A 144,179-nucleotide genomic window follows, 5' to 3' on the forward strand; every position below is an offset into this window, starting at 1 on the left:
ACAAAAATAAAAAATTAAATTAAAAAAAACATAACCACAGTGTCATTACACACAAAGCCACAATTCCTTAATATCATCAAAATGCATTGTGTTCACATTTTCTGATCTCAAATGATTTTGACAGTTTATACAAATAGGGATCTAAACAAAGTTCATAAAGTGCAATTGGTTAATGTGCTTCTTAAATCTTTTACTCTAGAGGTTTTTCTCTTTACCCCTCCTTCCTTCTCCTTTTCTCTCTTTCTGTCATTGAATAAACCTGGTCATCTGTTCTTGAGTTTCCCACAGTCTGGATTTAGCTGATTGCAAGCCTGTACTATCCTTTATCATGTTCCTCTGTGTCCTTCATTTCTTGTAAATTAGAGCTAAAGTCTTCAACTTTTTATCCAAGTTAATGATTACTTTGGAACTACTGCACTGTCAAGATATACTTGGCAAATAGACGTGCAATATAATACTTCTATAATACAATTTTAAATTGTGCATCTTCACAAAAATAAAACCAAAAGATTAAAGTGAGGCTGAGGGCTTCCCTGGTGGCGCAGTGGTTAAGAGTCCGCCTGCCAGTGCAGGGGACACGGGTTCGAGCCCTGGTCTGGGAAGATCCCACATGCTGCGGAGCAAAGAAGCCCGTGCTCCACAACTACTGAGCCTGCGCCCTAGAGCCCGTGAGCCACAACTACTGAGCCCGTGTGCCACAGCTACTGAAGACCGCACGCCTAGAGCCCATGCTCCACAACAAGAGAAGCCACTACAATGAGAAGCTTGCGTACCGCAACAAAGAGTAGCCCCCGCTCGCTGCAACTGGAGAAAGCCCACGTGCAGCAATGAAGACCCAACACAGCCAAAAATAAATTTTCAAAACTTAAAAAAATATGTAGGAATTATGACCAAAGAAAAAATAATAAAATGAGGCTGAACTTTAAATTTAGACTTTTAATGAGAGGTAGGGAAAACTAAAATGATGTACCAATATGCTAGCATGTCAATCTTTTGTAAGATATAACTGATACTGACTAGTCTTTAAATGGGATAAAGTTGAGGACATATCTATAGTATAAAATACCAATTCTCCTAATAAAGCAGGGAATAACTATGTCAGGTGGGTTTTTTGTGGTGTGTATTTTGCTTTGTTGCATAGGCAAGAAAGGAAGCCAGCTCTCTACAATGAAGTGAAAGAGAAGATACTTCATAATTCAGGGGTGAGGAAGTTTTTAGAAACAAACTACTGAAAGTGTGGTGAGACCATAGTTGACAAAAACTGTGTACTACGTGATTTGCAACCTTTATTTTGCACTTCATGGAATAACATGATTATTTGGCAACAAAACTAACACCTCTCCTTCAGGGGAAGGCAGAACTGCCTAGTTATATTCATGGTCCTAGAAGAAGTGGCCTTCTAATAGAATGTTAATTTCATGGAAAATCTAGTAAAACCACAGTTTACCTCAAACTTCATCAGCACAAAGTTTTAAGAAAAATTGGTCATGTTTATGGCAAGCATCGTCAAAATTTTAAACTACAGGTCTGGTGCTACCCTGAATGCCTTGGACAACCCTCTTGTATCACTAGAACTGTCAATTGTCATTTGCTGCTTGCCCTCATTCACTAATCCATGATGTCCTCTTGGAAAGCCATCCCCACTTAAACACCTGATGCCTAGGTGACTAAGAGCTTCCCCACCACTCTAGTTGAGTAGCCCAGGGCTAAGCACTGATCCAAGGACAGCCTACCTGGAGGCTAATGAGACTGTGCACAAAAATCAGCTTGGCCAATCAAATTCTGTATAGAAAGATCTAAATTTTGAAGGAGGAACGACTAAAAAATAAAGAAGCTAGTCTGTAGTGTAGAGAGGAGTGAAGCCAACTGCAGCAAGGAGTAGAGATGTGATGAAAGAGATCCTGTGTGTCCTGGGGAGATGATAGAGTAGTAATAATCTAGAGCAGCAGCCAGCTTGCTTCTTCCAAACCCTAGGTAGCCCGTCAGTGAAATCCCTTTACCTTGAGGTAATTTGAATTTCCAGTTCTTGTAGCCAAAAAGCAAACTGGAACATGTGTCAATGTTTTTAAGATTTAAAGGAAACAATTCAAAATATATCAAAAGATTACAAGTGAGCCATCCAAGTCGAATCAGTGGTTTTGGTGGTGTTGCAGCATCTTCTCCACATGTGAAAATTGTTTATACTCATCCTTCAAGGAAGGTAGGGGGACTCTCACTGGGGGCGTGGAGGTAGGGGTAGATCTCTCTAGGAAGGTGGTTTTAGCCTGGCTGCCTCTTAGAGTCACCTGGGAAGCTTAAAAATTCTTGCCTGGCATCACCACTCACCCCACCCCCCTGAGCTTCAGATGATAGCTTTAGAACCACTGCTCCCCAGGAGATTCTGAGGTGGAGTCAGGGTTGAGAACCACTCATCTAGAGACTATGGTATATTCGTCTGGACTCAGAAGTGAGAACTGAATGTTTTCTGCCTAAATCTTAGTTCCAGTTAACTGAGTGTCTTAACGTTTTTCCCCTCTCTAAAGTGAATCCTCATCTGAGAACTGTGTGTGTTTAAGGGAAAAATTCTTACTTCAATGTGCTAGTTAGTGAATGGTTTGAGGTTGCTGTATTGCCATCAGTCTTCAATACTTTAGGAGTAACTTTCCACGTGTGATCAATTTAGATGTAGCGTTTTTAAAAAATAAATTTATTAATTTATTATTGGCTGCATTGGGTCTTTGTTTCCTCACCCCTTGGAGGGAGGGGGGCTGGGGGGACTACTTTACCTTGCGGTTGCGTGGGCTTCTCGTTGCGGTGGCTTCTCTTGCTTTGGAGCACGGGCTCTAGGCGCGCGAGCATTCAGAAGTTGTGGCTCCCGGGCTCTAGAGCGTAGGGTCAGTAGTTGTGGCACGCAGGTTTAGTGCTCCCCCGCATGTGAGATCTTCCCCGACCAGGGCTTGAACCCGTGTCCCCTACACTGGCAGGTGGATTCTTAACCACTGCGCCACCAGGGAAGCCTGAGGTGTAGTGTTTGAAAGCACTAATTCCACTCCATCTTGTTTTGTTCTAGTTACTTAAATTTAGCAGCTTTTATAGGCTGCAGGTAGGAGACTTGTTACATTCATTTTAAGGCATATATGTTTGATGCTCAGTCTTAAAGCATTTTACTAACGAACAGTTGAGTCACGTAGCTTTTACTTTTTAAGATTAGGCCCCAAAACTATTTCTATTCGTTTAGCTTACTATCTTACTACTACAGGCTGAGAAAAGCATGGTTTTCTAGTTATCCAGCGCCGCGATAGCCACGGCCCGGGTACCTGGGACAAAAGGAAAGGAGGCTCCAGAACAAGCTTGTCTTAACATGGGATGTTTCCTTTCTAGAACGCAGACGGCACATAAAATGCTGAGTGCTCACTGTTTCTCAACTGTCTAAACCGAGCTGAACCCTCATGGGACGTGTTTGCCCCCTCACCTTCCATCTTTTCAGGGCTAAAATCTCGCTCTTCCTGTCGACAAAGTGTAGCAGCCACTTAGATAAAAGAGATGACCCAAACCAAACCGAATCTGTGCCATTAAAATGAGACTTGGCTATCAAGGTGGTGGGCGTGCCTTTTTTCTAACAGCCAAAATGAGGGGAGGGGAATGAACTATACGCTGCTACAAAACGTGATGTAATATTTAAATTTGAAAACCAGGGCGGGGAAAGCTTTGCAGCTAAACTGCCAACCCTTTTCCGTTATTTGACTGGCTCCGCGACCCCCCTCCCGCCGCCCGCCTTTCCGTACGGAAACATGGCGCCGCCCTCTGTGGCGTGGGGGTGCCTCCCGGCTCCGAGTCACTGCCCACTGGGCTCTCTCCGCCGGCATCCGGCCGCGCCTCCCGCCTTTCCGTACGGAAACATGGCGTCGCCCTGCGTGGGACCGGCGCCTCCGGGCTAAGAGATCTCTCCCGCTGTCCGACGCTGAGGAGCTGCGGCGCTGGCCGCTGCCCACCCGAACCGGTCAAGGAGGACTGCTCGCAGCGCAGTGAGGGGTGCGGCCTCGGAGGGGCAGAGGCTGAACCGCCCTGCCCGACGCGCATCCTCCCCGCCTCCACCGCGGCGCCAGCCCCCGTCAGATTCCCGGCCGAGCGGCAGGAGGGAGGACGCCGACTCCGCTGCAGGTGAGCGAAGCGGAGGCTGGCAGCCCTGCGGGGCCCGCACGGGAGGAACAAGGTCGAGATTACGGGCATTTCTTCGCCTTTTTCCGTCGGTCAGTTCCCGGCGATGTCGGGTGGAGGCGAGGAAGAGGCAGAGAAGGCGGGAGGGTTGAGTCTTAGCGAGGCCTTTGTCCCACCCCTCGAGGCCGTCCTCCAGGCGCGCCCCGCTTCCTTTGCTTGCTCCCGGCCCTGCCACTCCCTCGCCGGCCCAAACAGTTGTTTACAACGGAATCCGGACGCTGGGTGTGAGTGGCGCTGAGTGCTAGGGGAGGTGATTCTCGCCGGCGCTGGACAGAGCTCTTTTGCTGAAAGACCCTTTCTCCTGGGGGAGTCTCTTGGGAGCAGCTTGGGCTCGGCTTGCGGCTCAGATAGACGGTCTTCACGGCAAGTGCGAGGGTCTTCTACCCCTCGGTTCCCTTTTTAGGCATAGCAGGAGTTGGGGCTTGTTGAGTGAATGAGCACGCTGTACGCAGTTAAATGGTTCCTCGCTGCATCCTGTAGTCCTCTAATTATAGTTATCATTTGTGGGAAGCCTGTTGTGCACCAGCTGTCGTTATGTACGCTCTGTCGTTTACACGTCCCCCAAACCCAAGAGGCAGGTAGCTGCATTTTACAGTTGAGGAAATTGAAGTTAACACAGCTAGTAAAGAGCCAGAATTGGAACCCAGCTATGTCTGAGACCAACGCCCATGCGTCCCGTATAAACTGACATTAAAGAGATGACACAGCTATCAACAAATACTTAGTGGGTATCTGTTTGAAGGATATACTTATATGTGTGGAGCATACGTAGGGAATGTGGTTGGTCTGGCCCTTAAGAAGTTAAAAATCTAGTTGAAGAGTTCTTTAAAAAATAAGAACTTGTAATTTTACCATCTGACCCCAACCCATCTCTCCTTCTTCATCACCTGCTGCTTGTTTGTCTACTTATTTTCTTCTGCTTTCGCTTGTGCCCTTTGAGTGAAATGCTGCCCTTTGTGTGAAAGGCCCCCCTTTTCACCTCCAGATAGTTTTTTTGTTTTTTTTTTTTTTTGGCCACACAGCCTGGCTTGCCAGATATTAGTTCCCCGACCAGGGATCGAACCCGTCTCCTCTGCAGTGGAAGTGCTGAGTCCTAACCACTGGACCGCCAGGGAATTCTCTCCAGTTGGTTTTTAATTGGGTGAAATCCTACTCTTTTCAAAAAGACAAGCTCAAATGTCACCTTTTCTGGTAAGGTTATCTCATCCTCCTTCCAGGCAGAATTAGTTTCTCCCTCTGCTGTATTCCCCTAGTGATTTCATAATGCCATTAACGCTTAAGTTTCACTATATTTCCTTGTAAGACTGTCTCTCTCCCTCTCTAGACCATGCCTTTTCATCGTTGTATTCCTATTTAAATCAGGATATTTTGAATTGGATTTAAGGCAATGATGAATGCCAGATGTCTAATAGCCATCCCTACAGGAGTTCAGAGAAAGGTGCAAACATTGGTGAGGTTGGGAAGTGACCTGGGAGGAGGTAGGCGTTGAGCCGAATTTTACAAGGATGGGTTAGTTTACTAAATTTAGTATTAAAGACCTGGAAATCCTGATTTTCCTCCTTATTGCACAGAATGCGTTACTTCATCCTTCTGAGCTAATTCCCAGCATATGAAGAGGATAAAATTAGAAGTGTTTTTGTTGGTCCTTTCTCATAGAATATGCTGGTAATGTTATCTTTTGGGTCTTGGAGCATTTCTAGAGCCAGACAGGATTTAGGACAGAGGAGATGGGTGTCTGGAGTGGGTTGCTGGAAGGTAAAAGGGAGCTACATTAAAGCAACCTTCATGTTAATAATACAGTCCTGAAAATGTCAATTCCAATAGCTTTATTCTATTTAATGGGGGTATCTGATGTTCAGATAATTATATCAAGTGATTCTTCTTTTCTAATGTACGGAAGAGAGTCTGCCAAACCTCCTGAAAATAGTCATTTCTTTGGATCCCTGGATTAACATCCAGGTATGTAATAAAGTCTGATTAGTGCTTATGGAAATGTTTTGTGATCTCCAAGCGCTGATAGTACAAATGCTAATATTTTCAGTATTATAAATGCAGAAAATGTTGTGTCTTTCTTTGCCCTTACTTAGAAACACATTAAGAATAGAGAACTCTAGGGAAAAACTTGACAAAAACCATTTATAGTAATTCAGAGGTTACTATTCCAGGCCTTTATTAACCAGGCCCAAACCAGCGTGTTAAGTGTTACTCCTCTTCTAATCAGCAACTAAGACAATTAAAATCCCTCCCAACCACATACATCATGGTTGTCTGCAACTTCCTACTTTACTCACCATCTTTTCCTGCTGACTGGCAAGGAGTTAACAAAAATAATTTGCCCCACACATTTTTCCTAAATGCTCCATGAGATTCTGCCTTCTGTTTGTCATCCCCAGGTGTCTTATCCACATAAGAGGATCAGGGAACCAACTCCTCAGCCTAGTGTATGTTTAATTCGAAGCCCGATGAAAAGCATTATTTCCAGAGTTTTCCTATCACTTCTCAGGACTGAAAGTAAAGAATTTAAGAATTGAATCACTCTTTGATTAAAATAGAAGCAGGGGGCTTCCCTGGTGGCGCAGTGGCTGAGAGTCTGCCTGCCGACGCAGGGGACATGGGTTCGCGCCCCGGTCCGGGAAGATCCCACATGCCGCGGAGCGGCTGGGCCCGTGAGCCATGGCCGCTGAGCCTGCGCGTCCGGAGCCTGTGCTCCGCAACAGGAGAGGCCGCAACAGTGAGAGGCCCGCGTACCGCAAAAAAAAAAAGAAAAAAAAAATAGTAGCAGGCAGTTTATAGGGTTACCTCCCAACAGTTTAAGGCCCTGTGTTCTCATGACATGGTACTCAGATTGGGACAGAAGTATTCGAACTTGTTACTCTCTGAAGTACAGGTCCGTAAATTTGATAGTTACAAGTGTCATTTTACAGGTGGTCTGTTTAATCATTGAAGTAGAATATTATAGCTGGATAAGACTTTAGCAAGCCCATTGATTTTTACAGATGAGAAATCTGAAAGCCAAAGAAGTTAAATCATTTGCCCAGAGTCACACTGCTAGTTAGTGTCAGAGCAAGAACATTTTGGTTCATTTTCTTTCTCCCCCTAGGAAAGTGAATGAACTTAATTGAGAATGTCTGAAAACCTTGACAAGTCCAATATAAACGAAGAAGGAAAATCAAAATCAAATGATTCTGAGCAAGGCCTTGAAGATGCTGTGGAAGGTTCTGATGAAGCTTTACAGAAAATAAAGTCGGGCTCTCCTAGCACGCAAAGAGTGCAAAGACCTCACTGTAAGCACATTTGACTTTGGTTAGAAGCAATATCTTCATTGTTTTCAGATGATATTTTATTATGCTTCCTTGTGCATGTGGCCTTGAACTAGGTTCTAATAGTATGATAACATTGCCAATCATTAGCATTTTAGCATTAGCAACTGACAGCCTAGACACTTTTGGGTTTTCAATTGCATGAGAAGTTACAATTTTAGAATAATGTCCAGAATATTCCTGTTTTCCTCCAGCCTCAGTGACATTCCAGTTTGTCTGAAATGCTCTGAGAAATAGGAAGGTGGAGTGCAAATAGCAGCTTTAATTAAAAGAGTGTTTGAAAAGCCCAAGGCAGGTCCCAGCTAGGACTGTGCTTGTGCAGGTTGAAAAAGAAAGTTCTTGACTGTGAGTGAGTTCACCACACCCTAACTTCACTGCCTGGGGGCTTAGTTCCCACAAGGCTGAGGGGATTCGCTTTGCTAACTGTGTGTGGTGAAGTCACTTCAGATCCCTGGCAGGGAGCAGGCTTCGTAGATGAAAGGGTGGCAGTTTCCGCATGCATTCCCAGCAGTTGCTCCAGCTCATGTCTTTTATTAAGAACACTCGAGGTTTTTGAAGTGAGTGCAAAAATGAAAGTTTTAAGAGGGGGTGTCATAGTCTAAGAATGTTAGTGTTGATGTTATCTCTTTAAAGTATAGATGATCAGTAATCCTTCATATTTGGAAGAAGTACAAACATTTTGGGGTTTAAGGTGTGTTTCTTTTAAAATGATAAAAGCCCCTCCCAGGTAATTTATTAGTCAACAGAGTATTCTTATAGCAAACATCGGTGGACCCCATTTTATTGTGGTTTATTATCACATAGATTTTGATAAATATACTGCTAGGTCAAATTGTGTTCAGGGAAGGAAATACGCTGTTAATAACAGCCTATCATGCATGTGTTAGGCCTTGTCTCCAATATGTATAGTTAGAAACCATCTGTTTTCTCGTTTTTAAAATAAGGAAAATACACGTTATCTCTTAGGGTCGTTGAAAAGTTTAAATGAATTCATGTAAAGCCCTTAGAACAGTGCTTGGCACATAATAAATGCTCAGTAAACATTAGTTGTTAATACTACTGCTACTAACATGTCATCTGTTGCATTTATTTACTTACTATAAAAAAAAATTTTTTTTTTTTTTTGGCCGCATCACGCGGCTTGTGGGATTTTAGTTCCTCGACCAGGGATTGAACCCACACCCTGGGCAGTGAAAGCGCAGAGTCCTAACCACTGGACTGCCAGGGAGTTCCCCCATCTGTTGCATTTAAAGGTACCAAGGACTGATAGCTGTAATGTGGCTGTCTATGGCCAATATGGTAGTTTTATCACTTGCAGTTTCTGGTAAAGAAGTACCTTTGGTTTAGATCTTCAGTTGTTCTTTGATTAATGTCCTTGTCTTTGGCATCCTGTCAGTTTGATGGCATGATTCCAAATTAATGTCAGGCCAACACTAGACTATCTGAAATTGTACGTGGTTATGTCCTTAAGGCAACTTATCCTGGGACCCATGATCAAGAGTTGGGGAACCCAGGAACAGTCAAAAAAGTGTATCAACATGTGTGTGTATGTGTATTTTTCTAGGAAGAAGGTCATGGAAGCTTTCATTAAATTCTCATAGAGGTCCATATCAAAATGAGGTTTAAAATCAATGACCTAAAATATTGGCTTTCTTGCTCTTTCTCCTTGTAGTAATAGGTAGGTATAGGGCTGTGGACTCCAGTGGTAAAACTAAGACCCCATAGTCTGGGGACCAGGTCAGGAGACATCACTGCCTGCATAGAGCATAAATAAGAATTTATAAAATATGAAATTAGCTGTTTGCAGACATTTCTCCCAAACTGAATTTATAAGTAACTCTAAAATCACATCTGGGATGCTACAAATTAAAAGCAAAAAGATAGCCTTTAGCCTTGCAAATTATAATACAGAGTAATGTTTTAAGGGTAGAACTGCTATTGCTAACTGTGATACTGTGATTTATTATAGGAAATGTTTGGTTTTCGTCCTATTTCTGGCACAGAGCTGCTAAACTATTGGAATTTCCTAAGTGGTGAGAGCTAGAAAGATGTCTTTTGTTAGACTTGGAAAGCACCTAGGTAACCTAACCGAAGGATGGCATCTTGTTTGCCAGGGGACTCAGCCTTGTGATTAGAGGGTTGGAACTTTCAGTCCCACCCTCCCACTCCCACCTCTGGGGAGGAGGGTGGAGCTGGATGTTGTATCAGTTGCCAGTGGCCAATTATTTAATCAAGTTTGCCTAGGTAATGAAGCCTGCATAAAAACCCAGAAGGATGGGGTTCAGGGAGCTTCTGGGTTGGTGAAGACATGGAGGTGCTGGGAGAGTGGCACACTGCTTCCCTATACCTTGCCCTATGCACCTCTTCCATCTGGCTGTTTCTGAGTTACATCCTTTTATAATAAACCAGTAATCTAGTATGTAAAATGTTTCTGTGACTTCCATGAGCTGCTCTAGTGAATTAATTGAACGCAAGGAGAGGTTGTTGGAACTTCCCATCCATAGCCAGTCTGTCAGAAGCAGAGGTGACTTGCTACTTACTAGCCATGTCATTTTGGGCAAGTTACTTAACCTCTCTATGCCTATTTCTTTATCTGGATGGGGACAATAGTTATTCACTATTAGTTCAAAACTAGTTCATGTTGCTAGGATTGTTAGAGGATTAAATGAGATACTATTTGTAAAGCATTTTAGAATGGTGCCTGGTTCATAGGAAGCAAAATAATGTGTTTGTTTAAAACAAATAGACTTATTTTGATAACATTTAACATCAGTTTATGGTAAAAACTCTCAGCAAATAAAGAAGAGAACATCCACAAAATATAAAAGGACATTTACAGACTCTTACAGTTAACATCATACTCAATGGTGAAAGAATGAATGTTTCTCCCTGTAAGTTTGAGAACAAGACAAGGATATTTACTCTTACTACTTTTAATTAAAACTGAACTGGAGATCCCAGCCAGGCAATAAAAATAAATAAAAGGTATCCAGTTAGGGAAAAAAAAAAAAAGTGACAATCTGGACTTGGGACTGTTGCCTGAAGTGGCGGGGGGGGGCAGGGGGCTCAGTCTTGTAGGACTGAGTCCTTAACCTGTGGAATCTGATGCTGTCTCCAGGTAGTGTCAAAATTGAGTTGAATTGTACGACACCCGTCTGGTGTCAGAGAATTGCTTGGTGGTGTGGGGAAAAAACCTTCACCCCACTTCCCCTGCATGTAATGGAATTTGGGTTCAGAACTTTTAGTAACTGATACGGAATGTAGAAAAAGGTCAACATCATCATTCCTCCGGTTCTGAAGAGTCTGGGGTCTCAGCATGCAGTTACCATCCTCCACCTGGGTGGGGGCCTTAGTTCCTGCAGAACTCAAAGATATGTATCACATTGTTATGCATATCTTACTAAATTACTGAGATCTGTTCAAGGGCAAGCACTGTGGCCAGGCTTACATCACAGAGTGGCTTAGGTCAAAAATGGCATCTTGTGTCAAGAGAGTCATGCCTGGTTCTTTTTCTCTGGAGACCACCTACCTACCCTATCTGCTTACAATATTTTGGGACTATGCAGACATCCTGTTTCTGCTTAAACTTCCAACTCACTGATTTTAGCCTTTACCAGTGATCTTGCCTGCACCAATATTACCCTTTTATTCTAATGGTGATTTTTAAAAATTGAAGTATAGTTGATTTACAATATTGTGTTAGTTTCAGGTGTATAGCAAAGTGATTCAGTTATGTGTATATATATATATTTTTCAGATTATTTTACTTTATATGTTATTACAAGATAATTGAATATAGTTCTCTGTGCTATACGGTAAATCCTTGTTGCTTATCTATTTTATGTATAGTAGTTTATATCTGTTAATTCCATACTCCTAATTTATCCCTACCCTTCTCCCTTTCCCTTTTGGTAACCATAAGTTTGTTTTTCTGTGTCTCTGAGTCTGTTACTGTTTTGTATACAGATTCATTTGTATCATTTTTTTTTTGGAGTTTTTTATACTTTTTCTAAAAAATTAATTTATTTATTTTTGGCTGCATTGGCTTTTTGTTGCTGTGCGTGGGCTTTCTCTAGTTGCGGTGTGTGGGCTTCTCATTGTGGTGGCCTCTCGTTGCGGAGCACGGGATCTAGGTGCGCGGGCTTCAGTAGTTGTGACTTGCAGGCTCTAGAGAGTAGGCTTAGTAGCTGTGATGCACGGGCCCAGTTGCTCCGCAGCATGTGGGATCTTCCCCGACCAGGGCTCGAACCCCTGTCCCCTGCATTGGCAGGCGATTCTTAACCACTGTGCCACCAGGGAAGTCCCTTTAATATACTTTAATTCTCTGCTCACAGTGCACCCTTTGCTCTAGCATTTAATCACCTAGTTGATCAGTAAAAGTTGCCATATTCAGATGAAAAACATCAATTGTTATTCCAGTTAATATTTCCCATTTAGCATTTTAATTTATTAAATCAGGTCCTTATGAGATTCATTAGATAAACGGGTGACACCAAGTTCTTACCTTTCTAAAGTGCAAGACCAGACTGAATTATGGTGTCCCTATATTTAGTTAATCAATCAGTGTTGATTGACTGCACACTGTGTAGCGGGAGTCCAGCAGTGAACCAGGCACACGTGCTCTCCGTCCTCCTAGAGCTTGCAATCTAGTGAGGAAGATACTGTAACAAACCATTTCCACACAGTGTAATATGTTCAGTGGATAAGCTTTACCCTTGCTTCACTATACTCAGTCTACAGTAGCTCTTTGGGTGACATTTGCCATCTGCCCTCAATAAATGTCCATCCACTTGTGTGACTGGAAGCATCTCTTTAGAGTGTGTAGACTTTTCTGGTCCCGGAACCCCTTAGTGAAGAAAGGTGAGAGTAAGCCATTCTGAATTAGACCTTCATTTTATTTTGGAATCTGTTTGGCAGGCTCCCAAAGGGCATGTTTAACTTAATGAGGTTTTCAGTTTCTGTAACAGAGTGTAAGTGCACGAATGCTGTAACAATTTAGCAACAGTTTTAAAAAATGTTTATTTATTTATTTTTGGCTGCGTTGGGTCTTTCTTGCTGTGCACGGGCTTTCTCTAGTTGCAGTGAGCGGGGGCTACTCTTCATTACGGTGCGCGGGCTTCTCATTGCGCTGGCTTCTCTTGTTGTGGAGCATGGGCTCTAGGCACGCAGGCTTCAGTAGTTTTGGCACGTGGGCTTCAGTAGTTGTGGTTCGCGGGCTTTAGAGCGCAGGCTCAGTAGCTGTGGTGCACGGGCTTAGTTGCTCCATGGCATGTGGGATCTTCCTGGACCAGGGCTCAAACCCGTGTCCCCTGCATTGGCAGGCCGATTCTTAACCACTGCGCCACCAGGGAAGTCCCTACTGTACAGTCTTTTGTATCTGACTTTTTCACTAGGGATAATGCTTTTAGGATTCATCCATGGTTTTGCATGTGTCAGTAGTTTGTTCCTTTTTTATTGCTGAGTACTATTACATGGTATAGTTATACTACAGTTGTTTATCCCTTCTGCTGTTACTGACATTTGGATTAGTTCCAGGTTTTGAATGTAATGAAGAAAGCTGCTATGAACATTTGAGTACAAGTCTTTACATAGCCATATGTTTTCAGTTTTCTTGGGTAAAGACCTAGGAATGGGGTTGCTGGGTCATGTAAGTGTATGTATGTTTTACTTGATAAGAAACCGAGAGACTGTTTTCCAAAGTGACTGCAGCATGCAGGATCTTTTTTTTTTTAGTTGTGGCATGTGGACTTCTTAGTTGTGGCATACACGCGAGATCTAGTTCCCCAACCAGGGATCGAACCCAGGCCCCTGCATTGGGAACAGAGTCTTGAACCTGCTGGACCACCAGGGAAGTCCCTCATTTTCTTAATAGAGTCTTCCACAGAGCAAAAGTTTTGACTTTTGGTAAAGTTTAATTTATCAGTTTTTTCTCTTACATTTTAAGCTTTTTGTATCCTATCTAAGAAATTTTGCCTAATCCAAGATCGCAAAGATTTTTGTCTGTGTTTTCTCTTGGAAGTCTTACAGTTTTAGCTTTTATATTTAGGTCTGCAGTTCATTTTGAGTTAGTTTTTATTTATCATGTGAGGTAAGGGTTGAGGGTCATTCTATTATTTATAGATTTCTAATTGTTCCAGCACTATTTGGTAAAAAAACGAATCTTGCCTTATTGACCACAAATATACATATGTATGTGTGTGCATCAGTCTATTTTTGGATCCTCTGCTCTGTTCAGTTCGTCTATATGTCTGTCCTCATGCCAGACGCACACTGACTTGATTATTAGCATTATAGTAAGTCTTGAAATCACTTAGTATAAGTCCTCCAACTTTATTCTTCTTTTTCAAAATAGTTTTGGCTTTTCTAGGTCCTGTGCATTTCCATACAAATTTTAGAATCAGTCTGGCAATTTCAACAAAAACTTTGCTGGGATTTTGATTGGGATTGCATTTTATCGGTAGATCAATTTGGTAGAAATTGACTTCTAAATAATACTAAGAAGTGAAAAGATCTGTTGGGCCTTGATTTTAGATATTTATTGCATTTTACCAATATCCACAAAGCCAATATTCTTTATTATTTTTATTAATATTCCCTGGAAATGCTGAAAAAAATTTTGTGAGTTTTCTCAACTTCCCCTTATGTGAGTAAATAAAGATTTTTACCAGACAGAATATGACCAGCTCTTAGATTTGATTCCTTTTTCTGGTGAGCAAAAGAAAAAAGTAAAAGAAGAGGGAAAATAACTTTTCACTAACCTAGGAAGATCTTTATGTTTTAAACCCTGTGTAAACCAGTGGCATTTTTATCTCATTTAAGCCCAGATCTTATCAACATTACATAAAATTAATATAATCATCTTCTAGGCCAGTGCTTTTCGAAGTGTGGTTTCTGAAACCATCAGTATCAGCTGGAGTCTTATGAGAGATGCAGTTCTCCAGCCCCATCCAGACAGGCTAAATCAGAACCCTGAGAGGGGGCCCAGCAATCTGTCTTCATAAGCCTTCCCTGTGATTCTGATATAAACTAAAGACCTGCTATCATGGACTTTTTAAAAAAGCAAACAAAATAACCCAGCTTTATTGAGATATAACTGATAAATCAAAAATGCAAGTATTTAATCATAGACTTTTTAAAAGTAGGAATTACCCTTTGTTCCTTGGCTTGGAACACCTGGGGAGATTTGTGAGAACTTTTTTTATGGAAGATAAATCTCAAACTTTATCAAAAGAAAGCAAAGAACAGAGACCAGTTATGAGGCTATTGCCACAGTTGACACAGAAGTAAAATCTGCAGGACCTGGATAACAGAGCAGTGGAAAGGGAGAAGTCAGAGATGACTCTGAGGTTTTTGATTCAGTGGGCCTGCATTCTACAAATTCTTGTGTCACACACTCTAATTTGTTCATTTGTCAACTTCAGAATTCTTATATTGTCCTAGTATCCTGTACAGGGTAGTGGTTTTAGCACTGTTTAAACAGCACCTGGCTCAAGGCTATTTTAATTTGGGGAGACTGGTTCAAGGCACAGTGTTAACGATGGAGCAAAATGTAAACTGCTGATGGGAACAAAAGAGAAGATCCTAAATCTGGTGTCTTTTTTCCATTTAGGGTAGACAGGAGGCATAGGGATTAGAAAATAAACTCTCAGCTTGCTGGGAAGGTGATAATCAGTAACTTTAAAAAGTTTTTCTAAGTCTTAGTTTACTGTAATCATTTTCCATTGACCAGTTCTGGCAAAAAAAAAAAAAAAGATGTTTTGAGTGTTGTAAATGATCTGTGCTTTTAGGATTCCAGGTTAAAAGAAAAAAAAGAATATGAAATAGGTAAAATTCTATTTGAAATTGCCAGAGTATTTTCATAAGTAAAGGGATAACTGAAATTATTAGCTGGTACCAGAACCACTACCTTCTCCTTAATTTAATAGAAATCCTAATCTAGAGGAACAGACCTCTTACACTGGATTTTTGTTATAGCTAGTCCTCCTCGATTCGTGACAGTAGAAGAACTTCTAGAGACAGCAAAAGGAGTAACTAACATGACCATAGCCCATGAAATTGTCATAAATGGAGACTTTCGGATTAAACCAGTTGAATTACCAGAAGACAGGTAAGGTGGTTACTGAGTTATCTTGTTTGGTAGAACAAAGCCATTTCCCAGCTCTGGAAATGTTTTCTTCATTTGATGTCAATATATTCTAATATATTTTTCCTTTTGTATGTTGCTAAAATATATTCCTTATCCTGGGAATTACTAGAGTTCGATAGTAGATCTCAGGACCACTGATCCTTGACAATGTAGTAAAAGGTCTGGAAACCTCCTGTGGAAGTCTTGCGTGTCAGCTTCTTCCCACTCCATAGGATTTAGCTGCCGCCTCTTGTGTGTTCATTGTACTGTCTCCTTCATTTCTTCTTTGTAACTATCACATTTTACTGTAGTTGTTGGTTTACTTGCATTCTTCACCAGATTGTAAACTCCTTAGAGACGAGGACTATGCTTTATTCTCTATCCCTACCTAGTACCTGGCACATATCATATTGAATCTAAAATTCTGTTGATTGTAAGGTGCACCTTTTAAAGATGGATTGTCACAAGAAGGAAAAAACATTGCCCATTACAATTGTGAAAGTACCATGAAAAAAATCGGGATTCTGTTGACAAAGGAGGAGCAATGGCTGCTGGGTCAGCAAGCCATAGTGTCTCCCGCATGAGGCTTCTGAATATGACTTTACAAACATTTCTTATATGTTCTGCAAGGATAGTACTTTTTCACATTAATCATGAAGAATTAATTACTTGTTTTGCTCTCATGACATAAAGATTGGTTTTCCTGAAATGCTATATATAAGTTGTTATATTAGTAGTTTGGTACCTAATTAAACAGTTGTCCAGTATGTCACATGGGAATAGGATAATTTTAGGAAACAAACTTAAAGTTTAAAGTCTTAAACTACTTAATCATAAATATCTTAGGAAACTTGCTGGTATCGGGGAACTTAACTTAACAGATCTGAACTTTCCAGTATTCTTTTTATCATATGGCACTGTTATGGGCTGTTATTTGGACTAATGTCACCTGTCAAATTAGTTGAAAGTTATTTTTTCCAATGAGGTACTTATTGAAATAAATCACTAACTAAAAATAAGTATGTGATTGGTTTAGGTATATCTGGGAAATCTTTCCTTCATCCAAATAATTTAAAAATTTTTTCTTACCCTAAACCTGTAGAATTTGTGCTTTTGAAAGTAATTTGAGGCAATAATATTTTATTTGCTTTTGCCTTTTTTTCCATTTGCCTCCAGCTTGGAGAAGAAAGTAAAGGATATTGTACATAAAGCTTTTTGGGATTGCTTGAGCGTCCAGTTATGTGAAGACCCCCCAACTTATGACCAGGCCATCAAGCTTGTTGGTGAGATCAAAGAGGTGAGGCGAAGAGCAAGTCGTGGTGCTTTCCTCGTATGTTAGGAGTACTTACTCATCCTGTGTTACTGTGCCAGAAGGCGTTAAAGAAATTGAAGGATCAGGATTCTAAATTGCTTGCCGAAATGTGGATTTAGGGTATTTTTGGCTTACTGGTCTTTAAAATTTTTCAAAGAAGCTGTGATAACCTGAGGGCATTACTCTTCTAAATGAAAAGAAGGTTCATATTTTTGAAAACAGAATTATTTAAAGAAAACAAGTTATTTTATAAAATACAGATAATTTATAAAATTTTTAATAGATATGAACACCTTCAATAAATAATGACCATAAAAGCGATTCAGTCTTTGGGACAGAGAAGGCATTAAGTGAAAGGTAGAACTGTTTTTGCAATACCTTTAGCAACAGTTTTCCAAAGAAGTAATGTGTCTGTGGAAATTGCCATCTGTTGTTAGCTCACAGGCACACACTAATTAATGTGGGTTTTTTTTTTTTTCACTTCTAACAGTTTTTTCTTCCTGCATCCAGTTGATTGCTACCTAGAGCTTAAATGGAAGCTTGAATAGCTAGTCTAAATGATTTGTAAACATGTTTTTCTGTCAATTTGTTGAATAAGAGGTTAAAATGTGTGCACCATTACAATAGCAGTTGGTAAGCCCTTATTGGAATAATTGTAAATTCCTTTACATATAATCAAAAATGGCTTCTGACTAGGAAGCTTTGATTAAACTTGGCTGTGCTCTCTTGTAGACGCTCTTATCTTTCTTGCTGCCTGGTCACACTAGACTGAGAAACCAGATAACAGAAGTCTTGGATCTGGATCTGATAAAGCAGGAGGCAGAGAATGGGGCCTTGGACATTTCCAAGCTGGCAGAATTCATTATTGGCATGATGGGGACACTGTGCGCACCTGTTCGAGATGAGGAAGTGAAGAAACTAAAGGACATTAAGGAAATAGTGCCCCTTTTCAGGTATGGGCACTGTGTTAATCACCTTCAGGGCACCTAAAATACAGAGCCTATTTTCAGAGTTAGACTTCCTCAAGTGTAGGTATTCATGCATTTAAAAAAAAAAAATTAAAAAGCAAATATTTTGCTGTGCTCACTTCGGCAGCACATACACTAAAATTGTAACCATGCAGAGATTAGTGTGGCCCCTGTGCAAGGATGACTCGCAAGTTCGTGAAACGTTCTGTATTTTTTAAAAATAGTGATTATAATAAGAAAAGGAGGGAGGGATGGAATGAAGGGAGGGAAGAGAAAGGGAAGGCTGAAAGGAAGGAAGGAAGGGGAAAAAGACAGTGAACTTGAGACTCTGGGTGAGGTTATAGTCTGTATATTCTTTAACTGGTTGAAGGCAGGTCAAGGTAAAGACTGATAATTAGCATATGTTTTAAAAATGTTAAAATTCAAACCTGTTTTTTACTAAAATCAATATAAATCCAATGAAACAAAAAGGCATGAGATATTTTTTAAAAAGCAAACATTTTATAAACTATAGAAAAGGAGAAAGAAGGAAAAATTTCACCTGTAATTTTACCACACAAAGGCACAATCACTACTGTCATATTGACATATAAATTTTTTTGTTTTTTTTGCCTCAGCATTTTATTTTGAAAAATTACAAACATACAGAAAAGTTGCGAAAACAATACAATCAACACTCATATAACCCTTACACAGATCCACCAGTTTTTAACATTTAGTCAGTTTGCTTTATCTTTTTATATATACACTGAGTATGTGCACATTGAGTATGTACGTATGTATGTATATTTTTTCCCCTGAACCTTCTGATGGTTAATGTCAGATATTACGACATTTCACCCTTAACTATTTCAGCAACTACTTCCTAAGAATGTGGATATTCTCCCACATAATCAAAATACAACCAGGACATTCAAGAAATTTAACATTAATATAATCCTATTAACTAACGTTTAGTCCATGTTAACTTCCTTTAGTCTTTTGAATGTTTATTTTTAAATGTATACAGTTGTGATCAAATTTATATAATTTATATGCTAATATGGGCACAGGATTGACATGACGCTGCCTGAGAATTTGACTTTTGGTTAACTGCTTTACTGTTTTCCTGTAAACAGATGAAGGTGTTATGTATCAAAATACTACTAGGTAACATTACTTATGGGGAAAATGACCTCTAACTGGTAAATTGCATCTAGACAGAAAGAAATGATAATGAGCTATAAATACTCGATGGCATATCATACTTGATACTTCCTTGAGTGGGGAAACTTTTATAACTGGGCATGCCCCCCATAGAGACCCTAGAAGGCATGCCGTGGAGTTATTACGAGCTTTTAAGTCAGGGTGCTCCCACATTTTTGAGCTGTCTGTTCATGACTGATATTGTAACTCTTCTTGAAGAGGAGTGCTTGGTGCCACCCTGTTGGCAAGCTGTGTGAATAGATGGTGCCAAACCTGTGGCTTATTGTCTTGTGAGGCTGACTGTTCAGCTGAACCAAAGAAGACCTCCCCGTGGGCACTGCAAGCCTGACTTGTTTTTGTTAACATTACACCCTAATTATTTCACTTATTTTTTCATTGAAAGTATCATTGAGATAATTATATATTCACATGGAGTTGTAAGAAATAATACAGTACACTTTATCCAGCTTCTCCCAGTGGTGACATCGCAAAACTATCAGAACCAGGGTGTTGACACTGATACAGTCCACTGATCTCATTTAGATTTCCTGTATACACATGTATATGTTTATTTATAGTAACTTTTATACAATTTTATCACCTAAGTTGGAATATCCACCACCACACTCAAGATACTGAACAGTTCCAACACCACAAGGATCTCTTGCATTGCCCTTTTATAACCAACTTACGTTACTTTTTTAAACTCTCCATAAGCATTTTCAGTGGCTGCAATATATTCATTCACATAGATATGATTAACTGTTTCTCTGTTAAGATGGACAATTAGATTATGTATAGTTATTTAGTATTTAACCCTGCAGTGAACATCTCTGCACAAAACTTTTTTCTTTATTTTAGGTTATTTCCTAAAGATAGGTTCTTAAAACGAGATTACTGTGTCAGAGGATGTGAACAGTTTTAAGATTCATTGCATGGTACCAAGTTGCTTTCCAAAAGTTTTATAAGTAAAAAAAGTTTAATCTCTAGCCTTCTTGATATCATTATGCTGTCAATATTCATTACATAGAAAAATGCCCTTCACTGTCAGGTTCCCTCTCTCCTATTAACTAACGTTTAATAGGAGAGAGCATGTTGAAAAGACTGCCTAAATATAGTTATTGATTTGTTCATTCATTCAGCAAGCTCTTACTGAGCACCTCTTATGTGCTAGGCACGGTGCTAGACATTAGAAATAATATAGTCGGTAAGAGCTCAAAATCAGCTAAGTTAAATGAGGAATTCCTTGGAAGAGAGTCCTCTGGGGAAATAGCTGGTAGCAAACTCAACCTAACTCAGATTCCTACTGGAAAGAGAAGGGACTGGGGAAACCGGTAACCTGGGAGTATACACCCTATCTGAAGGAGGCCACAGTGGCCGCTTAGTGCCAGCCGATTGTAGTTGTGGTGGAGTTTGGGCCCGGGTTGCCAGATCTTTTGATTTTTCAAGAGAAGCTAGAAATCCTGGCTTTTAAAAACACTGTGAGCATAAAACATGATTGTGGGTTACTTCCAGTCAGTGGTCTGCCACTTGGCAGTCTCCAGTAGTCTCTGGTTTCCTGTAGGTGGATTTAGGGGACTGTTGGGAATGCTCAAAGGAGAGGCAGAACACCCTCCAGAAAGTGGGCTGCCCCACGCATTTGGGAGAGGGACAGAGTGGCAGGGTGAGGGGCCCTGAGTTGTTCCTCAGACTGTATATCCTTTCCCATACATATCACCTTATGTGTGGGTGAGTTTATTCTGTCATACGATGTTCAGTCAGTCCCAAAGGGCATCAGGGGACTGGGAGGACATTTGATCCTGTTCTTACCTGTGTTGGACCACACCTAAACCTGCACCTTGGGTTCTTATCCACTTTCTGCAAGTAGGTCACTTAGCAGCTCCTGACCTCTGGTAAAAGTGCTGCTGGTATGTGACAGGCGTGGTATGGAAGGCATCCTTGGCATTGCATCAGGTCTGCCCATTGGTTACATTCAGAGTGTGAGCTAGCAATTATGCCATGAGAGCTAGAGCATAAAACCTGCCGTGAACATATTAACCTGTGTGAGCATGGAGACCAGGTGGTGAACTCTCTGCTCTTAACCTCGGGTCTGGGGCCGTCCTTCCTCTGCAGCCAAGAGGGCTGACCCAGAGCCAAAGAAAGAGCTCTGGGCCTGACAGGCAGTGCGGGAAGTGACGTTTGCCTAGGGGCAAGGGTGGGGACAGAGAGCAACTTAAAAATTTGCAGTCCTTTCTTCTAAATTTGTTTTTTTTAATCTGCGTTCTCATGGCTTCTCCAACTTTTCTTGCCACCCTTTCTGAGATGAAAAAACTGTCTCAAATCAGCTCACTTCATTTTTTTTTACAGCAGTGTTTACTTTACAAGTGCCCAGTGATAAATCCTTTTATCTCTTTCAGGGCAATTTTTTCCGTGTTGGACCTAATGAAAGTGGATATGGCAAACTTTGCTGTCAGTAGCATTAGGCCACATCTCATGCAGCAGTCAGTTGAATATGAAAGGAAGCAGTTTCAAGAGTTTTTGGAGAAGCATCCAAGTATGTTTAATGTTTTGTGGTGCCTGTTCGTTGTCTGTGCTTTTTCATTTTAGTGGCTGTAGCTTGCCGCATAATGATATTTTCAAAACAAAATGAGAATTTAGTATGAGAGTGAAACTGTGCACCTCAGATTGGGACTTGAACCCACGTGCTGGGACTCAAACCCAGCCAAAACCCACGGTCTTCCAACTGAGATCACACACTTGGTTTCAGGACTTAATGAAGCTCAGGTTCGTGATATCTCATCGAAGAAAGAATTCAGTGAGAGACAAAGTGATGGGTAAGAAGTGGATTTATTTAGAGAGAAACACACTCCACAGACAGAGTGTGCGCCATTTCAGAAGGTGAGAAAGGCACCAGGCTATGGGGTTGTCAGTTTTTATAGAGGTGGGTAATTTATAGGCTAATGAGTGGGAGGAGTATTCCTGCTATTTCAGGAAGGGGTGGTGATTTCCAGGAATTGGGCCACCGCCCACTTTTTGATCCTTATGGTGGGCCTGGGAACTGTCATGGCGCCTGTGGGTGTATCATTTCGCTTGCTGATGTGTTACAGTGAGCCTATACTGAGGCTCCAGGTCTACTGGAAATTGACTTGTCTGCCATCTTGGACCCATTTGGTTCTAATCAGTTTATGTCATGTCCTCGGGCTATATCATTCTTTCAAAGGTTGTGCCCTGCCCCCTTCCCTCCTGTTTCAGGAGTAGTCTAATTTGAAGACGGAAAAGGACAAGATGTTAGGCCCTGAAAACTTAGTTGACAAGCAAGAGAACTGTAAGTAGGAGAGGAGAACAGAAATTTAAAAAAACAAAGAAGCCCTAAATTAAATGGGTTTTTATGAAAACACCAGTTTGAGGTGAATTGTATACTTGGCCTTGGTTTTAAGAACATGATGAACTTCTTAGGACTATTTAGCTCACTTTTCTCCCCTCTATGAGGTACGTCAAGAAATTTCACTTTGCTTCTCTTCTATATGCATAAATCTGGTTTCGTACCCAGAAAAAGTCTCATTTTTATGAACCTCTCAGATGACTGCAGGAAACAGATAAATTAAAATCCAAACTATGTTTCATTTCTAGGGTGCTTTTTTGGTCTCTGCACTGGCAGCTGATGTTCTAAGTGAACTGCAGCCTTCAGTTCCAATTTATTACGAGTTCCGTTTAGCCTCTAAGTTTGCGGGTCACAAGATGAAAATGGCAGTCTCTGGATAGGTTGTGTTGCCTGACCAGGATCAGGTCAACAGTTGCTCATCCAGCCCCAGGCAGAGAAGTTGGAACTGGTCCTGAGGGCCAGGAGGAGTCAAGAAAGGGCAGAGTTGAAGGAGCAGTACTAGAAGATTGGTTAGTGTTTACTGTGTACTAGGCTTGTGCCAAGGGTGTACCTGTGTTGCCATAGGTGACCTCACAGTAAGCCTACGAGGTAGGCAGTATTTTTTAAACCAATTTTACAGATGTGGTAATAGATTTTGAGAGGTTTTTTAAAAAATTTTGGCTGTGCCAGGCGGCATGCGGGATCTTAGTTCCCTGACCAGGGATCGAACCTGTGCCCCCTGCATTGGGAGCTCAGAGTCTTAACCACTGGACCGCCAGGGAAGTCCCCAGATTTTGAGAGATTTTTGATCAGAATTGATGACCACACAGCTCCCTTTCTCAACCGGTATTTTACTGCCCCTCAGGAGAAACCAGGGTTGCAGTTTACAGGCTGTGAAGAGCCTTTGTATGAGGGCCAGGTGCGGACAGCTGGGGCCCAGGCGCTGAGCCGGTCCGAGTCTAGTGCTTATCACTCACAGCATGAAAGCCGAGGTTTTCCAGAGCTGGTTGCCTACAGAATGCTGTCTGCAGAGGCTGAAGGGAGAGCGAAGCTCGGAACCAAGAGCTCGGTGTGATCAGCATGTGGGCAGAACCAGAGGAGTGTCCTGTTGCAGCAGTGAAGAGTGGACTCCACCCATGCCCTCGGCTGCCCATTTTGTTTTAAGGTGGCCTCCACTGGCCGGGCTGCAACCTATTCCAGGTCCTGTCAGAGGGGTGTTTGCTCATACAATGTGGACAAAAACCTCATCTTCTCTCTCTTGTGTCCCTCAGAGTCCCTGGTGCATTATTCAGTTTAGAAAAGTAGGGGAAGCATGCTGGCGGATGAAAAACAACTGAGGTTCCCCCCACCCGCCCCGCAGTGCTCCAAACACTGCACAGTATGTGTCAAATACGTGACAGAACTTACCCCCCACCCCTACCCCAGCAAGGCTGAAAGTAAACCAGATTGATACAAGACTAAGATCTAGACAAGGACAAGCCTCATCTTCAGTGTGGAGGATACTTTACACTGGGAAACTCTAGTCAGTGTCTCATCCCATCTGTCTATGGGCAAGAATTTTTGCATCTCACTGAGCTGGAGCTATCAGAGCTTCCAGCCACGTATCATGCAGGAGTGGCCAGGGTGGGAGAGAAGAGAGTGGAGGTCTTTTGAACATCTAAGGTGGCATTTATATCCACTGTTGTGCTTAGTCCTCACGGCAGCCTGTGAGGTGGTGGTGGACATTTCTTTGTATCAGAATCTTGATAGTCAGACAATGGCGTATCTAAGAACACTCAACTGGTAACTGGCAATCTTGTGATGTGAACTGAGGTCTATTTGATTCCAAAGTCCGTACTCTATACTTTTACCACAGTTCCAGGATGATCTTCCCTAAAGTAATTCTGGGAAGAATCCGTCCAGAGCGTTCCAGTAATGTTCGAAGCCTTGCTTTTCACAGATTCCCTGGACTTTGTCACCCAGTGGCTGGAAGAAGCTGCAGATGACCTTATGAATCAGAAGTATAGAAATGCCCTGCCGGCTGTGGGAGAGGCCTCTGGCTCTGGGGACAGTCCCAGGCCAGATCCTGTTGCTGTCCAGAATTATGCGTACCTGAAGCTTCTGAAGTGGGACCACCTCCACAGACCTTTCCCTGAAGTAGGTGCTCCAGAGCAGTCTGACTGCTCATTTCTTTTTTGTGCTGCTGAACTTTAAAAAAAATAATGGTTATAATTCACATACCAGAAAAATCTCCCTTATAAGTTGTATAATTCACTGGTATTTAGTACATTCACAGAGTTACGCTTCCATTACCACTGTTTAATTTCAGAACATTTCCGTCACCCAGAAAGAAGCCCTGTACCCATTAGCAGTCACAACCCTCCCCCCACCCCCTGGCAACCATTAATCTTCTTTATGTCTCTATGGATCTGGCCTATTCTGGACTTTTCGTTTAAACGGAATCAGGCAATGTTGGCCATTTGTGTCTGGCTTCTTAGCATAAAGTCCATCCGTGTTGTAGCATAAATCAGTACTTCATTCTTTTTAAGTTTTTTTTTATTGTGTTAAAATATACACAACATAAAATGTACCATTTTTAAGTGTACAGTTTAGTGGCACTAAGTACGTTCACATGACTTTGCAGCCATCACAGCCACCCATTCATGGAACAAATTGGAACCCAGTACCCTTTAAACACTAACTCCTCATTCCTCCCTCCCCCGGTTCCTCTGTGTTCTTGAATCTGACTACTTTAGCTACCTCATATGAGTGAAATCACACAGTATTTGTCCTTTTGTGACTTGCTTATTTCACTTAGTATAATACCTTCGAGGTTCATCCACAATGTTGTTTGTGGCAGCATTTCTTTTCAAGGCTGAAAAATATTCCATTGTGTGGCTATACCCCATTTTGCTTTATTCATTCATCAGTTGATGGACAACTGATGGGCGACTTTTGGGCTATTGTGAATTGTGCTGCTCTGAATATTTGTGTACAAGTTTTTGTGTGGCCATGTGTTCTCAGTTCTCTTGAGTATGTACCTAGGATTAGAATTGCTGGGTCACGTGGTGACTCTTAAGTTTAACATTCTGAGGAACTGCCAGACTATTTTCCAAAGCGCCTACCTCATTTTACAGTCCCACCAGCAGTGTATGGGGCTTCTAATTTGTGCTGCTGAGCTTTTGTCCTGTTTTTACTCATCTTGATGAAAACCCAAACAGTGACGGTGCTTTTCAGTTTTATCTAAAGAAACTTCTTCCCCTTCTATGCAGAGCAATATATATTTTTAAAAATTTATTTATTTATTTTTGGCTGCATTGTGTCTTTGTTGCTGCGCATGGGCTTTCTCTAGCTGTGGCTCGTGCGCTGTAGGCACGCGGGCTTCAGTAGTTGTGGCGCACGGGCTTCGTTGCTCCGCAGCATGTGGGATCTTCCCGGACCAGGGCTTGAACCCGTGTCCCCTGCATTGGCAGGCGGATTCCTAACCACTGCGCCACCAGGGAAGCCCAGAGCAATATTTTTTTTCTTTGTATGTTTTTCGCAGTAAGTGCTTCTAACTGCAGGAGTCCTTTAAAGACATGACTAACAGGGGAGTCCCCCAGCAAATAGCTGGTTTGGCGTCTAGACTCCGCCTCTTTTTTGAGGGCACTCACACTTCTTATTTCTAGCCTCATATCCTGCTACTTCTCGAAGTTTCTTTCTCAGTTCCTTATTTTTCTTTTTAAGATGTTGTGAGCCTAAAGTTTCACCTCTTGCTTTGTGAGTTCCCTGTTTTGTGCCAGAGCAGGCTCTCAAGGGGATATTGAAGTGGGGGTGGGGAGCTTCCTTCCTGCAGAGTGACATGCTCTCTGCTCTCTCCTGTAGACTTTTCTCTCAAAAGATAGCCGTGGGGAAAATGGTGTTTTCACTGGGGACAGATGTCTACTCTCAGAATTGATCCTTGGAAATCCTTTGCGTCCTAAACCCAAGTACGGCATACTGCTAGGAGGCCACAAAGCAAGGGTGCTGCCCTGTAACAAAGTGAAGTCAAAAAAGAGACTGGTAAAGCCTCTCTGTTTAACAATAGGGGAGTCTCAGCCTTCAAAGATGGTTTTTACTTCTTAGGGAGAATTCTGGGCTAAGACTCCACATTGTTAATGTCTCGATTTGGTGTGTCAGTTTCTTATAGCAAGACTGGTCCTTAAAGTTTATTTGATTCATCTGTAAAAACTCAGATCAGAAGTCATATCTCCTCAGCCTTTCCACTTCCCTTTACCTCACCCCACACAGAGGACTTTGGCCTGGCAGCACCCAGGCCTGTCAATAACACGGGGACGCCGTCATGGAAATTCACTCACTGACTACTTTCCAGGTATTATCTGTCATTCCTACTTTTTCTACTTATCGTTCATTTTTCTCTTTCTTTATTCACTTCCCAGTTCTTGAGAGCCTCCTTTGTGCTGGATACTGAGGGGGATACTGAGGTGAATAAGTGTATTTCTCCCCTCCTTCCCTCCTGTGTCCTGGATAGGGTGGCTGGTTGTCTGGTTTACCCAGGACTGGGAATGGGTGTGGGGAGGGGAAGTGTTCACAGGACCTGGGAGTTTCAGTTTTAAACCAGGCCACTCCTGGAAAAACTGGGATGAGTTGGCCCCCTGTGTACCTCATTATTCTGTCCCATCTAATGATGTAATTCCTATTTATTGAGTGCTGGCTCTGCCAGCCACTTTATTATTATCTTTCTTTTTTTAATACATTTATTTATTTATTTTTGGCTGCATTGGGTCTTCACTGCTGTGCGTGCGCTTTCTCTAGTTGCAGTGAGCAGGGGCTACTCTTCGTTGTGGTGCGCGGGCTTCTCACTGCGGTGGCTTCTCTTGTTGCGGAGCACGGGCTCTAGGCACGTGGGCTTCGGTAGATGCTGTGCGTGGGCTCAGTAGTTGTGGCTTGTGGGCTTAGTTGCTCTGCGGCCTGAGGGATCTTCCTGGACCAGGGATCGAACCCGTGTCCCCGGCATTGGCAGGCAGATCCTCAACCACTGCGCCACCAGGGAAGTCCCAGCCACTTTATATACATGGTCTCTTTTCATCTTTCTTTCTTTCTTTTTAATTTTTATTGGAATATAATTGATTTACAGTGTTGTGTTACTTTCTGCTGTACAGCAAAGTGAATCAGTTATACATATATCCACTCTTTTTTAGATTCTTTTCCCATATAGGTCATTACAGAGTATTGAGTAGCATTCCCTGTGCTATACAGTAGGTCCTTAATAGTTATCTATTTTATATATAGTAGAGTGTATATTATCAATCCCAGTCTCCCAACTTATCCCTCTCCCCTTTTTTCGTCTTTAAAACAGCACTGTGAAGGAGGAATCCCCATTTTGCCTAGGGCTCAGAGTTGAAGAAACCCGCATGAGGTTGTGCTGCTATTAAATGATGAAGTCTGGATTTACACCCAGTCTGGCTTACGTTGTACTGCAGCCTTCCTGAGGGAGAGGGGCGCTGCGGTGGAAGAATTCACACCTGACTCCCTTATGGCCGGCTCTGAAAGGACTAGAAAATCCTCAGGGGAACTTCAGAGGCCTCCGTATGGGCTGCGGCCCCACTGCCCTCTGCCGGTGACAGCCCAGCCCTGCAGCTCAGGATGATTTCTGTTTTATTCATTGCAGACAGTTTTGATGGACCATTCTCGCTTCCAAGAGTTCCAGCTCCAGCTGGAGCAGCTGACCGTCCTGGGGGCCGTGTTGCTGGTCACGTTCAGCATGGCAGCCCCAGGAATTTCCAGCCGGGCCGACTTTGCTGAGAAACTCAAGATGATCGTGAAGATTCTGCTCACAGATATGCATCTACCGTAAGTGATGGAGAGCTCTGGCGACCAGGGCCTTCAACAGATGGTGGGAGGCAGCGGGTGGCGAGGAGCAGACTGGAGCGGGGGTCTGCGGTGTAAGGCAGAATTGGGGCCGCTCGCCAGAGACTGAGGAAACCTGGCACTCCAGCGTTCTTCACCCCCGCGGGATTTACTCAGGGTCACACGGTCAAAGTTAGAGTCCACTCCAGGGCTGATTAGCAAGGCTCTAGGACAGTGGCTTTCAAATGTTTGTGACCAGGACGCATAGTAAGAAATTCATCTTCCGTGGTGACAGTGCATACTTGGACACACATGTAACTGCAATAAAAACTTCACAAAGTGAAACTTACCCAACTGTGCTTAATACTTCCTGATATTTCTATTCTATTCTTGTCCCATTAAAAAGAAAAAAAATACTGGTTGCTACCCAGTGAATTGCTTTCATAATCAACTAATAGTTTGGTCAACACAGCCCTAGGGAAAGGTCAAATAAGAAACAAGCTGCGTTCCTCCAGAGTGTGTGAATGTGACTATAAAGTTTTCCGCCCATTGCGGAAAACACTCCTCATAGACATTTTGTGCTGAGTGTAAATGGATTATCTATCAACCAGCACCAGTCCACACTTGTGTGAGGGCAACTGCTTCTGCAGTGAAATCAGATTAGGTGATTTATGTGGTTCCCAGCATATAGAATATTTTTGAATGTTTCTAAGTAAACCTGTATCTGACAAGGTCCACCTCAGAGGATTCTTCAAGTGGGATGTCCCCAAACCTTCTCCTCCTCCTTACAAAGTGGAGGAATTGGCTGCTGAGTTTGCACACAGCTTGCATGTGTTCAGTGCGATGAGGGGCGTGTCCACGAGTTGTGACCTGGGGCTCAACAGTCTTGACTCAGGCCTGCAGGGTGTTTGCTGAGGCAAGGCCTGGCCTGAGGCCCTTGCACAGGTGTAGCCCTGGGCTGTCACCTAGGTCCCCCTCCAGTAAAACTGCTCTGTCAAAGCTACTGAGGAGGAGGGCCTGTCCATGCTTCCTTGGGAGGCCGGCCCTGCCTTGTCCACCCTGGCCCCAGCAGCAAGTCCTGGGGCTCTCACATTTGCTCACACTCATTCTACTGTACACAGCCTCTAGATCCAGGACAAAGGCAATTGCCTTCTCAGACAACACCCACCAGCACAAGGGCTCTCCACAGAGACTCCAGGGGAGCCCAGGAGCCCCAGGAAATCGAAGTGTGAATTTTAACTTTTAGATGTCAGTTTTATTTGTTCTTTGAAAGTCGTTAATACACTGTGTTTCAAAAGCCTAAAGGGACAAAGTGGTATCCAATGAAAAGTTTCTCTCCCACTCCGTCCCGCGGCTGCCACATTTCTGGTTTCTGGTGTGTTGCTCCAGAGGTGTCCAAGGTAGTCCTAAGTCAATTCCAGGGTTATTTCACCACACAGATGCTAGCAAGAAGTTAGCTTTTAGATTGTTAGACCAGGCATAACCTGAGCCCTCCCCCTGCCACTGTTCTTTCTGGCAGAGAGAGACGGGTAGAGAGACAAAGTCCCCTGAGTTGGATGGACGCAGTCTGAGGGGCTCGGGGCAGGGAAGAGGCACAGTTTTCCCTTTGAACCCATCAGTCTGTGATTGGTCGCTGTGACTCTCCCCAAACGGGGGCTGGGCGGGGGTGGGGGTGGGATGTGCACTTTGTTGATGGGCCCTTTCTTCACTGGCTTCTCCTTCCCTTCTCTGCTCAAGCTCCTTCCATCTGGAGGATGCCCTGACTACCGTTGGGGAGAAAGTCTGCCTGGAGGTGAGCAGCTGCCTTTCCCTGTGCGGGTTCAGCCCCCTCACCACGGACAAGGAGGCCGTGCTCAAGGGCCAGATCCAGGCCATGGCCAGTCCTGACAACCCCATCCGCAGGATCGTGGGTACGTTTGGGCGAAGGCGGGACCAGGGATATGCCTGCGATGGGCTGGCAGACAGGCCCCTCTGCGGGCATCTAGAAGGGCCTGATGGATTACGAGTGCCAGTGAGTGAAGAGAGAGTGATTATTCACCATAGCGCAATTAAGGCGACCCGAAGCTTTGGCCAAGTGACTAGGCAGCCATCACTGTCCTGAGGGCTCTGGCTTTGGAATCACGGGTCCTGGTTCAGAACCCTGCTCCATCCAGCACTGTGAGGTGGTGGGAAACAATATATTGGTGTCTGCCCCTGGCCCCTGGCACAGAGCTCCTGAAACTCTGGTAGTTTCCTCAGTGATAAGAGCGCTAGGAGCATCTTTTGTTCTAGTGTTTGGTCTCTGACCTTGGCTCCTGACCCGGAACTCCTACCTCCTTTGGAATTTCCTGGGTGCTGGGAGTGTCTTGCGTTCTGAGTAGGTGACTCTTGATGGGCTCCTGGGTGGGGGCCGGTCACCCGAAAGACCAAGCCATGATTAGAAGCTTGGAACTTTCAGCCCCGCCCTCCATCCTCCAGAGAGAGGAGAGGGGCTAGAAATGCCTGCGTGATGAAACCTTCACAGAAGTCCCAAAAGTACAAGGTTTGGAGAGCTTCTGGGTTGCTGAACACATCCGTGTAGTGGACGGGTGGTGCACCCCAGCTCCGCGGGAACAGAAGCTCTTGCCCTCTGGACTCTCCCCGACCTCACCCTATGTATGGCTTCTTCCGACTCTTCATTTGTATCCTTTATCAGATCTTTTATTATATAATAAACTGGTAAACCTAAGTAAGTGTTTCCCTGAGTTCTGTGAGCTATTCTAGCAAATCATCAAAATCCAAGGGAGAGGACGTCATGGTAACCTCTGATTTGTAGTCAAGTCAGAAGTTGTGGATGACCTGCGGGCCTCCTCCTTGTGATCAGCTTCTGAAGTCGGGGGCAGTCTTGTGGGCCTGAGCCCTTAACTTGTGGGATCTGAGGCTATCTGCACGTAGTGTCAGAACTGAGTAAGATTGTAGGATGCCCAGCTGGGGTCACAGAGAATTGCTTGGCGTGGGGACACTTCTGCCCTGGATCTGGAGTCAGAAGCGTTTTGAATGTGGTAGTGGTGCGAGGGTAAGGGAAAAGTATAGCTGTAGCACAAGGCTAGGACGGGTTTTCGTTACAAGCACGCACTGTGGAGCCTGAGCAAGTGACGCGATACTTGAGTTTCATCACCTCTAAAAGGGGGTAATACCAGCACCTGCAGGGTTGCTGAGAGGACTGCAGGTGGTAAGGTATGTAAGGTGCTTACTGCAGAACCTGGCAGCATAGGGAGGACTCACTAACGAGCCGCAGTTATTAAAAATATTACTCCGGACTTCCCTGGCGGTCCAGTGGTTAAGACTCTGCGCTTCCAGTGCAGGGGGCATATATATATATATATATATTACTCTGCTGTGTGAGCTGTGACTTTCCATCATCCCTGGTTGATTCTGTTCACTACATCATCTAATATTTAATTTTTAAAATTATTGTCATTTAATTAATTGTAAAGTCCTTCCTTAACTTCTTTACGAACTCATATAGATGTTCATCTTATAAATAATGAAAAGTTAGCAGGCTTCAGGCAAAAGCAGAATGATCTGTGGTTATCAGATTCTAGGTTGGAGTAGAGGCTGAACCAGTGACATGGGTGTGCTTCTAATACCATGCCTTTTTAAAATTTCATCCCAGGCCCGCATTAGCCACAGTTTCATCTGCAGGTCCCTCAGGAGGAGCCTCCTGATGCTGCAGGGCCCTCGGACTGTCGAGATCATTGTTGTCCACTGGGGTGGGGATGCGGGGAAGTGCTGTGAAGAGACCACTGGCTACTAAGCTGCTGCCTTAGCCCTGTCATCTAGGTTGTTTAGTCACAGCCAGTTAAGTGCGTTACTGGACTCCAAAGGATGTAAGTCAGTTGCACCTGAGAAGGTTCCCTAGGGCATGAGGTGGGTGTGAAGTTTGAAAACGCTTATTTGATATAGATGCCGCTATTGCTTTTGTAATAAAATCTGCAAGGTGCGGCTTTGTACACGCACTGTTTTGGCAGCTGAGGACACACAGGAATGTGCAAAAATACCATAGCAGGGGACGGGCTAAAGCAGCGTCAAACTAAATGATTCCTCAGAGTAGGACAAGTGGCCCACAAGTCCATGGCCTTCATTGCAGGCTTTGGAGAAGGAGGCTTAGGCTTCTTTCATGTGGGCTTATGGGAAAATCTAGATCACAAGCCAATAGTGCTGGAGTCTTCTTTTTTTAAAATAAATGTATTTATTTATTTATTTTTGGCTGCGTTGGGTCTTCGTTGTTGCGCACGGGCTTTCTCTCTCTAGTTGCGGCGAGTGGGGGCTACTCTTCGTTGTGGTGCGTGGGCTTCTCCTTGTGGTGGCTTCTCTTGTTGGGGAGCATGGGCTCTAGGCGCGCGGGCTTCAGTAGTTGCGGCTCGTGGGCTTAGTTGCTCCGTGGCATGTGGGATCTTCCCGGACCGGGGCTCGAACCTGTGTCCCCTGCATTGGCAGGCGGATTCTTAACCACTGTGCCACCAGGGAAGTCCCTTTCTCTTCTCTTTTGAACTTGCATTTCCTGCTTTATTTTTCCTCCCACTTTTTATATGATCTTAAACAATGGCTAATGTTGGTCTCGGTGTGCCTTGCTCTTCTGAGAGCGGAACCTGGCAGCACCCTAATCTCCCCTTAATCGTTCATACATTTATCCTTGCTTTCCAAGTGTATTTTGGGCTTTGCCTGGTGTCCAGGCCTCATGGCAGGCCCTGTGCTGGGTGTTGGGGAGAGAATGATGAACAAGATGAGCATGGTCCCACCCCGTGGAGCCGACCAGCTTTGGGGTGGGCGGGGGTACAGTACAAATGGGATGAATGTTCAGAAGTGGGAGGTGCCTCAGGATGGTCAGGGAAGACTTTCCCGAAAAGGTAATGTTTAAGCTGAAAACTGAAGCGTAAATAGAAACTTGTAAAGTCACCCTGACCAAGAAGCAAACAACTGCTTTCTTTTCTGTCGCAGATTCCCGAATCCTGACCTTCTTAGAAACCTACCTTGTCTCCAGTCATCAGAAGCCATTGCCCACAGCCCCAGGGGGATTAGGTCCAGTTCAAACAGAGCTGGAGGAAGTTGCCATTAACTTCGTGCGCCTGGTCAACTATAACAAGATGGTCTTCAGTCCCTACTATGATGCGATCCTCAGTAAGATCCTTGTCAGACCCTAACGCCTGTGCTCCCTACAGCAGCAGTGTTACCCACTTGACCTGTTCTCAGCTGTAGTGTTGCTTTGGAAAATGGCTGCTTAGTACCTTTCTGTTTAACAGCACTGATGCCAAAAGGAAGAGTATTGTGTATCATTGTTGAAAAGGCTTGTTGAAACATGTACTGAATTCTGTTTTGAGGGTTTGTGTCCGTGAGTGCAAGTTTACAAATCAGAGAAGCCTTTCGTTATCGTGACTTCTGTAGGTAGCACTCAGCTTTCAACGGGTGGACTGCCGTGTGTCTCCACCCACACCCTGTCATGATCGTAGCTGCCTCGTCTCTCCCAGGAGCCTGGGACCTCTTCTGCCATCTGGCTCGCTTTTCTTTCAGACACCCAAGAGTATCTGACAGCCACCCCAGAGTGAACAGAACCAGGCCTTGATGCGTTTAGACCCTTGCCCGTCTCTTGCCCAGCCCAGCCCTCCTTCCTCCAGGTATTTTGTGTTGGAAGGACTTTATATAGTCTTACTGCCTCCACACACCTCCCGCGCCCACTATTTATTGCTTTCTCCCTGCCTGGGCTAGCTGGAGCCCCAGAACCCTTTTGTTCTAGAGGAGAGTTATTTGATTTTAAAAAGCTTACTTGTTTATACAAAATTACTTCTGAGCCTGGATGATAGCAGTTATGGGATCTAGAGAAAGGAAAATTCTGTGACTTTTATGTCTTGAAAGCCAAGGAGGAATATTTTTTTTAATATATGTTAGTGTAATATATAGAAGAGGACAGATGTCTGAAGTTCTTACTGAAAAGTTCACTCTGATACAATACATAGATGTATTGATTGGATTCGAATTCCAGCATTGGATTTAAGTGTTTTCAGGTAAAATAGCGTCAGCTCACTTATTTCTTGGATAACGAAGTTATAGGAGATCCCTGGTTTTTGAGCAGTATTTATTGAGGAACTTCAGTGACCAGAATTCCTGACATATCCTGTGACTGAAAGGGTAGCTTGGCTCTCACAGGTGACCTGTTCTGTTAAAAAAAATAAAATGTGCGCACGTGCCTGTGTGTATTTTAGACAGGGACATTTTGTTAGAAACAGAGTCATGAAGTTGTTGGGCGATCTCCAGTTCCCAGAATCATGCAAGGAATCCCTTCATTCAAGCCGATGAGCGCTGGGGTGGAGCTGGGGACAGCGTTGGGGAAACATCCACCCTGTACACTGTCTAGTGATGCGAGGCTTCAGAGGAGTGACGGTTATACTGGGAATGTGATTTCTCCAAGTACTTGCTTCTAATATTTTTACTTGCAGTCAGAGATGTATGCTGGGTTACGTGGTCAGAGGCCATATTAATAAAGTTTAGGCTGAAGGACAAATCCTCCAAGGTTTCACTGGAAGGGGATGAAAGCTCGGTAAGTAGAACTTTTAAAGAACAAAATCACATCTTTTGTAGCTTATTCAATGAGGTCACCTCTGGAATTGTTTCTGGAGATAAGGCTGCTGTGGAAGCTGTGCTCACTGGTTGTAGAGTATGAGGTTCCTGGGGGCAGCACTCTTGCTTGCCTCAGCCTCAGTGTTTGGGTCCCTCCCTCCACAGCCAAGGATGCCGGAGAGGAGCGTTACCCTCACAGATGCAGGGTGGGTCACCAGCTCCTGCAGCCATTTTCCCTAAATCTCAAAGTTTCTTCATTTTGATTTCTTTTGTAAGAGTTAACTCTTAGGTGATTTTTTTCTTTCTTTTCCCTCATGGGTTCCTACATAGAGTGAAGTTTGAACAGTTTGAAATCTTGATGCCTATATAACAGGGAGCTTCACAGACTCCTGTGGCCCCCACTACCTCAGTGTCCACTGGTGGAATTCTACAGAAGCCAGAATGAAGACGGCAGAGTTCAGAATCACAATATTCATATTGAATCGTTTTGTTGCTGCTCTTTGAAGATAAGTGAGCTAGTTTTCTTCCTGGAATCTCATAGGATTATCACTAAGGGCCAGGAAAATTCATTTAGTTCATTTAGTCACTCAGGAAACATTTGCTAAGCATCTACTTAGAACTCCCCCCTACAGCTCTCCCTCCAAGACAGAAATAGCTTTGGCGTGTAAATTATCCTTCAGAATTGAATTGGGTTATATACTGCATACTGATTGCATTTGATGTGGTTTCCTGCCTAACAGGTTTGTGGAAAACATGTCTCATGGAAGTGCTAAGTTTATTGGGCACTAGTATTTCACTGCAGGTGGGTGCCTTGAGAGTTGGGTTGATATCAGCAGGTCAGGTAGATTTCTTTGATAGTCTCCTGAATGAATGAATGAATGAATGAATGTCTAGAGCGGTAACTGCTCCTTGTCAGCTCTCAACTGATTGGGTGGGTAGTGGGTGGGTTCTCACTCTACATATGTATATTTTTTAATCTTATTCTGAAGCAAGCTGTAAAATGTGATCGTTTATGTAGCCCTTTATAAATATACTTCAGGTCAGAGTTACACTGATATATCTTACTGATTAATGCAGTGGACAGGTGTATAGGAATTTTTTTCTCTGTGAAGAGAAGTTATTAAAAAGTTTGACTCAATAGGCACATAATGTGCACATACTGGCTGACAATTCTGAACGGATTATTTAGCAGTTCTGTTTTTGTGGCTTATTTTACTTTCTCCAAAGTCTTAAGATACCTGGGAATAGAGCAGCCTACTTTCCTGGTGAATTTCAAAGGGAGGGAATAGGTGTTTGCTGTTTGATTTCCAGTGACATTTTGGCATGCCCTGATTTCTGTGTATAACATTTGTATTTCTTTTAATTTTGAGGCAGGGTGGTAGATTGGAAAGACTGGGAGCTGTCAAGAAACCAGAGTTTTGATCCCATTTCTGTTACGTGATTAGCTCGAGGAAATCAGGACCCATTTCCAGTACCTAAAAAAATGAAAGGACTGGATTTAACCTTACAAGCCTTTCCAAGTCTGACATTCTGTAGTAAGTCTGACTGGACTTAATAACTTAAGTAGACTGCAGTAGGATTGTGCAGAAAGTTCCTGATTTAGAGGAAGATCTGGGTTGAGTTTTTCCTCTGTTGCCTTCTTGCAAGGTTATGTGATGTTGGGCTAATCATTCTTCCTTGGGCTCTGTATTTTCACCTGTAAAATGAGCATACTCCTAACTCACACTTCCTGTGAGGATTAAATTTGATAATGGATATTAGAATGCTTTGTACATGCAAAAGGACTATGAATGACTTTATTAGCAACAAAGGAGAGCATATAACCCTGCCTGCAGGTGCATATCTGTTATCATGACATATTCGACTGTTGGTGCCCAACCTCCCTTCAGTCAAGCACATTTTACAGGCCTGTAGGGAAGGTTTTCCTCCTGTCCCGTCCCAAGACTGTTATTTTCTTTTCTCATCTCTTCTGTGCTAGAGCTGCAGTCTTTTCGTATCTGCTGCCGTTCACTCCACCCCAGTGGTTTCTCCCCATTTCCACCTCTATATCATTTGAAGTAAATGAATGCATGAATGAACAAATGAGTGGATGACTAAATGGTAGTGGACGATGGGCTATGAAACTCATATTAAAAGGCACTGTCTCATTGAAAACATAATCTAAATAAAGAATTACAGTGATGTTTGCAATTGTGTATTTATATTGGGTTTTATATTGTATACCTATTTTAATGGATTGCCTTTTTATTCACAGTATTCAAAGCAACTTCATGGGATGGGGGAGGGGAAAACCTTTAGGCCTAAAAGCCTCTCTTAACCTATCAAATGTTCACTGACACTTTCAGAAAAAGCTAGAAGTGTCAGAAATCTGAACAGGCAGAATTTTACTTAAAACTGCCCCTAGTGTGGGTTTCTGTCATACTGTGTTGCCTTCTGAACTAATCTATAGGCATGATTTGATGGAATGTCACTTAATTTAGTAATCAGATGTGTCTGGAGTTGGTAGCAATAGTCAGATTTCACCATTTTTGTGTTTGCTTTATCTGAACTAAGCATTGAGAACCTTTAAGTGCAACTTCTGACTTAAAAGCAACCTTAAAATCGAAGTAACACTTTTTTTTTTTCCTTTCTAATTCTTGTTGCCTCTGCTTTTTAAAGTACTGTCTGCTGTAAGCTCGAAGCAGAAATTTGGTCAGGGCTCAGACGGGGAAGAAAATTTAGTAAACTGAATTGGTTTTTTGGACTTTTATTCCCAGAGACTGGTAAGCTCACTTCTGTTGAATATTTAAGTTTTTACTTAAATCAGTAATATGGCACCTGAGTTTTGTTAACTTGGTATGAATTACCTTTCAAGACTTCTGAAATTTTTACTAAATGAAATATAACTTCACTTGCTGAACGTCACAGTCAAGTAAGAACTACCAACTTTAATGAAGTTTGCTTTGGGAACTGAAATGTAAAAACCAGAATTTATGAGAAGCCCACTCACCGCAACGAAGAGTAGCCCCCCGCTCGCCGCAACTAGAGAAAGCCCACGTGCAGCAACGAAGACCCAGCGCAGCCAAAAATAAATAAATAAATTTATTTTTTTAAAGAAAGCATATCCAATAGAGGATTATAAAATTACCAAATAAATTAATAACTATTGCCCAAGGTCAATATGCTGACAAAAGTGGTATATTTTTTCATTCTTTTCCAGTGGTACAATTTGATCAGTTTTATATTTACTAGGTAGCTATAACCTTTTACTTTACTATGTGTGGCAACAGAGATAAAATCTCTCGTTCGAAATTTAGTGCTAAAAGCCAGAGTTTGACTGATTTTTGTTTAGGGAGCATTTATGGTCCTTAAATTTTATCCAGTTCTAGAATTGTGGGGAGATGCTGTCATTGTTTTTATAAAGAGGAAAGATATGGATATCTCTTGGTAATTTCTCTGGGTCCAGCAATATGGATATATGAGAGACCTTGGACACATAGGACTGGCTATATATACCATGAGAGTCTGCAGATAGATTTCCAAAAATAATTTCAGATTTCTAACATCATGCTACTTGTTCACTGTGTTTACAAAAGGCATTATCAAACATTCAGACAAAATCATACTAAAAACTAAAAGTTCATATATATATCAGGTAGAACATTAGAAAATATTTTCTTAAGAAATAATCCTTTTTAAGTTTAAAGGTCATATAATTTCTAGGGGAAAAAGTCTTAGAAATGAATGTAGTAGGAGCAGTTGTAATACACATAATGGCCTTAACAGTCCTTAGCAGCACTTTTCCCCAAGGTAGGTAGGGGTGTACGTGTGTGTTTTCTTATTACAATGCTAAAAAAAAAAAAAAAAAAAAAAGGCATTTTCCATACTCAGTCACGTGGCTTTCTTTTGTCACATGGGAACACTGTTACAGACCATTACAGGTATTTGAAACCATTTTGTCTTCTTCAATACACTACCCAAAGATAGCACTTCAGGAAAGATTCCATATCTCTATATTTTTAAGTTTATGCTATATGGTACTACTTATGCCTTTCAGATTGTTTTGTTGATAACCATGATATTAAAAAAAAACCCACGCAGCTTGAAAATGATACTTAGGAAGATAACAAAATCTGAAGTAGAGGCAGCTGACTTTGTTTTGAGGAAATTTTTCTCAGCTTCACTGGGAAAATACTGGAGACATACGCTTGTGATCAACTTAGGTAAATATGACCTTGCTACGTATAAATTTATATAAGAAAGTGATTCAAGATAACCTTTTATTATAGGTTTTATAGAAATATTTGAAGCTGATATTTAATCACACTTGAATTCAAATTCTAAATTGTGTACCCATCGTGCAAAGATTGTCTCTTTATAGCCTTCGTACTTTTCCTCTTATTTCCTTCCTTATTTTTAGCTTTTATTCTGAATCACAATCCTTAGGCTCAACTAGTTGTTGGTCTAGTTTTCTAGAGATGAGTCAAGAGGAGGTAACGTTGCTAAAAAAGAGCAAAACTTAATTCTTTTAATTTTTATGGTAAGTTTTTGCTCACTGTAGCTAGGTTTTGGTTACTCGGCTGTAGTTTCCTTTAATGCTGTCTTTGTTTAGCTGATGAAAAAAATGTTCTTGAATACTGACCACTTTTTGAAACATATTTATGTGAGAGCAAGACAGTGAGTGGTTAAAGGAATTCCCACACTTATGTTGCTTTTAAGAGACATGAAAGATAAAATATCTCAGTCTATCGCCCTCAGATTTAATTTGGGAAAAATGCATTCGTATTTGAAGATTTCTAAAATGTTTTAATTTGCCTCTTAAAAATGGATCCCTCATGTTTTCAAATAGTAGCAAAAAAGACCAGGAAAGGACAACAGTTAAGTGTATATATAGTAAATACAGGATGACTTTTCCTTACATTGTTGACATTTAGTTTTAAACAGTATTGGCTAAATAACGTAAGTAGCTATTTCAAATAAAATCTGAATGAAAGCAGCAGCGAGAGACATGACTTTTTGAGATCCTTTTATTTTCTAAAGGATTGTTTTTTAAAATTTTAAACTACAAAACCGATTCCTTACATTCTGCCATAAATAAAACAAACAATAAGGCAGGACTCTACATAAGCAAACCAAGAACAGCTGTTGTTTTCAGAAAATGTGATAAAATGCTTTACAATCATAAGCCATCCAGTTTTTAAAATAAAACTGTTGAAAACCCACAAGTCTTCAAGTGGTACATACAAGACACCCTTGAAGCGGGAACAAAATGTGGTTCTGCCACTTTGTACTCGTCTCACATTTTTGAAAATCTAATTTTTCTTAGAGCATAGGTCTGTTCCAAATCCTAAAATTCACATAGGTTGGTTGGTTTTTCTCAAGAAGCATATGAATAGAGGCACCAATGACAACACAACTTTGTTTCCAAGAACTTTGTAACAAAGCATTGTCTCTTTTAAACATATGACTTAAGAGGCAAAAGGAATCCTGGATAGGAGTTTTCTTTCTGAGGCAGGTTCTGTGCCTGCTTCACCGAATTCGCTTCTGCTGCCTCGCTCTGTAAATGTCATGAACAGGGGGGACGACAGCTCCCTTTTCCTCATCTTCGTCTGAATCTTCGTTGGGCCTTTTGACAGCCTTGGTGAGTACTGCATTACTTTCCACCGGGCCATTGCCTTCTACAGCTAGCTCTGGGGCTCCTCCAGTAATGATCCTCACAGCTTCTTCAACTGCTATTGAAGCAAAACAAAAAGGACTGTTGTTGGAGGATGTTTAAAAGTATGCTACTGTGGAGGAATATGTATGTACTACTTTGGATACTTTATAATTTTGTAGCCTCCTATTAGGAAATTCTGAGATAGTACTACTGATACTATTGAATAAATAGTTAAATACAAAAAAGCTGCTGTTAAAATTAATAAAATTATTTTCATAAGCCAAACCTGATAGTGCATGTTCACATGAATAGAAGAGATATGCTTTTTATGATGTTTTTCTTAGAAGAATAAGAACATGAACAAGCCTCTCTGTACCAAAGAGATCCAAAGGATCCCTCCTAGGTGTCACTGTACTTCTGCAAGATGGCTAGCTGGTTTTGGAAACTTCAGTGCCAAAGAATGACAGTCTCTCCTGCCTAGGAAACAACAATGTGAATTCCACTCTAGTAATGGAGACTCATCACTTACTATTTGGTATCTTGCATCTTCGGAAAATTTCCATCAGTTCATCCACTTGTACAAAAGGACCCTATTTTGACACAAAGAAAATTTAATCCCCAGTAATCTGACAAAAATAGCCCTACTGTGCATTTCCCATGATACAAGAGAAAAAGCACACAATGACTATAATTACCCATAGAGCAAATATCTATCATGAAAATAGTGAACAAACCTGGAAACAAATAGGAGGAGGGAGAAGTTTCATTAAAACAACTGCTGCAGGTGGTACTGGGAACACTCCACCGGGGACAGGGTGTAAGCCCGGAGCTGTAAAAGAAAGAAAAGTAGGAATCAAATGGGATGGAAGAGTTTCTGCACATGTAATGAACCAACATAAGTAATTTGTACATAAATTACTATGTACAAATAGTCATGTTGCTTTGTTCTGGACGTCTTAAAATGTTTTTAGTGCTTTATATGTTTGACCAAACGCAAGTGGGTGAGACGGTGAAAGCAGTCTCAACCCCGTGGCCACTGGGAGGCAGAAAAGTAAACAAGTGACTTTGCATAAGGCAACCCAGGCGCTGAGCTAGTCGGTTTTTGTCAAAGATCATGCCTAAGCCTCACAAGTCATTTTTTCAGCAATCCCATTTAAAGTCAGTTATACAGTAACATATTTAATCATAAGGGCCTTGTTCAAATAGAATCCAGAGAGGCTACTACCCATTAGTAAGTATAAACGATACCAAATAACATCACCAAAGTAAGTTTCCAGCTGTGCAGGTAATCTGTATGTAGCAGCATTTCTGAAAACTGTCTTAAGTATCACTGCCAAAATGGGTTACTGCAATCTGGATCAATGAGGTTTTGTTTTTTTCTTTTTTAAGACATTTTAAACTCATCTTGGTTCAAAGATTACAGCCAAACCACCTGTCATAGTGACCCTGAGTCTAATTATTAACCTACAATGGAAAGGTCACATTACTTTGCCCCCCACACCTCTCCAGTTAAACCAACAAACAAACTGAGGTCTCAGTACTGGATCTAAAGTCATGGCTTACGTGCTAAATGTCGTGGCTGAAATGGAATCATCTGCTGAGTGTCTGGTTTAGGGTATTCTGGTTTTCTATCCACTTCATCTTTCAGAACAGGCACTATAGAAGGAGCTACAACTGGGTCTGGAATTATAGCTGCTAGCTTAGCACGGGAGACATCCTGAAAATGCAGAACAGAAGAATCCTAAACCTGAAAAAGGGACTTATAGAGTATAACTGTGCAATTCTACAATCTTGAGGATACACTGTGAATAACTGGGTTAAAACCATAGAGAGAATGGAGAAAGATAAGCGAGAACTTCCATGACAGTAAAGGTTGTTAACAAGGAAAGCTAAAGGGCTGTAAAGACCAGTGTTAAGAATCATTAGACTCAGTGTCGCCAGGTGGGACACTTGTAGGATAGATACAAGCTTTTGTAGGTAATACATACCAGGTAGAGGCGGGGTAATTTGGAAGAAAATCTGCGGTTTTAGATACTTTCCTGATATCTCCCTTCCACTAAAATTGAACATCATCTACCAGGTTCTCTAAGTGAAGAAGCTGGATTAAGAAAGGTGCTGTTTCATGAAACCTAACATAAAGCTTATCATCACTTACATTAGTTCATAAGATTTTGCTAATGAAATGAAAAATTACTCCCAAAATACTGTTATAGGGGAGAAGGAATGTTTGTTGAGCAACCACTATTTGTCAGTTTTTGCCATTTATTCCCTCTCTGAGGAGGCAAATAGTAACACCTCCATTTTACAGAAGGAGCTGACACTCAGAAGAGGTTCTGCTGTCTCCAGTGTTAGATGGCTAAGAAGTAGAGAGAGGATTTGAGAGCACAGGCCTCTCTGACCTCACACCCATCCAGTCTTCTCTTCAGTGTCCCAGCAATGCCTGCCAGAGCTGAAAGCAACCCTCTGAGATATGTCAAAGGGAGCAACATGCTACCTCTTAAAGAGGCCCTATCCCAGAGAAGTTCCTCTGCTACAGGTAACCAGTGTCAATCTGTCTAAAACCAAAAGAGCCTCTTTTGCCACCATCAAGGGATATAAGAGAATTTCATATTCTCAAAGTTTGCTCATATGCATTTGGTGGCAGATCTAAATGAGTATGCCTACTGGGAATTACTTTTTTTTCTTTCTTTCCCTCTCTCACTTATGTGTGACACACAAAAGCATAATAATCCTTTCCAAATAAAAAACCAAACAAATACAAGATGGAAAATTCATATTCAAGAAGTAGTTCTACTTAGTAAGATCTTTTCATTAACTTCCTTAATTTCCATTTTCATCTTGGCAAAGTTGAAATAGCCTAAAAATTCCACATAATATTCTTTAAATGTCTTTGGCTTTTCATTAAGAAGTAGTTAAACCAGAAGCAGAACCTGCTGATCCCCTGAGCAGTAACCCCTTAGTTCAGAATAGGAACATGGGGCTGGCACACAACTGGAGCTTCCATTAATGAAAAGGTCTGAAGTTTATTTTAATCTGGTTTAGCCAGTGAGACCCAGGCTAAAAGAGGGCAGTGAGGAAATACAGAGTGATGGTGAGGAACATCCTAATGCCAGCTGGCTTAAGGGGACCAATCGAGGACTCTTGTGGATATAGCTTCCCTTTGGGCTTCCATCTTGGTCTTTGTTCACATGACACAGAAAAATCAAGAAATGATAGAACAGTGGTCTTCTCAGAAAGGGCTATTTCTAGGAGTGTGTAAACATTAATCTTTCCCCTTGGCCTGAATGAGTTCAGGTTCCATATTTGTTTCCTTATGACTCAGTAGTCCAAACAGAAGAGTTCCATTCCTGGATAAGCTAATTTCCTAAAGGACCCCACTGAAGGAGCCCTGTTTTAAAGATACAAATCCTTCAAGGAACTTTATGGATTTAATAAGCTATAATGTTTCTTCATTATATCTACAAAATATATAGCAGGAATTACTATATATGATCTCCTGTCAAAACACACACATCAGTCTTAAGAGCTATTAGAGAAAAACTAACCTAAGTGACATTCAGATTTTCTTTTGTTTTTCTTCCTTCACCCACCTCCTCCATCTGCCCACAAGACATAAGATATAAGGCATTAACAATTTCCAGGAAAGAAAGTTTGTTAAATCTCATTTTAATTCTCATTTTGTTCAGTATTGTTGATAGTCAGTATTTCACAAACCCAAGGAAAATCCCTGAACTTTTTTCTATTCTGCAAATCTATTCTAAAGCTCGATTAATTTCTATTTCAGAATTTACTTTAGAGTGAAGTTTATCCATGAACTATTCTAAAACATTAGGAAAGTAAAGACACCACACACATCTTGAGCCCAAGTACATACCTTATACCCAAGCGCTTTTAGTTCACTTGCAGAGCAAGGATATAAATCCATGAACTTGTATCTATCTACCAGTAAAGCTGTTTCTTTGCCTTCATACTCTTCTTTGAATGCTGTAAACCGTCTTTTCTCCACTTTGAGTATACTAGCTAGATCACCAATATTACTTTCAAAAGCTAAAAATCGGGCCCAGATTTCTCTGTAAGAAAATAAATATAATCAATACTTTACTATTCTGGGTTTGAGGCTTACAAAAAAATCTTTGAGTTCCCTTCCTCCCCCCTTTTTTTTAAAATTATACAAATCTCTCTTTTTTTTATTATAAAGATTTCCAAACTTCAGAAAAATAGAGTAGTATAATGAATGCCTACATACCATAACCTAGATTTAATCATTATTAATACTTTGCCATATTTGCTTTATCTTGTTTTTGCTTAAGTATTTGAAAGTAAATTACAGTCATCATAACCCTTTACCCTAAATACTTTCATATTTAAGGCTTTTTTTTTTTGAGTTTTTACTTATTTAGCATACCTTCCTATCCTTTGTGGCCAATAAGAGAGACATTTACACTAGAGAGAGTAAACTCTAGGTGGCAGAGTTGAAAAAGGAACCTAGAGAGATTTCCAGTTTCTCCTGAATAATGTGGCTTCACCATTTTGTAGTCGCATGAATTAAAATGTAGAATACATTCTTGGGGCAACATATGAATAAAAATATATTTTGAAACCTAACATGCTCTCTCTTTTTTCCCATTAATACGGATCACTGGGGACAAATTTGTGCCTCACCACTTTTCTAACAGCCAAAATTAATTCTCTAAGACTCTACTTAGAGAGTAAGTAGATATCAGTAAGGCTTACTTAATACTTACTTACTGATACTTAAATATCAGTAAGGCTCATGCAGCTCAATATCAAATAAACAAACAACCCAGTCCAAAAATGGGCAGAAGACCTATATAGACACTTCTCCATAGAAGATATACAGATTGCCAATAAACACATGAAAGGATGCTCGACATCACTAATCATTAGAGAAATGCAAGTCAAAACTACAATGAGGGCTTCCCTGGTGGCACAGTGGTTAAGAATCCACCTGCCAATGCAGGGGACACGGGTTTGAGCCCTGGTCCAGGAAGATCCCACATGCCGTGCAGCAACTAGGCCCGTGCTCCACAACTACTGAGCCTGTGTGCTTCAACTACTGAAGCCCGCACGCCTACAGCCCGTGCTCCGCAACAAGAAAGGCCACCGTAGTGAGAAGCCTGCGCATCGCAACGAAGAGTACGCACAACTAGAGAAAGCCCACACGCAGTAACGAAGACCCAACACAGCCAAAAATAAATAAATGAAATAATTTAAAAAAACGTAAAACAAAAATCTACAATGAGGTATCACCTCACACCGATCAGAATGGCCATCATCAAAAAATCTACAAACAATAAATGCTGGAGAGGGTGTGGAGAAAAGGGAACCCTCTTGCACCGTTGGGGGGAATGTAAATTGATACAGCCACTATGGAGAACAGTATGGAGGTTCCTTAAAAAACTAAAAATAGAGTTACCATATGACCCAGCAATCCCACTACTGGGCATATACCCTGAGAAAACCATAATTCAAAAAGAGTCATGTACCACAATGTTCATTTCAGCACTATTTACAATAGTCAGGACATGGAAGCAACCTAAGTGTCCATCGACAGATGAATGGATAAAGAAGTTGTGGCACGTATATACAATGGAATATTAGCCATAAAAAGAAATGAAATTGAGTTATTTGTAGTGAGGTGGATGGACCTAGAGTCTTGTCATACAGAGTGAAGTAAGTCAGAAAGAGAAAAACAAATACCATATGCTAACCCGTATATATGGAATCTAAAAAAAAAAAGGTTCTGATGAACCTAGGGGCAGGATAGGAATAAAGACACAGACATAGAGAATGGACTTGAGGACACGGGGAGGGGGAAGGGTAAGTTGGGACAATGTGAGAGACTGGCATGGACATATATACACTACCAAGTGTAAAACAGATAGCTAGTGGGAAACAGCTGCATAGCACAGGGATATCAGCTCGGTGCTTTGTGACCACCTAGAGGAGTGAGATAGGGAGGGTGGGAGGGAGACGCAAGAGGGAGGAGATATGGGGATGTATGTATAGCTGATTCACTTTGCTATAAAGCAGAAACTAACACACCATTGTAAAGCAATTATACTGCAAAAATAATGTTAAATAAATAAATAAATCTCAGTAAGCACCTTTGTACTAAAGTAATGCACTGAGTTCCTATTATATACTAGGTAGAGGACTATCACAAAATTCCTACACTGGTAGACATTACTGCTACTTGACAAGAACGTAAGGATTGGCGAGAGTGAGGAAATATGCCCAAGGTATAGTTGCCTGAGCTGGAATTTGAACCCAAGACTCCAAAGCCTTACTACTTTCACTGTACCACTATACCATATTGTTCCTGCTGTAAAACTGACAGAGTCAAAACCATAAATCAGGGATATAATTTGTCAAACAAATTTTCATTTTGTCAGAGTCTTTGCTCTCGAGTAAGAAGTAAAAATTTCAGAACTCTTCTCTAGTTTGTTCATATAAATTTCTAGGGATATATACCAAGGTATATTAAAATATTTAATAATAAATTGCTAAGGCATCTCTCAAAATAATCCTAGTCAGTATGCAAAAAATTTTTTTAACAAATCTTAAACAGGTATGAAAATATGGCAAGGCAGGCATTTGTAAATTAAGCTTCAAGAGAGAAGGGAAATTTCTCCTGGAACTCACAACTCACTCCTGGAACTCACAACAAGCAAATGTTCATCCCATAGACCGCAATTCAAATATTAGAACCCGACCAGTAAGTTTTCAAAATGGCTTACCCAGACTTCTCAGGTGGAAGACTTCCAGATGTTAAAACTCGTTCAAACAAAACTCGAGTATTATTGTCCTCTAGGATATTAAAGAAGATTTTAAATATTTTTAAAAATTCAGTTTTATAATTCAACAATGCATTATCTCATTTAATCCTCACAAAAATCTTATGCAGAGAGATCTATTATCACACCCAATATTTATAGATGAGGAAGCTTGAGGTTCAAAAAGATGAAGTGAGTTGATGTGGCTCACAGTTACTGAGTAATAGAGCCATGACTAGAAGCCAGGTCTTTTTACCTCTAGTTTAGCCCTCCTTCTATAGTATAGTGTAGTTGTAATGTCAAACAATTTGTAACAGTGTGATATCTGAATCGGGTATCTCATTTTTTTTTTAATAATGAAAATTGCATACCGTTGACATTATAAGAATCAAACTATTGATATTTTTTAAATACACTGAATGTGGAGGATGACAAGCTCAAATTTAGATATTTGATTTTCTTATTTTGCAGCACCAGGACTACTCTATATTTAACTACTTTAAATTCTTATATAGGTACCATATCTAGATTGGTAGATAAATATGCAAATGGAAAATGAATAAGAATGGTCACCAGAGGTGGATTAAAATTTAAGAGTCTCGGGAGGTCTGTAGTTGGAAGTGGAAAATGACACTTCTTGCTAAGCTCTAAGGGATCTATTAAAATTTAAGAATCTAGTAGTAAATTTACTAACACTCTTTGAACTGCATATTTTAAATGGGTGCATTTATGGTATATAAATTATGCCTCAATAAAACTGTTAAAATCCAACAGAGTAGTTGGCTTTTACTGCCTCAGGGCAGTTATTCAGTTTTACTACATGTCCATAATACGCAAAGTCAAACCAAGAGATTACATGTATTGAACCAAAGAAGATGGCACCATATTCATGGCTTTCATCTTCAACTTAACATACTGTACTTAAAGAAATAAGTAAATCCTGCATTTTATTCTTTTAGCTTTATTCCAAGCTTTGCTCCAGACACACTTTTTGCCATTCCACATAACTTTCCACTGCTTATTACATGCTGTGTTCTCCTGGAATAATGCATTTTCCTGTATCTTTAGGAAAACGATTACTTATCCTTCAAGACCCATCTCATGCTGCCTTCTCCCACCCTCTAGAACAGCACTATCCAATAATTTAAATTTGCTGCTAGCCACATTTAAAAGAATAAAAACAAACAAAAACAAAAATAAAAGAATAAAAACAGGTGAAATTAATTTTAATTTATTTTATTTAACCTAAATATCTAAATTATCATTTCAACATGTAATCAATGTGAAAAATTATTAAGATATTTTACATTTCTTTTCTACTATCTCTTTGAAGTCAGTATGTATTTTAACTTACTCCACATCTCATTTTGGCCTAGCCACAATTCAAGGGCTCAAAACTTAGTAGTCTGGTGGCTACCATAATTGCATAGCACAGCTCTGGAACTTAGATTACATGCTCCTCTCTGTGCTTCCAAAGTAATTCATTCAGGGCTCTATTACAGAATTTAGCACATGCTTTTCATGACTGCCACCATCAGCTTAAATAGTTAACATTTATTGTATGCTTACCACATTCCATATATAAGTCAAATACATGCAAAAGTTCATTTAACTATCTCAACAGTTCAATGAAAGGTACTCTTATTATAACCATTCTGTAGATGAGAAATCTGAAACACCATTATACACCTAACCCCAGAATTTATGCCACAATTAAGAATCAAATGATGATGCAATTATGTTTACACATCTGATTTCCCCAGGAGAATACTCTGAGGGTAACAATGGAGTCCTATTCTTGTACTTCCAGACCTTACTAACCAAAGCTACTGAATAAATGATGGGTTGATGAATAAACAAACTAAGACACTGATTTTAGAAGATAATAATGCTGACATCAGAGTTCATCCTCAATTTTAGAGTAAAATATTGTACATCTTAGTAACTATTCTAAAAAATCAAGCAAAACAATATAAAACTGGTAAGGAACATTCATTTCATACAAGAAAATTATATGAAAATTTTCTTTAGCCCCAGCTCAAAAATCTTAAATGCTCCACTGTCTCACTTTTTGGAGTTAAGTCCTTTTCCAGAGAGTAGAATCACTAAGCTGAAATATAAAATCATGTTTAAGTTTTATTCTTTTCTACTATTTAGGTATATAGAATGCTACATTTTTCTAAAATATCATTAAAATCACTAATATTTACCTGTGATATCTAATTTACATCTAATTATTTACATGGCACATAATTTCATATTTCTTTCTTAAATCAGTTTTTAAACCAGATCATTTTCAGTCAAGAAATTACATATCCTGGACTGTGGGTAACTAGACTAAATAAGATACATACATAAATATACAGATCCTCTAGCCTAGTGCCTGGTATAAGGTAGGAACTCAATAAAAGATGGTCATTATTATTACAACAAAATAGGAAAATAAAGATGCTTATAAACATAATGTTTCCTTTGAAATATCTTCCCCAGTAGCCTCAAAGCAGTTTACTACTTGGGCATCTTTGAGTTTTCGTGGCTAGAGATTTGTGGCTTTACCCTATTACTGTTGGGACTTTGATGCTAAATTAAAGACCATTCTGCAGAATCAAAAGGCATCAACCATTATACAATAAGTGTAAATTCATAGTTGACAGGCCACAAATATTTGAGTGCCTATCAAGTGCCTGGTTCTGGTGTGATGACAGAATATAATACATTTGAGAAAGAAAAAAACCCAGCAACATAATTTCAGAGAATGACATTGATGGTTTAATATTAAGTAACCATTACAGATCTAGAATCTACTTACCATTGAGGTGAGAAAGATAGTCAATATAGGCCAGGACATATTCTGGAATGTCTCCATATTTCTTTAGCCCCAGCTCAAAAATCTTAAAGGCAACAGATTTGTCCTAGAAGTAGAGAGGAAACTACTGATTTCCATGCAGTGTCAGACAAGATACTCAAAGAATATTAAAACTATAACATCTAAATATGACAAGGTATATTAAGAATTAAAATGGAGATTAAAATTATGTTAAGTAAAAATTACAGAGCTAAAAACCATTCAAGGGGATTCAGATTCATAAATATGGAGTTTAATAAGGTATAAACTAACAGGCAGAGTAGCCCCCACTCGCTGCAGCTGGAGAAAGCCCGCGTGTAGCAAAGAAGACCAACGTGGCCAAAAAAACAGATAGATATAAATAAATAAATAAATAATAAAACTTAATGACAGAAATTAGGACTGCCTTTCTTTTAATTAATTTATCTCATATGAAGGAAATTATTTTATCTTTATATTTTATTTGAGGACTTACCTTACTACAATAATACTCCATGAGTGCTGCAGTAACATAGACATGGTGGCGGGTTCTGGTATCTTCTCTTGCTTTTTTAAATATCATTCTTCCAGATTTAATACCTTCTGCTCTTCTTGCAAATTTCATATATTGGATATATACCTACACAAAAAAAGTATTTGTTTTCTACAGACTGTAGCATCCAATACAGGTTCACCTTACTTCAGTACTAACACGTTTTGCTGTATAAGGAAGCAATTTTGAATACTTGAGAAATAAAAAAGATTATAGATAGTGTACTATTTAAATCCGCAAGCAAATTTTTTCTGGTATTAAAGACGTGCACATTAATATTTTAATTGAGATATAATTCACATAGCACAAAATTCACCCTTTAAATGTATAATTTAACGGTTTTTAGTATGTTCACAAGGTTTTGCAGTCATCACAATTATCTAATTCCAGAACATGCAAATTAAATCTTAAGGAAGGAATAAAAGTGAAAATACTAGAAAATGCTAGTATTTCTTGATTTATTACTTTTAAAAGCCCACTGCTCTATTTCCTAAAGACCATATAATGTAACTTTATTGATAAACTATTTGAGTCATTTTATACTTAGCACCTACAGAGTGCCCCAACACATGATGAGTATGCAATATTTGTTCAATGAAAAAACATCTCTGGACTGTACACAGGGTGACTATGAGTAGGGTCCTGATTTGCTCAGTTTTGATGATGTCAAACTACATTGCCCAGTTTAGACAGATGAATAGATGGATGAATGAACTATGAGTTCCTTGAGGAAAGGAATTTTACTTATGTGTCATTATACTGCTGGAATCTAGCACAGTGCATAGCACAGATCAGTTTGCTAAATGAATTTTAAAATGATGACTAAATGCAAGCAATTAGAGCAGTGGAATCCCATGATAAACAGACAGAAAAAGGAGTATAGCTGTAGTTGACTTGAGGCAGAGGGTCTAGAGCCCCATGCATTGGCCCCTCCCCTTCCCCTCCCACTGAAAGAACTCTGCTGCACTTTTGCAGAAATTCAGGGCTTTGAAAACCACAATTACAGAGTTGAATTCAGGATAAAGTGAGTTCTTGTCCAACTGCTTCCCAGAATGTTGGTTTCTCTTGCCTCCATTTATTTAAAAAGAAATATTTATTAAGCAACAATTATGTGGTATTCAAGCCATGCTCACAAGGAAGGTGTTAGAGAAAGCTCCACTGTGGCTGGTTCATAGCGCTGCACTTACAAACAACAACAGAAGAAACGAGCAGAAAGCAGATCTGCAATTGTCGGGCTGGGAGACAGGGAAGGGGTGACTACAAGGGGGTCACACGAGGGAATTTCTGTGGGGTGATTGAAGTGTTTTGTATTTTAATTGTGATGGTTGTCCCATAACTCTATGTTATTGGTCAAGATTCATAGAACTAACAATTCAACAAAAACAGTGAATTTTACTTTATGTAAATTAATTTTTTTTTAAATTAAAGCAGACTACAAAAGTGGGAAAGAGACTTGTAAAGTTACTTACCAAGGTGGGGTCAATATCCTCAATTGCCAGAAGTCTGTTATATATACTGTGAACTTTCTCATACTTCATGCGACTCTAAGGTGGTAGAGAAGAAGTGGATATAAATATATATTCATAAACAAGCAGCATTTGAGCTCTGAGGAATCCAGAGGCTGCACCCCACAAAGGCATCTGCTTTGAACATAAATATATAATGAGCTAAGGACTAATAACTGTTCATTCTGCATTATCTCTGTCTTCCAAAAGTAATATGCCTGGCAAAGAAGCAGCCAGAAAAAAAATTCAGTGCTGCAGTAAAAAATCCAATTACAAGAAAGTTCTAAATATTTTAACTCACCTCTTCATAATCTGCATATGCAAAATAAAGAAGCATATTCTTCTTTAATAAAGTGCTTATGGCTCTTTCATATATATTAGCAGCTTCATCACTAAATAATTTGGCATTATTCATATCCTAGGAGAGAAAAAAGAAAGCTCACTTACAATAATTTCAATAAAGCTGAAAGAGAATAAAACACACACTCGTATGTTTATACCTATGGACACATGCATTTCTTGATTCTTAAGAAATCCCAGGGACTTCCCTGGTGGTACAGTGGATAAGACTCTGTGCTCCCAATGCAAGGGGCCCAGGTTCAATCCCTGGTCAGGGAACTAGATCCCACATGCATGTCGCACTAAGAGTTGACATGCCACAACTAAGGAACCCTCCTGCTGCAATTAAGGAGCCCACGTGCTGCAACTAAGACCCAGTGCAACCAAATAAATAAATAAGTAAATATTTTAAAAAATTCCAAAGACTTTTTCCATTATTTTAACATAAAGAAGAATCACAGAAGTACTCTAAATGATTTATCACTTTAATACATTAAAGAAGAGCCACTATATTTTAATTCTGACTAAGGTAGTCTAATCATATAAGAGGGTCACTAAGATTCATAGTGACATAAGATTAAAATTTTCAATACCTACACTTCATTACCAAAATTCAGTGCTATACTTTTAGCAAATTATTGCTATATCAAAACCATGAAAAGACCAAAAGGGGGAAACAAATAAATACTCACCCCTTTCTCTGCTAACAGTTTACTTGACTGCTCAAGATACTGGGCAGCTTCATACCAAATATCAGGGTGATGGCCCAGCACAAGCAGGCACTGTTCATAAGCAAACATAACTAAGGGAAGACATTTGCAACATTCAATTAGAATAAATATTATTTACAAAACTATCAATACAAGCGTCACAACTCAATTTTTAGGCTAAGACAGAGCCCTCAGTAATGAATGATAATTGGAAATAAAAAAACTTTAGTGATTTCTGGCATTATCCACCCAAACCCCATCCATTCGTCATTTATTAAATTAATATTTATTAAGTACCAACTATATGCTAGGGAATGTGAAAGACACTGTGAATATACCAGTAAATAAGACTTCCTATACTCAAGAAGTCTGCAGTATAGTGGGAAGATCGATATTAAGAATGCAGTTATGGTAAGTGATAAGTATTATGATGAGGAAAGTAGAGTGTACTCTTGAAACTTACAGCAGCAGGACTTAACATAGTTTAGAGACTCAAGAAAGGTTTCACTAAGGAACTGATATCTAAGCGAAACCTGAAGAAGGGGTAGAATCTGGTCAGATGAGAGAGTAAGTAGAGGCAGGAAGGACAGGAGTAGATACAAAAATGGTGTAGGCAAAGGAAACAGTACTTGCAAAGGCCTCCAGCTGAGAGAGCAAGGCAAGATTGAGGAATTTTTTTTTTTTAAGTTCCAAATTCTAGTTCTGACAGTGCCAGAGTAGTCTGTATCAGACTAACTCTCCTGAAAAAAAAAAAAATCATAAACTGAAAAATACAAAAAGCAACTGTTTAAAGGCACTAGAGAATGACCAAAAGAAAAAGAAACTGGAGAGGACTGAGCCCTTAAAAAATTGGAATCATACTAGGTGAGATATATATTTAATATGGCTTTTTCCCACAAGTGCAAACCCCTATGTGTATAGTTCTGGGATAGCTAGAACTCAAGCCAAATGCTGAAGTCTTACTGGCTTGAGGTAAGTAACATGGAGTTCTGGGTTACAAGAACAGCTGGAAATTAAGGGGGAAGATCCCCCAAAAGAGAGCCACAGAAGGTGGAGGCTGAAAATCTGGGCCTAATGCCCTCAAATCTTCAACTGACTCTAAAATAGACATACACAGGAAAGAATACAAACAGCCAGAGCAGAAAGCAAAGCTGAAAGAGCTGGATAGATATCTCATCAGCTGCCCACTGTAATGGAGACCAAGTCTGGAATCTGAGTCCCATCAAGTTAAGAGAGTCTGAGTAAACACCTTGAACTTTCCATTATATCTTGGGAGTAAAGACTATATCCCAGGACTAAGAGATTTACTGTGAGATGAAGGCCACTAACAGAGACTCATCCTAACAGTGTAAAACCAAGCCTCCACAAGGTCCAGGAGACCTGCCAGTAATTTAACTCCCTGCTAAAAGAAAACTCAATATTCTTCAGAGGAAGATAACAGAATCTAGTCTTTACTATGTATCATTTACACATCTGTACAATGTCCAAAAAATTTTTTTAAATGTCTAGACTTGTGACAAAACAAAAAATGTGACCCACAGTCAAGAGGAAAAGAAATCAACACCACAATGGCTCAGATATTGGAATTAGCAGACGAGGATTTTATAACTATTGTTATAAAAATGTTCAAGGATATAAAGAAAAAGATGGTATTGGCCATGGAATCTTAACAGAAAAAGGAAAACTATAAAAAACAAAAATTTCTAGAATGGAAATTTATACAACTGAAAAGTAGAATATTTGAAATGAAGAATTCACTACATGGGCTCACCAGCATATTGGATATGATAAAGCAAAGGTCAGTGAACATGGAGACAGATCTATAGAAATTACTGAATCTGAAGAACATAAGAGAAAAAAAGACTGGGAGTAAAAAACAGCCTCAGTAACCTATGGGATAATATCAAGTGGCCTAACATACACATAATTGGAGTCCCAGAAGGGTTAGTCTTGTTACCTCTTTTAGTTATAAGAGTCTGATCTTCTGTACGAAGAGGGTTGCTCTTTTCCCACTGTATGTATTTCTTCCACATATCTACCTGCTGAGCTTCTTGAGGAGTATTCTGAGGAGGCACTGAGGGAGCATTGCGGTCCAAACCTTTCATTACTGTCTCATATTCCTAGACAACAAGTATTTAGAATTCTGTGGTAAGCTGAGGAACAACTCAGATGTATGAAATGGAGTTGATCTGTTTGGAATACTTTGTTCAAAATGCCTAGTTTTTCCAAATACTACTTTGTTAATATAACCTAAAAACTATTTAAGAGCAGGAATAAAGATAACAGAAGATTACCTACCCAAGAAGAGGTTCCCAGGACTGGGTGAACAGAACAGCCCTGGGCCCTCTCTGGAGGTGATCTAGGAAGTCACTCTTCAGGACAGAGGAGTTGACAGATCAACATGACTGATGATCTGGTGGCACTGTTACTGCCACCTTTGGAGAAATGATCTGTCTTTTAAAATTTCAATAGTTCATAGTCTAGGCTATTTTCCCTAACTTCTAACAGTGTCAACGAATGGAAAGTTATGTACACAAGATAAAACTCGGTCCCTGAGAGCTATGTCATTAGACCACAGATTATTACAGTATTCGGATATGTATGAGCTGACAGGAGGGATGGATAACAACTACTTGATCAATTCTAGGTAGAACTTTGTCTCTATGACCTCTGTTTCTATATTTTAAAAAATAATTTCTTCCAAACTTGATTTATTCTATTTTGTCCTTTAACATGTCTGTAAAGAGGTATTTTGCTTCAAATAATCACCTGCTCAGACAACGTAATTAATTGTCATTAGTTAAGACTGCTAATGATTGAAAATACTAAGAGTAATACCAGATAGGGAAAGTGCCTGTGTAGATAACATACTCTCAACAAACAATATAGTAAGTGTCCTGATAGAATTCCATACCTTTGCTACCCGCCTAGCATTCATGTAATCCCTACTCCGATCTTCAATCATTTTTTTAGCTAAATGAATATTGATACCCTAAGGAAAAAAAAAAGAAAAATGCATATTATTTGAAAATTAAGTATATTTTAGTGTTAGCATAATATAGTATATTCATTTGCTAAATTACTTTAAAGTGTTTAAGAGGCTTTTTGGTTAGTAAAATAAAGGTTTGATCACATTATATGCTTAAGAGATGAAGGAGGATCTGCCTATGTCTTATGAGATGGCAGTAAGTTTCCATATGTCAGGAATTTCTAAAGAGAGGGAATGATTTGGAAAGGACCAATTATTTCACATAAAATTCTACTAATAAAGAATGATATACAGGACTTCCCTGGTGGCGCAGTGGTAAGAATCCATCCGCCTGCCAATGCAGGGGACATGGGTTCAAGTCCTGGTCTGGGAAGATCCCACATGCTGCAGAGCAACTAAGCCCGTGCACCACAACTACTGAGCCCGCGTGCCACAACTACTGAAGCCTGCATGCCTAAAGCCTGTGCTCCGCAACAAGAGAAGCCACCGCAATGAGAAGCCTGTGCACCGCAACGAAGAGAAGCCCCCACTCACTGCAACTAGAGAAAGCCCGTGCGCAGCATTGGAGACCCAATGCAGCCAAAAATAAATATATAAATAAAATAAATTTTTAAAAATAAATAAAAAATAGGGCTTCCCTGGTGGCACAGTGGTTGAGAGTCCACCTGCCGATGCAGGGGACACGGGTTCGTGCCCCGGTCCGGGAAGATCCCACATGCCGCGGAGCGGCTGGGCCCGTGAGCCATGGCCGCTGAGCCTGTGCATCCGGAGCCTGTGCTCCACAACAGGAGAGGCCACAACAGTGAGAGGGCCGCGTAACGCAAAAAATAAAAAAATAAAATAAATAAATAAATAATATAAATAAATAAATAATAAATGCAGAGGTAGCAAGGAGACATAAACATTATCATTCATGCCGAGTAGTTCTCAAAGAGTAGTCCAAAGCTTCCTGTTCCCCAAGACCCTTTCAGAGGATCCATAAGATCAAAACAATTTTCAAACAATACTAAGACATGATTTGCCTCTCTCACAAATATACAGTGGAGTTTTTCAGAAGCTACGTGACATTCAACAGCATAGCAGATAGAATTTAGAAGCAGATATGAAAATCTGTCTTCTATTAAGCTAAATACCAAAGAGATTTGCAAAAATATGAAATAATGCCACTCTTCTCACTGAATTTTTTCTTATTTTGGAAAAGATTTGTCTTAATACTATTTATGTTAAAATATAAGGAGTCTACTACTGCAAACTTTAAATGAATTAATAAATATCTTGAAACTTTCTCAGTTTTAATTCCAATATGCTAAATATTCATAGGTAAAAGCCACATCAAAATTAAAAGTTCTTTGCGGTCTTTAATACTTTTTAAAATCCCAAGACCAAAATGTTTGAGAACCACTGCTCATGCCTATGAGGGAACAGTTTCAATACCCTACATAGTTCTTCCAAATCACAGTGGACATATGAGGAACTTTCTTTTAAAGATAGAGCTTACTTGGCATGTATGTTTACATAATGGGCTTATTAGTTCAGTTTGTTAAATCATTTTCTTATGAGACAAAGATCTTGGACCACAGCCCTACATCTCACAATTATAAGGGAATAATCACATCACTGTAACCAGGTGAAAGAGGGGCATTGCAACTCATCATTACTACTAGAAAAGCAGTTCTAAAAAGGAACTGTTTCATAAGAGATCAGTGGCAACATGTGTGTGTATGACTGTGTGGATATGGTTTAGCACTGATTAAAAATGGTTTGGTAAGAATTATAATTCTCCCAGAGTATTCTCTAAAAATAACTCAACAGTAAAATGAGACTCTCAAAACATTAGGAATGGTTCTTTCATTACAATCAATATGAAAACAAACGTATGCAGCACTGATATCCAGGTACATGATATTAGAAAGGCTAGCCTCCACAAATCCACAGTGCATAAAAATTTAAATGGCTTGGTCATAATAATAAATTACTGTGGCCTAATTTACCTCTTCATACTTGTTATAGTCTCTCCACAGTTGTTCAATGTTGATCATGGGATTAACACAACCTCGTTGATAAACTCTTCGAACAGCTGTTATTCTCTGATTTTCTGCATAAGATCCAACAGCTTCCCTGGCATTGGGTAAGAAACGCCATCAATTATAGCTAAATCAACTGTTCACACAGAAAATAAAACTATAAAAATACTTACACGCCTTTTAAGAAATTGATGTAATCCACCCAAATCTAAGAAATAAAATAAAATGTTAGTATCTTTTAGTAGTTTCAAATTTTTTAAATGTATGTATTAAAAAAAATTTAACTCTACCTGATAAGACATAATTTCCATTCCAATTTTATCCAGTGCAAAGTCATATGCTTGAGCCATTTTTTCTCTGAAATAAACATGAAAGACATGTTTTTTATAGAAAAAATTGCATGTTATTAAAATGTATCTACAGCTAAAACATAATCATGATTTCTGATCATATGATCAGAACAGCATTTAAACCGCTTATACAAACAAAATGTAAAGACATCTTTGCAAGTATATAAACAAAATATAAAGACTAAGCTCTTTTGTGTTTAGCTTGTCAATGTCATTAATTTATGTACTTTGTTTCTTTTACCTACTACTTGTAAGCTTATCAAAGATAAAGGCCATGTTTTATTTATCTTTATATCATTTATTAATTTTTTAAGACTTTTTTTTTGATGTGGACCATTTTAAAGTCCTTATTGAATTTGTTACAATATTGCTTCTGTTTTATGTTTTGGTTTTTTGGCCACGCATGTGGGATCTTAGCTCCCCGACCACGGATCAAACCTGCACCCCCTGCATTGGAAGGCAAAGTCTTAACCACTGGACCATCAGGGAAGTCCCCTCTTTATAGCCTTTAAATTGCCTAATCTTACATGTAGAAGATTCAAATGTGGAAATATCTGGTTCTTTGATTAAGAAGGTAAGTTATGTCTAAAGATCTATTAGCTCTGACATAAAATTTAGGGAGAAAGAACTTCTTCAGTGTAAGATAATAAACAATAATGAAGAAAAAAAAACAAAGATAGAATTCTGGTTATAGAAATAATCTGCCTACTTGTCATATACAAAAACAGCATTTGAGAAGGTCCATTATTTAGATTCAACAAAGATAGACAGGTGGGGGTAAGTCCTAGTGAGGAGGTCAACTATACAACAATACCATTGTCAAAGATGCCTTGGAATACTTAAGTAGCATGTTACAATGTAACCTGCCAGGAGTGGTGCCATGACAAGTAATAAGATGCTTTTTATTAAAGTTTGTCAACAAGCCTGTCAACAAAGTGCTTTGGAGTTGCAAATGTACAGTGTTTCAATATAGAAGAGGGGCTTGGATGATTCAATTCTCCAGAATAAATCTAATGCCAGTGGCTTTCTTTGAAGCATTTTTTTCCATGGTTTACTGACTTCTCAGAGAATCCTGACTTTTCAAATCTTAAGTTGCTTCACCCTCTGGGGTTAAGAGGTGTGAGTTTCTATGGGATTGACTGTGTGCCTCGGGATGACTTGCATTCTTAAGCTCCTGATTTAACTTACTTGTAACTTGGTAGTTTACCCTTGGTTTCTCGGACATATGAAAGATAACACTTCCATAAGTCAATGTGCAAAACCTTCATAAGGCATCTCTGAAATAGCTGTAAATACAATAAAATATCAGAATCCACAGTTAAATAAATTTCACATGTACATAGCTGAAATGAAACATTAAAGAAACAAATTCAGCTCCTTTCATGAATTTATCTTCTTACAAATAGATGTCAAATAACAACTCCCTCTATTTTGTTTAGATAATCAAAATCATTTTCATAATTTTGGTCAGCAGAGTCTAATTATTTTCTTTTCCAAAATTTTATTTTATTTTTAAAAATTTATTAATTTTATTTATTTATTTTTGTGTTGGGTCTTCATTGCTGCGTGCAGGCTTTCTCTAGCTGCAGTGAGCGGGGTTACTCTTTGTTGCCATGCGCAGGCTTCTCATTGCGGTGGCTTCTCTTGTTGCAGAGCACAGGCTCTAGGCACACAGGCTTCAGTAGTTGTGGCTCACGGGCTGTAGAGCACAGGCTCAGTAGTTGTGGCACACAGGCTTAGGTGCTCCGCGGCATGTGGGATCTTCCCGGACCAGAGCTCGAACCTGTGTCCCCTGCATTGGCAGGCGGATTCTTAACCACTGTGCCACCAGGGAATTCCCCCAAGATTTTATTATGAACATTTTCAAGCATACAAAAGGGCTGAATAAGTACAATGAACTCCTATATAATCACTAGCTAGATTCAACAGTTGTTAACATTTTACTATATTTGCCTTATATACGTTAAGTCCTAAATTAAACTTCAGCATACATTCAAAATATTTAAGAGGACTCACCTTTTCAACCTTGTCATAATTTTTAGCTTTAATCTGCAGAGAAACAGAGAAAAATATAGAATTAACACCATTCTTTTTAGAGTACTATCACTATCTCTGAGTGTTTTGATTAAGCTTGTAAATTCATTTCTACACTTTCCTATTTAATTCTGCCTTTTGAAAATAACAATAGAAGTTTGAACCCAATATGGATAATATGCATTGTAAATATGCCTTACATAAATTAATTCTATATGGAAAAATTTTTATAAGCTCATTTATGTTGAACTTTTGTGAATTTAAAATTTTATAAAACAGTCACAAGATGAATAAATATAAACAAGGCATACTTGAATAGGGCTTTAAGTATCTAATGAAGACAAACTTAAAGCTTTATTTTCCCTGAATAGCTACTACTAGAACAATCTGAGTAGGGTAGCAAAAAAGATTTGTGAATTTTGACTACAAATAAATTTTAATCACTCAGTCAATTTACTATACTCCAGGCGCTGTGCTAGGCACTGGGGCTACCACAGTGATGAACAAAACATGCATAGTCTGCCTATGTCCTCATAGAGCTTACAATTTTACAGGGAAAACAAGTGTCAAGATGGGGGAACTACAGGGTGCTATGGGAGCATTTAGGAGGAGCATAAAACTCAGACTTATGGGGTTGCAAAAGATGTCCTGGAAGAAGTGAAGATGTTAAGAATGAGGTGTGAGGTCAGAATGGCTATCATCAAAAAGTCTACAAACAATAAATGCTGGAGACGATGTGGAGAAAAGGGAACCCTCCTACACTGTTGGTGGGAATGTAAATTGGTGCAGCCACTATGGAGGACAGTATGGAGGTTCCCTTAAAAATTAAAAATAGGGCTTCCCTGGTGGCGCAGTGGTTGAGAGTCCGATGCAGGGGACACGGGTTCATGCCCCAGTCTGGGAGGATCCCACATGCCGCAGAGCAGATAGGCCCGTGAGCCATGGCCGCTAGGCCTGCGCGTCCGGAGCCTGTGCTCCGCAACGGGAGAGACCACAACAGTGAGAGGCCCGTGTACCGCAAAAAAAAAAAAAAAAAAAAAAAATTAAAAATAGAGCTACCATATGATCCAGCAATCCCACTCCTGAGCATGTATCTGGAAAAGACGAAAACTCTAATTTGAAAAGGTACATGCACCCTAATGTTCACAGCAGCACTATTTACAATAGTCAAGACATAGGAGCAACCCAAGTGTCTATCAAGAAATAAATGGCTTAAGAAGATGTGGTGTATATATATATATATATATATATATATATACAATGGTATATTACTCAGCCATAAAAAAGAATGAAATATTGCCATTTGCAGCAACATGGATGAACCTAGAGAATATACTAAGTGAAGTAAGTCAGAGAAAGACAAATATTACATATCATTTATATGTGGAATCTAAAAAATAATACGAATGAATCTACATACAAAACAGAAACAGACTCAGAGACATAGAAAACAGACTTATGATTACCAAAGGGAAAAGGGAAGGGGAAAGGGATAAATCAGGAGTATGGGATTAACAGATACAAATTACTATACATAAAATAGATAAGCAATAAGGATTTACTGTATAGCACAAGAAACTATATTCAATATCTTGTAATAACATATTATAGAAAATAATCTGAAATGTACACACACACACACATATACACACACACTTTGCTGTACGCTTGAAACTAACACAATATTGTAAATCAATTCTATTTTAATTAAAAACAGAGTTGTTAGACTGGTAAAGAAAGAGAGGAGTTATTCCAGGCAGAAGGAGTTGCATGTACGAAGACAAAGGTTAAATAAATACTATTAGAATTCCCTTTTTTTGAGTATTTTCATCAGATGGTAGGTGGGGTTAGTTATTCATTTGTGATATATCAGCAAATCTTTGTATCAGCTTGATAGGTGAATAATTTGACTGGTTAGAGAAACCTTGGCTTGTGGTCCTTTTCAATCAATAGTATAGATAAATTTTCCCACTGCTTTCTGGCTTAAGGTGAGGCAGATCAGAACTCTGGTGACAGGCTCTTTTTCTTTTGCTGATTACTTGCTCTTTCTCTCTGGAACTTGTAAGATTTCACCCTTGATCTTCAGAGTTCATAAACTGTAACAGGATTTGCTTAAATATAGGTCTTTGCTCTTTGAGGCAGTTTAGTCAAGGCTCTGGAGTCAAATCTCTTGGGTTCACTTTTTGGCTATACACTTAACCATTTTTCCTCTTCTGAATTAGGGGGGATAATAGTACCTATTTTGTAGGGCTGTTGTAAGGACTCAACGAGTTAATAAATGGAAAGCCCTTAGAACACTGCCTAGCAGACTGAGAACTTAGTAATTGACATTTATTATTATTACCATGAATTCTGCCAAGGACTCAGCATGCCCTTTGAAGCTAGTCATGTCTTTCAGCTCGAGACTTTTCCTCTTTTTTAAATTATTGCCTCTCTTCAATCTGTTCCTTTTTTTTCCTTATTGAACTCCTATTATACACATTAGGTCTACTTCTTCTATCCTCAAAATCTGTTATTTTTACCCTTTCTTTGCCTTTTGGCTCTAAGTTTAAAAATACTTCTTCCGGCCTTCCCTGGTGGCACAGTGGTTGAGAGTCCGCCTGCCGATGCAGGGAACACGGGTTCATACCCCAGTCCCTGAAGATCCCACGTGCCGCGGAGCGGCTGGGCCTGTGAGCCATGGCCGCTGAGCCTGCGCGTCCGGAGCCTGTGCTCTGCAACAGGAGAGGCCACAACAGTGAGAGGCCCGTGTACCGCAAAAACAAACAAACAAAAAAAAAACCAAGAAACTTCTTCCACTAGATTCTCTAGGCCACAAATTTAAGTCTCCATGTTATCATTTTCCTCCAGTTGACCTATTGCCGTAGTTGGTTCAAAAATAATGGCTTTTGGCGCCAGAGGTTTTTTTGTTTTATTTTTTTAAATACTGCACTTTCAATCTCACTGTGCTCCTATTATTTTGTTCAAGTTATTGTCTCTCTCCTCCAGCAGCTCTATTTTGCTGGGGGCCTGTCCCAACAGCTTGTTTATATTCCTTTCTTGTTGCTGGCTCCTTAGATATGCAATTATTTCTTCCGTCTATTCCCTGAGCTCAGAGTTGGCAGTCCCAGTGTTGTAGTTGACCCTTCTCTACCACAAGAGCTATGTAGCAGGTGTAAACAGCAAGTTGGCTGTTGGTAGTCTTCTGACAAAAAAACAGAGAGAAATCTTTACTCAAGAGTAGGGAGGACTCAGCCTGCCAGTATGGCTCTTTTTTGGTTTCCTGGAGGCCAGGCTGATGTCAACATTCCTCTGGGGCAGAAAGACAGTGGAAGGGTGCCAAGTATTTCTGAGTCAGTTTCTTATTCTTTGTCCTAGGCACTCCACCAGCCCTGTTCTTCGAGACTCCAACAGAATCTGAGGTTTCCTTGCATCCAGCTGCTTGGCTCAGTAAATAGGTTGAGTTGAGAGTAGGAGTGAAGTAAGACAAATTCAAGTCACCAGATTCCCAAGTGTAGATGACAGATTATATACAGTTCTTACAATTGGCCAGGAAAACCGAAACTATTCTTTGGGAAAATTGGCAAAGAATATGAACAGGCAATTCCTAGAAGAGAAAATGTAAATGGTTAAAAATAATAAGTGTTAAAAATAACACTGTTGGTGGAATGTAAACTTGTGCAACCGCTGTAGAAAACAGTATGGAGTTTTCTCAAAAAACTAAAAATAGAATCATTATATGATCAGAAATTCCACTCCTGGGTATATATATCCAAAAAAACTAAAAATACTAATTTGAAAATATACATGCACCCCAATGTTCATAGCAGCATTATTTATAATTGCCAAGATATGTATGCAACCTAAGTGTCCATCAACAGAATGGATAAAGAAGATGTGGTAAATATATACAAGGGAATACCACTCATTCATGAAAAAGAACAAAATTTTGCCATTTACAGCAACATGGATGGACTGGGAGGGCATTATACTAAGTGAAATAAGACAGAGAAAGACAAATACTGTATATCACTTACATGTGGAATCTAAAAAATACAACAAACCAGTGAATATAACAAAAAAGAAGCAGACTCACAGATATAGAGAACAAACTAGTGGTTACCAGTGAGGAGAGGGAAGAGGGGGAGGGGCAATATAGGGGTAGGGGATTAAGAGGTACAAACTATTAGGTACAAAATAAGCTACAAGGATATAGTTACAACATGGGGAATATAGCCAATATTTTATAATAATTATAAATGGAGTATAATCTTAAAAATTGTGAATCACTATATTGTACACCTGTAACTTATATAACATTGTAAGCAACTATACTTCAATAAAAATAAATGCCTCCATTTAAAGCCCATTTTATATATATATATATACATACACACAATTTTGCAAAGATTACTAGAACTTGCTCACATCTTATCTATTACATTAAAAGTAATGTTATGTAAGTTTAAATAACAGGGGTCTTAAAAAATTATCTTTAGGGAATTCCCTGGTGGTCTAGTCATTAGGACTCCGCTTCCACTGCAGGGGGCGTGGGTTCCATCCCTGGTCAGGGAATTAAGATCCCTCAGGCCGCATGCCGTGGCCAAATACAAACAAACAAAAAATTATCTTTAGTCTTTGGTTCTCTAACTTGCAAACAATCATCTCAGGTGATTGTTAAAAATGTAGATTTCTGGTTTTCATAAACAGGAATCCTAAGTTATCCTAATGCGGAAAAGTTTTTAAGTGGTTGGAAACATACCAAAAAATGAACAATTTATATGTTAGTGTGATGGAATGATTGTTTTTTCCAAAGCTTCTAATAACACGGTATATTATTTTTGTAATTAAAAAAATCATTCCAAGAAAAAATTTAGGATAATTTTAATATTTATCCTTCAATATATCTATTTATCATCAAAATTTGTCATACAACTGCAATATTACTTTTTTGATGAATCATTTGAATTTTACCAAAATATGAAAAGTTGTGGTGGAGAAAAAGGACTAAATTTTAAAAAACTGTCAGCTGGGAATTTCCTGGCAGTCCAGTGGTTAGGACGCCTCGTTCTCACTGGGTTTGATCCTTGGTCAGGGAACTAGGGTCCCACCAGCCACGTGGCCAGGCCAAAAAAATAAGAGAAAATAAAAAATAAAATTGTCAACTTCCTAATATTTTCATTTTATAAAGGGAGAAGACAGTTGGAATTCTAGCAAGATTAATTAAACTTTAAATTTAATCAAATTCAAATGAGTAGTTATTTGGGGGAGAGTGAAAACAAGTATAACACTGAACAAACACAGATCTTTTCCTAACTTTTGAACACTTCCTATTTCTAGTTGTTTGTTAACTTCCACAATTACTTCCCAAGCATTAACTAAACATTGTCTTTTGAAACTAAAACTATCCTCTGGGCAGTTATTGGAACTAATGATCATTTACAGTAGATTATTTAATTTTTAAAAGTGAACATTGTCAGAAAAGTCTAAAAAAACCTGTGGTAATGTTCATTTATAACATAGTTTAGATTAGCTATACCTTTTACGTGGAACATTTTTATATGAAGATCTAAAGAAGCCACAATATTTCACTGCTCAAAAATAAGTTTTTCATAGCTGCTGTTAAGAACATATTTTAATATTTCATTGAACAATTTATAAAATGTCAGTATAAATGTCTATAATTATAGCTAGCATTTTTCTTATCAGAGAAATAAACCTCTACATGTCAACAGCATTTTGGCTGATTTCCTCAAATTCATTTTTTTTTTTTCTTATGATATAGCTTGGGGAAAAAAACCCCACCAAATCCCATAACATCAGAACTTTTTAATGTTATTTTTTAAATTATCAAGTATAATAATAATTAATAAGCACCTGTATAATTTATTTTGAATGGTTCAAAAACACATTTGACAAGTGAACCCAACTGGCAAGATGACTCTAGAGAGGAAAGTAAATTAGTAAACCAATCTAAAGAAAAAGTAAGTCTCTATATATTTTGTTTAGGTTTTCATATAATAGCCATTTGGGGCAAGTCCATACTTGTGTTTTAAGACACTACTGGTCCACACAGCAGAGGCAGAGCTAGGCCCCATCTCAAGCGAGTTAACATGGCAGTTGCTTAGGACAAATGTGATGAATAACTGAATTAATCATAAACCCACATTCTTAATTTGTCCCCTACATCTTTTCTACTCTAAAGCACAGCACATGTGCTTTCATGGAATTTAGGACAACCAATTTAAATTAAGTTTGAGCTGCAGAAGCTGCCTGATTCTGCTTCTCTTATTATCCAAAAAGCTCAGCCCCAATCCTGAAACCTGAAAGCAAATGGAATCCTAAATACAAACCCCATCTTCCATTAATTTACTCTTTTTCACTACTCTTTTCTGTTTTCAATCCGCTATGCCTTGGAAATTATGTCTTAGAAAATTACAAAATGTAAGCAGATTTAATGAATTTGGGAAACATTGAGGAATGAACTCTAAGATCAAACAACAGATTTTTAAGTTGCCAGAGAAGCTGCAGAACATTTTCCTTTCCACCCAGTCCCAATTTTAAAGTAAAGGTATCAGGAGAGGAGTATCTGCCAGTAAATTCATTTTTATTCAACAAATAATTGTGTGCCTATGTGGCAGGCTCTTTTCTATCTCTAGAGATACAGTGGTGGATTAAACTAAGTTTCATAGTTCATGGAGTTATATTTTAGTGAGGGAGTCAGATAAATAAACTAGGTAGTTTAAAATGTTTGCTTATCTGTGCTTCCTAATTTTTCCTATAATATACTGTACTATTTCCATAATTTTCCTATTAAATGTAGTTACAAATGTATGCCTACATACACATACATGGATTCACATTTAACAGATTGGCCAAAACCATGTTGTTGTCCTATAAATTTCCAGTTCCTCAAGGTACTTAAAATGTGCACAGAAATAACATTTGTTAAATGAGTGTAAAGTATAGACCACTTATAGTCTCAGTATGATTGACATTAAAATGTGCTAATCAAAAATATGATTATCTTCAGTTTTGGATTAAATTTATGTTCATTTTGATTCTTTGTACTAACCAAATTACATATTAATTAATCTACTTTTCTGAACCAACTAAAAAGTATTTGTAGCATGTTTAGGATTTACCAAGTAGATATGGGAATATGGACCTGAACTCTATCAAAGAGCTTATAATCTAGTTAGAATCATAAAATTATTGGAAAGAACAGAGGACTAAATTTAAATTATTTTCTACTTGTGCCATGTCTTATAAAATCCAGAGGAACAGGCGTTCCATGCAAATTAGAGTTACCAAGGAAAAGTTTTATTGTTCAGACGCAATCCTGGCCATTAATGAGAAAGTTTCTGTAAATTCGTGAAATAACACGAGTTTCTGTAGAACAGTGAAAACATTCACAGAAGAAAGAATAGGTATTAGGAAAATAGGTTAGCTAATTGTGGTGGAGGTCCATTACAGGAGGCCTAAAAGGCCAAGCAGAGTTTAAATCTGATACACAAAAATTGGCTATCACACAATAAGGAAAGTACAGAAACTATGGTTCATCTGTGTGTGGGCGGGGGCGGTTTGAGGGGGTAAAGGTAGGAAAGAAGACAGAGGTGGCTTTCAGTGCCATGGAATGAGGCAAGCAGCCACTAGCTGAGAGAATAGCTAAGAGGCTGTTGCTATCATCCTTAAGTGGGATAATAGTGGCCTGGGCTTGGGAGAGGGAGAACAGGGAGAGCAAAACAGTAATATAGAGCAAAAAACAATAGTCATTTTTTCATGGGAACGAAAATGGAAAATGTTATAGTAGTTGCTGCTCAATAAAGTTTACTTTTTATTACATTTGCGATGACCATAAATTCAGGTAGAAACTGTTTACAGTTAGGAGATAAGGTATTGGTTTTCAAATAAGACAGTGGGATTAAAGATGTACATTTGAGTCACTTGTTTAAAAAAAATTTATATATACCTAGAGCATGTAATACCTAAGGCATTAAGTATATTCTCTGAAGAAGAGAATATACAGACAAGCAAAGATTAATTTCTCAAAAATTATCCATTATTCAGGCAGAGAAAAGGAAAAGAACTCCAAAGAGTACTTGAGATAAGAGAAAAAGGATAAAAATCACATCAGAGAAGTCAAAGACCATTATAAGAAAAAGACGTGGTGGATGGTGGGATAGGCCACAGGTCAAAAGGAACTCTGGGTACAGGAAAGATCCGTGGATCTGAAAATAAGAAAATTATTGCTTATCTATTACAAATTTAAATTTAAAAGCTGAAACAATTCAACTTCTTAGAAGTTGAAATCAATGACAAAATACTGCTAATACCAACAGCATTTATTAAATACTTAAGGTATGTAAGCACTACTCTAAGAGTTTATATGTATTAACTCATTCAATCCTTAGAACAACACTCAAGTAAAGTACTATTATTATTTACTACTTAAAGATGACAAAACTGAGGAAGGTTTAGTAAGTTGCCCAATATTGCACAACTGAGCTCATAGCTATTACACTACATTGCTCTTTAGCAAGATATAGGTATTAGGATGTTCATTGAAAGAGTGCTTGTGGTAGAGAAAAGTCTGGAAACTTAAAAGACCAAAGGCAGACTGACTAAATAAATTATGCTTTGTCTAAACAATGGAATGGATTATGCATATATACATAAAACTTTAACATAATGATGTATATTTATAATACTGAATGGAAATATGTCCACAATATATTTTTTAAAGGAAGTGGAATTTTAAAATTGGGCACACATTTGGTATGTTTATCCAGTCTACTTATCCTCCTCATCCCACCCCCTCTGTGTCTCTATCTAGAGTGCAAGAGACATAAACTCAGGAGAAATGCACGCAAAACTATTAGCCAAAACTGTTATCACTGTGAGAATAGAGAATTTTTCTGTCTCAGTTATTTCTGTGACAGATTTTATTTCTATAACACAATTTCACAGCAGCAAAGAGAAATGTGTTTTTGTTTTCTTAAAAGAAAAGAAAGAAAATCATAGCTGACTTGGGTCAGTAAATTCCTCTTATGAGTAATTCGTTGGTATTTTTCTCTGGTTATAAACATCTCCATTTAAAACTCATACTTAAATGCTCTCAAATCCTCAGCCAGGCCTACCAAGCTGAAAAAGTTATTAAGTAATTGCTAGCAAATCAGGCAAAATTAATTTCAACCAAGAATGTCAAAGGTAAAACTTTGACCTAAATTTGATTTTGTCCCAATTTATAGGGCATCTGTCAACAACCCTCACTTGACATTTATAGACTCAGCCTATTTCACTTAATGTCTAAACTCTTTGCTCCCAGTAAACACACTTTGTAAACACCAGGCCAAATTATTTTTCAAAAATAATCTGCAAACTCTGAATAAGAAAAACAGAGCAGGATATTTCACTTTTTGAGAAGTGAGTAGTTTGATCTAAAGTATCAAAACATCACTCATCTTCATGGCTCCATTGGTTTTGCTACTCTAGCCCCCCTACAAGCCCCCCATGCGACCTCAACATCGATGTATGACATAGATTTTCTTTCTAAATGGTAAATTAAAGTTGAGAATGAGAAATGTGTACAATCGTTTGAGATCCTCGAGCTACCAGAAATGTCAAGAGAACCAAGTTTATAAGCCACTGATCTCGAAAATGGAATCAGTTCTGTACTGCACAACCAGGGAAGTGCTCAGGTAGGTGTGCTGATTCACTTCTCTCAAAAGCCTAATATCAGTTTACTTCTTTCACATCCATTTATAGTCTTCTCTAGCCTGCTACCTTAATTTTTAGCTTTTATGAATTGTTCACTTAACAAAATAAAAATCCTTCCAGGCAAACTTAAAATATTATTCAATAGTATAATTTCTATAAGACTACTACGTGAACTTTATACATTGCCTTAGAAAGTATCTCACTCTACTCTCATTTTGCTGAGTTAATCTCCCATTAGTATAGTCACACAACTTTTTAACATGTGGTGAAAATTTTTAGAGTAGAAAACCATTTATGATTCTTTCATCTTTCACAATACTTCTCACTGCATATTGAGAATTGCTATTTTTAAAAAATTAACAATTGAATTATCATTGGGCAAAAGCCTTATTTTAATCACTCCTCTGATCATTCTAGTTTCATAAATCAAGATAATTTCTTTCCCATTTTGATAGATTCCTATCAGAATATCAATTTGCTTGCCTAATTTTCAGTGGCATCAACTGGCATCATAAGTTGTTTTTTTTTTTTTCAGTACACGGGTCTCTCACTGTTGTTGCAGACTCAGCGGCCATGGCTCACGGGCCTAGCCACTCCGCGGGATGTGGGATCTTCCCGGACCGGGGCACGAACCCGTGTCTCCTGCATCGGCTGGCAGACTCTCAACCACTGCGCCACCAGGGAAGCCCCATCATAAGTTTTTCTATGCATTTCTTTGTTACTAATTCTGTGTACACTTTAATGCTGCTGAATCAACATGTATACTAGATACATAATATCATGGGTAACGCTTCATCTCTAGCTTTTCTTAAAACCACTTTTCAAAAACAGGATTAAACTTCTACAATGAAGTGGATATAAATCCAGTGGATTACATTTCTCTACTTTTTGAGCAACTTGCCTACTCTTCCAGTATTTCCCTATCAACATAGACTTATGAATGATGATTTCCTCATTCTATGAAAATTACAGTACATTCATTCCTGAGACTAAAATATTATGTTTTTTTCAATGCTGCTTTTCAAATACTCTTAATTTTAGTTCAGAAATTACAATCACATTCTGTAACTCTGCCTTTGATGCCCTTTTAATTTTATCCAAGAAGTTAAAACCTACACCTGTATTTTATGATCCAATTCCAGTTTTCTCAATCTTCTAAGCATAGTTTATTTCTATTTTGTTAACGAAATAACCTAATTTCAGGTTCCCTTTAAAAAAATATTAAATAATCTCCTAATCATCTTTCTCACCAAAATTGTACATTTATTTAATCATTTTTCTCCCTACTCTTGTGCAAACTATACATTGGCCATTTTTACTGAAATTCTGAAGCAATTAAAAAATATCATGACCTGAAATTTTTGAAAGATGATGTCAGCAACCTTTGATAGTGAAATAATCAAGTCTAAAAGATAAATGTAAAGAAGTTATAAAGGTGTAAAGATATTTAAGTAAAATTGTATTTATGTTAGTTTCTCATAAAGCAAAAACTGGAAACTATATGAATGCACAACAATAAAGGACTGGTTAAAAAGCATATATCTAGGGCTTCCCTGGTGGTGCAGTGGTTAAGAATCCGCCTGCCAGTGCAGGCGACATGGGTTAAATCCCTGGTCTGGGAAGATCCCACATGCTGCGGAGCAGCTAAGCCCGTGCGCCACAACTACTGAGCCTGCGCTCTAGAGCCGGCGTGCCACAACTACTGAAGCCCACGTGCCTAGAGCCCGTGCTCCGCAACAAGGGAAGCCACCGCAAGGAGAAGCCCGCGCACCGCAACGAAGAGTAGTCCCCGCTCGCCGCAACTAGAGAAAGCCCAGGCACAGCAACGAAGACCGAGCACAGCCAAAAAAAAAAAAAAAAAAAAAAAATTATTTAAAAAACAAAGCATATCTCTAAAATGAACTACTTTGGCATATTTAAAAGTGATTTTGTATAATAAACAACACAAAATATGCTATCATGTAAAAAACTTGTTACAAAAAAGTTTAAAGATTTTATAGATAGCTACATCTAGAAAGGCTAAGTGGTAAAAGTGGGAATACGGATGTTTCTTCTCTTTATGCTTACATTTTTCTAATTTTTCTGCAATAAACATATATTACTCCTTCAAATAATATTTTCCTTTATCAGTGCAAATGTAAAAATGTAAAACGTGTAAGTTTTACAGAAAACTCATTATATGTTCTGTAATTCTCGTTAAAACATTAACTATAAAAACCTCACTTGAGTAAAAAGATTTAAAAAGAATGCTAAGAATTATACTGTCATACAATTCACAATGAAATAACAATGGATAGGGACTGATTAAAACTCTAATATGTACTTTGAAAACAGATTTCACATGGTTTAGATAATTCCATGCAAACACCCAAATCAATTTTATTTTTCATTAATTCTTTTGAATGAAAACATGGTTTTCATTTCCCATGTAACACTGCTTTAAATACCTACTTAAAAGATGAGAAGTTGGAATTTTGAAAGTGGAGGTTTAAATAGGTAGACATAGCTAACAAATTATCTTCATGAAAAGCATAGAAAAAATTCAGGTAAAATATATTAAACTCCAGAAGAATCAGTAAGACTGAGACATGAATCTTCTTCCTCTATGGTAGACATGCTCCAAAACTGAAACTTTGGCTCTATTTTAATGGGTTAAGTCCTACTTTGAAATGTTAAGTACTACCTCCAGAATGTTTATTAAATAATCTAATAGATACTTAAATTTTAAAACTTTTTCCCTAACTTTGTAAGTTCCTAAGTACATTTATTTAAAGGCTTATCAAGAAAGCATGCACTATGTTCTCTGGAATTTGTTTTATATAGTTTGAAATGTTTGGTTTATATTTCACTTTTTATCTCCTCCAGACATATGTTTGTGATGACATTTTCCAAAGTGGTATCACCTAAAGTAAAGAATTAAGTCCAAATTCTATATAGAACACTGTCATTAAGGTTTCAGTAGACAAGATTGCAATAAAGATTATATTGGAATTCCCTCCTTGTGCTGTGACAGAAATGCAAAGAAAGTTGAAGGGGAAAAAAACCTGAAGAGCAAGCTCTGGATCAAGATGATGTTCCTTTAGCCAGTAAATGAAGTCTGGAGGAAGGCTCCTATAATCTAATAAACACATGCCCATTCTTAATAATGGATCCTAATATACAGGTCTGATTTTGTCCAGGCTTTGTGTAACAGGTTAGTGGGGATGTCAGATTATTGAAAGCTGTGACATGTAAAAAATAACAGGAAAATAAAAAATTTCCTAATCCTGCTTCTCAAAGAAGTCGAACTCCTAACAGCCCTTTCCCAATCACTCCCTAAACCTAAAGGAAGACAGGACAGGGACAAGACCATTGCTCTATCCTCCTTCCCACATTCCCTCATCATCTCACAATATGCACACAATACTCTAAGGATGGACTTTCAAATTGCTACAGTTGAGATACATTGCTGGATAGGAGGGCATGCATGTTCGAAAACCAGATTTTATGAAGTATTTACCTGACCATTGAGAAAACTAGTTTAAAAATATTTAATGTTAAATAAGTAGTACAAATATAATCCTTACACATAAGACTCACTTCAAAGGGAGCTCTCTATCATTCTTGAAAGATGGCTTCATGATTTTGATGCCTACTATTTTCAGTGACACTGAATAGCTCAAGAAAATCTGTACTGTGAATCAAGATTTTCCTTCAAAAATATAGGCAAATCAACTTAAGGGAAAAAATATATAACTAGCAACAGAAATATACACTTATAAAATCTACTTAAAACTATTATTATTACATATGGGTATTCAAGTCTCCTCATATATTTCTAATACTGAGTTGCAAGAATATAAAAAGTTCAAGACATGTATGAGAAAAATAATTTGCAAACGTAATACTTAAATGGGAAATTATAGAGTTGATCAACTATATGAAAATCTAAGCACAAAACATTTGAAAGAAAATTATTTAAAGCAACTCATGAACACCAAAGTAACAAATGAAAGTATTGGTCTTTCACCTCAAGAGAGCATATTTATCATTCCTTCCACTCTAATACTGAGAAAAACATAAACAATAAAGATAACATACTATTTAAATGTTATATTAAAATTACCTGAACTTATAAATAGCAAATCATGCTAAAGTTAAGTTTCCCTTAAGTCCCCTAATGTATAATGTTCCTGCAAATAAGAAAAAACAAAACAGAAAAATGGAATAAGGAGATCAAGTCTCAGAAAAAGAAATCTAAAGGGACTTTAAATGTATAAAAACAGGTTCAATCTCATACATAAGAGAAATGTAAATCACAACCATACTGATATTATAATTGTTTACCTATGAATACTGGCAAAAATTTTAAAGTATAATAATATATTGAATTAACAAGTTGTGAGGAAGTGTACTTTCAATATCAAGGATTATTAATGGGATTTCAAATTATTACAACCTCTGTGGAAGGCAATTTGGTTAAAAAAAATCCCTCATACTCTTTGATCCAGCAATTCCTCATCTAGGAATAACCTAGATATACTTACAGATGGAAATGACATGTACACATATATTCAATGCAGTAATGTTTGTAATAAAACAAGTTTGGGAGGAACCTAAATGTCCTTCAGCAGAAGACAGATTAAACAAAATAAGGAATAAGTACTTGTAAAATAAAATACACACTCTCTAAAATTTACTTTGTTAAGCAAAAAAGAAAAAAAGCAAGGTATAAAACAAAACCTAAGAGGCAATTGTTCATGTAAAAGGAGAGGAAAAAAATAAGGTGAACATTTTTCACTGGGGAGGGGAATTGGGTGACTCAAGGATGGATAGATGAAAAACTTTTCCCTGTAGGTCCCTTTCATATCTTGGGTTTTTGAACCATATTTTAAAATATACAAATATGTATTTTAAAACTCTTTAGATAATATATAACCTTTTGGGGCTTCTCTCATGTTTAAACATATTTCTGTATTTAACCATCAATTCTTAAAAAAAAAATCCAAATACTTTAAAAATGTATACAAGTAATAGAACATGTATTATGCATACAGATATTAAGATGTATAATATTGTTAAACTATTTAACTCACAGTATTTTTTAAGGCAAAGGATTTTTGCAACATCTAAATACCTAGTAGAGTTTAAGCATTTGTAAAAGAAACAGTCAACCATAACACAAACTGATAAAACAAAGTACAGAATTACTACCATAAAATTTTAACTTACTTAGTCAGATAATTTTCAAACCTAAAAATGGATGTTAACTAATGGAACAAGACATTGATGTCACTCAAGATTAAAGTGTTTTATAAAGTATTTATAACATTTAATAATAAGATTATTAAAGTAATATAGATGGGTAAAAACCTGAAAGTCAACATTTACTTTAACAAACTGTTGCATGCTGGGAAGACTGGACAGCTACATGTAAAAGAATGAAATTAGAACACTCCCTAACACCATACACAAAAATAAACTCAAAATGGATTAGAGACCTAAATGTAAGACCAGACACTATAAAACTCTTAGAGGAAAACATAGGAAGAACACTCTTTGACATAAATCACAGCAAGATCTTTTTTGATCCACCTCCTACAGTAATGGAAATAAAAACAAAAATAAACAAATGGGACCTAATGAAACTTCAAAGCTTTTGCACAGCAAAGGAAACCATAAACAAGATGAAAAGACAACCCTCAGAATGGGAGAAAATATTTGCAAACGAATCAATGGACAAAGGATTAATTTCCAAAATACATAAACAGCTCATGCAGCTCAATATTAAAAAAACAAACAACCCAATCCAAAAATGGGCAAAAGACCTAAATAGACATTTCTCCAAAGAAGACATACAGATGGCCAAACAGCACATGAAAAGCTGCTCAACATCACTAATTATTAGAGAAATGCAAATCAAAACTACAATGAGGTATCACCTCACACCAATTAGAATAGGCATGATCAGAAAATCTACAAACAAATGCTGGAGAAGGTGTGGAGAAAACAGAACATTCTTGCACTGTTGGTGGTAAATTGATACAGCCACTATGGAGAACAGTATGGAGGGTCCTTAAAAAACTAAAAATAGAATTACCATATGACCCAGCAATCCCACTACTGGGTATATACCCTGAGAAAACCATAATTCAAAAAGACACATGCACCCGTGTTCACTGCAGCACTATTTACAATAGCCAGGTCATGGAAGCAACCTAAATGCCCATCGACAGACGAATGGCTAAAGAAGATGTGGTACATATACACAATGGAATATTACTCAGCCATAAAAAGGAATGAAATTGGGTCATTTGTAGAGACGTGGATGGATCTAGAGACTGTCATACAGAGTGCAGTAAGTCAGAAAGAGAAAAAATATCATATATTAACACATATATGTGGAACCTAGAAAAATGGTACAGATGAACCAGTTTGCAGGGCAGAAATTGAGACACAGATGTAGAGAACAAAAGTATGGACACCAAGGGGGAAAATGGCAGGGGGGGGGTGGTGGTGGTGTGATGAATTGGGCGATTGGGATTGACATGTATACACTGATGTGTATAAAACTGCTGACTAATAAGGACCTGCTGTATAAAAAAATAAAATTACTTTAAAAATTAAAAAAACAAAAAATCTGTTGCATGCCACAATCTTTATAAACTTCTGGCACTAAACCAATCAAATAAGATTTACCAATTTATAAATTAAAATAAAAATAAAATTCATAATCATTTTCCTCAAATAAACAAAGGTAAAAATATAACATGAATTACAATTCTAACAAAAGTCCTTTCATCTATGAGAACTTTCATTGGAAAAGAATGACTTTGGAGGGAGAATCTTATTAAGAAAAATATTGAGTAATCCAGTGGATACTACCGAAACAAGAATATTCTTTGTACACATATATATATATATTTCTTTTAGTTTGAGGAAGTTATATACTATAATGGGAAATGTCAAAAAATACATATGTGGCCTCTTGCCTTCTGAGATGGCCCACACTCTGCCTGTGGAGTGTGTTTCTCTAAATAAACCCACTTTTTACCTATCAAAAAAAAATACATATTTAACTTTGACAATGTTATTTTATTGACCTCACCTATGTCTTTCTTCACCCCCATAAAGATTTTTCTCCTGCGTATAGAACTTTTGACAGGTTTGTTTAAGTAAATTGAGGAGGCAATTCCATTGTCTTCTGGCTTCTACTGTTGCTCTTGGGAAGCTCTCAACCTAACTGCCATTCGTGTGAAGGCCATTTGTCCTTTTGTTTCCAGCTGCTTCTGAGATGGGTTTGGTTTTCATTGTTTTTCTGTAGTTTCATTCTGTGTCTACATGGGAATTTTTCTTTTTTTAATCCTGTTTGGGCTTCATTAAGCATCCTGAATCTGCTGAATTCATTTAATCACCCTAAAAAAATTCTTAGTATTTCTCTCTTCAAACTGTGCTTCTGCCCAATCTCTCTCCTCTACTTCTGGAACTTCAGTTAGACACATTTTCACTCTATCCTTTGTGGCCTTAATCCTTTCATATTTCCTATGTCATTGTTTCTTTAAACTCCAGTCTGGATTTCTTCAATTCTCCAATTCTCTCTTCACCTGTGTCTAATCTGTTATTAACCTAATTCCATCTTAATTCTAGTCTTTGAAGTCTTTGCAGATCTGTTTCTGCTGTATCTGTTTTTTTTACATGATTAGTTTTTAACAAGCAAACTCCTTTTCCTTAGAAAAATATTCGTGGATATTCTTCTGTGGCTTAGGATGAAGGTGCATTCCTCCAGAAAAAGTCTGAGAAAGATTATCAGGCACCTAGTAGCATAATACAGGTTGAGGCCACCTTACATGCATGGTTCAAAAATTTTTTTAACCACCCAAGTGATGTTTATTTGGACCACAAATCCATGCAAGTGCCAACTTGTTGAAACATCCCAGGACTTCCCCATTCTGCTCTGCTCAGGACCACACCAACTTTCCTCAGTCTTCTAGGGTTAATAAGGCAGCACAGATTTATTTCTGGTTCACTGTCATCCTGAGTATTACCTACACACAGCTTTAGAGGAAGAGAGTGTCCTGTTGGGCAAGCCTTGGGCTTTGACTTTTGCTTCCTGAACTCCTATAAGCATTTGAAATTGAAGCTCAAGTTCTCCCAGTTTGACAAAGGCTCTTAGGGTAAAAACAGTTTAGGAACTCAGCTTATCTCCCAGCATTCCTATTTTTGTTTGTGTGTGTGTTTGTTTTCCAGTTAGGTTTTGGCTTGGTAATTTTTTACTATGCTGTCAGTTCTTCAAGACGTTTTAAAATTCTGCCCAGAAGCCTTTGTTTTCAGTGAGACCATTTATCTGAATAACCAAACTCACCATATCACCCAAATCTTCTTCAATATATTTTATTAACATCTGGCTTCAAAAAAATTAGGAAAAAATTCTGTATGCAAACTATCTTGAAAAGCAACTAAAAACTTAAAAATCCAATGTTCTTTGAAACACTAAATTTCAAAGGTTAAAAAAATTACACGGGCTTCCCTGGTGGTGCAGTGGTTGAGAGTCCACCTGCCAATGCAGGGGACACGGGTTCGTGCCCTGGTCCGGGAGGATCGCACACGCCTAGGAGCGGCTGGGCCCGTGAGCCATGGCTGCTGGGCCTGCGCGTCCGTAGCCTGTGCTCCGCAATGGGAGAGGCCACAACAGTGAGGGGCCCGCGTACCGAAAAAAAAAAAAGAAAAGAAAATTCCAGAATTCAATAAACCAAATATATTTCCTCTAATGTATTGGAGAATTCCCAAGTAAGTGTAATTCAGTTCTCTGAAATACTTTATAAACCAGCAATTTGAGTTTACCCTTAATGTTTGCCATGCCAAAGTAAGTGAAGTTTGGGTGAAAGTTACAAAAACAAAAAGTAAAATGATAAATAACATTTAACACAGAAGTACTGTTTTTAAGGACAAAAGCTGGAGTAATTCACCTTTTATACTTGTTTTTTAAAAAATAAATCTATATAAAGTTTATGGATTAAGTTAAAACAGGAACTTTCTATATTTTTAAATATCTAGATGTCTTAAAGAATTTCCACTCATCAATTGGATGTTGGCATTGTGCACATATACATTAGTCCAAGTGAAAATGGGTGGGTAAGAATTAAGATGTTTATGCTTTACTAATTTGACAAACAACCTGTGAAATTTGATAAATCAAGTTGTGAAAACTCCTGTTTTTATCTCATACATACACATACAAATGTCTCAGAAGTTTTACTTCAATATATACACCTAAATCTTTCTTGTAACCAGTCAGGCATTTATTTTCTATACCAGGTTTTAAAGTTTTATCTGAAAGCATTTCAGAATTACAAACAAGCAATTTTTTTTAAGGTACTTCAAAATCCTAGGTAAATTAGTAATGCCCTTTTGTAATTCTTTAAAATTGGATAATTCTTTAAAAACCTTTCTTTTAGGTCATACATCAAGATAGAATAATTCTAAATGTCAATGATGCTTATTCTAAAATACTTAAATGGCTGAGGGTATTAGACAATACAAAAGGACAGTTTCTTTGTAGTTTTAGAAAAAGTGTAGACATTTTTAAAACCTATGTTAACAGTAAAGATATTGGCCACATATAATTTGATGAAAAATAATACATTGTTATAAATTGATGTCACACTCTAATTCTTAGAAATTAAAATTCAATTTGCAAAATAATATGGTAAATTCAGTTTTATTTTCCATTGTGCATTTTTCACCCAACAAATATTTAGAGTGCCACTATGTGCCAAGCATTGTTCTAGATTCCTGAAACATATCAATGTATAAAATACAAACTATAATAAGTAAACTGTTCAGTATACTAGAAGATAAGCACTATAGGTGAAAAAGATAGAGGAAAGGATGAGTTTTGAGGTGTTGGGAATGGGGGTGGCAATTTAAAATATGGGCAAGAGCAGATCTCACTGAGAAGAAAGCACTTTTACAAAAATTTGAAGAAAGCAAGGGATTTTGCCAAGCAGCTAACTGGATACGTATCTTTAGAGCAGATAAAACAGCTAATGTAAAGAAAAGCCTTGAGGTGGGAATGTGTCTAGAATATTTAAGGAGGCCAGAGTGACTGAAGAAGAGACTTTATTTACTATGTGAATTATCTATCACGCAGCTATCAAGCACAAAATTTTATACTTAAGTGGGTATCCTAGTATTCACTCTGTACACTTATTTTCTAATAATTTTTCAACCTATCTGAATTTATGACTAAGAAACAACTGATTCTTAAACATATAAAAATGTTACTTTACAGATATAAATTCATTAAAAATGTATCATTAAAAAAAACCTATATTCAGTTTCTACTTGAAATAGGACCCTGGTTATTGTTTTTGAAGATTCCAATCAAGAGCCAGAACTCGCTAATTCAGCGATCAAAGTTCCATTATAATTTCTCAACTACTTACTGCTATAAAAACATTGTTTCATATAATACCAATGTCCTTCTAAAATATACAATATTATCATTATTACACCAATACAATTCTTATTAATACTTCCCTCCTCATATTAATTTAACATACTGCCATAGACAGGCAATCTACCCTCCCTAACAGATTTTTGGACTTCACGAAACTTTGAAAATTTAGAGAATGAAATTTACAAACTTTTTCATCAAAAAGAGAAGTTTGAAACCCAGTTCTTGTGCTTTCACTAAATTTTAGTCAGTCTTTAAGCATTCCCAAAATATTCACAAGACATCAGAACATGAGTTTCAGGTTTTATTCAAAACCAAGTTTCAATCCTCAATACTATAATCAATAAAAGTGTAAGTGGTATTTAAAAAGTTTTGTCCCTTTGGTGTAACTGTCCCTTTTAGTACACACTTGCATATTAACTTATGTATTTAACCAAATAAAAGGATAGTGTCCTATACATTTCTTCATTAATAAAATTCATGTAACAGATGAGCAATCTTTTGTGTGTGCAGAAGTCAATCTGGGAACTATGTTATTGGATAAACTAGACATACTGACAATGTGGTATCTTGGGACTGGCATTTAGTAAAAACAGATTTTATTCATGGAAAAAATTTTTCTAGGAACCAACTTTTTCAAAGTAACTACTCAAGTCTAACCTACCAATAAAACATAACTAATTTTCTCCCTTTGAAAAGGCTTTGTTCCTCCTCCAAAATGAATACTCTGGTCAATTAATGTCATTTTCCTCAAACTATATGAAGGCTATTATAGAGAATAAAAGGTTTCATAGCTTCTTAACTCTATTACTTTCTTAAGACTCAAATACAAAGTAAAAATTAGTGAAACCAAGAGAATTTCTAACCAACATGCAACTTTCTTTGAAAATTGTAAAGGAAACCTCCCCTCACTTAACTTCTAAATTTCTGTAGGCATTTGAGTTTTAAAAAAGGCCCACAATTATAAATATCACAACTTATGGTTTTCCTAGAGCAAAATTACATTCACATAATTCTAGCCATTATGAAATTTCAGATGTTCATACTTTTTTTCCAGCTCTATTTTCCAAACAGCTTAGCTGCAATTCTAGATTAACTATTGAGCTAGTGTTTCTGTAATTAAGAAAACTTTCATGAAATAGTCACAAGTCATCTGTTTACAATACTGCGAAGGGCTAGAAGCAAAACTTAGCTTAAAAACTACCAAGCTGTTTCAACTTCTCAGATCATGTTTTTTCTCCCTTTCATTGAGACCTCGGCACTAGTGCCTCTCTTTGCCAGGGATTCTGTGTGTAATTTCATACTTCCATTTAGAAAGTCTTGTTCCTCATAAAAAGGAACGAAATTGTTATTTGTAATGAGGTGGATGGACCTAGAGTCTGTCATACAGAGTGAAGTCAGAAAAAGAAAAACAAATACTATATGCTAATACAAATATATGGAATCTAAAAAAATGGTACTGAAGAACCTAGTGGCAGGGCAGGAATAAAGATGCAGACATAGAGAATGGACTTGAGGACCCAGGGAGGGGGAAGGGTAAGCTGGGACGAAGTGAGAGAGTGGCATGAACATATATACACTACCAAATGTAAAACAGATAGCTAGTGGGAAGCAGCCGCATAGCACAGGGAGATCAGCTTGGTGCTTTGTGACCACCTAGAGGGGTGGGATAAGGAGTGTGGGAGGGAGACACAAAAGGGAGGAGATATGGGGATATATGTATACGTATAGCTGATTCACTTTGTTGTACAGCAGAAACACACCATTGTAAAGCAATTATACTCCAGTAAAGATATGTTAAAAAAAAAGTCTTGTTCTTCTAGAGGATTTCCCTGACCCACCCTAACATACACTCTCCATGTTTTCTCAATCAGAGCACCTACCACCCAGTATTATAATTGTCTCCTACACCAAACTGTAAATTTGTTCACTAATGTGTCCATAGCATCTAAGTGTCTAGCATGCATTTACTCAGTAGATACTTCAAAGTTAATTCCATCTTCCCCTGATACATAAAATGAAAGAACCTGAAAGAAAGTGTTTTCATGTATGTTTTTACCTGAAGCCACATAAAACTTTATGAAAATATATAGATGGTGTGGGGCCTGAAAATACACCAGATGACTTTTTTCAGAATCCATAAATTCAACAGTCAATTGTGATACAGAAAAAGTGTTAACACTTCAGGCAATTTTATCTGAATATAATCCAGGCAAATATATCAACAGGCATCTGTAAGTCTTCATTCTACCTACTGTTTTGGATACTTTTAAGGACTCCACATGTAAAATTACTTGTCAAAAGGACTTGCTAACAGAATTCTGCATATTTTAATCTGCACAGAATCTCCTAAAAGTTAAAGTACAGCTTATACTTTTCTTCCTATCCAAAAAGTATCATCCTATCCAAAAAGAATAAGCATTACAGAATACATGAAATTTCGAGTTCTTCAATTGTGGGAAACTTAGAACTGCTAAATTCTCTTATAAGGTAAGTAATTTAAATTGATATAACATTATAATGGTTTATTTAGAATCAGTTGAACTGTATCAGGAAGATGCATGAAGATATTTCAGTTTTCAGTGACATAGTCTGGGGAGGTACTCAAAAAGTATGTCTTGAATTTCTAAGTCTGATAAACCACAAGGTTCAAATAACTGGGAATGCTGATCTTCAATAAATGTGATTTTCCCATTAACTATAGGAATTAACACCCTCTTTTACTTTTTCTTAAAAAGGAAGCTAGATATTGTGCTCCCTGCCTTTAATCTTTCATTTTTATTTTTTCATGAAGTTTTGCTTCATTAACTTCAAAAATTTTAAAGATCTCCCCCCCCAAAAAAATCACAATATAGACTGTCCTATCAGAAAACTTATTTTGCAAGACTTCTATGGAAAGAAAAGTATAGAGATAACCGTTCAGTAAGCAGATTGAAAGGTAACATACTTTACCTAAATTCTAAATTTTGGCCTTAATTTGAGAAAATTCCACCCTAATAAAACTCCTAATTGCTAAATCAGAAACGAAAGGTAAAATTTCTTGTTCTCACATTAATGCTGAATGTAAATATTTAGAGCTATAAAAAATACATTCTTAAGGCTTCCCTGGTGGCGCAGTGGTTAGGAGTCCGCCTGCCGATGCAGGGGATGCGGGTTCGTGCCCCGGTCCAGGAGGATCCCACGTGCCGCGGAGCGGCTAGGCCCGTGAGCCATGGCCGCTGAACCTGCGCGTCCGGAGCCTGTGCTCCGCAACGGGAGAGGACACAACACTGAGAGGCCTGCGTACCGCAAAAAAAAAAAAAAAAAAAAATCTTAGAAATTTCTTAAAGGGTCAGAATTGCTAAGATTTGCCGCTTTTGTGTTCAGAATTCCTTTCTACTATTTGAAATCTGAACCAAGTACATAGTGCAGAAAAGTTTAAAAACCGTGAAGGGTAAAAACAGAATTTTGCAAAGTAGAATTTTAGAACTAAGATTTTATACAAACCCTAAGATGCAGTTATGTGTTATTGTACTATGCCATCTTCCAAAATATTCATAGCAATTTTATGTGGTTCTGGGCAATTATACATGTTTTTTCAAATGTACCCCCAAATCCTAATAGCTGAATAAGCATGCAAGAAACACTTGAGCAAAGAAAAAAGGAGTCAGTTATGAACCTACTATTTAGCTATTTCTACAACTGTGTTTTAGGTCCTTTAGGTTGTTAGTACAGTGGTTAGTGAGTAGAAGCCCAAACCTAGGAATTAGATTATCTGAGTATAAAGCCCCCAGCTTTCCTATTTACTTCCCAGTAGCTTAAACTTTAGTATTGTTATCTTAAAAAAGCTATTTAAGAACTCATCTCAGAAAAACTGAACATTTGAAAAAAATGGGGTAATACTTACCTAATTCAAAAAGTAAACTATGAGTAGTCAGATATCCCATGTAAAGTACTAAACACAGTGCCTAGAATATATTAAAGGCCTAATTATTTTTAGCTATTACTGTTTCGGCAAGTAATCAGAATAAAGAAAAAAATCACTATCAATAACAACTGAAAATCAACAATGGATTTTTTTTTTTTTTCCAGTACGCGGGCCTCTCCTGTTGTGGAGCACAGGCTCCGGACGCGCAGGCTCAGCGGCCATGGCTCACGGGCCTAGCCGCTCCGTGGCATGTGGGATCTTCCCGGACCGGGGCACGAACCCGCGTCCCCTGCACCGGCAGGCGGACTCTCAACCACTGCGCCACCAGGGGAGCCCAACAATGGATTTTTTTAATGCACTCTTTATTTCTAAAAATGTATTCTAGAAAATATTTCACCTCCAAAAATATCCTCACACACTCTTCTTTTCCTCAAATAACGTGCACATAGAATATTTTTTTCCATGAAATTTAGTAGTTTTGTAGATCTACACTTAAAATGTGATATAATTGAAAAACACCTGCTTATTTCTAAGAACAAGTACAATCCTATGCATATTTTGGGTAAGATCCTCAAAACTTTTAACTCACTGCAAATATATTTAAATTTAGAATAAAATAAGTTGCCTCTTAGTAATAAAAATATAAAAAATTCCCACCCCACTCTCTAATATCAGGATAGTTATAAAGACAGCTCTTGTCTATAATCGATACTGGGATGTTTCCATTTATGTTATAATTTACAAATTATTGGAAACAACACTTGAATTCACATTAGTTTTCCTACTGGGAAGGGCAAGGAACAAGAGTGAGAAATAATATGAAATCTCTGTGTTAAATTTAAGTAAAAGGCACCAGCAGAAGGACCATTATAAGAAGTTAAAATACAAGTGATTTCATCCACCAGAGAAATAAGGCATTTTAGAAAGAATATGAGACCGCTGGAAAAATATAAACATGAGCTGGGTATGAAATTATATTAGAACACTGTTCCTTTTCAGTGGGATAATGGTACTGTGGTTATGTAGGACAATATTCTTTGTATAGAGAAAGATAAACATGTATGGCAAAACATAGCATTGAATCAAGGAAGAAGGTGTATAGGTATTTACTGTAATACTTATATTATTCTTTTGACTTTTGTTTCAGAATTTTCATAATAAAAAATTGGGAAGGCAAAAAAGAGAGAAAAATTAATGGCTTCCCTAAGGTCACATTGATTCAATGGAAGAGCTAAAAGCAGTAAATCCTAGGTCACCAGATTCCAAATTCTGTGTCATTGCTATTCCTCCACACTATCCTTTGTAGAGTAAAATTTACAAATTCCTTGCATTTCTTTAAATAAATTAACAATTATTTAAACATCCCTTCCACACTAGCAAAAATTATCAGGCCACTGTCTTAGTAATAATGGGGAGAATTCTGACCGTGCCATTGAGACACACAGCAAATAACTACCCCAACTAACTATAAAATATTAAATCACAGACACATATATAAATAAGTTCTTTCAATTTGGAATGTCTGTTCTTTAAGTGTAAGTCTCATCAACTATCCTGTGAACTCTGGGAAACTTAAATGCACAACCAAACAGCTTACTTTGGGGAAAATATCACTCCCATGCTTTAAGCACCCTTTAACTGCTGATAGAGAAATTATTTCCTTTGAAGTGTTAACTTTCTAATTTGTACCTCAAACAACTGAGAATTTAAAAAAGTACTTGAAAAATATAGCATTTTCAAACACAAACATTTATCCAGATGATCTTTTTCACTCACTTTTTAACCTGTTTTAAAATCAAAGATCTCATGACTTTTAAAACACGTATTAATTCTTACATGAAATAATTTGCCATTTGATCAACTAAGTAAATCAATATATTTATTTCCCATAGCCTACAATGATTGCTATGAAAATATACAACCAGTTAAGTTTCTGTATGAGTTGGGGAGCAAATTTTTTAATCTTCCCCTTATGATTTGTGAGAGAATTTAAAAGCATTACTGACAGAATATATCATTTTATATTTGGAAAACTTGCTACAATCATAAAATGCACAAAAAATCTTGTAAATCATCCTCTATTAGTAAGCTGTTCAAAAGAAAAAAAAATGAGGGCAAGGAGAAGCTAGTACCTTACAAGAGTTTTCAAATACAAATAAGCTTGAACTTTAAGTACGTATTTATATTCAACAATAAATACACTGAAAAACCCTAGATAATGTCAGAAAAACATCACTGATTCAGGCAAAAATCGTAATAGATTAAAAATTGAGTGGGCAGTTGTTGAGAAACAGGATTTTTACAGAGTCTCAAAATATCTCCCCACTATTTTATTAGTTACAAAAGTAAAAACAGTAACTACACAGTGGAGAAAATGGTCAACACTGACATCATCAATAAGTGGTAAATGAACGTCACGTGTCTCTGAAGAGGACACACAACCATTTGTAGCTTTTCAGCTATACTGTATATAACCTGAATCTAATGAGGAAATATCAAATTTAAGACTGAGAAACTGTTCAACATCCAAGGAGACTGGAGAGGAATGACAACTATATACAATGATCTTGGATTAGATTCTGATTTAAAAGAAAACTGCTCTAAAGGGCATTATTAGATCAATAATTAAAGAAGAAAACGGACTGCAGATTAAAATTCTATTAATGTAAAATTTCCTGGGTTTCATAAGTTTCTTTACGTACGAGAATATCTTGGTTATTAGCAAATACACTGATGTCATGATGTATGCAACCCAATCCCCTACGGTTCACGAAAAACAGAACTGATAAAGTTTATGTCAGATGTGAAAAACTGGTCAATCAGGTTAAGTGATGGACATATAATCTGAATCTTTAATCTAAAAGAATGATAATCTAAATAATGAATATGTTTTAAGCATTTTCTCACCTATTAACATTCTAATAGAACCACAAAACCTTAAAAAAATCACTTATTACACAATAGTTAAAACTGGTAATCAAAGGAAATGGTGGATCAAAGAATTAAAATAAATGTATAGACAATACAGGAAACAAAGTTATTTTGTTGGCAATCTTCCCCAAATACTTTTAAGCTCTTCTATGACAGTCTACACTTTCACCAGCTGCTCTGTTAAGGTAATGTCATTTTTGACATTTAAGTTTTATGAAATTTGGATATTACTTGAGTACTTTTATAAATATCATTGGTGGCAAAATTCTCAGTTATAGCTGGAAAGAGCCAACTCTCTTGAGAATAGACATTAGCTAGAAGTACTAAAAATACCATTAAAAAATAACATTTCATTTAAAAACTATCAAAAGCCACTAAGGGGGCTTCCCTGGTGGCGCAGTGGTTCAGAGTCCGCCTGCCGATGCAGGGGATGCGGGTTCGTGCCCTGGTCCGGGAAGATCCCACATGCCGCGGAGCGGCTGGGCCCGTGAGCCATGGCCGCTGAGCCTGTGCGTTCGGAGCCTGTGCTCCACAATGGGAAAGGCCACAACAGTGAGAGGCCCGTGTACCGCAAAAAAAAAAAAGCCACTAAGGAAAAAAAATTTTTTAAATAAAGGGACATGAGTTAAACGCACTCATCTGTGTAATGAAAAATTTAGAAATGAATCGAAACTGAACTACAGGAATAGCTAGAAATAATGAATGGTACTCTGTGACAACAATCCATTTTCATCCCCCAAAAGAATGAGAAAGTCTTTTATATTACAAAGACTCAAGTACTAATTAAATGAATGGATGTTAGCTAATAATCTGAAAATATGAAGATGTGGTATTCATATGTTTAAAAATTCTCAGGAGTAAGGGTAAGAGTCAGCTATCAAAAAAAGCTGCGGTAATCATTTTTTGGGGGGCCATGCTGCACGGCATGTGGGATCCTAGTTCCCAGACCAGGGATCGAACCTCCAGGGATCAAACCCGTGCCCCCTGCAGTGGAAGCAGGGAGCTTTAACCATTGGATCCCGCCAGGGAGTCCCTGCAGTATTCCTTTTAAGCCACAGCTTAAGTGGCCCTCTCTTAACACATGAGGCTCCCTTACAAGTTGATTCTTAGAATTTGGGACGTAGGTGATTATATTGTGTTTAAAATAAAAAGTTTATGGAGTTAGAAAATCAGGCTTCAAACCCAGGAATAAAATTAAGTTCAAAAAAATAAAATAAAACTGACCAAGTTCAATAACGCAACCCTAAACCTGACTGCAGATTTAATAGTTACCACACTGTCAAGAATACTACCAAGCAAATTGTAGATACCTCTAAAGATTACTTCTTGATTGACTATATACTGATTGATAAACCACAACATGGTATAGTCAAAAGAACAATCACTTTATACTCCCGACAAGTATAGGGAGTATTCTGCCAGGTATGAAATATACTCATGGCAATAAGATTCAATTATTGCCCTCTAAAGAAAGCCTCAATTACCAAAACTGGCTACCAGAAACACCTAAAAATAACAGATCCCACATGTCCATCCTTTGGAGATTGAGTCAGCAATGCAGGAATAATAATTACAAAGCCTGAATGTTTTAAAAGCTTCCCAGGTGATCCTAAAGTTATGTTATTTGCAAACTTTGGCTCTAAGGGATAACAATCTCTTGACTTATTTTACACATGCATAAAACAGGGGGCTAAGCTAATTCATCTTTCAGCTCTAAATTTGATTTAAACCTAATATCCATTTTGGCTTTAAATATGTAATACATACATAGCCATAGTCAATATAAGACCATTTTATGTTTGTCTTATACTGATGACAATTTCTGTAACGTTTGTCTTATACTGATGACAATTTCTGTAACGTTTGTCTTATATTGATGACGATTTCTGTAACGTTTGTCTTATATTGATGACAATTTCTGTATTCAATTTGAAGAAAAAAAGAGTGCTATTTCATGATGATGGTTTTCTTGAAATTTTTTTAATTCAACAGACTATGGCTATGTATGTATTACATATTTAAAGTCAAAATGGCTACTAGGTTTAAATCAAATTTAGAGCTTAAAGATGAATTAGCTTAGCCCCGTTTTATGCATGTGTAAGCCAGTGGGAAGCAGCCGCATAGCACAGGGAGATCAGCTCCGGCTTTGTGACTGCCTGGAGGGGTGGGATAGGGAGGTTGGGAGGGAGGGAGACGCAAGAGGGAAGAGATACGGGAACATATGTATATGTATAACTGATTCACTTTGTTATAAAGCAGAAACTAACACACCATTGTAAAGCAATTATACTCCAATAAAGATGTAAAAAAAAAATATATATATATAAGACCATTTCCCTTGTTATTATGTGAGGTAATGGACGTTAACTAAACCCTGTGGTAATCATTTCGCAATACATACATATATCAAATCATTATGTTGTACATCTTAAACTTATGCTGCATGTCAATTGTATCTCAATAAACTGAAAGAGAAAAAAAAAAGACCGTTTCCCATATACAGGAATCTTTAGACAAAGACTTATAATAATGTTATCTATATATGCTAGAGCTAAAACTTTGTATTTTAAAAAAAGGTTGTAACTGAACATGTTCTGTAACATGAATAAAAAAGTATTAGGAAGATTAAGAATAGCTTTGGGACTTTATCTTTGGACCTTTTTACATTTCAAAGTAATTATTCCAAAACAACATTTCAGTACTGTCCTTGACATCAGACTCTGTTTTCAGAACTATCACTTAACATTTCCAAACAGAAAATTTTTCTTTGGAGGTTTCCTAGCATACAAAATGGTAAAACTTACCCCAGGTTATGCTTTCCTGAGCTTTAGAAAAGCCGGTTAGTTTCTCAACAGGTTGTATTCAAAGCAAACATTCACCATTTTGTTGAATTTGCTGCAGATTCTGAATACGTGGGGGAAAATTTTATACAGAATTTATTATGCCATTATACTAAACCGACTACTTGTTTTCTGCTCCAAAGTTGCTAAGAGTAAAAATGTTTAGTAATAAAAGTTAAAGTTTAAAAAGGAAGTTATTTACAAGCAAATAATTGCATTCTTGTCCACATTTAGAAGTGCAGCTTTTCATAGACATCACTAGTATTATTTCAGACATCTTCATTTCTTGGAAATGCCTTGCGCCAGACTCATTTCATTTAAAAGGAACAGCTGTTTGCAAGTTGAAAGCACACACTAACCCGTTAGAAAACGCTTGAGCCTTTATGAGGCCTTTTTGTCTTTTAAGAGAAAGTCAATTAATTGCCACCAGGTTCCCTTACGCTCAAAGTTGGAACCAAAACCACAGAGCACCCTAAAAAAGGCTTTTCATGTTAGGGTTAGTTCTGTTTCCAAATATGGAGGTTTCTAACTCCACAGTAGTATAAAAGGCTTAGGGGAGTTTGTGTTTATTCATGGATGCCACATGTTGGAGCCTACCTTTAATGAGTATCGCTTGGGATGTCGAGGGGGTTGTATAGCAGATTAATCCCCCAAGACCTTACTGACTACAACCCCCGGTAATTTAAAACACTAATTACTTGGTATTGTATATTACTATGTTATTCCATAAATGCCCAAGAAATTTAGGCTAAGCTACTACCCACAGGGAAACCTCAAACTGCATGATAAAAATAGCTCTTTATGTTTCACAACAAATTCTGGAATGTATACACTTAAAAAAATCTGGTTAGAGATGGCTTTTCCAGATTTTCAGAATATACCATAACTCTTATTAGATACACAAAAACAGAATATAAAAAAGCCTGGCTAAAAATTTTAAGAGTTTTTGAAGAGGGGGAAAAAATGAACCTTTTTTCCCAATATTCTTATAAGTGACTCAATGATTATAAATTTGTTTTATAAAGAAATATAAAAATGATCAGGTTGATTAGTACAAGATTTTGCCTGAAAATAAAGGGCTACACTTCACATAAATTACCTAGAAGACATAAAGAATAAAAAAACAAGATTTTTTTTTAAAGAGAAATTTTGTTATCTGAATTATCTACGTCTTTTTGCAAATAGTTTTATTTTGCAAAGCCTGGGGTGAAAAGAAAAGGCTCCAAGGAAAAAAATGTACAGATCATGTTAGTGGAAGTGACAAAAACCTAAACATCTGTGCTACAATAATGGAAGGGAAAATGAATGGGATTAGATATTTCAGTAAGACCTAAAATAGAAGTTTACTACTTAAAACAGTAGATGGAAATATTTCCTTTGTTTTAAAAATAGTATGTAATTATCCATATCACTTTCAGATATTTGATCACTCACTTCAGTGTTTGCAAAATTTGTTTTCTTTTATACCCCTACACTACATTTATACATGCATTTAAGAAACTACAGATTAAAAAGCATATTGCATTTTAGAGAAAAATCTGAATAATCACACAGACATGGACCAACATTTATTACAAACAGGAAAAGAGCAGATCTATAAGAAAAGAGTACAGATTTTTTTAAAAAAAGATAGCAAGCTGAAGTATAGAAAAGAAATCTATATAATTAAAATTTTTTCCTGCATTTAAAAATCACATTGCTCAATATATACAAAACATAATACAGTAGTTTAAACTGTTACTTAGAGGAATTAAAACAGTATTGACAGTGGAGAAGTTTATTTCAATTTAGGTCACCCATGTTCCATCCTGAGTTCACTTCGATTTTCCAAGAAGAAAGGTATTTTTAAAAGTCATTTTTCCCAAGTAGAAAGGTTATTTTGAAAAACTGAAATATGTACGTCACAACCCAGTATTTATAAGAAAAGGATTCACATTAAAAAGTTTTTAATAAAAGGCAATCAATTCTCTACATACTTTTATTAAAGAATTACAGCTTTCACAGACAGCAAGATACATTGTTGCTATTACCAGTAGCATTACCTTCTTCATTTCTCCTTCGGCTAAGAATAAAAAAAAAATCATCCTTTCATAAGAAAATTTCTTATGAATGTGGCCCAATTCAAAACAACTTACTTCTAACACTAAGTTATTTGTAGCTTACAGTATGCTGTCACATTGATTACCTAGCTACATGAAGAGCTACAGAAACCAAAAGGGGAAAGGCAACTTAAAAAATGTAGCAAAACTATAAATTTTCTCAATTTGCTAATATTTAGTGACCCTTCTGACCACTCTAAAAAGGGGTTCTTTAAAGAGCACTTAGGCTCTAAAGGGGTATTTCACTTAACTCTAGTGTTTAAAAACTCCCATTTCTTAAACTCTAAAATATATTGTACTGCAGATTTAAGACTTCTGTATATGAACTAGAGATGTATTAAAATGTTTCCTTTACTAAAACCAAGCAGCAGCAAAACTATTTTCATATCATAACAATTTAGACTCTATACTGCATCACTTTAAGAAGAGCCATACAATTGTTTGCTCTTATGATATGGCTAGTAACATTTTGGAATTCAAGAAGAAAGCAAAGAATTTCAAGCAGTTGCGGCAAAATGTGATCTCCTATATGATATATACAACATTAAAGTAATTTGGCTTAATTGTGAAATTATGTATGTGTTATAAATATATAGACGTTGGTCCTAAGGGAATTTTACCTCCAATAAGCAACAAAAATAAAAGTGGGTAATGAATTAAGGATGACATTTTAAAGTTCAAATTTTACACAAGTAGCTTTTTAGCAAGTAGTATTGCTAAATGCTCAGAAATGAGAAAAGGTGATATACTGGCAAATATTAAAAATATCAGACTGGTGTCATTAACTTCTTTACTAAAAATTATTTATAATATGCTCCCATTTGCAATTGATGTTTCAAGTTTAAAAGTAACCCCCCTACTCCCCAAACCCCTAAAACACACCCCCTTCCTTTGCCACTTTGTTCATAAGTAGGATTTACAAGAAATTTCTCTGGGGAAGCAAATTATCTCATTTTTAAAGATGTATGTATTTTCTATTAGAAAGGAACTAAATGTATTTGGACTCACACACACTGGTTTAACTGAACATAAACAATTTTCCCACCATGAAGTACTGAGTTACAACAAATGTATTAACAAAACTTTATTTTCTTGAGAGTGCATACAGGATGTTATGTAAACACTGTTAGTATTATCTTTAAAGACATTCTTATTATTACTTCAGATTTTAATGTATTATAAATATATGTCTTCTCCAGAAATATTAAAGGCCACATTGGGTGATACGGCCAAAGAAAACTTTAGCCCCTCACAGGCTAAACAAAGTACAATTGTGAAAATAAAGAGCAAATTAAGAAAGAGGAAAACATAGCTCAGGATATGCATTTTTAAAATTTGCATTCAATTTAACATCTTAATTCCTAAACCAGAAATATAAAATTTATAAAACACACATATATATTCTTTACCATTTTTTTCTCAAAAGGTGTTTTATACATACATTCATATTTGTGTGTGTATGCGTGTGAAACTGCAAACATTACCAACTAAATCAATCAGGCAACTGCTAACAGCTCTGAAATATTACATGAAATGAGCCTGTTATTTAGACAACTTTCAGCCCTCTGGAATAACATCTGGTCTCAGAATTTTTTTTTAGAATGCAGTTTGTATTTTTAGCTAGGAAATGGGAGAAACAGACTCACTGTGCTTATACTTACAGAATGCGGTATCTAACAGCCAATTTCAGTTTCACTTATGCTATAATAAAATGCATGAATAATACCTGAATATTTGAGAAACTGAAAGAAACTTCTAAAACTCAGAACGTAACACTTCATTATACAAAAACTATCATGTACCAATTATGTTAATTTCTGATGAGCCTGCATATAAGCTAATATGTAAAGTCAAACTGGAATGAAGACCAAGTACAGGTGATCCTGGCTTCAGCACACTTCAGACAGGCCTATTCACTCACCTGGTGAATTCCATGACAGTCTACTCTGATGATTAGATATACTAAAGGAAGGAAATGGTCCCAAAAGATAAGTGATAAAACCTTAAGGATATGCTCTTGGTCCAAAACCACAACCAGACTCCACATAAGGTACAATCTCTCTCACACATACAAACACACAAACACACATACCACATACACAACCACACAGAAAAAATTTAACACACACACAATGTTCCTGCTATTGTCCAGTAATTCCCCGCCTCCCAAAGTAATACAATATAAACTACAGCACAAATACAGTGAGTACACTGTAGCCTCAATTTAAATCTGCTATTGGTTGGGTCCATTTCTGAGGGACACATCACAGGTGACACTGTGTTGTGTTGAAGTCAGTACTGCTGATGACTAAAGCCCTTTGATAGGTCCAAAACAGACCCACATGTTATCAAATTTCAGCTACTGTGGAATATGTTATGACGAGGCTGCAGTGTACTTGATTATGTTGAGAATTTATATTACAAAATTAATACTCAAATAAGAATACTTCTTAAGTCATAAAAAGAAATGGATATCATTTTCAGCTTAATGTGGATATCAACTATTCCCATCTTACCCCTTACATCTCATTAATATATCACCTGAAAAATGACTACTTGGTGCCAACTGTTATCGATACATTCACACTTTATTATCATCTGGATTGCTAATTCCGGTCTTCAAAAATGAACATTTCCCTTCTAATCATAACCAAGAATGGGGCCTTTACTCTTTAAAATAAACATGCCTGACTTCAAATTTCAAGAGTTAGAAAGAAAAAAAACAAAAAGTATCATTGGGTAAATTATGATTACATAGGTTTGAGTTCATATTAGCTTATTCCTGTATAATGTAAACTTTATCCTATAGAAAAACTTTTTTTAAATTATTGAAGTGCTTACATTTATTGACAAACCATGCATTTTCACAAAATTAAAATCGAAAATAATTTTTCACCTAAAGGTTTCATTTAACCAGAGACACTCAAAATACCCTATGAAACTAAGTTAACATTTCTGTATTTTCTTATAATACCGTTCATATTAGTTTGTAAATAGGAATAAAAAGAAAAATGAGTTCTAAATAAATGACACAGGAGGCAATAAATTGACACATGACAAGTAAATAAAAGGCTAAAGCACTCCAATACCATTGAAACTGTTTTAATGTTGTTGCAACTCCAAAATGCAACAATCATCAGCTTGTAAAGACCGAAATTTCAAAAATTCATTTTAATTACTCCTTCATACCTATTTTACAAAATAAAGGCAAGAGACATTTTAAATCCTCCTTGTCCTAGTTGTGCTATCTATGTTCCTAATTTGTTTTCTATCACTATAGTGTATGTTGCAATTCCCATCAAAAGCTATATAAGAAAAAATAAAATAAAATATTAACCTCTGCTTCAATGTACAGTTTCCAGAATCTGCCAGAACTGGGGAACTGGGCAACAAGGCGTTCATAAGTCTTCCGTGCTTTGTCTATAGGTTGATTCTAAAATTGAAAACCAATAAACAGCATTTACAATGTTAGGATTATAAATGTATTATTTACTGCAGAACCAAGTAGTGTGATTGGACCCATAGAGAAGGAAATGTAATCCTATATCACTAAACCTGTGCCTCTCGAATGAGAATGCTCCAAGCGTCAAGGTCATAGGGATTCTCTTCTAATTTCTTTTCGGCTTTCTTCACTTTCTCTGGGACATACTCAGCTGCCTAGGGAGAAAAAAAAAACAATGAACTGAAGTTACTGTTTTAAAAATCTCAGGCCTAATTTAATTCAAGCACAACATATCAGCCCCCAGATGCAGTCTCACAGTACAAAGCATAAAAATGTCCTCTTATAAAAGAGGCCTGTGTTTCCTATAATCTATATATACTATCTTATCATAAATCTCTTGCATAATAACAAAATCAGGTGAACACATACTTTTAAAAAATATTTTAAAAACTTAAATAAACCCATCTTTTACATGAAATAATATAGAGCAGCAGTTCTCAAACTTTGTAGTCTCAGGACCCCTTTTATTTATACCCTTGAGTATACCAAAGAGCTTTTGTTCATGTGGGTTATTTCAGGATTTACCATATTAGAAATGAAAACTGAGAAAAATGTTAGATATTTATTCGTGTACAAATAATAAAATTATTTACATGTTAACATAACATTTTAATGAAAAATAACTTTAAAAATTCAGTGAGATTATGTTACATATATTTGCAAATCTATATAATGTCAGACTTCAAAATACAGCTGGATTTTCCTATCTGCTTCTGCATTCAACCTTCTGCAATATCAACTCATGTAAAAATTCCACTGTAGACTCATGAGATTAACAGTGAAAAACGCAAATAATGTCTTAAATCTATTATGAAACAGTATGAACTCACAGGTCCTCTGAAAGTCTTGGGAACCCACAGGGTCCCTGGACCAACTGAGAAACACTGAGAAACACTGCTATACAGAATTCATCCTGAACCACAAAGAAAATGCATGAAATAACACGGAAATTTTATTTTTGATATGAAAGTTTTAAAAGCATGATTTACAAAGTGTATATACAGCATAATGAAAACTATAAAAGAAATCCACAATAAAACAGATTGAAAAGATTGTACTAGAATATTTAATAGTCATGTCTGGGTGATAGGTGGTAGAAGTACAGGTGACTCCCCCCCCCCTCTTTTAATATTTTCTAAACTCTTTAATAAGGTAGTTTTATTTTTCTTATAGAAATATAATTTTAAAAAATTAATACCTAAAAGAGAAGCTAGGACCTGAGGCATAAATACAAGTATTACTTCTCAAATTGTTGTTCAGAATACTACTGTGTGCCACAAAAAGAAAGTGATACTCAAAAAATTTAGATAAATGTTAATCTGTACTAAGTTTGGTTTTACCTTTTTTGTAGGACTTCTTGAAATCCACAGTATGGCAATAAATATCAGTAACATTCAAGAGGGGATAGAGAGGGAAGCATTGCCCCTAATACCTTTCTTTTTCTTTCTTTTTTCCCTTAGTGGCAATTAATATTTCACCAAGCAATTCTGTCAAAATAGCAGTTGGGAAAAAAATTTTCAAGTCATGTGTCTAGGGGAAAAAAATTACCTGGAAGAAGTATACTTTTCTTTGGAATAAATTAGTTTCCACCACTGATAAGTATACATTTATTTAGAAAGAAAACCATGTTTTAAAAGAATAATATAATTTTGTATCAAAATTAGGATATTCAACTAATACACAAGAGCTTTGTAAGTAGCTTGCTTAAACTAGTTTAGTTTAGAAACTAAAACTGGAAAAGTTTAATAAAGGAGGACCACTGGTCCCACCCACATATTAGAACATAAAATGACAAATAAAGAGTACTGCAATGGTGATAAATCACCAGATCAGGATGGTTCAAAAAGAGGATATATGGAAAATCAGCAAATAATAAAGGTGGCATTTCAAATCGTAATGTTGGGTTATTCAATGCATGGTGCTAGAATAACTGTATCTATCAAAATAAAGTTGAATTCCTATTTTACCCTTTCTACCAAATTAATTTCAGATAGATCAAGATTTAAACATTAAAAACAAAAACACAAGAACCATTGGAAAATATAGTGAAATGTATCTTTGCCCAGGAAGGCTCTTTAAAAGCCTCTGAAAAGAGTAAACTTAATTCATAAAGTTTATTTACATTTGTGCATGGGAAAAGTATCACAATGACAGTGAAAAGACGAACTTAAAAAATACCCTCAACACACATGGCAAAGTATTAAATTTATTAATATAAAGTCCAGTCACTAAAAGATCAGAAACTCAGAGAGAAAATGGGCAAAGTATTCGAACAGTTCATAGAAAAAGAACAATGAACTTTAAACACTCGAAAGCAATACAAATGTAAGCCACAAGATAGAGATCAAGGGTGTTTCTGTTTTTTTTTTTGATGTGGACTATTTTAACATCTTTACTGGAGTATAATTGCTTTACAATGTTGTGTTAGTTTCTGCTGTATAATCAGCTATATGTATACATATATCCCCATATCCCCTCCCTCTTGCGTCTCTCTCCCACCCTCCCTATCCCATCCCTCTAGGTGGTCACAAAGCGCTGAGCTGATCTCCACGTGCAATGCAGCTGCTTCCCACTAGCTATCTATTTTACATTTGGTAGTGTATATATGTCAATGCTACTCATTTCATATGTAGACCATTTTTAAAGTCTTTATTGAATTTGTTACAATATTGCTTCTGTTTTATGTTTTGGTTTTTGGGCCATGCATGTGGGACCTCAGCACCCTGACCAGGGATTGAACCTGCACCCCCTGCATTGGAAGGTTAAGTTTTAAGCACCCACAAAGGTGTTTTATAATTAACATTGCACTGGCAAGGATATATATCAATAGAAACAGACATTCTCGAATTGTTGGCAGGAACAAGCGGTAATACTGACCAAAATTTAACATGAATATCTGACCCTGAATTCCAGTTCTGACAACTTACCCTACTCTACACGTACACAAAGATGTACACAGGAGAGTAATCAGCTATGTGGCTGTTCGTTGTTGTGTAAGACTAGGAATAATTTAAATAATCATGTGTAAAAGAACTGGCTAAATAAATTATGGAATCTGTAGTCACTAAAAGGAACAAAGCAATACAGCTCTATTAACAGCAACATCGAACAATCTCCATAATAGCTGGTTAAAAAAATAGGAGTGGATGGGGAGACACACACACCACATACAAGCGTACTTCACACACTGTATACTGTTCTGCTGTTTGAATTTTTACTGTTCACCTGAGAAATATTTGTTCAGTGCCTAGTGTGTGCCAGACATTGCTGAATGGGCACTTGGGATACAACAAAATAAAGATTTCTTTCAAACGGTTTACTTCTTGACAAACTTTAAAAATACTTTAAAGTAAACTAGGATTCGTAAGATATCAACTATAATATGTTAACGGTAAAATAAGAAGTAAATGTGATACAGGAACTTTAAATCAGGAATTAAAAACCAGCTAAATTAATCAATGCTAACAATTAGTGTTTCAAAGCAGTCTGGTGGGAGGCCAAATCACTCAAATCCACTTGCTGAAAATTAACCTACCAAAATTAGATAATGTATGCCATAATCTGCAAAAGAACAGAGAAACTCAGAAGATAGCATCTAATATCTGACCAGCATAATTGCAGCAAGTATAAATGTCTCCTTACAAAATAAAACAAGCCATTCACTTAGTGATTCTCAACCCTGGCAGCACATCAGAATCACCTGGGGTAAAGGGAATTTAAAAAGATGCTCAAAAAAAAAAACTCTCCAGGAGGTTCTAATGTGCAGCCTCAGTTAAAAATTATGGCTCTCTAGGGATTCCAAACTTTTTTTGTGTGGCTGCTGAAACTTCCTGCAATCTAGAGAAGCCTATGGCCTTTCTAGGGATAATGTTCTTAAATACACAAAATAAACTATGCAGGATTTCAAAGGAAACCAATTATAGTGAAATGTAATTATCAAAATATTTTTAAACAAAGTTTATATTGTAATAAATACTTAACACAACAAAATCTAGTGGCGAGTCTAGTGATGAGTGCCAACAGTACTTTGAATACATCTGTCCCAGTCACACAGCTATTGCTAACGCTACTAGTGTGGTTTCTTGCCTACATTCGTAATAGAAGGAAAGGCTCAATTTCAGTTACAGATTAGTGAAAAGTTTTATTTTGCCCATTCAAGTTCAGAGAACCCCTAAAATTCTATCCACAGACACCTGGGGGAAGAGGTTACCAGGGACCCAAGAACCCCATGGAAAGGATGTTGGATCAGATATAATAAAAACATCTATTGAGCATCTACTATGTTAGGCATTGTCACTCTTCGTTAATCAACTGATAACCCCATTTCATAATAAAAAATATAACTTAATTTTACATGAATCTGCCCGAAGTCCAGTTAGAATCCAGCAGAACTATGGCTCAGCTCTTCGCAGAATCTCTTATAACCCTAAATGTTTTCCTCTGGACAAGGATGTAATTAAATGTTCGTAAAACAATCTATTTAGATAATTCTCAATCAACTGAATTAATTAACAACAGAAGGTAACCAAAATGGCCAAGAGTATCCTCTGGTAGTTAAAGGCCATATTTAATTCTCACAATAAAAAGTCGTTCATCACCACAGCTATGAGCCAATTGGGTAACCAAGAGCATAACATTTTTGTTTTGTGGCCTGGTTACCACACTGCTGTAAAGCAAATGAAAATTGAACAGTTTTCTAGTATCCACAAGAAGACTGAGCCTCCATAAGGAATGGACTTGTAATATTATTTCCTGAATCTGTTGCCAGATCAGAGAAATAGGTCACTTTAAGAAAACTTGTTGCAAGTTTCCAGTGCCCATTTGTAATGGAATGAGGTCAGAACTCTCCTTAGTTATAGCAAAAGAAGAGCCGTCTCATGCTTACATGTCCCAAAAACATTACTATAAAGAAACTCTATCAAAATCCAGCTTTTGTCTTTGGAATATCTGTAATCCCATTATCATTCTTCAGGGGGATGATAATGGGGAGTAGGATGGGCCCCAAATCAAATGAGCAAAACAAAAGCTGGACTAGTTCAGTTCCCAAGGCATGCACATTTAATGATACTAGTAGGGCAGTGGGAACTTCTTTGATTTGCACAATTTTAAAAACCAGAAAAATAACACAACTGTAAGGAGTATACACATACACACCAACATATACTATTTCAAATGGGTACAAAAATCAGAAAAAATTGTGAAGTAGACGACGGACTTTTTTTTGTATAAGGCGAAAATGTTGCTGGGGAACTACCTCCAGTACCTGTTCTATGAACTGTTTTTCTAGTTGTAGTGTACTGCTAAAATATAAACTTTTCTATGTGAATAAAATAATCCGTGTACAACTGGCTTAAAGTATGGAGATAGGATACATTATACATGTTTGACCTTTTTCATTTTTAATAATGGCTTTATTGAGACATAATCACATTCCATACAATACACCCACTTAAAGTGTAAGATTCAATGGCTTAAATTTAGTATATTCACCATCATAATAAATTTTAAAACATTTTTATCACCCTAAATAAAAACCGGTACCCATTAACAGGCAATCCCATTTCCCAATCCCCCTAGCCCTAGGCAACCACCAATCTACTTTGTTTCTATAGATGTGCAGGTATTTCATGTAAATGATATCATGCAATGTGTTTTGTTTCTGACTTTCACTTTGCATGTTTGCAAGGTTCATGTTTATCATATATCAGTACTTTCCTTTCTATTGCTAAGTATTCCATTGCATGGATATCCCACATTTTATTATTAATCAGCTGATGGACATTTGGATTTTTTCCAGTTTTTGAGTGGAATTCGTTTTGTGTTTTCTTTTTACTTAGGTATATACCTAGAAGTGAAATTGCTAGGTCAAAAAGCAAACCTCTGCATAACATTTTGAAGAACTGCCAGACTGTTTTCCAAAGCAATTGAACCATTTTACAGTCCCAGCAGTGTGAGGGCTCCAATTTCTCTACATCCCCACCAACACTTGTTATTATCCATCTTTTTGATGAGTATTACCATCCGAGAAGGTAAAGTGGTAACTCATTGTGGTTTTGATCTTTATTTCCCTGGTGGCTAATGAAGTTTAGCACTTTTCATGTTCTTATTGGCTTTCGTATATATTTAGAGAAGGGTCTTTTCAGATTGCTTGCCATTTTTCTTTTTTGTTATTGCACTGCAAGAGTCCTTTACATATTATATACTGGTCCCTTATTGGATATACGATATACAAAAATTTTCTCCCATTCAGCTGGCTGTCTTTTTACTTTCTATATTTAACCTTTTGTTTTGTGAAGCTAACTCAGAAATAGAACTTATGACATTGTCTCACAGGCTCCCTGCACTATTTCAACAGTTCTCAAACTTCTTATAAAGAATCACTTTGCACTCTTAAAAATGAGGAACCAGACTTTTTTTTAAATGTGGGGGTTAAATCAACATTATCATACTAAAAATTAAAACTGTAAAAATTTTAATGTGTTAATTCATTTAAAATAAACTTCTATTTTAAAATATTTTCCAAAATTTAAAAAAAAATAGTGAAAAATGGCGCTGTTTTACATTTTTCTGATCTCTTTAATGTCTGGCTGAATAGAAGACATCTGCTTCTGCTTTCAACCTTTTGCAATATATTGTTTTTGATGAAGTATAAGACCACAAAACTACAATTATGTAGTTGGAAAAGGGAGCAACATTTTTAATAGCCTTTTCGTATAACTGTGGATATGTCATGTAGCCTCTGGGAAACCGAGTTAAGCTGCAAACCACCTTCTTTCTATACGATAGCTTAATTTATATCAGGTGGTTGTTAATGGCGTGTGGTGTGGAGAAGTGACAGACACTATTATATTAATGATTAGATAATTTATAATCTAATTTAATTTCTTCTTTCCATTTCCACAAGGGAAGTAAAACCTGGACAGGAAAAAAAGTGTACTTCTCTTTCTCCAAACAGCTATTTTTGTGGTAAATGGGGGAGGGTGTTATGCTGGAGGTCATATGGAAATTAAGTTAAACTAGAGGTCAGTGAAAATTTAAACCAAGTGATAAACATCAAAAGTATGCAGGGAGGAATGCAGTAAATTAAAGGATGTAAACCTATATTAGCTTTTTGACCAAGATTTTTGCTGGTTTTTGCAACAGAACAAGCAGAGAAGAGTCTCAAAACTAGTTTTGTAATGAGTACTTTCCACTATTAAGGATAATGAGTGACTAAATATAGTAGGGAGAGAAAAATCAGTAAAAATACTATCAAAGGCCTAACCATCCTCAAATAATCTGCAATGTTTTTCTCCATTTATTTATTTATTATTATTATTTTTTTTTTGCGGTACACGGGCCTCTCACTGTTGTGGCCTCTCCCGTTGCGAAGCCCAGGCTCCGGACACGCAGGCTCAGCGGCCAGGGCCCACGGGCCCAGCTGCTCCGCGGCATGTGGGGCCTTCCTGGACCGGGGAACAAAACCGTGTCCCCTGCATCGGCAGGCGGACTCTCAACCACTGCGCCACCAGGGAAGCCCTCTCCATTTATTTTATCAATGTATTCAAAACCAACTTGGAAGGTCCAAGTAGCTTCAATCCCTAACCTAAGTGATTTGCAAACTTTCATTTACATAAAAATCACATGTGATACTCATTTCCAATGAAGATTCTCAGCCTCACCTACAGAATCTGTTACATTGATAGTACGTCTGAAATTGAGGTATAGGCACCTATACTTTTTTTTTTTTTTTTTGCGGTACGCGGGCCTCTCACTGCTGCGGCCTCTCCCATTGCGGAGCACAGGCTCCAGACGCGCAGGCTCAGCGGCCATGGCTCACAGGCCCAGCAGCTCCGTGGCATGTGGGATCCTCCCGGACCGGGGCACGAACCTGTGTCCCCTGCATCGGCAGGCGGACTCTCAACCACTGCACCACCAGGGAAGCCCGGCACCTATACTTTTATAAAGCACCTAAGTGAATATGATGCAATGGACCATGGACTCCATTCTGAGAAACACCACCTAACCCATCTGTTCTATAAATATATTTTTTTCCAAATGTGGTGTTTCCTCAAAAATAAAGTGGAATCAGACCTAAGTCATTCCTTTTGTTGTTGTTGTTAAAACATTAAGAAAACTGCAAATACATACATTCCAACTCTTAAGTCTGTCTTGGTAGTCTTTTTTCAAAGTTAAAAGTAGACTAGGGTAGCACTCTGCAAGACTATCTGCAAGTAATAACTGAGTCGATTCATATGCCTAGAGAATTAAGCATTTTATGTGACAGATGACATTAATACTGGACGCCAGCTTAGTCCTATGTTCCTTTACCAATGCAACAAAACTCTAGTAGATGTTTTTTGTGAATGGATCTGAATATGTATCCTGTATATAATCCATTCAAACCTTCCAAATACTAAAATCTACTAAACATGCAAACAACTCAAAAACTTAAAGAAAAAATAGGCTAATGGTTATTGGTCCAAATAATTATACTTATCATATTTGCTTATTAAATTTGTTTATTCATCCCCCAGGAAACAAACAGCTACAAACTATAAATAAAAGTCTTAATATTTTAGAATTTGAAAAATGCAGCTTTAGACCAGGAGTAGCCAAAATATTAATTCACTTGATCAACTATGTGAAACATTAGAAAACAACAATTAGGACACAGCTTTACGCTTCTGGTTTTATTCAATATTTACTGCTGATTATAACCTATCCATTAATCTAAAAATAGTTTAAACATTTGTTTAACTAAAATCTATTTTAAAATTAATTCTCACCATTACCAACTGTTCAGTAAAAACAAAAAGACTCAAATTCACAACTAGGTCTTGTCTAAAGAGGAATAAAGATTTAGAGACAATGGCAGAAAAGCTTAAAACTATGAACTGTTTTTTGCAATCATCCACTGAATAGGTACAAACATCTGAATAGATTTTGCCATTCTGCAAGGTCTACCTAGGATATAAATTTCTGTATTCCTAATGCTGAGGGAATGCAATCTCTTCTAACACAATCTCCTTCTGTTGTACTTCTCCAGAAAACCAATATTTCTGTAAACACAGATCAATCTCTCTTAGGAATAATTACTGCCAAATAGAGTATTCTATGTAGTCAGTTTCCTCAAGAAATATTAACAATAAGATCAAATCAAATTTGCCTGCCCCAAACTATTATACTAAGTATCTTAAAATAGGAGGGGGAAAAGTAGGAAAGGCTATTACAGAAAGCTTTTGTTAACAACAGATAAGAATAATTGGATCCAAAGAACACACTGTTGTTATAACATATATTCTTGGCCTTTCCCTCCCTCTTCTAACCTCCACACACATCCACTTGGGTTTAAAATTGGCACTATTTCCTTTTAAGCCCTACTAGATATTAATGGTTACTCAACAAAATAAATCACGTTTCAACATTGAGTGTTTCATCTTTCTTTCCTCATTAGTAAGTATATAATACAACACATATTTTTCATATTTTCTATATCTTCCTAAACTTATTTTTCACCCAAAGCAAAACAATTATTTATGGCCCTAAATTCCCCTCTTTGTTAAGAATTATTGGCAATTAATTTGTGCTCCTTCAAGTCATGCAATTTTTCCGAAGTAAGGATCATTCTTTTTATACTTTAGGCCTTCCTAATTCTTGAATAGGCTATGAATTGTTTGAAAACTGAAATCTTATTCCTAAAACACAAAAGTGTAGAAACAGAATTTTAGGGACTTAAAGGTTCATGGGAATTGACTTGGCCAAATACATTTCTTTGTAACAAAACTTGAGAAACCATTCACTCTTATGCCCCAAAATATTTTACTTTGTATTAATTATTAACAATAATTATAAGCACCTATATTCCCAAAAGATACAATTCTTTAAAATTTTGTAACATATAGCATATAGCCTGAATGCAAAATTTATCCATTTATTTAGTAAACACCTTTAATTATCAAAACAGTGTTTCTAGGTTTTTAAGGTGCAATGGTGAATAACTAAGGCAGCCTTTCAACTCAAAACCCAGTGGAGAAACTCTAACCAATAGCCTATTAAATTCTGTAGAGGTGATGCACAAGGTAAAATGGAGTGAAGAATGAGATCAGAAGTTGAATCAAGCAGTAAAAAAAAGTGTACACGATAAAAATATAGCCATAATTCCACACGGGAACCAGATGTGCTTTTATTAGGGGGAAAACCTAACAAAACCTATATGCAGGTGGTTTTGTCACCATTAAACTGACAAAAACAGTACGAAGCTCCAGAAGAATACGCACCAAAACTGCAAGGTAATTTAAATAGCCCTCTAAACGTAAAACAGAACTTCCTTACAAGAGTTAAAAAAAAAAAAAAAAAATCACAATAAACCTTAGCTGTGATTTTGCTTGTCTACAATCATTTCCCTCTTTCATACAGCACAAATCTAGAGATTCAGTACGAAGAAAGGACCATCTATATTTTTGAATAACAAATTTAAGATATTACCAGGTTTACTGAACAAAACTTTTTTTTGAGTTTCAATGCTAACCAGCTAAAATAAATCTGTAATTCATATCTCACAGGATTCTTTCTCTATCCCACCCTTACCATCCTTCCGAAGCAAATCCATGATTCAGAGTGGTTTTGATGTTTTTCTTATTATTCTTCAGTTTTGTTTAGTCTTTTTTTTCCTTGTCCATCATCTCATTTTTCCTCTAAATTTTCATTAACTGTTGCCTTACACATCAAGCAAACTGATTCCTATTTTTGATCATGTCACTTTTTAAAGTATCATTTAATTACCATTTCAGTTAAAGTTGAATAATACAGTATCTGCGATTTGCTTCAAGGTAATAGAGGTGGGGAGAGTAAGTGAAAGTATGGAGAAAACATGTTTCGCTGTGAGTTGAAGCTCTATGATAGAAACATCATACGTTATACTATTCTGTTTTTTCTTGCATGTTTGAAATGTATCTTTAAAGAGTTTAAAAGATTATATGAAGATAACTCTCTGTTGATCATCAGATGTCAAAACATGTCTGACTGATGGAAAAAATATATAGCATATAGGAGGCACCATAAAGGCTAGGACAAGTTAAGCATTTAAAAAACAAAAAAAGAAAAGAAAAAGAAAAGGTTATAGCTGATTTTAACATAGTAAATACAGAGAAACCCCATGAATCCACAGCTATCCTCAATCTTTTAAAAGGAGGGGAAAAGAAAAAAGGAATTTCATCTTTGAGGAAAAAATATGAGCCAGTAAGTAGAGACAGAATAGGATTTTTTTAAAAACCACCATTTGCCACTTTCAAGGAAACAACTGATTTATTTCAAGATTATCAATTGATGATAAATAACTAGATAAAAGGTTATTGAGGAACACAGTTATCAACCCACAGATTACTAACTGCAAAGGGGAAAATAATCCTTTACAATGAAGAGAGCCAGCAGTCATTACCCTAACCCTGACCAAGTGAGCAAACTTAACCTTTACTAACACTGGAACAACCTAGCATGAAGTGCCTTTTGATGTGATGTTATAAAGTATTCTACACAAAAATATTTAACCTGAATACTATCAAAGCTCTGAGTTTAGACATAACCATAATTTTCAGGAAATACAGAAGATGAGGGGACAAGTTAAATGACACCACACAAACACAGATCAAATAAGCCCAGACATAAAATGAGAAGTTCTGCAAGAGAACTTTTCTGGATTCTTCAAATAGACAATAAATATCCTAGGGGAGAAAAAACAGAGGAACGATTCAAGAGACATAACTAAATGATGCTAATAACCTAGATTAGATTCTGATTTTTTTTTAATTTAATTTTATTTTTTTACATAGCAGGTTCTTATTAGTTATCCATTTTATACATATTGGTGTAGATTCTTATTTTTAAAATAATAAAACCCTATGAATTACATTCTTAGGACTTATTTTTAGTAATGATACGGTATTGCTATTAATTTTCTTAGGTGGGAAATGGTATAATGGTTATATAACAGCATTAATGCCTTATACTGTATAAGAGAATGCTGAAATAAGGGGGGCTGAATATGTCACTTACTTTCAAATAAATATATACAAGGAGATAAAGCAAATACGGCAAAACACTCAACAAGTGTCGATTCTAGGTGAAGAACTGTACTGCAGTTGTTCACTGCACTTTTCCTTGTCCTAAACTTTACACATAACACTTTTGGGTGAAATTTTTTTCTTTAAATTTTTACCACCTTCTCTCCCACTTAAAACACCACAGTTCTGAAATGAAAGGTCATGGCAACATTTCAGTGTGTTTACAATTTTAGATAAATTTAAAAATTAACAATGAATTCGGGAAGCTTTCAATGAACACCTCAGTACATTACTCCTCCTCTACTTTCAGGTGACAAAACATGAGCCCAGAAAAAGGGTAGGTATACAAAATCAGACTTGACATAACGATTTTAAGACTTGGCATTCTTGGGCATTCTAACAGCATGTAAAATGTAAATACTGTGAAAATTTCAGGACTGAAATCAGTCGACGAGCAAACACAAAATTCAGTTTAGCCAAACTTTCCCGACATAATAAAATTTAGAGTCACCCTATTCAATAGGAACACGCCAATTCTGCCTCATCTCTGTCAACCTCCAAGAATAAGCCCCTACGTTAAAAGATGGGGACTTCAAAAACGAAAACCTAAGTGTATTTCGTTGCTATGGCAATGGGAAATTTCAGGAAATTGAGACTGCAGTCTAGCTAGCCTCCATTTTAAAAACTATTTACCTAAACATACCGGACTTGAATCGAAAAATAAACTGACAGCTTCCATAAAACACCAGTTTCCTCTTTCAAACTCCAAGGTAAATACTATCCTACAAAATTCTGAATAAAGAGCAAAAGAAATCATTTAATTAAGAATCTGAATTTTAAAATACTTAGATATCACATATCCAGTACTAAAAAACAGATGCTTTTACTTACAGTGGCCCAAACATACTTCTCATTTCCGATTTATCAAATTCTACAATTACTTGTTTCGTTGAAAAAATGAAAATGAAATGCTGATAGAAGAAAGGGAAGGAGCAGGAGAAAGCCACAGAATTCCCAAATCTTAGCATAACGATGCTCTTACTCCTAAACTGCTTCCTTCTTCATTCGCTCATGCAAGAGTCTATTTCTCCAGATTAGTTTCATCTTAAATTACTTCTCAAACCTTTTTCTGGGTACAGTATATATCGGAAAGGCGGTGGAGGGAACACTGTCAAGTTTTTCGAAAACAGCGGGTACACGTTAAAATAATCAATTCCTAACCCCTTAACACCAAAATGGTATTAAAGGAAAGACTCTCACCGGAGAAGTCCCATGAATCTAAATAGGACGAAGTAGCTTCCTGGCTATTGTCTAAATCAAATATTTGTTCATCTTAACGCCTAAGACAGAGAAGCCAAAAAAGTTTTAAATCTCAGTCAGATCTTGCTCCCCATTCCCACCGTACTTCTGAACCCCGTCTTTCGGGTTCATTAGACCCTTGATTCCTCCTCAGCGAACATGGCTGGAGAACTCGGACGAACAGAGACGGAGAGAGAAGAGGTCGCCACGAGGCCCCACCACTCTCCTTCCTCACCTGCTCCGTGGCTCCGTCTCCTGACATGGCCTCAGACGACTAGAACGTGCGAACTGGCCCGCGATGCCAAGCTACAAAAGAAAAATTAAACTAAAAACCACCCCCAAACAACTAAAATTGCCCCCTGCCCTGCGGAGCCAGACCGCCAACAAGAACCGCCACCGCCCACTCAGATATGAATTAAAATGGCTGCGCCCGGGCCGGCCGAGGAGGGGTGTGTGGCTTCTGCATTAACTTCCGGGGCAGAGGGCGGAGTTAAGAGAGCAAAATCATCGATTACTCAACCGCGCAGAAGCAGAAAGATCCCAGGGGGCGGGCCCAATGCAAGCGCGGGACGTCACGGCCTTGGAGTAGAGAGGCTGTTGCTGAGCGAGCTGCAACCGGCTGGGAGGCGGGAAACTGTTTTCCACGGAGGCTCGCGCGCCTTTTGGAATTTAATTATCAAGCTGTGGAGCGCGCCTCTTCACTGTTGAAGTCTGCAAATCGGTTCAGTTCAGGCAAGCTGGCCATCTTATTGAGCAATTCTAAGTGTTAAATGCTTCCTGTATTTTGGAGATAAGGAATCTATGAAGTTTTCTATGGTCTCAGCTAATGCTCTTCACGCTTTTGCGGGACAGATCAAGCCCATGTTAATTTATACCGTCACCGTTTACTCATGTGTCTAAGGTTTGAAGTAAGGCCCAGGTTTTAAGCTCAGCATACCACCATGGTTCTTGATAATAGCGCTTCGGCTCTGGAGCCAGCCTGCATTCATTTGAAACCTGGCGTCATCTCTCGCTACATGGGTAACCGTGGGCAATTAAACATCTCTGTGCCTCAGTTTCCTTGCCTGTAATTACGAGTAATAATAATACCTGCTTTTTTTTTTTTTTTTTGCGGTACGCGGGCCTCTCACTGTTGTGGCCTCTCCCTTTGCGGAGTACAGGCTCCGGACGCGCAGGCTCAGCGGCCATGGCTCACGGACCCAGCCGCTCCGCGGCATGTGGGATCTTCCCGGACCAGGGCACGAACACGTGTCCCCTGCATCGGCAGGCGGACTCTCAACCACTCCGCCACCAGGGAAGCCCAATACCTGCTTTTTTCTTACCGCTTCACGGGGCTTGCAGGATCTGAGTTCCCCCATCAGGGATGAAACCTGCGCTCTCAGCAGTCTAAGTGTGGAGTCCTAACCACGGGACCGCCAGGGAATTCCCAGTACCTGCAATTTAAATAAGTTATACATGTAAAAGTGCTTGGAACTGTACTTGGCATAGTCCAAGATTAAGTGAGAGCAGGTCTTCTCAAACTCTTTTACCTTCAAGCATCATCATAAGACTTATAACACCCTATCGTCTACAGTGGCCAATGGTCCAAAGTAAACTATTCAGCCTTTCCCATACACTCCTTATTCTTTTCAGTCTCCCATGCCTCTGCTCATATTTCCGCCTCTGCCCTTTCCACAGCCTGAATTCTTTTTTTTGTTGTTTAACATCTTTATTGGAGTATAATTGCTTTACAATGGTGTGTTAGTTTCTGCTGTATAACAAAGTGAATCAGCTATACATAAACATATATCCCCCGTATCTCCTCCCTCTTGTGTGTCCTTCCCACCCTCCCTATCCCACCCCTCTAGGTGGTCACAAAGCACTGAGCTTATCTGCCTGTGCTGTGTGGCTCCTTCCCACTAGCTATCTGTTTTACGTTTTACAGCCTGAATTCTTACACTTCCAAGAAATCAGACACATGAGCAAAGGGTGTATATTACAGATGTTTATTGCACCATCCAACAATAGAGGACTAGTTAAACACTGTAATCCCTCCCTCTCTCTTATCCTCTGTAGCTCCCTTATCCTATGTTCCAAGACCCCCAGTGGATGCCTGAAACAGGGGATAGTACCAAACCCTATATATACTATTTTTTCCTGTACATACCTATGTTATCATAGTTTAATTTATAAATTATGAACAATAGAAGATTAACAACAATAATAAAATAGAACAATTATAACAACAAACTGGTAAAAGTTACGTGAATTGTTTTCATTTGTGCACGTGCGCTTTATCTCTCGCAGAATATCTAATTGTACAAAGTTAATGCCTTTTCCACCTTAACTAAGCAGTTACCACGTACTGTGGCCATAACCTTTGTAATTTGAGGTGCAACAGCAAAAGTAGCATGAATTTATTTTTCCTTCTTCACCATTTCACAGGTACAGGATTTGTTCTTCCATGGACCTTAGCAACCTCAGAACATGATTTTTTTCCTTTCCTTAATAAAGCAAGAACTTTCACATTTTTACTTAAAGAAAGCACTTTACAGTTTCTCTTTGGCATATCCAAATTGCCAGCCTCACTACTGTGGCATTTTGGGGCCATTACTAAGTAAAATAAGGGTTAACTTAACACAAGCACTGAGATACCTCCATAGTCAAGCTGATAACCAAGACGGCTAAGTGGCACCAGATTTCATCACACTACTCAGAACGATACACAGCTTAAAATTTAAGAATTGTTTATTTCTGGAATTTTCCATTTAATGTTTTCAGACCAAGATTGATCGCAGGTAACTGAAACTGTGGATGGTGGGGTGCCGGGGGGCGGGGGTGGTGGTGGAGGGCAGCAGAGACTACTTTACATCATAAGACATCTCTACAGTGGAATGTCATGTAGCTAGTTAAACTGATGCTAATGTACAGTTACTGACAGAAAGACATACGTGATGTTGTAAAGTGAAGAAACAATACAAAAACAGTGTACATTACATAGGATGTACAGTGTATGTATATATATATATATATATGTAAATATACACAGTCAATCCTCCATATCCGTGGGTCCTGCATCCTCAGAGTCAACTAACCATCGATTGAAAAAAAATTTTTTTTTAAATACAGAAAGTTCCAAAGAGCAAAAATTGAATTTGCTGCTGCTCCCAACCATTTACATAGGATTTACATTGTATTTGCAATGACTTACACAGCATTTACATTGTATTAGGTATTATAAGTAATCTAGAAGGGATTTAAAAGATGGTCATAAGTTAAATGCAAATACTACAACATTTTATACATGTAAAGCACTTTGAGCATCCACAGATTTTGGTATCTGTGGGGGGCAGGAAGGTGGGTCCTGGAACCAATCCATTGGGGATACCCATGGATGACTGTGTGTGTGTATATATATATATATATATATATATATATATATATATATATAGTGCCTCAAAACATTAAAAGTAGTTATCTCTGTGTCACATAATTTTTTTCTTTTTATCTGTTTTCTAAGTTTGTCTTAAATGAACTAGTGTAAGAACATGTCTTTAAGAATAGTATTCACATTCTAGGGCTTCCCTGGTGGCGCGGTGGTTGAGAATACGCCTGCTGATGCAGGCTACACAGGTTCGTGCCCCGGTCCGCGAAGATCCCACATGCCGCGGAGCGGCTAGGCCTGTGAGCCATGGCCACTGAACCTGCGCGTCCGGGGCCTGTGCTCTGCAGTGGGAGAGGCCACAACGGTGAGAGGCCCGCGTACCGCAAAAAAAAAAAGAATAGTATTCACATTCTGTTCTTCAAAGTTTGACTCAAATGACAATATCTTTTCCCAATATTTTTAATGAAAAACTTTAAAGAGATAAAAGTTAAAAGAACAGTACAATGAATACCTGTATACCCATCATCTTGATCCAATGGCTAACATTTTGGCATGTTAGCTTTATATGTATGTATTTACATATATAGTTTGGTTTTTTGCAAAATAATTTTCAAGTAAATCACAGACATCGTGACACTTCATCCCAAAATAAATCAGCTTGTGTTTTCTGAGAATATCTCAGAAATTTCCTTTATATCTGCAATACATATCACACGTAAGAAAATTAACAATTATTTCCTTGTATAATTTACTATTCAGTCCATATTCAAATTTTCCCAAGTAGCCCAAAAATGTCTTTATAGGAGGTTTTTACAAATCAGGATCCAATCAAATTTCAAGCATTGCATTTAGTTGTTATATCTCTAGTTATTGCCCATCTTTTTATTTTTTATGAATTTTTTAAGAGAGTTTGCCGGTTGTCCCTAGGAATAGTCCATATTCTGGATATATCTGATTGTTTTCTTGTAGTATCATTTAGCATGTTCCTCTTTCCCATGTTTCCTATAAACTAAAATGTATGCTAAAAGAGTGATTAGATTCGGGTTACACATTTTGGCAAGAATATGTCATAATATAGATATGTTTTTCATTTTGTATTACACCAGGAGATACATCAAATTACTAGTTTGATTTTAAGTTTGATCATTTGGTTAAGGTGGTGACCATTACATCTCTTTTTTAGGTATATTTCATCCTTAGTAGTTAAGTAGTTGCAGAGTAAGGCTTTGGTACCATGCCAATTTCCTGTTCCCCAACAAATTTTCACCATGGTTTGGTCATTTACCGATAAATCTTTCCTGAACTAATAATGAAATATCTGGTGATTAAATAATTCTCTAATTCCTACATAAATAGAAATTTCTTCTGTGAAAAAGAACTCTTCCTCATTAACCTTAAAAAAACAGGATAAATGCTTACTTTTTTCCCTATAATGACCAATTTTCAAAGTAAAGAGTTTGATTTAATATCTACTTCAAGTAGTGGAAAATGATATATATATTTTTTGGCCTATTCACTTTTTAAGTATCATGTGGATTCACGAGTTTTTTAAGATTTAAGTTGTTTCGGTCGATTGCAATCATTATTCTTTTTCAGCCAGTACAGGTCCCTTCCCTGGATGAATGGATACTATGTCTTTTTGACATGGTAACAATAGTCTTGGACAACTTCCTGGCCTACTGGCGCAAGATGTCCCAGGATCACTTACGAACCTTCCCTATCACAGACTTGGACTGTCATTGCTCCAAGGTTACTCTGGTTCCTTCAATTTGGGAATAGAAATTAGGACTAAGATGCCGGCAATAGATGTTCTCTCTGCTACTGGGTGTCATTGCTTCTAGGCCTTTTCAGTGTTCAGCTATAGGAAATGTATTTTTCTAATTATGAGTTCATACATGGATTTCCCAATTCAAATTTAACATGACTGGTTTTTTTCTTTATTGATTTTACATTTGTCTCTCTTTTCTCTTACATTGAAAATCTTGGTTCCTACAAAATATATTTAAAGTTTCTAAATTAAAAATACCAGTACTAAAATATCAAAAACAATACATTTGCTGAGTGAGGTTTAAGATTTCTTTAAAGTTCTTTTTGTCCTTAGATTATGTCACATTAAGGGTGGTGTCAGAAAGCCTTGTGCAAAAGTTATTTGAGGGCTTCCCTGGTGGCGCAGTGGTTGAGAGTCCGCCTGCCGATGTAGGGGACACAGGTTCGTGCCCCAGTCCGGGAAGATCCCACGTGCCGCGGAGCGGCTGGCTCCGTGAGCCATGGCCGCTGAACCTGCGCGTCCGGAGCCTGTGCTCCACAACGGGAGAGGCCACAACAGTGAGAGGCCCGCGTACCACACACACATACACACACAAAAAAAGTTATTTGAAATAATTCTTATCTCTCTGAGTTTTTGTGAGCGATTCAATATATAGTTAGGTTCAATTGTTTGCATTTGTTTTCAATTTTAATGTTTGTTTTTCTAAGATGTAATTTTATTTGAAAATGTAAAAACCCTATTACATGGCTCAAGAATCAAAACTTCTACAGAGTATAATCAGAGAAGTTTCACCTCAATCTCTACCCCCTCCACCCACCTAATTCCATTCCCATCTTTTAGAGATAAACATTTTTATTGGTTTTCAGTTTAATCTTTCTAGTATTTCTTTTTGCAAAAATTCACAATGCATGCATTTCACCATACTTCTTACACAAAGGGCACACTATTCTACACTTGCTTTTTTCATTTAGTACATTGTAGAGGTCACTCCCTACCATTAAAGTAGGGAGAAAATGATGAAAATAGAGATTTTCATCATTCTTTTTTTAACATTTGCATAGTACTCCACAGTGTGGATATACCATGAGTTTACCCAAACTTATTGATGGATATCTGTGTTGTTTCCTATCTTTGGCTATACAAATGCTTCAGCAAATAATCTTGTGCATATGTTGTTTTATATTTATGTATATGTATCTTAAGGGTACATTTGTAAAAGTGGGATTGCTGAATCAAAGAGTAAATAGATGTGAAATTTTATTAGATCTTCCCTTCATGGGAATTGTGCCACTTTGCACTCCTAAAATCAGTGTATTTATCTTTCCCGCAGCTCCTTCAACAAGTGGTATCTCAGTATAGTTTTATTCATATTGCTATTAATTACAAGTGAGGCTATGATCTTTTCATATGTATAAGGATCATTTTCTTTTACTCTGAACTGCCTATTCATGTCTTTTGCCCATTTTTCTATTGTATTTTTGGTCTTCATTGTCTTGATTTTTAAGAATCCTCTCATATTATAGAGATTAACTCTTCGAGTGTTATATAGGTTGCAAATATTTCATCCCCATTTCTCATTTATCGTTTTTTGTTTTTTTTTTGCGGTACGCGGGCCTCTCACTGTTGTGGCCTCTCCCGTTGCAGAGCACAGGCTCCTGGACGCTCAGGCTCAGCGGCCATGGCTTACCGGCCCAGCCGCTCCGCGGCATGTGGGGTCTTCCCAAACCAGGGCGCGAACCCGTGTCCCCTGCGTTGGCAGGCGGACTCTCAACGACTGCGCCACCAGGGAAGCCCTCATTTACCTTTTTAAAATTTTTTTTTAATTTTTGGCTGCGTTGGGTCTTCGTTGCTGCACTCGGGCTTTCTCTAGCAGTGGCGAGGAGGGGGTACTCTTTGTTACGATGCACGGGCTTCTCATTGTTGTGGCTTCTCTGGTTGCAGAGCATGGCTCTAGGTGCCTGGGCTCAGTAGTTGTGGCTCCTGGGCTCTAGAGCGCACGCTAAGTAGTTGTGGAGCATGGGCTTAGTTGCTCTGCAGTATGTGGGATCTTCCCAGACCAAGGATCAAACCCATGTCCTCTGCATTGGCAGGAGGATTCTTAACCACTGAGCCACCAGGGAAGTCCCCTCATTTATGTTTTAATTGTGCTTCTGGGGTTTTTTTTGGTGGGGGGTGACAGGAAGTTTGTTTCTTTTTTTGTCATGTAAAATAATTTTTTGAATTGTTATGTAGTAGAATTTATCAATCTTCTATTGCTCTAGATTTTGAGACCAAGATAGGTAGCCAAAGGCATATTTCTTCCAGACACTTCATTTTTAATTTATTGAGATATAATGGACATATAACGTTGTATTAGTTTTAGGTGTACAACATTGTGATTTGATATATATGTATATATTGTGAAATGATCACCACAGTAAGTCTAGGTAACTTTCATCACCACATGCAGTTACAATTATTTTTTTCTTGTGATAAGAACTTTAAAAATCTACTCTCTTAGCAACTTTCAAATACAGTATTGTTAACTATAGTCATCATGCTGTACATTACATCCCCAGGACTTATTTGTCTTATAACTGGGAGTTTGTACCAAGAGAAATGTTTGTTTTTAAAGTGGGAGAGGCCTTCCCTGGTGGCGCAGTGGTTAAGAATCCGCCTGCCAATGCAGGGGACACGGGTTTGATCCCTGGTCCAGGAAGATCCCACATGTCGCAGAACAACTAAGCTTGTGCACCACAGCTACTGAGCCTGCACCCTAGAGCCCGCGAGCCACAACTACTGAAGCCCATGTGCCTAGAGCCTGTGCACCACTACAAAGAGTAGCCCCCGCTCACTGCAACTGGAGAAAGCCTGAGCGCAGTAACGAAGATCCAATGCAGCCAAAAATAAATAAAATAAAATGAAATAAATTTATTTAAAAAAAAGTGGGAGAGAGGGACTTCCCTGGTGGTACAGTGGTTAAGAATCCACCTGCCAATGCAGGGGGCCTGCGTTCGATCCCTGGTCAGGAAACTAGATCCCACACTCATGCCACAACTAAGGAGCCCGCGTGCCACAACTAAGACCCAGGGCAACCAAATAAATAAATAAATATTTTAAAAAAATAAAATGGGAGAGAGAACAGCAAAATTATATATTGGCAGGAATGATACAGTATCAAGTAAAACTTAAGAGGTAAAACAGAGAGTTGCTGGAGTAAGATAGGCAGAAGGATTCTGAATGTCACACACAAATGGAGGAGGAATTGGCTGGAGATAGAAGCCTGAACAATTCAACAGACAGACGAGTACATGAGTAAAGATGCTGGAACATGGTTAGGTGTGTTGCTGAGTCTTTGGACGTTCCTTTGTGATTTCTTGCATTTTCTTGTGAAGTAGGAAGCAAGATCACCAGTTGAAAATAAGTTTTGAGGGTGAGGATTTGGGGGCTTGAGGAGGGAAGAGAAGATATGAGAAGATAACATGGGAGGACTTCCTTGGTGGTCCAGTGGTAAAGAATCCACCTTCCAATCCAGGGGATGTGAGTTCCACCCCTGGTCAGGGAACTAAGATCCCGCATGCCACGGGACAACTACGTGCTGCAACTAAGACCCGATGCAGCCAAAAAAAAAAAAAAAAAATTAAGGTAATATGGGAGGGGTTGAGGGTGAGTTGACTAGGGAAACATAGTAAGATTGAGGGACAAACCATAGAGTCCGGTTGAGGTTTCTGGTCATGGAATTAAAATGGACCAGTCAGCTTGGTTTTATGTTTTGCTTCAGCCTGGGTTCAGCTGCACAATTTCATATGTGGATTGGCAGGGGATGGGACTGGGGGGAGTGGACGGGGGTAGGGGGTGTTGCATTTAACCAGAGGTGTGGTTTTGTCAAATGAGCGTAAGCGACCAAAAGGGAGAAACATTGAAGTTTCATGCAAGGAGTGTTTGCAATGATTGACCATGGAGATTAAGCTGTGTAAGGAGGAGAAATGGGGGAACCAAGAGTTGAGCAAAAGTAGCATCACCAGATTTGAGGACCTATGGTGGCATTAAAGGGTCTCTAGGATGGGAAATCCCTGGCAGTCCAGTGGTTAGGACTCTGAGCTTTCACTGCCGACATTCAGAGCAGCCATAAATAAATAAATAAATAAATAAATAAATAAATAGATAGATAGATAGATAGATAGATAGATAGATAAATAAATAAATAAAAATAAATAAATAAATAAATAAATAAATAAATAAATAAATAAAATAAAGGGTCTCTAGAAGGACTGAGCTTAAAACATAGAAGGTGGGACTTCCCTGGTGGCGCAGTGGTTAAGAATCCGTCCGCCAATGCAGGGGACACGGGTTCAATCCCTGGTCTGGGAAGATCCCACATGCTGCGGAGCAACCAAGCCTGTGTGCCACAAGTACTGAAGCCCACTCACCTAGAGCCCGTGCTCCGCAAGAAGAGAAGCCACCACAATGAGAAGCCCGTACGCTGCAATGAAGAGTAGCCCCCACTCGCCACAACTAGAGATAGCCTGCGCACAGCAATGAAGAACCCACGCAGCCAAATAAATAAATAAAAAGATAGAAGGTGGTGATCAGAGAACTGGAATGCAGAAAAATGAGAGTACAGAGGATCTGTAGTTTTCCATAATGACAAGATCTAGGGTGTGACCATAGACGTGAATGGCTGAGGACAAGATCATTGGAGGTGTGCTCAAAAAATTGAAAAGTGTTGGTGTGGAAAGGTTTGTCTAGGCATACATTGAAATGAACAGAGTGGTACTGATGAGAGAAACCAAGAGCCAGGATCTAAAATCTTTGAGAAATGTAAAGAAAATATTTCCAAATATTAATAACAATATTACTACTGTTCATCACTGTAATGAAGGAAGTCTAAAGTGTTTCTGTTAGAGGTTCTTAGACTTGTTGGTCTCAAGAGCATTATAAACTCTTAAAAATTATTGAGGGCTATATAGAAATTAAAACTGATAAAATATCAACATTTATTTATTAAGTAAATTAAATATAATGATGTCATTACAAGTTAACATAAATAACATACATATAAAAAATGACTACATTTTCCAAAACAAAAAATTAGCGAGAAGAATGGCATTTTGCAAATCTCTTTAATATCTGGTTTAATAGAAACAGCTGGATTCTCAAACTGCTTCTGACTTTAATACGCTTACATGTCATGTAGCCTCTGGAAAACTCCCCTGCATACTCATCAGAGAACAAGAGTGAAAAATGACTTAACAATTATTATGATATATTTTGATCTTGTGGGCACCCTGAAAGGTCTAGAAACTCCCATAGCAACACACAGTACCTTCTAGGCCTACCTTAATGAAAGCGCCATTTGCTCAGAGCTCCCCTTCAATCTGGATAGTCTCAGCATACACTAGCCTTGATTCAATTAAAATGTTGCTGGTATTTTCACTCTACTGTTTTTATATATTTTATTTTATTTTATTATTTTTTTAAGTAAGGAGAGGAATTTATTGACTCACCATGGAAAATTTGAACAGCCAAATTACGTGAAAAAGCAGGGAAATCTGGATTTCAGGAAGAAGTGGCATCAAGGGCTTAGGCCCAGGATTCTCTCTGTATCATTTTTCTTACTATGTTGATGTCATTCTTGCTGATGACCAGCTTTCCCTTTGTATGATGGTATTGGAGGCTATGTAAATGCACCACTCAGATGTCCTTGAGCTGGCCCAGTGAGTATGGGCCTGAGAGATGTGCAGCTGCAGTGAGCTTCATTGACCAAGGGTCCCAGCTGCTGAAATGCATTGCCTGTGTTTTCTCTGAGGCTATGCTTTTCATGAGCTGCTCCCAGCCAAGGACTGAGTGTGTTAGGGATACGAAGGCAGGCCCTTTCCTGGAAAACCAGAACCCCTTGATGACTGATTTTGGCTTGGGAACTTTCCAACAGCTTATTAAATCTTTCTTTGGCTGCATGATAAGTCTAGGATGCTACTTTCATCTGTCTTTCACCTGGAGTCAGACTTGCATTGTAGTCTGATGATCCACCCAGCCTTCCCTGGCTCCTTTCCCTTTTCTCTCACTGGTGACTTGCCTAATAAAATCCTTGAACATTTATTTAATCCTATTTTAGTTTCTGCTTCTTGGAGGACTAGACAGACTCCTTCAAGAGAGCCTGCTGTGGGGGAGGAGGGTTGACTGAAAGGCCTAGCTGTACCCGTTGTTTTTATAAATTTTAAATATTGATCCTGGCAGCCTCTAGTCACCTCAGGCTGCCTGTCTGAGTGATCCAGGTTTTTGTCCAAGGTATCAATTATTATTTTTATTTGTGCTTGGTTACAAAGTGACATAAATTTTTAATGGTCTGCTCTTAACCCTACTTTTTTCCACATAAATCCTCTTAGTTTAAGCATGCAGCTTTTCAGAAGGCCAAGTCTTCTTAGAAAAGTACACATTACATTATAGCAGAAATATGTATATGTGCATATATCCTTATCCCTCCCCTCTTTATTTCACAGTTTTGCACTTTGCATTTATCATTTGTATTATAGGTAATCCAGAGATCTCTCCACATTAATACACAGAGATCTTCACTCATTTTTACAATTGCATAGCACTCTATAGTATGGACGTACCATAGTTTGTTCAACTTGTTCCCTATTGATAGGCAGGAGAGTTGTTCCGATCTTTTGCTATTACAAATAATGCTACAATGAATAAAAATGTGCATATATTGTTTCTGTTTGTAGAGGTATCTTCAGCATAGATTCTAAGAAATGGGATTATTGAGTCAAAGGGTAAATACATTTGTCGTTTTGGTAGACATTTCTTTTTTTTTTTTATTGGAGTAGAGTTGCTTTACAATGTTGTGTTAGTTTCTGCTGTATAACGAAGTGAATCAGCTATATGTATACATATATCCCCTCCCTCTTGAGCCTCCCTCCCACCCTACCCCCATCCCACCCATCTAGGTCATCACAGAGCACTGAGCTGAGCTCCCTGTGCTATACCGCAGGTTCCCACTAGCTATCTGTTTTACACATGGTAGTGTATATATATCAATCCTAATCTCCCAATTCATCCCACCACCCCCCTTCCCCCCCACGTCCACACGTCCGTTCTCAACGTCTGTTTCCTGTTCCTGCCCTGCAAACAGGTTCATCTGTACCATTTTTCTAGATTCCACAGATATTTCTAATGTTGTTATCTTGTACCATTTTCCACTCTTACTGCCATATCTGAGTGCTCATTTCCCCACAGTCCTGCCATAGAGTATGTTGTCAAACCTTTGTATTTATGCCAATCTGATAAGTGAGATGTGGTATCACAGTAAAGATTTGTTTTGCATTACTTTTATTATATGTGGAGTTGAGAAAATTTTCTTTTGTTAAAGACCATTTGTACTTTCCTGTGCACTCTATTCCTGGCATTTGCCCATTATTATATTGGGTGCTCATTCCTTTCTTTTCGATTTCTAGGAGCTCTTAATGTAGAAGGGAGATCAGTCTTCTGTGATACAAGTTGCACATACTTGCCCTCTATCAGGCATTCTTACACGATACCTTAACAGAGCAACTGAGCCAGAAACTATCTCCACTTCTAAAATCCTTATAACACTTCTCCATATTGCCTTGTGTTATATTTGCATTCATATGTTCTCTCTTCTGCTAGATTATATCTACTCTCTAGTAGAGTACTTTTGAATGAATTGAGAAGTAGTCCATCAAAGTTTTGTTTTAGCTATTGCTTGAAATGTGTAAATCAACTAGAGCTTGGGAATTTGTCCTGTATGATAGTTGTTGTTTAACACTTTTAGATTTATTTAGTTCAAATATTTCATTAACGCCCAACATCATTTTAGAGCTAAAAATAATTCTGATACCAAAATTGTACATAGTTGGCGCTTATAACAAATCCTAAGGCCAATTTTACTTGTAAACAAAATAGGAAAAATCAAAATTAGCAAAAAAAAAAAAGAAAAAGGAAACGAACAAAAACAAATTGAAAACAGATGGAGCTTAAAAGAAAATATAAATTACTGGAGAGTTAGATTTATCCATAAGCATAAATTAACATTAGCAAATCTATTAATATTGTCATATTAACAATTGAAAAAAGAAAATCATTATTATCTGATATTTGTTAAAAATTATTTGGTAAAATTCCACACACATTAATGATTTGAGAAAAGGAAAGTCTCTAACAAACTAGGAGTAGAAGAACATTTCCATATTAGATAAAGAATATTTCCCAGAAATCTACAGCAAATCATTTAAAATTACAGATATGCCACTTAATGCCAAATAAAGTATAAATGTTGGAAAGTAAGACAAATCTGTTGATATTTTCATAAATATGATTTTCTACCTAGAATATACAAGTAAATCAACTGATAAATTATTAGAAATAATAATAAAATCCAGTAAGGTGGCCCAATAAAAAATCAACTTACAGAAATTAATAGTTTCCTATACTCCATCAGTAATGGATTAGAAAATGTCAAAGGGAATTCCCTGGCAGTCCAATGGTTAGGACTCTCTGCTTCCACCGCAGGGGGCACCTGTTCAATCCCTGGTGGGGGGACTAAGGTCCCAAAAGACATGTGGCGGCCAAAAAAATGTCATAAATGAAAAGACATACTGACAATAGCAAGAAGAACCATAAAACATCCAGAAACACCTATGACCTCCCACTTGCCAAATTCAGTGTTCAGCCTTCTGTCCTCTTCATCTTATTTGATCTATCAGCAATATTTGACAAAGCTGATCACTCCTTTCTTTCGGACATTTTCATCACTTGACATTCAGGATACAAGTTTCTTCGTTTTGCCACAACCTCATTGGCCACAATTATGTAAATATAATACTGTTGATACATTATGTTGTAATACTTTATTACTATGAATTTTGCCGCTTGCAATGTTTCCATGAATCCCCCAGGTGGCAGACAATTTCCACTTGATTAAACATACTTGGTGGGAATTCCGGGCTTCCACTGCAAGGGTCACAGTTTCCATCCCTGGTCCCCTGGTCGGGGAACTAAGATCCTACATGCCACGAGGTCCGGCCCAAACAAACAAACAAACATACTTGGTAAGAGCATTACTTCCTTATTACGAATCAGTTAAAAATACTAATCAGAATTCTAGAGTATAGTCCAAGCATACCTACCAGATGATTAAGGAACTAATTTCTTATAACTTACATAAGAATTTTACTAGAAACATCAATGGCAACTGTTAAATTGCTGAGAGATCATTGTAATTAGGCACTCTGATAAATATATATTCCAACTGATCCATCATGTTAAACACTTACAAATGTATCTGCTGGCTATGAAAGCTAATACTGGTCCTTTGTTTGGGATCTGAAAAACTCAAGCATCACTGATAATAAAGCAAAAGCTCTGTTAACCAGCTGATTAGATTATTAAAAATTCCTTGGACTTTTCTACAGTTATTTCTAATTTTAAACTCATATCTGTTAAAGTTGGTCATAAAAGGCTGGGCGTATGTTATACTTGATATAATATACCCACCTGCTACAAATAATTAATCGTACCCCACTTCCTCACCCTCAAAGCTATACTTCCTTAATGTTTCAGTCTGCTTTTTATACTTTGATCTATTTTACAAAAAGTTTAACAGGCACATGCTTACAGCTATGTAGAGGGATGGGCAAATATTTTAAAAGCTTCTGTGAGAAGGACACAAATATATCTGGAATTTTATTTTTTAAAGTACTTGTAACACTTGCAAGTAATGAATGCTTCATGTGCATGATAAAACTGACTGGAATGACTATTGACTCATCTTGAATTAGAATGTTAATTAATCTCATCTTTTACACACTTCCTAGATTTAATCTGACTCTACTGCTTGAGTTTAAAATGATTTCAAAGGTAAAAAAGCTGGAGATAATCAGTTTAAAAAAACATATAGGTATTGTTAAATGATACTTATTGTTCTAAATATTTTTAAAACGTTCTTAAATTAGTCAAAGCACTAGAAAACAATATTGGCAAAAACTGAGGGGGGGGAAGTAATTATAATCTTACCACTTTGAAAAACAGGTTTTGTTTCACATCGTCCCTTTTTGTATTCAATCATATGCATACATTTCTTCCCTTGCCGTAAATGTTGGGTATACTGTGCAATTTTGATTTCTGTGGAGGGCTATTTTTTGTTTTTAAGAAAGTGGGGCCTGTACTAAGTGATACGACACAGACTTTCTACTGTCTCCTATTGCCTCTTTTTTTTTTTTATTTGGAGTATAGTTGATTTACCTATTGCCTCTTAAAAAAAAGAAGCTAAACCTAAATGCTTTTGTCAGGAATGGGCACCTGAATCAGAATCTGCCCAATAGATAGACTCCACACTGATGAATTAAACAATACAACCACACGTACCCTACTTGAAAGTTTGAAGCTGAAAGAAGATGGACACCAGAAGAAAGAGAGAGAAAGACCATGTGGACACTGGTGTGACCAGTCCTAGAACTGTCTGTTATGAAATGGCTTAACAATCTTAAACCATCCATGTCCTTACAGTTAACCTCCTTTGTCCTTAAGACTGAATGAACTTCTGCTCTTGGCATTCTAAAGTGTGATACAACCACATGCTGATAAATTATAAATTTTTGTCCTCTTTCCCCTTCTTTTTCTGTTCCCTCACCTTTTATGTGAGCTTGTTTACCAAACGATTCATCTGAAATAGAAATAATTTTAAAGAACAGATTTTACCATCTCCGAAAACAACTTGATGTGTAAAAATAATGAGTATTTTAGAACTTTGCTTCCACAGCTTCATTATCCTTTAACCTGGAAATTGTATAAAAGATGTATTCATTTTCTAGGAGAAAAATCTACCATATCCATAAATTTACATTATCTAGAATGCCGTGTCTATTTTGAAGACATGAATTTGGCCCACAAAAGACTCTCAGCAAAGTATGTATGGTTCATAATCTTCGGTGTAATAATACTCTGCACAATAGTACAATACTACCACTCTACTCTGTGTGGTGATTTTTCATCCAAGGACTCTTCTAAATTCCTTTCATGAGGCAACAAATACTTAGACTCTATTATGGTCATTTCATTGTTTACTGGTAATAGTACACAGAAGGATGGAATGTGCTATCCCTGGCACAAAGGGTTCTGCTGGAAGTTTAGAGAGAATAAAATATCTTCATCCTTCAGTGACTACAGAGAAAACACTTGTGGAGAAGAGAGAAAGCAAAGTTCCAAGAAGTATGTATTTATTATCTCTGTGCTGGTTAGTTGGAACTCGTTGTCAATGAGGTCATAGTTTTGATCCCAATGTGGCCCATTTAGCCTTGCTAGCTTCCTTAATCAGAGCATGCACCCCTAGCTCCAGCCAAGTGCTTGACAAATGTCTCTCTCTCTTTTTTAAAATTTATTTATTTATTTTATTTTATTTATTTTTGGCTGCGTTGGGTCTTTGGTGCTCGTGCGGGCTTTTTCTCTAGTTGCGGTGAGTGGGAGCTACTCTTCCTTGCGGTGTGCGAGCTTCTCATTGCGGTGGCTTCTCTTGTTGCAGAGCACAGGCTCTAGGCGTCTGGGCTTCAGGAGTTGTGGCTCGCAGGCTCTAGAGCGCAGGCTCAGTAGTTGTGGCGCACGGGCTTAGTTGCTCCGTGACATGTGGGATCTTCCCAGGCCAGGGCTCGAACCCGTGTCCCCCGCTTTGGCAGGTGGATTCTTAACCACTGCACCACCAGGGAAGTCCCCAAATGTCTCTTTTTGATCCAAATTGTGCCTGAAAAGAGAATAACATAGTTTGTGTAAATCCACCAGTATAGCTGGAAAAGAATAATTTAAAATGCTTTTCCATTCGACTGGAATAATAAAATTATCATTTTCATCTAGACACTAGTTAGTAGTCATTTAGAAAGGTACTTCCTATATATACAGACAATTCCTAAATGATTCTAAATGAACAATTAATTGATCCATCTAATGGAGATGGGGTTTCCTAAATGTGTTTCATTGTGTACCAATCAAGGTACAGATAGAGCCTTATTTATTATCTTAAAAATTTTATAACTGGAAGTTTGTACCTTTTGACCATCTTCACCTATTTCACATCCCCTCACCTCTGGAAAATGCCAGTCTGTTCCATGAGTTCTTTTGTTTTTTGTTTTTTGGTTTTTTAGATTCCACATGTAAGTGATGAGATCATATGGTATTTGTCTCTCTCTGTCTGACTTACTTCATTTAGCATAATGCCCTGGAAGTCCATCCATGTTGTCGCAATGGCAGAATTTCCTTCTTTTTTTATGGCTGATTAATATTTCTCAATATGCCACATCTTCTTCATCCATTCATCCATTGATGGACACTTGGGTTGTTTCCATGTCTTGGCAACTGTAAATAATGCTGCATTGAACATGGGGGTGCTGATATCTTTTTGAGTTAGTGTTTTTGTTTCCTTCAAATAAATATCCACTTTGAATAAAAAGTTAAATTGCTGGATCATTTGGTAGTTCTTTGAAAAAGTTTTTAGGAACTTTAATACTATCTTTCATGGTGGCTGCACCAATCTACATTCCTACCAACAGTACACAGAGATTCTTTTGCTCCATATCCTTGCCAACGCTTGTTATCTCTTGTCTTTTGATAATAGCCATTCTAACAGGTGTGAGATGGTATCTCATTGTGGTTTTGATTTGCATTTCCTCGATGATTAGTTATGTTGACCACCTTTTCATATATCTGTTGGCCATCTGTATGTCTTCTTCGGAAAAATGTATTTCATTCTGATCTTCTGCCTATTTTTTAATCTGATTGTTTTTTTGCTTCTGAGTTGTATGAGTTCTTTATATATTTTGGATATTAACCCCTTATCAAATATATAATTTTTGAATATTTTTTCTATTCTGTAGATTGCCTTTTCATTTTGTTGATGGTTTCCTTTGCTATGCAGAAGCTTTTTAGTTTGATGTAGTTCCATTTGTTTATTTTTGCTTTTGTTGCCAGTAGAGCCTTATTAAAATGAAGGAAGCAAAAGGCTTTAAAAGATTAGAAATCTGAGCACTCTAGTTTTACATCAAAATCATTTGTTTGAACCACACCAAATCAAATGGTAGCAGAGGAAAAAATAATGATGAATTTTACTCCTTTGGCTACCGTGGTCACATAATTATTGGTAAAATAATTTGGTACCATCTGTGTATCAGAAAGAATATGACATATCCCTTACACCTATCTTTGAACTACAGCTATGTGAAAATTGATTGATGATGATTGCTATAGTACTATTCAACAGTAAGGCAAAGGCAAAATGTGGGGTTTTTCAGTAAAATACTTAATCATGCAGTGAATTTTCTCCTAAAGCGAAATTCTAAAAAAAAAAAGTCCACTATTGGGGCCAAACTAAAAATTACATAATTTAAAAAATTGACATATAGTTGATTTACAGTATTGTGTTATTTCAGGTGTACAACATAATGATTCCTTTTTTCTTGTAGATTATATTCTATTATAGGTTATTACAAGATATTGGGTATAATTCCCTATGCTCTACAGTATATTTTTGTTGCTTACCTATTTTATGTATAGTAGTTTGTATCTGCTAATCCCATACTCCTAATTTGTCCCTCCTCACCTCCCTCTCCCCTTTGTAACCATGAGTTTGTTTTCTATGTCTGTGAGTCTGTTTCTGTTTTGTATATAGATTCATTTGTATTATTGTTTAGAATCCACATGTAAGTAATATCATATAGTATTTTATTTCTCTGACTTATTTCACTAAGCACAATATTCTCTAGGTCCATCCATGTGCTACAAATGGCAATATTTCATTCTCTTCTATGGCTGAGTAATATTATATATATATATATACCACAACATATGTATACCACATCTTCTTAAACCAATTGTCTGTTCATGGGCACTTGGGTTGCTTCTATGTCTTGCCTATTATAAATAGTGCTGCTATGAACACTATTTATTTGGGTGTATGTGTCTTTTTGAATTAGAGTTTTTGTTTTTTCTGGATATATACCCAGGAGTGGAATTGCTGGATCATTTGGTATTCTATTTTTATTTTTTTAAGGAAACTCCATACTATTTTTCATAGTGGCTGCACCAATTTACATTCCCACCAGCAGTGTACAGGGGTTCCCTTTTCTCCACATCCTCTCCAGCATTTGTTGTTTGTAGACTTTTTGATGATGGCCATTCTGACCAGTGTGAGGTGATACCTGACTGCGGTTTTGATTTGCAAAAAATGCACAATTTTCATAAGTGACAAAAAAACAATCAAACCTAACCAGCTCTAGCAGAAGTTTCTCATTTTTGGATCAAATTTTTGTATAAGTGTATAATGAAATACAGGAAGCTAAGTATAATGTGTCACTGTATGAGTCTCACCTATAAAATAATTTGCCTTGACATTTCTGGAATCTAAGTCTTGTGATGGGTGAAAATTTGGGGGACAGTTTCTTCTGTCCTCTTACTTCTACTTGCATCAGGGACAATTACTATGGCTCTTTTTAGAAAGAGAAATACTTGTTTCTTCCTCTTGTATCATGGAAGTTTCATATGCCCAATCCTCTACATGTCTGAAGATATCAGAATCCTTTAAAAGTCTCATATTTAAATATTTAATCCACAAACTTTTATGGAGGTCCTATTCTATGCTTTGAATCTACAGCATACTGTAATTCAAAGATAAGTAGGATACAGATTTTGCCTTCCAGAAACTCAGTATGGATTAAAATGTACAACTACTAAATTACCTTAAAAAGTATAAATAAATTCTAGACTTCAATAAAGATATTTAAACATTAGAATGCAACTATGAAAATGATGGCAGGAAGGTCACTGACTATGTTAGACTTATTAAATATGAAGCTGTCATTATCCCCCAATTGATCTATAGTTTCAAAACAATTACAGTCAAACTATAAGCAGGGTTTTTTGAGACCCATACAAGTACAAACAGCTGACTTTTGACCAAGTGTCTAGGTAATCCAACAGAGAAAGTATAGCTTTTTCAGCACATGGTATTAGAACAATTGGACATCCATGTGCAAAAACCTGTCTCAACTTATACCTCATACCTTATATAAAATTAATTCAAAATGGATGACAGACCTAAGTAAAACTATATAACTTTTAGGAAGAAACAAAGGAGAAAAACTTGCTTTTACCTTGGATTAAGCAGAGTTTTCCAGATATGATGCCAAAAGCATATTTAATCCATAAAAGAAAATACTGATAAATTGGACTTTTTCAAAATTAAGAAGGTTTTGTTCTTTGGAAGACATCATTAAGAGAATAAAAAGACAAGCGGCAGACTTTGGTAAAATGTTTACAAAGCACATATCTGACAAAAGAGTTGTATCCAGATACAAAGAACTCTTGAAACCTAATACGGAAACAACACAACTAAAAAATGAGCAAAACATTTGAACAGCCACTTGATGGAAAAATAAAAGCAGAAGGCAAATAAGCACATGAAAAGATGCTCAATTTCATTAGTCATTAAGGAAAGGCAAATTGAAACTGATAGGTTATGACTACAAACCTATTAGTAGTGGATGGCAAGACAACAACACCTGACAATACCAGGTGCTGATGAGGATGCAAAGCAGCTGCAACGCTTATACATTGCTTGTGGAAATGCAAAATTGTGCAGACAGTTTTTAAAACAGTTTGGCAGTCTCTAATAATGTTAAATGTATACTTACTGTGTGACCCCAAAATTCCACTCCTAAGTATCAATATTTACCCCAAGACAAATAAAAATTGTCTTCACACAAAACAATATACAAATGTTTATGGCAACTTTATTCATAATCTCTAAAGACTGGGAATAAACCAAATGTCCATGAACTGGTATTGAATTAATGAACTATGGCACATCTATGTAAAGAAATACTATTCAACAATTTTGAGGAACATCTATTGATAAACAAAATAGTATGGATGAATCCCAAATGCGTTATGTTTAGTGAAAGAAGCCAGATTCAAAAGACTACATACTGACTGATTCCATTTATATGATATTCTGGAAAAGGAAAAACTATAGGGATAGAGATGGAGACGAAATCAGCAGTTAATTTCACCAGGCAATAATGACAATTCTAAACTTGTATGATCTTCCTTCTTTGTTTCTTATCTCCCAAATTTAGAATGCTCCAGGACTCAGTTCTTAGAACTTTCCTAACACAATCTTTTCCTTGATGGTCACAATTAGGTTCCAGGGATTCAAATACCAGCTATATGCTAACTCCCAATTTTATTTCTTCAGCCAATACTTCTATTCTGCACTCCAGACTTCTTAAACCAATTGCCTATGTGATATTTCCACATGTGAATCTAATGATATCTCAAATTTATGTCCAAAACCAAGCTTCTGATCTTACTTGCCAAACCTGCTCTTCTCCTAGGCGTTACCATCTCAGAAAATGGCAACTACATCTTTCTGTTTGCTTAGGCCAAAAGCAATGCAGTCATCGTGCATCCTAGCAGACTAATTTGACTCTGCTTTCTATTCATCACTCCTACAGGCTACACATGACTCTGGAATTCATGTTCAAGGAAAGTAAAAGGAACAATGTCTACTTGGAGAAATGGTTGATTTCAAGCTGGGGCAAGGAAAGACAAAGTAAGTTTGGAATATCTCATTGTATCAGAAAGTAAGGAAGTTCTGAAAAACTGATGAGGACACAGGAGTCAAATTGAGGGGGGTCCCACTGGTCAAATAGTTGTCAAGTTCAGCATCAAAATAAATAATAGTAGGAATTGACTAACAAAAAAGAACCTATCAGTCCATGTTATTACAGAACAAAAAATCACCATTTTATAACCCCCATAGTAATAATTGATTCATACAAGAATCATCAAAATATATTAAAACTATTATGTAAAAGACTGTTGGGGAACAGAATATTCATAGTCTCAAAGTATCACTCTACAGAATACTTCCTAATTACAAAGGGAAAAGATATCTTTATACTGGAGAAATTCGGGAGGAACTTAGTGAAATGAACAAAGTTAACACCAAGAATGAAGCAAACTAACATTAAGACCCCCTCAGGTTTGATCATTCTCTAGAAGGACTCACAGAGCTCAAAAAAGCTGTGATTCTCGCAGTTATGGTTTATGATAGCAAAAGGATAGAGATTAAAATCAGCAGAGTGAAAAGGAGCATGGGGCCAAATCTAGGAGGAACCAGGAATAAGACTTCTGGTTGTCCTCTCTCAGTCACACGGACATCACTTAATTCTCTCAGCAACCATGTGTGACAATATGTGTGAAGCGTTGCCAACCAAAGAAGCTGACCCAAGCCTCGGTGTCCAAGGTTTTACTGGGAGTCAGTCACATAGGAACACAGCATATAAAAACAGGTACTCACCATAAATCAAATTGTTAGCATAAATTACCTGATCAAAATGATACGGATTGCCCAAGGTCAAAGGCATTCAAAAAACACTCTTTCCAGGCAGGATATTCCAAGGGCTCAGAGGTTCTCCCCCAGGAGCCGGTCAGGGTCCAATCCTTTCTTTGGAAGGTGCAGAGTTTGAGCAATCAAGCCTGCTGAGTTAACTCTTTATGGCATACCACCTGATAGGAAAAGGGCACAAATCAACAATGTGGTATCCCGCTAAGTTTTTAACCTAGACCTAGTCATGAGGATATCCACTGATTGACATTTGGCAAAACAACTGTTCTGACTTTTTTAAAATGTCAATGTTTTGAAAGACAAAAAACAAACAAAAAAGATGGGAACTATTCTAGATTAAAGGAGACCAGAGAGACATCACAACTAAACACAATATGTGATCGTTCACTGGATGTCCTTGATCAAAACAAGAGAAAATGAAAACAAACAAACAAACAAGCAAAAAACAGGTATAAAAGACATTATTGGGACAATTGCAGACATTTGAATATACACTGTTTAGTAGATAGTAATATGGTATCCACGTTAAATTTCACGAATGTGACAAAGATTCTGCTTTGACCTAACTTGTGTCAGGTTCCTCTGAGTTCTCTTTCTGACTATGCTCCTGACCTTGGGTTCTGTCTTTGGCCCATTTAGTACAGTGTTAACAAGAATCCTGCTGGGTCAGTTTTTGGAAAATTTCCCATGCTTGGTATCTGACCACTTCTGACATCTGATCAAGTTCCCCATCCCTCATCTTCTATATCTTATCACCCTAGCCTCCCTTCAGCAAGAATCTTGTCAAATGGGTTAGCCAGAATCTCCCTACACTTGATGTTTCCTCTTAGTAATTTTCTATCCACAGACCTTCACCCTGTTCCTTCCTTATAAATTCCCACTTGCCTTTGTTAGTTGAGCTCAGTCTGTCCTCCACACTACAAAACCCCATTATGGTAGTTCTCTCTGAATAAAGTCTGCTTTGCCATCTTTAACAAGTGTCATGGATAATTTTTTTTCTTTAACAAGTATAATAATTATGATTATGCAGGAGGATATTCTCGTTCTTAGGAGATAGTCTGAAATATTTAGGAGTAAGGTGTCATGATGTATGCCACTAACTTGCAAATAGCTTAGTGAAATGATTATAATTATATATGTATATGTGTGCACATACATACATGTACATATATGTATGCATGTTAATATATATGTGTATATGTGTGGGGGAAAGACACAGCAAGAGAAAGAAAAAAGTATATGTGACAAAATGTTGACAAATCTAGGACGAGTATTCAATTTATACTTCTTACAAGTCTTCTGGTTTTTAAATTTTACAAAATAAAAAGTTGGAAAAAATAATTCTATAAACCTTGGGGGTAGGAAGGAAAAAGTGTTAGGGAAAGAATTTTGCCAGGAAGGTAGCTGTAGCTTTTGGGTTTCTCCCATTGATATTTATTTATTTATTTTATTATGGTGAAAAATATGTAACATTAACCATCCTAACCACTTTTAAGTATACAGTTCAATAGTGTTAAGTATATTCGCTAAGATTTCTTCTAGGATTCTTTCATCTTGTAAAACTGAAACTTTACATCCATTAAACAAACACTAATTTCCCCCTTCCCTTTTCCCCAGCCCTTGCCAACCACCTTTCTACTTTCTGTTTCTATGATTTTAGATACCTCATATAAGTGGAATCATACAGTATTTCTGTGACTGGCTTGTTTCACTTAGCATATTGTCCTTGAGGTTCATCCATGTTGTTGCATATTGTCAGATTGCCTTCTTTTTAAAGGTTGGATAATATTCCATTGTATGTATATACCACATTTGTTTAATGCATCCATCCATTGATGGACATTTGGGTTATTTCCACCTCTTGACTACTGTGAATAATCCCACAATGAACATAGGTGTACAAATACCACTTCCAGATCCTGCTTTCAATTCTTTTGAATATATACCCAGAAGTAAGAGTGCTAGATTATGTGGTAATTCTATTTTTAATTTTTTGAGAAACCTCCATAGTTTTCTATAATGGCTACACCATTTTACATCCTCACCAACAGTACACAAGTGTTCCAATTCCTCCACATCCTCACCAGTACTTGTTATTTTTTTCTTTTCATAGCAGTTATCCTAAAAGGTGTGATGTGATACTTCATTTTGGTTTTGATTTGTATGTATCTTATGATCAGAAATAAGTATTGTTTCATATGTTTGTTGGCCACTTGTATATCTTCTTTGGAGAAATGTCTTTTCAAGTCCTTTGCCCATTTTTTAATTGGGTTGTTTTTGTTGTCATTGAGTTGTAAGAGTTCTTTATATATGCAAATATATAAATATATGCAAATATATAAATATATGCAAATCAAATATGATTTGCAAATATTTTCTCCCTTTTCTGTAGGTTGATTTTTCACTCTGTTGATTGTTTCCTTTGAGGCACAGAAGTTTTGAATTTTGACATAGTTCCATTTGTCTATTTTTGCTTTTGTTACCTATGTTTTTTGATGTCATATCCAAGAAATAATTGTCAAATCCAATGTCCTGAAGCTTTTTCCCTATGTTTTCTTCTAGGAGTTTTACAGTGTTAGGTCTTACAGTTAGGTCTTTAATCCATTTTGAGTTAATTTTTGTATATAGTGTAAAATAAGGGTCCAACTTCATTATTTTGCATTGCATATTCAGTTAGCTATTGGTTTTTAAACTTCTTTTTACTGCATGACTGACTGAGGGCATTATAGTGGTCTTTTCTTTTTTGGTGTTTCACTTTAACTTGATAGGAAAAGTCATCTCAGTTTGATTACATAAACGCCATGTGTGAATTTTCTCTGTAGATATATTTGAATACATAAGCAACAAGTACATTCTTATACATTTTATAAATGTGTAAAAGGAAAAAAATCTGAGGAATTCTAATGGTGCTTAGCAAGCAGTAATATAGAAAAGTCAGTTGGATAGAAAGAGCAATAACAACAGGAAGAAAGTAATGTATTAGTTAATTTTCTTTGCAAAACTTACACTGTAATAAGAGGGATCTTGCTTAGAAAAGCAACATTGAAAACAAACTCATATGCACACATTGTGCTAAGTATTTCTCTGGAAAAAACCAGAGGAATGTCTTAGGTAATATGGTAGTGGAAGATGGGACAAAACAAGAGGCATTTGGATTAATTGAATTAGTGTCCTGTTGAATTTAAGAATACAGAGTCCTACACATGCACACACATAGATCAGTAGTAGATTTAGGGGAGCACTATTAGACTGCACCTGTTGGAGTCCTCAGTGAATCCAGTCCTTGTCTAAGGCTTCCAGTTGGAGCTGGCAGTTGTTGTAGGGATTAAATTATTTAAAGCCTTCAGCTGGCTAGTGTAGGCAAGCAGTGGCTTAGAAAACACTTAATCTATTTTTTAAAATCTGTTCCTAAGTTTGTTTTGCTTAGGCTGTAAGACTACGTGTACCACCCACCTGCCACATTCTAGAAACCTTTTGTCAGGGAGGGGAAATTTATTCAAGAAAAAGAGATTTCAAGGGGAGATCTCTATTTTAATACAATATACTTATTTGGAGAATAATTTATTTGTAATAAATATTTTGCTAAGCAACTAAAAAGGTATTGTTTAGGTTTATTTTCAAATTGTTATTACCAATTTACTTACTTATTTCAACAGCTATCTTTTAAAGTTTTATTTTTAATTATAGTTAGAGAGGCCTTTGGTAACAAACAATTTATGGACCTTTCCAACAGGGACATTTTAAAAAGGGAGCTCTATGTATACTGAGTAATTTGGTAGCCCATTTCAATATACTTAACTTCTTTTTAGAAAACTAGTATTACTTAATAAGCCATACTCTGCCTTGAAGTGACCTAACAAGGAGTTTGGATAAAACCTTCTGGATAACTCTAAAGCAGAGGATAATGGCAAATCTACTTATTTGTAATTAACTGTTACTTAGAGGTCCAGTGTATTTTTTTCACCTGCAAATATTTTCTTTCCTACTAGAAATTTTTAGTCTATGTCTCTATTATTTGAATTTATTAGATGCATGATAGATTTAATTAATATATTTCCAAAATAAAGAACTATGTTTTTGACATCATTCACTGCCTAAAATTCTTTCTTGGCTATTTCTAAAATAAAACTGTTATTTTTCCAAATTGTGGGATATGAACTAAAATAACTATGGTGGGCATATACTCTTATTTTCCTAAAATTTGTATGTAGAGTTTTTGAAACAAAAATTGAAACAAAACCCTATGAAATAGGAATAAAGTGTTGAGTGTAAAAGTCTAAACTTTTAAATTTACAGGTCTCAAGATCCCTTATTTGTAAAGCTAACAAATTTCATCACCTTTCTTTCTTTCCCTCCTGAAGACTTTTCATTACTTTATTTTTAGAAGCTTATTTTGGGCATGATAAGATGAAGACAAAAATTTTAGCTATGTAGCAGAGGAAGAAAATCAATTTAAGACAAACTGTCTCTTAAATAGAAAAAATAATGGTTGATCTATTATAGTGCAGTTTGTTACTTGACTGCAAGTATACCCCCGCAAAAAAGCGTAATATGATTTCACGCTAAATGGTGGCACCCTCTGGAGAATTAACTTGGGCAAATCAAACCAAATGACCTAAGTATTTACACCAGCAACGTTATCATGACTTTTATTTAACTAGTTTTATTCAATCAGGCAGAATTTCATAGATTCTCCAGTTTGGTTGCTTTAAAATGTTATTGTTGGGCATTATTCCAGGACTCCATGGGCAAGGCTGTTAAGTGTCAGCTCTATTCCCACTTCTAGGCCACCCCCCTCAGAGTCTCTTTCTTGCTCTCAGCAGGGTCCCTAGGGATTCAGCACTCATTCCTCTACTACTCACAGCTGTCATCACCTGCTCTATTTCCTGGGGTTCCTCCCCCACCCCATCCCACCTAAGACTGACTGTGGTCTGACCCAGTTTCTTTAGCTTCCCCCCTTCCTTTCTGTCTCTGAAAATAAGTGTGAAGCCTGTTTACACACTAAGGACACAGAGTACTGGGACGGAACCTACAATCCAGCTGTCCTTGCCTTTGTCATAAACACATCCTTTGTAGGAGAAGGATCAACTCTGACATGCCTGACTTCCCCTTAGAATCCATAAAGAATAAAACCGGTGTGTTTATTTAACTTCTCTTTAAGCTACTTCCCTTTTCAGCTAGTACCACTTTCCCTAGAGTGGCTGCTTACTGCATTCGCAATGATTGTTGACATGAAATAAACAACAAAATCCTGAGCTGCTGTCAAATGGTGTCAAAGTAAGCAAGCACTCTTCACTTTGCTACCCTGACCAGCTACACCCCTGCACAACATGTACAGTCAGCAGCCTGGCCTCTGCAGGCATCTGAGTTTTCCCTTCCTGCCTTAGATCTCTCTCAACTGAATGCTTATCAAGAACAGCCCCCCCCCACCCCGCAAAAAAAAATTAGCCAATCATGTAAATTTCTACTGTTTACTATTAAAAGAGTACTATCTGGAGTTCAGAAGTAGTGTATTGGAGCCTTGATTTCCCATAGATGGGAAAACAGGACCCTCTGCACATGGGTTTAGCTCTTTGACTCTTCTTACCACACCCACACCAGAGGCCACTGGTAACAATCTGTGGCCAGTACCTAAACTCTCAGCCAGGTAAGGATTTGAGATCTCTTTCCTTTAGTCTGCTTGGAACCATCTCACATACTAGCTCTCCTCCAGTCCCAAGCTGACTGCATTCTGGCTTCCTCTTATTTTTCCTCATTTGGATTTAACTGTTAGGTTTTAGTAATTCTTTTCCCTTGGAACTGACCTGGTAATGCCATAGAATACCGCCTCTGGCAATTTCCTTTGACCCAGCAGGGAAATTAGATTAAATCCTTTCAAGAGCAGAGGCCATGATGTATCTCTCTTATCCATAGGGACAGTATAGTGTGCACTCATTATCAAATTTTGTTGTTAATGATGATGGGGTTGAAGATTATGGCTTTGAGTGCTAGTTCTGCTTTAAGAAAGCACACCATAAGTCTTCATCTTTGCAGTGATATGATAGATTTATAGTCAGCCTAAAGGGGGACAACAAGGGGGAGTGACTACGATCACGAACTCTGGAGCCAGGCTTCCTGCATTCAAATCCTTGTCACTTTCTAGGTATGTGACCTTGACCAAGTTACTTAGCTTCTCTAGGCCTCGATTTCCTTATCTGTAAACTGGGTATAATGACAATACTTACTTCCTAGGGTTGTTATGAGGATTAAATGAGTTAACATCAGTGATGAACTTAGAACAGTGTCCTGAATTTAGAACATAATAAGCACAAAATTGTTTAAGCAAAAAGTAATTTTAATTAACTTATTTATTTTTGGCTGCGTTGGGTCTTCGTTGCTGCACGTGGGCTTTCTCTAGGGGCTACTCTTCATTGCATTGTGTGGGCTTCTCATTGCAGTGGCTTCTCTTGTTGCGGAGCATGGGCTCTAGGCGCGCGGGCTTCAGCAGGTGTGGCTTAGTTGCTCTGTGGCCTGTGGGATCTTCCCAGACCGGGGTTCGAACGTGTGTCCGCTGCATTGGCAGGTGGATTCTTAACCACTGAGCCACTAGGGAAGTCCAAAAAATAATTTTTAAAATAAACAACTGATCTACTTCTACCATCCCAGGTCGTATTAAAATACTATAATTTGGAACAGGTGGAAAATGTTTTTTTTTGCATGTGGCTCAACCAGGTTCCAGAATGAATTTAATTTAATTATAATTGCTTTGCTTATTATTGAATGCTTTCAGTTTCAGCTTCCAGTCACTAATGACAGTCATACAGTGGATAATTAGGTGTGAAGTGGATTATTCTAAAGCTTAGCAATGAGGGTTTTTTTTTTTAAACAAAGTTCCTGTAAAAACAGAAATATCAGAACTTCCCTGGTGGTGCAGTGGTTAGGAGTCCGCCTGCCAATGCTGGGGACACAGGTTCGAGCCCTGGTCCAGGAAGATCCCACATGACGCGGAGCGGCTGGGCCCGTGAGCCACAACTACTGAAGCCCGCACGCCTAGAGCCCATGCTCCGCAACGGGAGAGGCCACCACAGTGAGAAGCCTGCACACTTCAGTGGGGAGTGGGCCCTGCTTGCCACAACTAGGGAAGACCCGAGCACAGCAACGAAGACCCAACGCAGCCAAAAATAAAATAAATAAATTTATATAAAAAAACCCCCCAAAACCCAGAAATATCTTTCACATAAAATAGATGCTTAGAAAGTGTGTTTATTTAAGTATGGTAGAAGCATTTGTGTTTGTTTTAAATTTTTTTCCATATTTTTCTTTACAGATTAAGAATTACCAATATATTGACAACACCCTAAAAAGGAACAATTAAAATAAATCATTATACATCCTTAAAATGGTCTACTATGCAGCTGTTTAAAAGAATGCAGTAAATTTATATATATTAATAGGGAACAGCCACCCAGCTACATAAAAAAAGAAAGCATAGAGCAGTATGTATGGTATGCGCACATATGCTTTTGTAAAAATCCTATTAAATGGGTCACGCTCAAAATAAGGTATAAGTAAACAGCAACTTTACTTCTTCCCTTCAGTATCTCTTTAAACCTTGGAGGAAATCTTGTGCAATATCATAATTGTTTTGGTCACTCAGAAAAAAAAAGTCTCTTGAACGCTTTTATTTCCAATAATGGTTTCATTTCTGTAACTCAATTGGTCAGTCCAGTGAAATAACTGAAACTCCAAACCCCTCTGTAAATTAGAACTTATCCTTCCTCCAGCTCAGCTTGGCCATAAGCCTGAGGAATGGGCAGGCTGGGAGGCTTCCTAACTTCTCAGCCTTGGGCCGCTACTGCCTCTTGCCTGCTTCTCTAAGCTGCTTTGACCCCCTCAGGGTTAAAAGAATAGGGAGAAGTAAAGGATGGAAAAGGTCATACCTGACTGATAAACAGGTAATTCTAGTTGTGGCCTTCTAGGAGTAGCAGATTCTGGCTGTGATTCTTGATCTCTTGTATTGTTTTCTCCGAGATCCCCCATCTAGGAACCTCCAATTGCAATTTCTGTGATGTGGTGGATGCTTTTCCCCGGCAGGCCACTTACACCTCTAACCCTCAGCCCTTGTATGTCTGATGTTTACTCTCTCTCTCTCCCTCTCCCTCTTCTGGGGTCTCATGCCCCTCCAGGCAGCCCAACTGGGCAATGTTATTTTTTTTTTAATTTTTATTGGAGTATAGTTGATTTACAATGTTGTGTTTGTTTCTGCTGTACAGAGAAGTGAATCAGTTATACATATATCCAGTCTTTTTAAGATTCTTTTCCCATATAGGTCATTACAGAATATTGAGTAGAGTTCCCTGTGCTATACAGTAGGTCCTTATTAGTTATCTATTTTATATTGGGCAATGTTATTTTTAAGCCAATTTCAACCTGGGTTTTGCCCATGAATCCACTTGGTCCTCATATCAGTGCAGCTCACTCCCAGGGAAGCTTGGCCTCTCCATTCTCCGCTTCTTCAGGCCTAAAGCCATAACTTCTCACCTTAGATTCCCCAGGTGTGCATCAGACACCATTCCAGCATGCCCCCACCCCCCTAACTGTGAGGGATGCTATCCAGCCCAGACCTAGAAGTGGTCTCTTTGAAGGCTTCTTTTTGGTTTAATATAAGGAGAAACACCATTCTCCTGACGCCCATGGACATGAGGAATAACAAAATCCTCCCCAAAGAAAATCCCCCTCTCAGGTCACTTCAGCTTCAAGCCGTTAATACCCTCAAAATTGGCTAAAGTTTGCAAAACTAGTTTTTGATTCTCATCTTTGTAAGTCCTGTTTGAAAGGTGGCCACTCTCCTTGGAATGTGAATGTATGTGGTAGCTACTATTTTCTCTCAACCTTTGAAGCTGTAGCTGAAACTAAGACAGAAAGTGTCTCATTATAATATCCTACTTAACTTACATATCCAGAGAATACTTCTTCAAGGGTACCCAAGAGACAGGTGCTTGCCTCCAGGAGACTGAGGGGCTGCAGGTGAGAAATATAGAGGGAGACATTTCACGGTATAGACTCTTATACCTTTATAACTTTGTACCATGGGCATTTGTTACCTATTCCATATGTATAATAATCTTATCCTAAGATGCTTCCTCTTGTAAAGTCAGAGCAAAAACACACTAAAAAATGATGGTTGGTTTTTTTGTTTAATAAATTTATTTATTTATTTATTTTTGGCTGCGTTGGGTCTTCATTGCTGCACGCGGGCTTTCTCTAGTTGTGGCAAGCGGAGGGCTATTCTTCGTTGTGGTGCGCTGGCTCCAGGCGCGTGGGCTTTGGTAGTTGTGGCTCACAGGCTCTAGAGAGCAGGCTCAGTAGTTGTGGTGCACAGGCTCTGTTGCTCCACGGCATGTGGGATCTTCCAGGACCAGGGCTTGAACCCGTGTCCCCTTGCATTGGCAGGCACGTTGTTAACCACTGTGCCACCAGGGAAGTCCTGATGGTTGTTTTTTAAAAGCAAAATTATAACTCAAGGCACGAAGTGAAGAATTGTTGTAATTATATAGATTGCCAAACCAAGAAAGGCAATTTATCTTTAATTCTCCAAGTATCTCAGTTCTGTGTTTTGTTTTGTTTGGACTAAATTATATTGTCTCAATTCTTCACTGCCTATTTCTCCCTTCCTGGTACCACTGAAGTGATAAATTATGGTTGACTCAGTTGTACTTAAATTCTGTTTAACATTTGAGTTTGAGTTATAGAAGTGTAAAGTTGGAAGGAAACTTAAAAAGTATTATTTGACTGTTCTTTAAGTCATGAATGAAAAGCTGAGGCCTCCATAGTAAGTAATCACAACAGAAACATACTTCAGTCTTTGGAGTGCAAGGAAGCCTGCCTGTTTTTTGTCGCGCGTGTGTGTGTGTGTGTGTGTGTGTGTGTGTGTTGTATTTTCTTTTTTATTTAAAGCAAGTGTTGAAGATCAATGAGAGTATTTACTGCATTATATAACCAGTGATAGCGATTGTTCCTGCCTTGTGTTACCCTTAGGGTAGGACTCAGTACTTCCCTTTATATCTCAAAAGAAAATCCATTCTACAAGGCAATAGAAGGAAGGTTTTGTAAAGAAGAAGGGGTTGGAGGGTTGCATGATATAACACACGGTAAAATTTAATAAAAATCGCCATTAACCAGTTCTGTTCACTCCCCAAGTTCATCTCCAGACACCAGCTACCTCCTCTCCCTTCTAAGTCTTTTTTTGAGGCAGCCTTGTCAGGTGCACCTGGTTATAATCTGCTTTATAGCCCCTGGGATCGTCCCTCCAAACTCATAAATCTCTCCTTTTTCTCCTGCAGAGCAATTCAGCTCTCTTCTCGTTTCTTCACACCTAAAATCCTGTTCGCCTAATAATATACTTCCATTAGAAGAAAGCAAGTAATGAACAAAATTTTAAAATCTTCTTTGTCTCCACACCAATTTTTTTTTCTTGTCACCTTGCAAGAAAGCAACAATAAGTAACACAGAATCATGTTTCTACAGTTGAGGACATTGGGTGTCACAAAACCCCAGACTATTAGAGGTTAAAAGGTCCTGATTTCATAGATGAAGAAACTGATACCTAGAACAAGATCCATGAAAGACTGTTAGTTATCCTCCAAAATGTTTCTCCATCTTCCAAAGTAATAGATTTATAGCTTGGTGTGGCCACATGACTAAATTCTTACCAATGGAATGGGAACAGAAGTGACTTGTGCAGCTTCTAAATCACAAAAACATCATGATATTCTAAATGTGGTCCTTGGGCTAGTAGCATCAGCATCAGAACTTGTTAGAGTAAGCCCCACCCCAGATGTACTTCATCAGAGTCTGAAGTTTAACAAGATGCCCAAGATATTCACATTTATTTTAAAGTTTGGGAAGAACCACTTAGAAGATAGCAGAACTACAAAATGGAAGGAATCAGGGTCCCTGATTGTTAAGAGCTGGACCCCCCTAACAACCACCTGCTTTATCCCCCAATTTTTTTATTGTGGTAAAATACACATAACAAAACTTACCATCTTAACTCTTTTAAAGTGTACACTTTGGGGGTATTAAATACTTTCATATTGTTGTGCAACCATCACTACCACCCATCTCCGGAACTCTTTTCATTTTGCTAAACTGAAACTCTATACTTCCCATTCTCCCTTCCCCCAGCTCCTGGCAACCACCATTCTACTTTCTGCTGGACGCACCTACTTTGGAGCTATTAAGAGAGAGAGAGAGAAACAAACTTCTAACTTATTTAAGCCACTATGGTTGGGGGGTGTGCTACTCAGATTCCCCTCCTGTAGGACTGAAACACTCATTTCCTCAGCTGCTACAAGTACTGGCAGATGACAGCCTTAGCTGAGCCTCTCTCCAGAAATTGCCCTTGACTGAAGGGAGATACCTCACCCAAAGGCTTCCCAGGGCCAGCCATTCCAGATCCAATGGATACAACTTGGAATAACTCAGAAAAATCATTCCAGCTACAAAGCTTCCTTGAGTTATTGTGATTGCGTAACAGTTCAACTTTTCCGTCTGCCTAATTCTGCTTCTTTTACTCCCCCACAGGGTTGATCTTGTGAATACTCCCCAACAAACCCTCATTTATTATCCTTGGCCAGGGATAAGAACTATCATAATGGGGAAAACCATACCTCTAGATCTAGCAGCCAAGATGATAAATAATATCGTCTTCTTGGGAGGGTCACTTTTTTTTTAACTTATTTTTTATTAAAAATTTTTTTAAATGTTTGGCTGCATTGGATCTTCGTTGCTGCCTGCGGGCTTTCCCTAGTTGTGGCGAGAGGGGGCTACTCTTGTTGCGCTGAGCAGGCTTCTCATTGTGATGGCTTCTCTTGTTGCGGAGCACAGCCTCTAGGCATGCGGACTTCAATAGCTGTGGCACGCAGGCTCAGTACTTGTGGCTCGCGGGCTCTAGAGCACAGGCTTAGTGGTTGTGGTCCATGGGCTTAGTTGCTCTGCAGCATGTGGGATCTTCCCAGACCAGGGATCAAACCCGTGTCCCCTGCATTGGCAGGTGGATTCTTAACCATTGTGCCACCAGGGAAGCCCATAGGGTCACTCTTATGAGACCTAAAGGGTGCAGAAGTGGCTGTCCCCACAATATCTCCATTTCTAAAAACTACCAAAATGTCTTTCAAAGTGTCTGTGCCATTTTATGTTACCATCTGCAATGTTTAAGAGTTCCAGCTTATCACTTAGATTTGGTTTTGGTTTTGGTTTTGGTTTTTAGCCATTTGGTGCATAGTTGATTTTAAATTGTATTTCCTTAATGACTAATGATGTTGAGCATCTTT

General features: G+C 37.7%; 2 protein-coding genes and 1 non-coding gene across 6 annotated transcripts; 2 read left to right on the top strand and 1 right to left on the bottom strand.

Moving 5' to 3' along the window:
• The first annotated feature begins 3,806 nt into the window (after positions 1-3,806).
• Positions 3,807-39,718, top strand: TCP11L1 (t-complex 11 like 1). 4 transcript variants are annotated; one of them, XM_029207367.1, is made up of 11 exons: positions 3,880-4,140; positions 7,298-7,481; positions 15,492-15,624; positions 16,819-16,939; positions 17,687-17,907; positions 21,504-21,640; positions 24,387-24,583; positions 28,077-28,258; positions 29,993-30,165; positions 33,215-33,394; positions 34,708-39,718. In XM_029207367.1, exons 2-11 carry the CDS (start codon positions 7,322-7,324, stop codon positions 34,929-34,931), a joined length of 1,728 nt encoding a protein of 575 aa, XP_029063200.1. In that variant the 5' UTR covers positions 3,880-4,140; positions 7,298-7,321; the 3' UTR covers positions 34,932-39,718. The 4 variants fall into 4 exon arrangements, with proteins under 4 accessions (XP_029063204.1, XP_029063200.1, XP_029063201.1 ...); XM_029207368.1 differs by lacking the exon at positions 3,880-4,140 and adding an exon at positions 5,236-5,388 and having other exon boundaries at positions 34,708-34,931; XM_029207370.1 differs by lacking the exon at positions 3,880-4,140 and adding an exon at positions 6,105-6,156 and having other exon boundaries at positions 34,708-34,931.
• On the top strand, positions 18,034-18,137 carry LOC114887882. Its single transcript, XR_003791640.1, has one exon. It is a non-coding gene; the product is annotated as a U6 spliceosomal RNA (small nuclear RNA).
• A 102-nt stretch (positions 39,719-39,820) lies between the features above and the next one.
• Positions 39,821-109,769, bottom strand: CSTF3 (cleavage stimulation factor subunit 3). The gene is made up of 21 exons (XM_029207366.1): positions 109,577-109,769; positions 96,055-96,156; positions 95,837-95,932; positions 60,571-60,603; positions 59,743-59,840; positions 58,495-58,561; positions 58,378-58,412; positions 58,172-58,298; positions 56,106-56,183; positions 55,149-55,311; positions 53,174-53,283; positions 52,444-52,560; positions 52,107-52,181; positions 50,581-50,724; positions 50,070-50,172; positions 47,225-47,294; positions 44,338-44,533; positions 42,027-42,180; positions 41,198-41,292; positions 40,993-41,053; positions 39,821-40,539 (listed from the first exon to the last, which is right to left on the bottom strand). The coding sequence occupies exons 1-21, from the start codon at positions 109,601-109,603 to the stop codon at positions 40,337-40,339; spliced, it is 2,154 nt and encodes a 717-aa protein (XP_029063199.1). The 5' UTR covers positions 109,604-109,769; the 3' UTR covers positions 39,821-40,336.
• Positions 109,770-144,179: the final 34,410 nt, after the last annotated feature.

The sequence above is a fragment of the Monodon monoceros genome, unplaced genomic scaffold (assembly GCF_005190385.1).
Source record: "Monodon monoceros isolate NGI ecotype Baffin Bay Population unplaced genomic scaffold, NGI_Narwhal_1 Super_Scaffold_7, whole genome shotgun sequence".
Classification (NCBI taxonomy): Eukaryota; Metazoa; Chordata; class Mammalia; order Artiodactyla; family Monodontidae; genus Monodon; species Monodon monoceros.

Coding starts and splice junctions, on each gene's coding strand:
- TCP11L1 (XM_029207367.1), top strand. CDS start 7,322: ATGTCTGAAAACCTTGACAAGTCCAATATAAACGAAGAAGGAAAATCA. Junction 16,940..17,686: donor TTGTTGGTGAGATCAAAGAG/GTGAGGCGAAGA, acceptor GCTCTCTTGTAG/ACGCTCTTATCTTTCTTGCT. Junction 30,166..33,214: donor CCCCATCCGCAGGATCGTGG/GTACGTTTGGGC, acceptor TTTCTGTCGCAG/ATTCCCGAATCCTGACCTTC.
- CSTF3 (XM_029207366.1), bottom strand. CDS start 109,603: ATGTCAGGAGACGGAGCCACGGAGCAG. Junction 55,312..56,105: donor ATGCTAGGCGGGTAGCAAAG/GTATGGAATTCT, acceptor CTTGTTGTCTAG/GAATATGAGACAGTAATGAA. Junction 50,173..50,580: donor TGGAGTATTATTGTAGTAAG/GTAAGTCCTCAA, acceptor CTCTACTTCTAG/GACAAATCTGTTGCCTTTAA.